This window comes from Ischnura elegans, chromosome 7, assembly GCF_921293095.1.
Source record: "Ischnura elegans chromosome 7, ioIscEleg1.1, whole genome shotgun sequence".
NCBI classification, from domain to species: Eukaryota; Metazoa; Arthropoda; class Insecta; order Odonata; family Coenagrionidae; genus Ischnura; species Ischnura elegans.
Window position 1 is genome coordinate 7923839 of NC_060252.1, and position 144179 is coordinate 8068017.

General features: G+C 38.4%; 3 protein-coding genes across 5 annotated transcripts; 1 reads left to right on the forward strand and 2 right to left on the reverse strand.

Annotated features, from left to right (window-relative positions):
- Positions 1-460: 460 nt before the first annotated feature.
- LOC124161867 lies at positions 461-93455 on the reverse strand. 3 transcript variants are annotated; one of them, XM_046538091.1, is made up of 9 exons: positions 93360-93455; positions 50505-50609; positions 33540-33617; positions 15540-26702; positions 14293-14508; positions 12004-12118; positions 5960-6098; positions 3500-3555; positions 461-1915 (listed from the first exon to the last, which is right to left on the reverse strand). In XM_046538091.1, exons 4-9 carry the CDS (start codon positions 26688-26690, stop codon positions 1056-1058), a joined length of 12537 nt encoding a protein of 4178 aa, XP_046394047.1. In that variant the 5' UTR covers positions 26691-26702; positions 33540-33617; positions 50505-50609; positions 93360-93455; the 3' UTR covers positions 461-1055. The 3 variants fall into 3 exon arrangements, with proteins under 3 accessions (XP_046394047.1, XP_046394046.1, XP_046394048.1); XM_046538090.1 differs by lacking the exons at positions 50505-50609; positions 93360-93455 and adding an exon at positions 37962-38163; XM_046538092.1 differs by lacking the exons at positions 5960-6098; positions 50505-50609; positions 93360-93455 and adding an exon at positions 37962-38163 and having other exon boundaries at positions 1772-1915.
- A 30400-nt stretch (positions 93456-123855) lies between these two features.
- On the forward strand, positions 123856-127786 carry LOC124162858. The gene is made up of 3 exons (XM_046539535.1): positions 123856-124698; positions 126460-126622; positions 126747-127786. The coding sequence occupies exons 1-3, from the start codon at positions 124563-124565 to the stop codon at positions 127312-127314; spliced, it is 867 nt and encodes a 288-aa protein (XP_046395491.1). The 5' UTR covers positions 123856-124562; the 3' UTR covers positions 127315-127786.
- Positions 127787-127811: 25 nt separating this feature from the next.
- On the reverse strand, positions 127812-129611 carry LOC124162857 (protein ALP1-like). Its single transcript, XM_046539534.1, has 3 exons — positions 129234-129611; positions 128796-129145; positions 127812-128692 (listed from the first exon to the last, which is right to left on the reverse strand). Exons 1-3 carry the CDS (start codon positions 129551-129553, stop codon positions 128094-128096), a joined length of 1269 nt encoding a protein of 422 aa, XP_046395490.1. The 5' UTR covers positions 129554-129611; the 3' UTR covers positions 127812-128093.
- Between the last annotated feature and the right edge of the window lie 14568 nt (positions 129612-144179).

Here is a 144179-nt window from a genome sequence, read left to right on the forward strand (position 1 = left end):
AAACATGGTGTGTAGTGGAATGTATGAAGAAATGATTATTTCCCATTATCTGATTCCAAAAATTGAAGCCTAAAACCTCAACAGTAAACAACCTGATTCCTACAATCCACAATGTGATCAAAATTTCACTTCACACTCAGTCAGCAGAAAGATTATTTCCGGGCTGCAAGCAGAAAAATAATTTGGGCAGGAAATGGGTATGGTAGAGGGGGGTCTCGTTTGCAAGATTGCATCTCCTGAACATTTTGAGAGTGCTTATGACCTCCTGATCCTTGCTACACCCTTAGATTGCTCAAATTAAACAATTAGGTACCAAACATACAAGTAGATTACCACTCTCAGAAAAATATATTAATCACTGGCGATTATTACTAATAACACATAAATATGTGATTTCATTAGCTTTCCTTTCTTCGTATAAGAAGACATCACTGGTTATTAGGTAAATAAATCACATGTGGAGAAAATAACGTTTTTATTGGTATAGTATTTTAACATCGTCAATAAAAAATGAGTTTCATATTCACATAAGTACAAATCTATAATTATTTAAATTATGGACATATTAACAACATTTTTTAGTCTCCCAAAAAATGGGAAAGTATTTTTGGTGATAACTTACTTTTGTTTATCACCAAATTATTCATACAATACTTTTCATGTCAACAGAATAATGCATTGCAAAATTTTACACAATGGCATGCTTTAAGTCCTTGCTTCTTCGGACACACTTCCCTGCACAATTAATTCACAGTTAACTTAATTATTGGGAGAGATCACACAAATTACGGTAACATAATAAAAAAGAAAAAATATAAACAGTCGTGTACATAATCATTTCACTCTGTGAAAAAATACCCAATTGCAAAAAGTTAACTTTGAATAGAAATCAGCCTCGACGATGCAGAAAGACGATACACTTCATCCTACAAAGAATGAGCTCCCTTGTCTCACATTCTTAAATGATAAATTCACTCGGTAACTCATTTCACTTCCACGGTTTCTCAACGGACAGTTCGGTTGTTGGCTAGGCAGCAGCAACTGCACTCCTGGCGCTAGCTCTTTCGTTTTTTAGAGAGTACACTAGGCGAGGTAGACTTCAACACTGCAGAGGCTTCTAAACATCTTGCAGAGGCCCTTAGCTTTTGTTCGACTTTCAGTCTTGAATTCACCTGTCTTGGTGGTGACGTTTCAGGAGGAAGATCTTTATCTTTTCTCTTGGTCGCACTTCGGTCCAGTTTAACTCGAGAGAAAGACCTCCTCCATAACAACGCATCAACAGGCTTTGCTTCACCAGACTCGGTTTGCCCCACTGCTGATGCGTCATCACGGCCACTAGTTCTTTCAGTTCTGTCTTCAGTTCGAGGGCCCTTGCCACCAAGACGGTTATCACAGTTCAAACCTTCTTGAGACAAGGGCTTTGGCACAGAAACTGGACCAGCACTGTTGCCTTTGGGAGCCAATCGCATAAAACTTCCCACAGCACTGGATGCACAGTTAATGGGTGGAACCACCTCTGAGATTTGCTTATCACTGTTTTCTGATGGCACCAAAGGGGTATTTTTGGCCACTGATGACAACACTCCTGATGAACCCACAGGGGAATTCGCAGATATTGCTGATGTTGTTTCTGGCAATACGCCAGAAAGACTCCTGGTCTTAGATGACCCTTCTGCTGCAAATACTGAGCGATTTGTACTCCTTGATGACGCTGCTTCTGGCAACACAGGAGGAGGAACTGTATCCACTGATTGTTTTTCTGAAGACAACACAGATGGACTTGTGGCCTTTAACGATCTAAGGTTGCGTCTCCTTTGCGAGGGCAATGCATCAGGTGACTCTTTTCCCATCGTACCTTCTTTCAAATCAGACAAGTTGGCTTCAACCCTCTGGCAAATGTTAGATTCAACAGGCTCTGAAATTGAATAAAGGCAACAGAAAGTGTAATTACCTTCACAAAACAAGACACCTTTGCAATGCACCTTGCCAAAATTTCTGCAAGTTCTTTGGTGCCAGAAAAACACATACACATATATAGGTAATATCTTCCTTCATGTCATTAACAATGATCGATAAAATTAGTAGATTAAATAAATCCAACCAAAATACTTCAAAGGGGTTGCTCACTCCGACCAGAAATTGCGATTCCTTAAATAAATGATTTGTCAGATGGAAGGGAAGGACACATTAGGACAAAAAAATTGAACATACCCCATTAAACCATTCTATCTTTAGTTAAAAATAAGAAAATGCCAATCAATTTTTAAGAGTTGGTGATGTTGTTAGGGCTATGGTTTATTAGTTCGTTAAAGGAGAAAATTTCATTGATGGAATGAATTTCACAAAAGATTGTAAACAACAACAAAATGCACAAGGTCAAAGAGCAGCTGAGAGGTGGTGATCCTCTTGGCGTGGAAATGTGACATCATCAACTTATCTTCAAAAGGGTTTATGGCTGACAAGTTTTTATTGTGAATGCCTCGAGAAATTGTTGATGGATCAAAAAATAGAAAAATATGGGTCTATTTATTTTTCAAACTACATCAGAATCGAGTATGAAATAAAATTGGTGAGTCAGGCCAATTTGAATGAGGCCAGTTTAATACATACAGTCACATAACCATGACCAATTGAATCTCCTGCCAAGTGCAAACTGCAGATCAAGAAACACAAAAATTGTCAAATGGCTTTAGATTTGACACACCTTGACTTTTACGCCAATAACAGAAGAATTTAAAAAAAATATATCAATTGAGGCTGGAAATATATTTTCAATATAATGCATCTGAATAAAGCAACAATCACAACAATGAATGCAGAAAAAATCACCAAGCAAACCAAGAAAATTCAGACTAAACTTCAACAATCAAGTTTACGGCTACAGCATTTTGGGATCAAAAATGTGCGTTGCTTGAGGATTTCATGCAGCCAGGGACAACGATAAATGGGACTGTCTAGAGCAGAACATTATAATGATGGCAGTGAGCCATTCCCAATAAATAAGAGAGATGCTGGCTTCTGGAACTGTTCTAGTCAATGACAATGCCCATCCTCAAAGTTTTGACGCAACCCGACAACTCCTTAAGCTATTTTAGTGCAACATTTTTGATCATCTACCGTGAAATTTCAACCTAGATCCGAGTGATTACCATCTTTTATATCACTGAAATAAAGATGTGGCTGGTTAGGCAGAGTTTCCTAATGGTTGGTTAGCTTCAGGACGACAGTAAAACTTATTGCTAGCCATTGGCAGCAAAATACTGTGAAGGGGGCCTTGTGTAGCTTGCCCAAAGGTTCAACCAATACAATCGTTTAGGCGATTATGTCAGAAAGTAGCCACAAGTATGCACAAGATTTAAGTGAGAAAAAATTTTAATCATTAGCTTTGTCTTCTGCTCATCAGAGGATTAAATATAACTGCTCTTGTAATTATTGTGGCAGATTGTGCAGCTCATGGCATAATATACAGTACATGTTTAAAGTCTGAATAATTACATACCAGTTTCCTCTTGTTCCCTGGTTTTTCTTTCTATCAACAGTCTTCTTCCTCTGCCCCTGAAATTCATAAATTCAACATCAATTCTGATTGCAAGCCATATGTATGTACATAGAAATGGTGACAATGGTTTGGACTACGGGATTGGAAATGTGCTATACATATATTACTCAAGACAATTTCCAATTTTATTTCATCCCTTTTTGCTGTTTATTAGGTATATTCATTGAATTTCAACTTTATCAAAGATAAAATTAAAAAAACGAGTGGCCTGATGCAGTTTCATGAATTAAAATGCTCGAGCAGCCAAAAATACATGGTCATCCACCCACCTCAAAACACAATAGTTTTACAAAAGATGTCAGTTGCACTTTAAACAAAGGAAGAAAAACAAGTGCACACCTAACCACAGTAGAAAATAAAGGACAGAAAAAATATGTGCATTCAGAGCTACAAAACATGGCATTAAAAAGCAAGCAAGTTATTACAATGACATGCATGATGGCACCTAATTAATACGTATTTCAAGGCCAAAGTCTGGTAATGTTGTGATGTCATGGATCGCTAGTCATCTGTTTATTTCTCCAAACAAACCTTTTCGACCTATCTCAAATTATTGGGTGAAAGTTGAGTCATTTTTCGTATCTTGCAAGTGGATTTATAAGCTTTATAGTTTACTGAAATGGAATTGTATCATTAAGCATGAAATTAGGTAATTATTTCTGCACTCATATCCCACTATCACCTAGTACTGAAAACGGAATTTGCTTTCAAATTATAAAAATTCAATTGGGTGGCCATTTTTCCAAAAGTTGATAACCTTTGAATCTATATTTTAAACCTATTAGAGTAATATCGAAAGTTCTAACATCACTCCTTAAATCTTCTCATGGATACAATAAGGAATGAACAAACTATAAGGCATCCGAAAAACCTTGCCTACAATATGCGTCCAGTTTTTAGGTAAAAAATAGGATGGAAGTGAATTAACTCTGCATTATCTGCATTCAGAACATAATATTAGTACATATTTGAAGAGACTGCGCTGGCCCGATATTCACAGTATTTGGTGCTACAAATTTGTCTCAGAAAAACTAATGAGCTGACTTCGAGTCATGTAATTAAAGAGACGTTCCAAATTATGTTTAAATGCACAATAATATAATACATTTGCTCCTTATTTTCACTTACAAAGTCAGCTTGGGCAAATATTGGTAATCATTCAACCATGGAAGAGCCTTGCATATGCAAATATCATCTGCTCTGGTCATAAGGACCGTCAGCATCTGTATAAAACCAAACACCAGTCTAGATTCGTGACATTTGCCTAGAGGAGAACTAATGAGACGCCACTCAAAGAGTCGGCAGCACTAATGTCACACTCACGGTGTGTAGCCCAAGAGGAGTTCATTACCACAATTCACTGACAAAGCATGAAATCTTACCAATAAAAATTACAATGTACATTGCATGAATTCAACACATTAGGCTAGAATCTGTTCTCAGCAACAACAGCCAATTTTTCCACGTCATTCACTGAATTGCTTCAGCTTTTCCAGAAGAATGAAATCCCCCTACAATTGCAGGTTTTCCAGATAATTTAGAGATGGACACCTCGAAAAAAAAACAAATATTATAAATGCCTGTAAGTCCACAAATTTTTTTTTCTTTCCCCTTGAATAGAACTCGAAAAAACCATTTCTATCAATAAGCTGACAAATGGTGCTTTTTGTAATATATCATATTGATGAAGTACCCTGAAATTAAGTGTCATAATGTAATTAGCCGCCTCCTTCAATTCCTCATCACTTTCTTAATAATTATTCCCCACAATAAAAGTGATCAAGACCACTTAATTTAACAAGTGATTTTACTGATGTCATTCATCAAATTGAAAATATCTCTTGTAATGATGGCACATTTTATATTTTTACATCTCCAAGTAATAACCAATCCTTGGAAATTATAATATGTTAGTGCATATTGCCATGGAAAAACATAAACTAAATACTCAGACAACACGCCTTATAAGTAAAAATTTAATACAAGAAAGGAAAACAAACATAAAGAAAATGTTTTATATGAAAAAAGTTTCAATTTGATGTTTTTAAAAACACTTTTTCCCATCCGTAAGATTGTAGTGGCATGGTAGCCTAGTGGGTAGAAAGCTTGGCTGTTGACTGATAGATCCTAGGTTCAAATCCCATGTGAAGCTATCAGACACCCCTATATAAAAATTCTCTGAAAGGCCCAGGGAAATGAAACTGCCTCTGTACTTTGAAAGTGTGATATTCCCATGCCTGTGGCTAAGCCTGGGATGAGTTCTACCCTCACCTATCCAAACCAACGTTAGGATTGAATCACTGAGGGTGAGAGTGAAGACAGCCAGGTACTCACTCCTATGTACAACCAAATCAGCCTCTTTGGTGGGCTTTAATCTCAATGAGAAATGAACAAACTAACCTTTTAATGCCTCTGCCTCTTGCTCCAAGGCCTTCTGGAGTCTTATTGGTTTCACTTGTCTCACTCAACTCTTCCTTCTTTGAAGAAGCTTTCACGTGAGACACTCTCTCAAATTCTGAATACGTCTCCACTCCGTGGTCTAAAAAATCAAGAGGAAATTTCACAATGAGACCATCAGTGAGTAGAAATTTGTTCCACCATTCCACTTTAAAATATCAACTCCTCATTAGCTAGCATGTAATAGTCCAGTTTGTGAATTATTTGCCCTACTTTCTCTTCCAATACCAGAACAAAACAATTTTTATGGGTGAAGGCATATGTACTCTTTGAAATTTTGATTCATCTAAAAAGATTGAAAACAAGGAATGCTCTTCATATGTTTTTTGTCACACTGAATTACATTCATAATGGCGGATCTATGAGGAGGGAGGTTACAATAGATATAGCCGAGACAATATAAAAAATTCAATATTGGATTAGGGCCATTATTTTTACATCAATAATTGGTTATAACCGAATAAATATCAGGATGATAAATTTTAAATAATAATTGAACTTATTACACAATGACAAGAACTCAGAAAAGAAGCTCAGACTACCATATTATCTTAGTGGTTAGGAGTTAAATTTATATCAAAAATAAAATAATAATCCAATCAGGTCTGATGAAAACATTCGGGCCAATGAAAAAAATCAGGACTGCTCTAATGTGTGGCTCGGTATAAAAAATTAAATCCAATTAAAACAAAATCAGACGAGATGTAGTAATTGGACGTAAATAGGGTAGTTTCCTTCATCAAAGAAAACGAAATGCATTGATTGCGATTTGTCACCTATCATTAGTGTATTCATAATATACAAATTATTTGGTTATAGAAATCCCAGTTTAGACGAATGGCAATGGTCAATTTTAACCGCATTTGAAAAAGGTCAGATTGGCACCCGTGCGATGCCACTCCATGTGACGTCACAGGGACCTAGTTTCTATAAGAGTAGATAGAAGTTACCTGCAAGCAAGGTACTCTGCTACCTGCAAGCAGCCTGCAACGCAGTGAAGCACATACCCTCGCCCCAAGGTCACCTCACACGGGGACAGTGGGAACCAGAATGACGTCCTACAGGCTTTTCCCAGCATTCATACTTAGCCGTCGCGTTTTCAAGTGCTTGAAAATTTTCACTTTTCATTTAATCGCGAAAAATAGACATCATCATTTGAAAATCTAAAATCATGAAATGCGTACTCCAGGAGTAATAATCTTTCAATTTATGCAATAAAAAAATAATAGGAAACCACCCTATTAAATACATCATACAGGATGAAAATTGCACCCAATAAAAAAATCAGTCCTGATATCATAAATCAGGTCCCATATTGAACCGCAAACATGCACACAGCACTGGCATCTCCTGTGGTGTTGGTCACCAGATATGGAGTCATATGTAGCACTCATCTGCCAACATGGCACCTTACCAGTGGCATCTGGATCATGACGACACACAAGTAGTGCTTTTCTGGCAAAGTAACTGTTACTTTTGAGTAGTTACCAGGTATACATTTGTCTTTCCTTTCTAGAAACCTAGATTGCCTTTATTCTCTCCCTTTGTCGTCATTACTCTTACACAACCTGTTATCTAAATTAATTTCACTCATGTTGTAATCAAATATGTATTTTAATATTTTCTTTAATATAATTTAATAATATTTCTTTAAAATTTTATAAATATCATAAATATATTATTAAAATTGCATCAGGTTATTTCCCAGAAATAATTTTCCAAAACCTGATATAAATAGCTTTTTCATCACATACAGGCGATCCTTTTTGCATTATTTATAATGTTTTCTCTTTATATTTTACACCTAAGAAACAGTTCATTCTTATGTCTGTCATCGTAACTGATGTCGATGACATACATGATTGTACCTACACTGGATTCTGTTGATTCTCATTAAGTACGATTCATCAGTTACTTTTCGGTACACTTGCACTGAAACAAGGAATAGTAACTGAAGCACAGAAGTAACACACATTTCTCAGATAAAGGATCTGAATGAGTAACAAGTGCATGAGTAAAGAGTGGTTACTTTTTGGCCACCACTAGATGCAAGTGCTGGGTGAAGCATCAGGATGCTAGAGACTCACTGAATCTTACATGACATGGCATACAATTAACTTGTAATCGTTCCGTACATTCAGTGTTGTAATTAAGCCATAAAAATGAGCACATACCTTGTTCCCCAACCGCATCTTCCCCAACCCGTTCCCATTAAAGGCGAGCCCTTAGAGGGCAATCATTTGTCACCAATTTCTTAAACTTATTGTTAGTATTGGGTTCCCAATAAATTTGTATATTGTGATAATTCAAAATACATCGCACAGGCCTGGCCCCATCAAATTAGGTCGAGATATGCACGGGATAAATTCAAAAATGTTGGAGTTTACTACCACTTCATACAAGAGGGCAGAAATATTGGATTACAACAATGAAGCAATTAACATAACATAAGAGAACAGGGGGTGAAGTCAAACCTTCGGATGAATACTCACACAAAATAGAGGTTCAAGTCTTTAAGAGAAGATGAAGGATAATTTCAAATTATGACACATATATTCTCACAAAATGCCTTTGGACCAATCAAGGACACTTACTTTGAATACATTTGAACTTCAACATTACAGACTTGCCAAATAGTTTAAGGAAATAATGAATTACGTACAGCTAAATATTGTAGCATTAATAAATGAAATTATGACGCCAGGTCTACTTGAATCTGTTTCCAAAGGACTATAATTCTTGAGGCATCTTATATGGATAGGATTTTAAAAAGTCAAATAACCATTATCATTTATGCAACTTTTTGGAATTGTAGGAAAACACCGCTGGGAAGGGAATGCAATTGATTGGAGATACAAAGAGCACAGCTGATGACTTGCATCAGCTGTGCTCTTTGTATCTCCAATGACACAAATGCATCCACTGAAATTCCATGTCTTACATGTTTAGCAACAAATGAATTCATGCAAAATGCAAATAAATATTTGTAACGCATATGTGATAACAACCAAATAACAATTTTCAACACCATACTCTCAGATAAATAATTAGGAATAATGAACTAGAATCTTATTCCTACCATAGTGTACATGACTTCACAACATTAAAGCAGCCATGCAAAGTTAGCATTTACGCACGAATTAGCTGTCCAGTATGTTTGGTAATACGTAAAAAATGTACACTAAACACTTGATTTTACGAAGCAGGACGACACGATGCTTTGATAATACTAAGTGGAACTGCCAGTCTCCACAAAAAAAAAACTATGCTTAATGAGCAAAGAATTTGAAAATAAGAATGAAAATATAGCTGAAATTATGATGCCAGGTCTACTTGAATCTGTTTCCAAAGGAATATAACTTATGACAAATCTTATGTGGATATAATTTTCAAAAGTCAAAGAACCATTATCGTATAGGCAACTTTTTGAAATTGTGGGAACACACTTCTGGGATGGGAATCAAGTCAATAAAACTTAAAATTTAGCCCCAAGTACCAAACAAAAGGTAATTTTATTATTTTTTTATGATTAAATGACATCCTATAGCAGCAGGGATACTTTCTTTCAAGGTTTTGAAAAGATGATTTTTTAAATTGTAAACCTTAACCTTATTATTAGTTATAAATAGGTAATCATCATTGTCGTTTTTGTCCATGTTGTTAAAAATGAAAAGGATTTTTTTCCTGTGGCCTGAGATTAAGGTTTACAATTTTTAAAAAAATCATCTTTTCAAAACAAATTTTATTTATGTTAACTTCCCAGTTTGCGAAGTCATAAAAGAAAAATTTTGTTACACCAGGGGGTCTTTTCTCTAACTCGAAGCGTGGTAGATTTCTGGCGATGAGATGCTTAATTAAGATACTAGCTCCCTCTTGTATTCTCTAACGCTGAAGCACCAGCAAAAGAGCTAGCAGGAGCTATTAGTAGCTTATTAGGCTCCAACCCGTATTCTCTATGGGCTGTGAGGCTACTTCCATAGCTTCAAACTAGTCACCACAGTAGCTTCACGAAGTGCACCCTCAGGACCCTGCGCTTCAGCTAGCTACCATCAAAATACATAGGGAATTCGTACGAACCGCCGTGAACCAAGTGGCGCATGTCGCTAATCTTTTGTTCTATCCCATCAGTATTTTTCTTGGCATGGCTAGCGACGGATTGGTAAACAAGAGAGGTGTTCAGTATTTTTTTGTTGTTTTCCATAATTATTTTCGATTAAATAATTCAATTCAAAAAAGTTGTTAGCCAGCGTTTCAGTTTATTAAAAGCCTTCATCAGGGATTAGTTTTTCACATATTTATTTATTTATTTGTTTATATATATTTTTGCATTGTATGCATGACCTATACTCCAAGAATTATTTAATCTTTAATTAAATGAGATCAAGATAAGAGGAAAAAGAAAATCTAATTATATAATTATTATCTTTAATGAGGTCGGGAATGCTGCGCGAATTATTTGAAGCCCTTAATTATTGTATTCTTAACTAAGTACAGCAGACTCCCAATTATCCGGCTGCAGTTTATCTGGGTTGTCGATTATCCCTGCATGATTTTCACGCTCGCTCAATTTTTTCCGCGATCTTCATGGAAAGAATAAAATCAGACGCAAAATCATTGGAATCACGGCATTAGTGCGAGGATACACCAGGCTTATTATTTCCTTCAGAATCCCTTCGTAAAATGGAAGCGATCACACGCTAGCTGCATTCACGGGAGCACCGTGTTCTTGTTTTCCAAGCCTCGCAGCGTGCGACCGAGCTCCGTGATCACAGATACACGTCCCGCTGCAGTTGCAACCCGGGCAACTTGTGCGAGATGCGACTTTGTGGCATGGTGCCTGACAGAGTAATTTCTGACGTCGAGCAGTGGTTTTGAAGCATTCGCGCAAACTACTTTTCCGTATCCACAATCACACAGCCACGGATGTGTGGTTTTCGAAACCAGGCCTTACATGGAGCATTAATAATACGAGTATAACCATGTTATCGCCGCTAAAAACATCGTGAACAGGCGAAGAAATCTCTCAATGAGTCCGGGAAGCACTCTTAAATGACAGAATAACTGCATAAATAATAATATATTGTTTGGTTTAGGTAAATTATGAACATTGCAAGACATTAAAGTGAGAGTTTGGATTATCCGTGTTTCCCGATTATCCGTGTTTCAGTCTCTCCCCATCGTTAATTAGCCCATTTGGATAATCAGGAGTGTACTGTAGTTGGAATGAGTGATAAATTTCGTGACTACACATGTATGTTTCGGAGTGAATTATCGATGGCGTTAGCCAGTTGATTTCATTATTTGGAGAAGAAAAATGTTGCTTTTAATCATTTCATTTCACGTGAAATCTTATTTTTCATGAAGTCGTTACTAGTGTGAAGATAAAACTCAGATTCAGTGATTATTATTGATGTTGCAAGAGACAGTGAGGTGAAGTGACGGTACAAATTGATGCGTTGAAGTGATTACCAACGCCAATATATCCACTGCACAGAGATGGATGTCTTATTTTGTGTCTATACTTCATTAACTTTATTAACTACACAACGATCAGGTCACCTGGGCTTCTTACTCAAGTTCTCCAGCTCATGATGTGATGAAGGTACTTTCTCAGCCAAATCTATGCTAATCACATTCACCACTGCCTAACCACGCCACAGAGATGAGACAACTGCTTCTTAAACCCATACCTGCTATTTTAAATTAAAACAAACAGAGAGAATCTGATTTAACATATCTAAAATCAATTTTTCCCAACTTGAGTTGATTAAGAGCACTCTTAAAAGCCTTTTCCACGACTACTACACTTTCATCAGCCTTCAAACAACCTGAATTCTTAAATCGCTGATACGAGCTCAAGTCAGCTTGTCATCGTGGAATTCCTGCATACTGCAAATATTGGTCAGAGTATAGCAAGAAGTCAAGTAGAGAAGACCAGATATGAAAAGGGAGATTGATGAAAAAGAGTAGACTAAGGTTATCATCACCTCTCAGGAGTCCTTCCAACTTCTTCAACAATTCACGGTGCTTCTTTTTAATGAAAACACTGTCTTCACTTAGGAGTTCATCATGGCTTCGAAGACTTGATATTTCACCAAGAGCCTGAAAGGCAGAAAAAAATGGAACAATGATGACTTATCCACAGGGATATAAAACAATAAAATAGGAAATGGAAAGAAATGTACAGGTCATTAGAGCCATGCTCATGTTCATGTAAGGCTCAACCATGGGAATGGATGCATAGTTCTTTATTTTTTTTCATTGATATATTTTTTGAAGTTACTGGTGATACATCAATGCCAATATTTTTCTACTAACAACCAATTCTCTATTCAAATTTTTGCAAATCTTATTCTTGCATTATTGCATTGTTTTCATTGATGCACATGTTTCTTGCACTATGTATGGCACTATTACATATATTTGAACAACAGCAGAATCCCGATTATCCGCAGTTTATCTGTGCATGAGTTCACACTTCTTCGACGTTTTCCGCAATCTTTATATAAAAAAAAAAAAAAAACTGGATACAAAAGCACCAGGATATTTGCATTTTAATTCAAGGCTAACCATAACCAAGGATAATCATTTCCATTATAATCCCCTTTGCAAAATGAAATTATTTTATTTACGTTTTGTCAAGGGATGTTTCAAGTTTCCTTGGACGTCTGCTCTAGAATTCCAGACATTGGTCAGAGTGGCGGCAGTGGCATAGCATAGCTAGGCATATGCTTTGAGGGGGGGGGGGGAGGGGGAGATGGCATGACGTGGCTACCCCTCCCCCTGGGCAACAGGGGTTCCGGGAAAATTTTTGAAAAATGATATGCCTGGAAATACATTTCACCTCATTTTGGCACTTAAAATTTAACTTTAAGCAGATGTAGTTTAAATTACAGAACTAGACAATAATTTTATATATATATTTTTTTTTCTGAGGCTTTGGGGGGGGAATCTATGCCCTCACCCCCCCCCCCCCCCATAGTTACTCCACTGAGCAGTGGGATAAAAACCTCTTGATTAATTTTAGAAGATTCTTCAATGGTTAAACAATCGTAAATAAAGAGAAATGTTATCTACAAGCTTTAAATGTATATTTCAAATAGCAAATGTCAACTGGTTAAACATCAAACTGCAGAGGAAGGGAATAGTAGAAGTTAATGCAGCGGGGGAAGTAGAGATAGCATGAGTCATAGTCATAGGTGAGTGCCCGACTATGACACATGCTATCTTAATGATTCTCAAAGCTCTTAATGAATCCAGAAAACAATCTAAAATAACAGACAAAGTGAATTGATTATAACAGATTGTTTGATTTGCAAAAATTATGAAAATGATAAGAAACTAAAGTGAAAGTTTGGACTATTAGAGCTAGCAGATTATTCGTGCACCATCATTAGCCCTGATATAATCGGGAGTTTGCTGCATATTGAGTAGGTGAAACATGCAATCTTCATCGGAACCATTGTTTCTCTTTCATTTCTGAAGAAGAGAGTCGAGCCCTCTGTAACCACATGGCTATAACATTAAAGCACTTGTTCCTTTGAAACCTAAATGTTATTCTAACTGAAACTCAGCAATTGTAAGTTAAGATAAGAGTATTTCACCTCTAACTGAATGTAAACAAGACAACAAAGCATTGAAATGCGTTATTTTCATGGCAAAAAGGAAATGCAAAGAACTGATGATGATATAATGTATATTGCATTTTAAAATGCCCATTTGAACTATGCAAGGAATTGAACTGTTGAGGAATCTTCATTTTTTAAAACACCAACATTATTTAGTTAATTTGTAAATATTAGCAAATCGTGAGCATGTCATCACAAACTATACAAATTGTTCATCTTTTGAATTTAATGAAATATGTATTAAGAAAATTCTAAAGAAAACGAGAAATTACTCTGATTGCTTCTAAACTTGCCATTGAAGTTAGTCAAAACATATGCCTGATTTCCGCATTAAATAGCCACCTCAGCTTGGATGCAGGGAGCTTGAATGCCCAGATAAGTGGTTGAAGAATGCAATTACATACCTATGTATCATGAAAATATTATTGCTGGAAATGAGAGGTATCTAGGATGGGCAAATGTGCTGCAATTCTGTTTCTGAGCACATAATGAAATTACTAACTATTATTATTTTTATCAAAATATTTTGCATGCCCTCAGCTAACTCGGAAATAAAAATGTGCTTCCCTTTGTTTTAAAATTGGATGTGAACTTTGGGATGCTGGTGTTCAAACTAAGGTGACAGAATAGTGCAATGGAGCCACAAACCTTATCAATGACTTCTGTAAGAGTGTCCATTACTCCTGCCGCGACTCCGCCTTCGCGCACTAAGATGGCGAGGAGTTGAGCTTTGGCTTCTTCCAACGCCCTCGAATACCTGCACGTCACAGTTTTCACCTCCACACTGTCGTGAAGCAGTTTATTCAACTTTGAGCTCATATCTTCACCCAGTGAATATCTGAAGACACCTTTGTAAGTTATGAACTGGAAGAAAAAAGACGTAATCATTAAGATCCACTAAACTAAATTGTGTCCGCCTACGATGCACTCACTAAATATCTACCAGTCATGTGCTTCCCCAGCTAAAGGCTTCATCATTTTCAGAATTACGCTAATAACAATAAGAGGAGGATAAAAATTCCACATCAATTTTCTCACGCATATTAATTGCATTTTTAAATTTGACAACAAATAAAATAGTACTCATACATCAATGTTGCCAAAATAAATTAAACGTTTTACGATTATGCTAATGATAACTTTTAGGAATCAATCAATCAGGAATGGGCAACTTAAGTACACGGAAACCAGAAAATCAAGAATAATGAAGTATTTCCAACATCTGATAACAGAAGAAGAGATTTAAATTTTTCCTAGCATATATAATTTGAAATGGCCATCATTAGGATTAGGTACTTGCTTTGCCAAAGTCACCGTTAGGCAATTGATAATATTTTTGAATAATTTAACAAAAATTTATTCGAATGATTCATTATTCAAACTCATAATACTATTCAAGGTCAATGAATAAAACTGAAAGTAATATCGAATTCTTTCAGATCATTTCAATTAAATGGGCAAAGGAGTGGTCCATCAATGTCTCAAAATATGTGGGCTCAAGGAATGAAATGATTCAATTACTTAGAGAAATGGGAGAAATATTTTCATTTTTTGAGGGATAAATTCTGTGAGCTGGAAAAATGCTCATGGTCCTGATTGAGTGTTAATTGAGTTTGATCTTAAGCATAAATGGTATAGAGGGATTGAATTCCTTTTTTTCCAAATAAAAAAACTGAACTCAAACACAAAATTTATCCTGGAATATCACAATTGAATAATGACTCATTGCATTTATCAGTTTATTTGAATGAATTAATTCTCATTACTTAAAATACCCTGTACAATTTTATATGCAGAGTTATGATGCATTTCCACAGTGGCCGCAAAATCAATTTGGTTGACATTCCTGCACTAAATGGTCAAAAGAAGCAAGTGATAAAAAAATGAAAACTCACCTGGTCCTTTGTTAAGCTTTTTATCTTGATCGTGCCAGGTGCCGATGGTAAATCCTTGGCATAAGTCCACTCAATTTGGAAATGAGCCGGGAAAAATCTCACATAATTGTGGAGCACTTCATTCATGTGCTGGCCAACAGCTTCCAAATCTTCAAATCTAGCACGACTCCCTTCCTCCGAAAGATCCTCAACCACGAAAGAAAATGAATCACCCGGTCCTGCTGACCTTTTGACCGGGTAAGGAGCCAGCTTTGGAATGCTAGGAATCAAATATCCCCTTTCGAATTTGCTATCATCAATGTCAATGGCAGAATCATAGATCATTGAGGTAATTTCAACTTGACCGCTCTTCTCAGAATGAGCCTCTTCCCCTGTCGACCCCACGTCCCGCTGCATTTCTGCCGCAGATGCCACATCCAGGTCTTTCACTTGCACCTCTTTCGAACCTGAGGAAACACTCCGAGCAGTCGATCCTGAGACAGTGCTTGCTTTCTTCTTTTTATTTTGAAAGGACTTATCCGATACATCCATATTGAGTGGCTCACTTTTATTAATATCCACATTTTCCTTCCTAGATGTTTGAGTATCTTTGATGGCCTGGCTGCCACTGTCCAACTTGGGTGAGCCCTCATCACCTCCAACCTGAACTTGTTGAGTAGATTTCAGATTTCTGCCCACCACAACCAGCTGACCATCATTACTGGAAGTTGAATCCAAGTTTGAACCTGAGGCTTTAACGTCATTTTTATCTCCTTCTCTGAGTGAAGGGGGAACTACGGCCCCGCTCTCGGTACACTGCTTTTTTGCTGCATGGACGACAGGGGAAATGTCATCTTTCTGCTTTCTGTTTGATGATCCACAACCTTCCCTCACCGCATGACTCAACTCATCACATTCCTCACCAGCAACCACAGCTTCCAATTTGGACTCAGCCTCACTGGATGCCTTTGTAGATGGCCTACTTTCCATCAACTTTTTCCCTCTCTCCCCTCCATTACCCATTTTTTTCTCATAATCTAACGATAAACGGGGAATAGAGAGTACAGGAATTTTCAATGGCATGTTAGAATGTTTTTTCTCAGGACTTGATGCTGCACATGAGACATTATTTTCACTCTCCATAGGGACCAGTGGCTCCTCACCTGCTTCAGATGGCCAAGATTTCACAGGAGGTTTCTTGGAGGTGATTTCACTGCTCACCACGGCACTATCCATTGGTAAAGAGCTGACATCACTCTTGTTTGCCTTCCCCAGCCCTGGACTCTCCACAGATGAAGAGCTTTCTCCGTTATCCAGCAAACTGTCCCCTGCCTGTGCATCCACGTCAATCTTAAGAAGGTTAGGCACAACCTTGTACTGATGATTACCCACTTTCTTCAAAGTTCTCACACCAGTAGGTTCATTACGCTTGTACGGTCCAATTTTCACATAAGATCCACAAACAGTGGGAACAGCATATATTCCTTTCTTAAATTCTTGACTCTCCTCAGAGTTTTTCTTTTTGTCAAAAGCAAGTCTGACTGTTCGATTGGAGGTCCTTGCTATCATTACCGCGGATAGAAGTCTAGATGCCGAGGTACTGAAACCAGTTTCATCTGAAATCAGCTTGTCAAATTCTCCATTCAAACTCAAACGATACCAAACAACATCCATATTTGAAGGTAAGTCCTGAGGTTTATCAGGAGATGATGACGGAGGCACATCCAAACTGCCATCTCCACGTTGAGCTATTCCAGAACATGCTGGAGAGGTTGCAGAAGCAGTTGCTGGAGGGGCACAGACCTTATGCACTGGCTGACATTCCTCGGAGGAAGTTTTCAGAGGGGACACTTGCTGGAGAGGAACTTTGAAGCATTTCTCTTCAGTTGCAGACATGTGATTGGGAGACGCCTTTTTCTTGCTGGGTGAAGATGGAGGGGGAGACGGTGGCACAGAAACAGCAGGATCAGCAGATTCACAAAGAGATAAATGGAGATTATAGTCCTCCTCATCCTTCTCAGGTGACGATGATGCAAGTGATGGCTTTCCCGGACTCTGAGCAGAAGCCTTTGATTCAATCGCTTCTTTCCTTTGAGGAGGTGAAGTATCCTTTGATACTGCATTTTGGCCAATAGAATCTTCGTCTCGATCAAGAGATGAAATAGTTGAGGCTTCAGCCTTCTCTGCTGAAGAAAGGGAAGCTCCCTTATCAGCAGCATCAAGTTTCCAATTCTGCGATGGAGCCGATTCTGAAGAACAATTCTTTGGCGACTGAGTAAGAGCTCTCCTTGGAGACAATATCGGAGCCTTCACAGGGGATGGGGTCGGAGTTTTCCTCGGAGACGAAACACTACCCTTCACAGGCGATGCATTTGAACCCTTCTTGGGTGACGACGATGCAGATAATTTCACAGGCGAAGGAGTTAAGGCCTTCTTGGGTGACGACAATGCAGATAATTTCACAGGCGAAGGAGTTGAAGCCTTCTTGGGTGACGACAATGCAGATAATTTCACAGGCGATGCATTTGAACCCTTCTTGGGTGACGACAATGCAGATAATTTCACAGGCGAAGGAGTTGAAGCCTTCTTGGGTGACGACAATGCAGATAATTTCACAGGCGAAGGAGTTGAAGCCTTCTTGGGAGACAACATGATGGCCTTTTGGGGAGTAGAAGGTAACCCATCACAAGCCAACTGAGTTACAGCCTTCTTCCTGGGGGATACACAAAAAGACTTTTCAGGATGAGAAGTTTTCTTCCTTAAAGGTACACTATCAACCTTTTCTGAAGTACACTGCAAAGCATTTTTTACTAACGCAGTTGAAGTCTTCTTTGGAGACACAACAGCCTCTTGAGGAGTAGAGTGAGATGCATTATCAACTAACAGATCTGAGGCCTTCTTTGCTGACTGCAACATGGAATGTGAAGTATCAAACGTGGATACTGAGGAATTGAGATTGAAAGGAACAACCTTTTGCTTGATACCACTAAAAGAAGCTCGGGCCTCTTTTTTACAGGCTATTTTTGATTTTGTGTTATTGCGAGACCTACGACGCCTTGTTATCAGAACTGCCTCTTTCCTTGGTAACTCATCCACTTCAGATTCTTTATCATTTATAATTCCGATGAACTGAGTAGACCGGAGAAATTTACTGCTACCCTCATTACTACATTCTAACTTCTTCTCTGTCGTTCTGTTTCCTTCCAAGGTACATACTGGGTGCCTGACATCGGCTAATCCTGATGCTAAGGCTGGTTTTTCTGCCTGAATTTTTGCTAACCCCTCCATTTCCCTCACTCCACCACTTTGAGGGGAAGGCCAACCATATTGAACTTTCCTCGGGGATAAATTTTCAGTCTCGCCTTTGGATTGACTTTTGCGACAGGCTGTTCCTTCTTCCACACTAGAGAGTTTACGACTTGATAAAGTGCCCAGCAATACACTGTGTCCCTGTATTTTGGGTTCTTTAAGAATTGAAACCCCTTGCATGGGTGATTTTGGCAAAGCTGCATTTTTGCTTGGACTCATAGAATTTTTCATTTCCTTAGAGCGGGAGATGTTTTGGAGAGCGGTTGATTCATTGGAAGTTCCCACTAAACCGCTAGGCCAATCTCTCATGACATAGGATTCACCTTTACTAACTGGAGTTTCACTAGCACTCACTGGAATATTGCATGAGACTACTGATAGTTTACTCTGTTCTATGTTCACAGTAACCTCCTTTGGCCATGACTTACTACGAGAAGCATTATGCTCTGATGAAGAAACTAGTTCAACACGCTGGTTCTCACTCGAAACTCCTTTGTTTTCTTTGACACCATGCTCAGTATTTGCCACAGGAGGTTTATCGCAGTTGGAGGAAACACCTTCTTCACTAAGGTTTCCTCCAAGTTTCACAAATGCTTTCCTTGGTTCAGCATTTACCAGAGTCAACATGTTTGGAGGTAGCCGTATTGGGAAATCTAATTTTTCAGTAATGCTTCCTTCTTTCTCACAAAAATTCACAGTATTTACAGGATCTGAGCTTGGATTCTTCCTCATTATTTGGCTAGCTTGATTCACGTCTTTTATAATGTTTACATGGATTGCCTTGGAAGCAGACATATTTATGACATTAGGTAAGCCCATTTGTTGGCGTGAAACCAACACTGACTCATTGCGGGAAGAAAATTGCTTGGGCAATAGTTTTGAAAGCATAACTGTATCATGAACTTCATGATTTTTTTGAGGAGCAGTGAAATTTACAGATGGACCTATCAGATGCGAAGTAGAACTGATGCAAACCTTAGATGCGTGAGCATCCGGAACTTCAGCCCTATTTTTTGCATCAAAACCTCCGGCAGATGAACTTTTCATGTCTCCCACCCGAAATGAAAGGGAGCCATTTTTATTTGCGCTGCCTTGCAGGGGCTGACCATGGCGCATCTTGTTCAAGTCGATTATCAGCACAGGAGGATTGGCACCTGAAAATACATTTCCAGATCTTGCTGATGATGTAGATACACCCATCTTTTCTTTTTCCGATGAAGAATTGAAGACTTTGGCTTCCTGAATAATGCTAGTATTTTCCAACTTAATCAAAGGAGGGTAGGACATCTTTCTCATATTCAGAGAGGTGCCACCGGAGGAAGATAAATAACTTTTATTTTCTGACGTAGGCTTACTGCTCTCTCTACTCATGGGATAATTGAAGGAACTGTGCTGCATTTCCTGTTGACCAATCACATTTGTTTCCGTGTCTTCTGATTGTAAAATATGAGGAGGAGGCTCTAGGCTTCCAGAGAATGTATTCAGCCTAAAAGAATTTCCAGAGCTAATAAAAGTTTCACTGGCCGTAGGTTTTGCCTGACCAGAACTACTTGATGATGGAGGACTCAGTAATCCCTGCCCTGGATTACCAAATTGCTTCACCTTCATGAAAGGATTGTTTAACACACCAGGGACTCTTCGCAAATTTAGCATTGAATCTGTCAGCAATATGGAGTCCTTTCGTTCGGCAATGTCACTCCTTCGTCTTTGAAGAATAAGAGATCCTTGTCTATTGGTGGAATGTTCACTTTGAGCTGCCGTCAGAAAATTAGCTCTCTCCTTGGTCGGAAATTTACCAAATTTATAATCACCAGTGTCTGCACCAAGTATGCTTTTAGGCTTCATGCTTGCGCCAGGGTCATCCACACCCTCTAATACGCTAAGCGTTGATGTTTCAAAGTCTAGCTCAATTTTCACCACAGATTTGGTTAAATCCAACTTTTCTAAAGTAGGATCTGGAGCTCTCCCATTGATTCCACCACTGCTGCCAGTCTTTGCATCCACAGAGGTAGGCGGAGCACCAATCCAATCACGAGGCCTTACTTCACCTGGCTTGTGCATATCAGATGCTGACTTTGGAACTTCAAGACAGGAGGGACCACCACCAACTTCACCGTCAATGTCACCGGGAGTGCCACCCTCTCCCTCCAGCACGTCCCTCTCTCCTGACGTTGACGACGATCCTCCAGGGACCGCATTCTTTGGCTCTAAGTCATGCAGGTCCTTTCTCATCCTCTTGCCAAACTTAATGTGGCCGGTAATTTCCCAAAAGCCACCCTTGCTGACCAGTATTCCACAACCCATTGCCTTTGGGTCACCCAACTTAGCCGCCCTCAAAAGAATGGCTACTTTGGCACACAGCGCCACCTTCTTCTCAAGATCAAGGAAGTTGACACAGGCTCCATCAGGTGGCCTATCATTCTGAGTCACAAAAATGTGTGAGTTTGGCCGGGAGTCATCTGGCTGAGTAGCATTGAGACGCTGACGTATCCACAAATGGGCCGAATGACTATCGACCAACTTACTCAAATGAGACCATTTCATAAGTATGGTGTAGTTCAAGGGAAGGGGTTTCAATGATCTGCTGCACATCCTCTCCAAGTCTCCGCACATTGTCCTGTTTGATTTCAGCCATTTATTGAACTTTTCCACAGTTGAGAAGAATCTTGCCTTCCTTTTGGTTATTCTCTTCTTCAAAGCAAGATCCTTCTTGGAGTCTGATATGCTGCCATTTCCAGTTTTTGGGACTTTCATTCTCATTTTATGAATTGCACGCTTTTTCTCACGCTCTGCCGAGGTATTTTGCTCTGGCTCAAATGAACTTGGGGGAAGAGATTTCACTTCCACTATTTTGAACAATGGCATCGAGTCATCTTGTCTCACTAGCTCGCTCAAGTCACTGTCATTGTCTTCATTTGCAGTTGATTCTTGTGGGACTTTCTGAGGATATTTTTCAGTCACCTCAACATCAACTATAGCAGCTTTGTCAACTGACTTTGGAGCAGATTTCTCCTCCCCTTCACTTGCTTGTGGGACACTTGGATGTACTTTATTCAGCAAGCTATGGACAGATTTGAATCCTGATTCAGCCACTGGTAAGGTCGGTGAATCATCTTTGCTCGAATTTGGAATAATATTGTTCAAGTCTGACACTTTTACGATGTCTTTGCTAACAAGTTTTTCCAACGATAATTGAGAAGCCCATAAATCAATGCCACAAGTCCTTACAGAGTGCAAATGCTCATTGCCTTCACAATAGTGATCACTTGCGACATCTTTGCAATAGCAATCCTTATCAGATGCATCCTCATTGACAAGTTTCTCCGACACTTTTTTGGCCATATTTTGGCCAACTACATCCTTTCCCTTCACTTTACTTCTCACAGAATCATTATTCTCAGTGTCCACACCTTGAAAACCTGGTACTTCTTTCAGAGATAATGCTTTATTTTGATTTTCAAGACAGCTGTCAAGTGTCTGGGAGGCAGGTACATTCTTTTTGTTTTGAGATAATGGAGCTGAAATTTCTTCCATACTGAGTGCGAAAGCAGATCCCCTAATGGGGACACTTTGTTTTTCTCTCACTTTACTCGTGCTCTTCATTGCCACATTCCTCCGGACTCCCCTCGGAGACTTAAAATAATAAAGACAAGGGCAATTTAGCCGTGAATGATAGATGCAACGCACCGAGGCCTGGAGGTTGGGAAACTGACCAAGGGACACACAGCATTTCTTGTATTGGGCAGAGCTTGGGGATGGAATGTCTTTCTTGGCTTGATGAACAGTTGATTTACCACTGGAGTCCTGTGTTTTTGTTTTCTTTGCAAATATCTCATCAGGATTTACCGATTCATCAAGGAAACGCTTGGGCAGTCGCCTTTCTCTCTGTTGGCGACCTGGCAAAACTAACTCCCCAGCCGCCTCCACCACGGTGTGGTGAAAAAATTTCTCTACTCTTGCCATGTGACGACTTGACTCTTCCTGTAGACGGCTGACTGTGTCACTGCCAATAACTAGTTGCTTTGCCGAGCTTGATGCACTCTCAGTGCAAGGGCATACACATGAAAACATGCACTCAACTTTTCCACAGTGTTCAACGAGTCTTTTATCGGTTCTTAAACTGTCACAAACGCATCCCAACCGACAAAACTCCTTGCTACATTTTTCATTGACAGTGCTCTTTTCTTCAGGATCAACAGATACAAAATTAGCATTCAGCTTCTGCAATTCACGAATCAATCTCCTACGGGCCAATGCAGGAGAGTTGGGGGATTTTGATTTGAAGATCTCCACATCTGTTTTCTTGGGGGGAGAGAGCTCCGATGGATGATTCCCTTCGCTTCTTGATGTGGAGCCTGATGCATGCATGGATGGATCCTGCGAGGACTTGGCAGGGGAAAAAGCCCCAACTTGGAGTCGGGGTTTTGGCTTCAGGAAAACCCTTAAATCTTCGTCCTCCAATTCAAGACTGAATTCTTTTCTTTGGAAGGGCTTCTTCAACTTTACAGACAAAACCTTTGGTGGGGAATTTGTTCTTCTTGAAACTCCATCTTCAATTTTCCCATCACTGTACCTTTTACGAGCAGTTTCACCTTTGGCCATGCTTTCTGACTGCACCAGTTTCTCTTTTCCATTTTCCTCACCTGATGCTGCTTCTGCCCCACCACGGACATCAACAATTAATTGTTTCTTGTCTCCAACATCAGATACTTGAGGCTGATTAGCTTTGAAAGAGTCCACAATACCCTTTTTCATCATATTCCTCATTTTCCTAATGATCCACATTTTCCTCGCACGCAGTTTCCTCCTAGTCTTTCGACTTATCCGCCTTGCAAAATTGCTTTTGGAGTGAGTATTCCTCTCTGGTTCTGGAAGAGCAGAATTTTTGGAAAGTGAACAGATGACAGATTCACTTTCTGCTGAAGGAATTGAAACTCCCACCACACTAGTCGGTTGATCAGATGCCTCTGAACTTTCAGAACCCACTGTGCCAGTAGTTAGTTGGTCTTGTGTCTTTATACATGCTGTTTCTATACAAGCTCTGTTCCTTTGATCCATTGCCTTCAAACATTTAGATGCCACAGCACTGATATTTGGCTGATCAGATAACTTTGAACTTTCAGATACTATCCCACAGCCAGATGCTTCATCTAACCCCTGCAAGCTTTCAGATTCAACACCACTGCAAGTAGGCTGATCTAATTTCTTTGATCCCTCATATCCCATCATGCTGTTAGCAGGTTCATCTAATGTCTCTAAACTTGACGATCCCAGGGGTTGAGAAGAGTCAGGAGGTGAGACGTCTAGAAGAGTTTTATCAATCAACTTTTCCAAGGGTAGTATTCGTATTAAAGATTTCTTCGATGAATCATTCTCAAAAGGAAGCCTTTGCCGGGATTTTAGCAATGAGCTTTGAGAAGAAGCGGTTTCATCACGAAGCTGTAGTTCTGATGTAGAAACTCTGGAATTCAAATTTTCTATCTCAGGAGGAGTACCTGTTGACTTTCTGGAATTATGATATTTTACAGGACTGGACAAAGCTGGCCCCGTACTATCAAAAGTAGTTTGTGATGCACTGATTGACGATCTAGTAATGCGGACTGGAGGAGGTCTTGGCTTAGTTGATGATCGCAACAGTCTCCTCTGAGAAGTAGACTCACGCCCTTCTCCTTGGGAAAACTTTCGACGTCTCAACACTCTCTTTGGGTGACGGCCTTGAGACCTGTCACTTTGTATACGATTTGCATGGGTCTTTTTGAAGCACTTGAGTGGCTTAACTGCAGACACAGCGAATGAAGCCCTCTTCTCATCCACATGCCAAACATCAGGGTAAGGTCTAGACCATTCACGCAGCTCGTCCTCCAGAGCCTTCACTTTCCAGTTTCTCCTCTTGTGAGTTCCCTTCTCCTCACCATCATCAATTGCCAAATCTGTTTGAACTGCCTTGCTCATCTTCAATACTTTATCCTTCTGTACTTGCTTTAATCTCCTCATTTTGCTCATTAATATGCTCGTTGGACTAAGTGCAACGATTGTCCGAAGGCTTGGATGATCCCTCAGCAATTCCTGCTCAGATTGGTCTTTTGTGGTCAACTTTTTGGGGTCCTTTGTCTGACAATCAAGTACATCCATACTTTCATCATTGCACCTCACTGTCACCTCTTTCTGAGATTTACCAATTTGGTCTGAATTGGAGGAAGAAAATGAAACAAATGCAGATTTTTCCGATGGTTTCCACAGACACATCTTTTCTTTCACAGTTTGACCCACCAAACCACCCTCAACTACTTTCTTATCACCTTGAATGTCAGCCAAATTGGCCACAGTTAAGTCTGGAAGTTCATCCTCGCTATCTATGAGGTAATCCTCTTTTTCCAATTGTCGTCTTATGTAGTTATGCTCATATTCAATGCCATCAGGATGAAGATCATTCAGGGCCAGTGGCTCTAACCCACTGACGCTAGAATCAACCATTGGATTTTGAGTAACTGTGAATTTCTTTTTCTGCCACCCTTTGATTTTTTTAATATCTTTGGTTTTCTTGGGAACAATGGCTTCTGGGAATTCTGCTGAAAATCCAAGATCAACTGCATCACCTTTACCAGATTCATCACTCACTAATCGAGTAAACTGCACCATGTCATGCTCATTTTCAAACGTCACAAATTCTATCCCGTCAATCACGTCCACCACTTCCTTCACCCCATTCTTGCTACGCGCAACACCGCACTCAACCAACCCCTCCTCATCTTCTTCCTCGTCATCCTTCTCGGAATCAGAATTCAGAGCCAATGTGCTGTTTCTTAATATCATGGGCAGGGCAGTCATATCTCCTGTAGCGATAACTTGATTGCCCGACGATGTCCCAGGGCAGGAAGCCATCTCCTTATTGCTGCTACCTCCTTGCAAATTCAGATATTTCTTGGGGTATCTTTCACTTGACAGTCTCCCATTTTTCTTGAGATCCTCATCTAACATTTGACTGGTTTCAATGTCTTTGCCCGATGATCTAGAAACCTTTGAAATCCCAGGATTCCAATCAGAGGACTTTTTGGAATAATTAATGCGGTTCCTTTTGGATAGCTTATTGAAATACTTGTAGCATTTCTGCTGACCCATGCTGGCCACCCGGCGTTGATTAAGCCCTGTACTATTATTTTTGCCATTGCTGACATTTCTCAAAATATCTGACGGTCTCTTTACAAGCTGTTTTACACCCAGATTTTCTTGCTGCTCTTTCGAATAGAACATTCTTGGTTCCAGTGCAAGCACACCATTAGCAGTCGAGGAATGAGCAATCTTGTCAGAGTTCTCATTTGCACCAGAATCTATGCTCTCGTTAAGCAGTTGTTTTCTTGCGGGCATCTCTCCCGAATGATTCAGGACTGACCTACCAGCCGTTATAGACCTGCTCTCTACATCCTCCGAGGACTTTGATGCGCTACCGTTCACTGGTTTCAAAACTCCATTAACTGAAACTTCCAAGGCACTACCTTCCGTGCTGGCCTTATGTGAAAATCCTTTGTCTTTATCCTTGAATGATGTATTAATCGGAGCAGCATCAAAATCTTGTACAGTTTTTTCAAGTTCCGATTGAATATCCCTACAAAATTTCTCTTCTTGATCTACAGACATAAGATGATCTAATGTTTTCAAAATACTCTGGTTAAGTTCTTCATTTCTCTTCCTCCTCTCCGCCACACTGATCCTCGAGGTGACATGGCTGGGGGGAGACAATCTGTTTGCATTTGTGCTCCGGCTTCCTGAGGTCATGCGCCTTCCCCTTGAACTCACGCGAGGAGTAAACGTTGGTTTCTCACCCCCATAGCTTCCTCTTCGGCCTCCTCTTATTCTCAAGCCCATGTTTTCAAAATCCTGGAAATCAGAATGATTACTTTGAGATGATCCAGCAAAAGAATTCTAGCATAACCAAACTAACCACCAGAGTAAGCAAGAGGTGCAGGGGCCCTTCCCCAATTTTTTTAAAAGTTAAATGGTTCAAAATGGTGAGTTTTATGGCTTTCTATGGGATATTTTGTTAATCCTTACACTATTCTATAAGTAATATTAATCCAATTACGTAAAATGGATGTAAACATAAAAAATTCTCTGAGCTCTGGGGGGGGGGGGGATAATCCCCCCAAAAACCCTCCCCCTCGCCGTGCCACTGAGGCAAAAGGCAAAGACTGAGCGTCCGGGGAAAATTTCGATGTAAAAAAAAGTGATTTTTTGGACTAAAAAACATTAATTTTGTACAAGTATTTATTAAAAGTTATTCATTGAGGCCATCTTATGTAATTGTTGCATGGCATGACTTTTAAAGGCCCAAGGAGGGTGGGGGGGGAGTTGTAACCCAGCAAACCCCCCCCCCCTAAATAGTTAATCAAATAGATCACGTGCTGACTAAGAAAAGGCATTCATCATCAGTTATTGATGTCAGAGCCTGCAGGGGTCCCAACTGCGACAGTGATCACTACTTAGTAAGGGCAATCATTAAGCAAAAATTGGCAAAAACCAAAGTAACATCCAAATTAACCAGAAAACATTGGAATGTTGGAAAACTGAACATCCAAGAGAACTTAGAGAAGTACCAAAGAGGTATGGAGAGAAAACGTTTTGGGTACCAGGCAGATAAGAATATCAATGAAAAATGGAATGATCTAGAAACAATCATTAAGGAAACAGCAGAAGAAGAAATTGGTGAAAGAAAGAAGGAAAGGAATAGCGACTGGTTTGATGCGGAATGTATGGATGCTGTTAGAAACAAAAACAAAGCTCAGGAAATAATGATTGCTAGGGATACAAGAGGTCATAGAAGAGAATATAAAAGGTTAAGAATGGTAGCAAATAAGGTGTGCAGAAAAAATAAAACAGAAGCAATGCAACAGAAGTTACAAGAAATAGAAGAATTAAGTGATCAAACAAGTGAAGTAAGAACATTTTACAAAGCTGTCAAAAGAATGACAAAAGAGGGGTACACTGCGCAATTAGGCATGTATAGGGACAAGGAGGGAAAGATACTGGGAGATGATGACAAAATAGTAGAGAGATGGACAGAACATTTCTGCGACATGTTGAATGATGAAGGGTTTGAGGAAGACAGCGAGGTGCATGAATATCAAGAGGGAAATGGTGAGGACGCTATCGAAGAGCCTACGATGGAGGAAGTGGAAGCGGTTGTCGGGAAATTAAAAAATAATCGGTCACCTGGTGAAGATGAAATAGCCCCAGAACTTATTAAGAAAGGCGGAAATACACTCATGAGATGCATGCATGAATTGATCAGAGACATTTGGAGACAGGAAATAATGCCTGTAAAATGGAGAACTGGCATTATATGTCCCATACACAAGAAAGGCGACAAAACGCTCCGCAACAATTACAGAGGAATTACGCTGTTGAGCATTGCATATAAAGTGCTCTCAGGAATTATACAAATGAGAGTTAGCAAAAGAGCTGAAAGCATCATTACCGAATATCAGGGTGGATTTCGACGAGATAGGGGCACAACAGACCAAATATTTACTTTGCGTCAAATAATGGAGAAGCACTTCGAGCACAACCAAGATTTACACTTACTGTTTGTAGATTTTAAGTAAGCGTTTGATAGTGTGAAGAGAAGCACACTGTATGCAGCACTAAACGAATTAGGCTTCCCTAAGAAGTTAATCAGACTGGTAAGAATGACAATGCAGGAAACCATAGCTAAAGTCAAAGTCGGCAATAAAATGGGTAGTGCTTTTCCATTTAATATGGGAGTAAAGCAAGGAGATGGCTTGTCTGCAACATTGTTCACATTGGCCTTGCACTGGGCAGTAAGGGGAGTTGACACTGGTGGAACAATATTCTATCGGAGCAGTCAAATACTGGCGTATGCAGATGATATAGTCATTGTAGCCAGATCTGCAAGGAAGTTGAAAGAAATATTTGGCTCACTAAAGGAAAGCGCAGGAAGAATTGGACTGAAAGTTAACTGTGGCAAAACAAAATACATGTGTATGTCCACATCTGAAACTCGCAGACGACCTCAGACATTAGATATCGACGGAGATAAATTTGAGGGTGTCTCATCCTTTAAATATCTTGGGGCATTGGTGACATCGGATAACTCAATAAGTGCTTGCATAAAAGACAGAATCACTGCTGGTAACAGAGCGTACTTCGCAAATCATAAATTGTTGAAAAGTAGACTGATAAGAAGAAATACTAAATATAAAATATATAAAACTTTAATAAGACCTGTTGTCACTTACGGATGTGAATGCTGGATGTTATCAACAGCAGAGGCGCACACACTTAGATGTTTCGAGAGAAGGATCCTAAGGAAAATTTATGGACCCATACAAGAAAATGGAGTTTTTCGAAGACGATGGAATGAAGAACTTGACGACCTCATAGAGGGCCAAGACATTGTGAGATTTTTCAAGTCACAGAGACTCAGATGGGTGGGACATTTGATAAGAATGTCAGAGGAGAGAGTGGCCAAAAGAGTTTGGGAGGGAAAATTATTCAGCGTAAAAAGAAGAGGACGTCCACGCCTAAAATGGCAAGATGGAGTGGAAGCAGACCGGGCTACTTTGGGGATAAGAGGATGGAGAAATAAGGCCATTAAGAGGGAGGAATGGAGGAAGATTGTATTGAAGGCCAAAGCTGACAAAAAGCTGTAGCGCCAAGGAAGAAGAAGAGATCACTTGCATTTTTTCTCCCACCAAAAAAATCCTTCACCAGTAATTTCCAACTTCCCACCCTCCCTCCCTCCCACTCTTTCATAGGTGGATTTAGGGGAAGCGGCGGTGCATGGGAGGACGGGCCCCGTCCAGACACTCAAAAGATAGAAATTTAAAAAAATACTATGCCTGTTTTGTTTTGTGAATTACAGAGCCTCTACAATTTAATTTCATATTAAAATAAAAAATATAATAATAATGAGTATAATAATAACTAAAATTATAATTATAAATTAAAATAAAAAGAATATTTCGCATAGTACATAATGGGGAACTTGCATGATTTTTTTTATTTCACAGGTGGACAGAAAATTATTTTCTGAATTCAACAAAGAAAACCCCATGTAAATCTGAGTTTTCCTTCGCGAGATATTCAATGAAAAATATAATGAATTTTAAAGCACGCCAAAAACTCCCTCACCCCCCAAGCCACTGCCGACACAGCCTCGATGACGTCATAGGTGCCTAAACATCACACGAAGCAATCACTGTGATTGTTTGTAATAGTTGCCAGCAGCTGTGAGAGCTTCCTTTGTGGGACGTGTTGATTATTTTCTATTAAAAGCAAAATATCCGATGATAGAGGCTCGGAAGCCCTCATATTTTGTATTATTTATAATGTTAATATAGGAGTAAGGGCATAGGCGGATCCAGGGGGGGGGCACGGGGGCACGTGCCCCCCCCAGACCCTTAAAAATATGCTAGATTTTTAATACGGTCCCATTATCATTTCGTTCGTTTTGTATGACGAAGTATCCTTGTGCCCCCCCTGAACAAAATCCTGGATACGGCCTTGCTTGTGCCCCTCCCTGAGTAAGGGCATAAAATATAAAACTGGAGCAGTTAAACCAAAAATTTTATAATACCTAAAAATCATCGTTGTAGTAGTCTGAGCCACAGCCGTTGGAATGGGGATACCATAATAGTAAGTTGATGTTATCGACGGCATATCATTCATTTTAGTAAGTAATTAGAACAATTTTGATGTTTACTAATGTCCACTATGCTTTTATATACAATAACTTCATCCATTTATTCGTAGGTACTGGAGAATTCGTCATTTAGGACTGCCTGTGCATGTATTATAAGGTGAATTCCAATCAATGCAACTTTTGCTCGCTGATTGGAGATATCTAGGTACATTTTTTGTGCCAAAATAGTGTTATTGCCAACGTGACATCTCCCGTTAAGCTGCTGCTAATAATCACAGTGCCAGTGGTTGTAACGCACAAAACAAGTTTGACAGGGTTGAAAAATACCGGCCAAGAGTTATCAGTGTTCTATCGTGATTGAATTGTAAAAAGTGCTATTATGCAATCGATAAATGTCAAACAGTAGTGTAAAAATTGTCAGTGGCGTATTTACCGTAGATATGACATTTCACAATCAAGCTATCACGATCAAAACTGTGTGTGAAGTTTGTTATTTTATTATATCAACGAATAGTAGTGAGAAAAGTTACCTGTGTCACTTACGTGGGCTAATTTAAGGCTTTAATCAGTGAATAAATAGTTGTTTTCATCATAACGAGCTCTGTTATTGTAAGTTGTACGTGATGAATAAAAGAATGGTAGAGACTTACAGTTTTTGATAATTGTATTTGCCCATTTCCCACTACATTTTTATGGTATATGCTAGTACATTTTTTATCTATTTATCTACATTATTGAAATAGGTTTTAGCTTGTGCGTGTGTGTGTGTTGGTAGCGGAACCGATTGGCGATCTCCCATGTGGATTGTGTGCAGACTGTTTTGCTGTGAATTCATACCGTAGGATGGATAGGACTACCTTCTCCGCTAATACGGCATTGCCAAATTCAACCTCCAGTATTACAAGTTTCTTTAATATCTCGATTTGCTGCCATAGCAATAATTTGTCATAACAAATTCCATGAGGGTCGTGGCATCAATTTTTGGTGTCCTAAAAAAAAGGCTGGTGCCCTAACACCCCCTGCCACATGCCTTTAAGGTGGCTTGCGGGGTATTATGTAGATGTAAATGAATTTCAGGTGTACTATTCGAACGAGCGGCAATGTTATCATCCATTTTTCTGATAACTAAAACATACGAAGTGAAACGCTTGTCCTTCATCATCCTGATGTCGCATTAACAATATCCCAAGTAATAATCGTGGAACAATAGCAATGGGAAAATTTGCCCAAGAATAACGAACAAAATAAAGTGACGATGAGCGGCTAAATACTCCCTCAAAACAAATTTTACAGCATGCGCTCATCGCATTTCCCAACTCCCCACGGTTGTTTAGGCATCTATGACATCACGCCTGGCCTCGGCAACGCTCGGGTGACTTCGTGCAGTAGTCGGCTCAGAGAAATTTTTCCCGATTTTAAAGTCAATATTTTTATTTCTTTTGATGATGAATGGAAAAACTTCACGTATTTTTGCGAGCTAATGTATCCATTTTACTTATTCAAAATAGTTTTTAGAGCAATCGACGACCCATGTAAGTTCCCTGTTTTTAGCGTTGTTAACTTTAGCCCACTCGAGGGTGAATATAAGGGATGGGGCCCAGGACGGCTCGCTGTCTCCCCCCCCTCCCCCCAAAATTAGGATCTACATATGCTAGTGCCCCCGGTTACCCATAAATTCCAATTGGTAGTATATAAGATTAACTGAGTCATGGTATAGTAGTAGCTATAATCACACTCAAGTATATCACATAGGCCCATTCCTATCTAGACTTGAATTTCGGTTTGTACAAAAAATTGCAATAAATTTAAATTATGCTTACATGAACAAAAACTTATCCTGTTATATGTTTTATCCTCAAATTTAAGAAGATTGTTTGCCTTTAAGACCCTTGTTCCCCCGCTCCCTCTCCCCACAGAAAAAAAGCCTGGATCCACCCTGGCAGTCCTTCATCGGCCACTTCACTCAACCCCTTCCACCCTTCCCTCCACTTCCCAAACTTGTAAAATTTGCACACCAACTGATTTCTCCAAGTTAAATGATATGGAAATTACTCTTTTGACGCACTTATTTTTCTACTCTTTGCCATCAGTTTACAAAATTAAAAATAACTTTATTTCAAGTGCCTATCATTCCTCTTTCAAAAGACACCAAATCTATTTCAATATGCCAAGTATCATCAGAGATGTCCTCAAATTAATGGACCAACGTTGAACATTGCAAACATACACCAGACATTACTATATAGTCAATATGTATGTATTCCTTTATGGACATACAGGAAGTGAAGTGATTTTATGATATATGACATTAAAATAAGGCAGCAGAAGCAAAAAAAAAACAGAAATCCCTTACTAACAAAAAGTATAAAATGAATCAAATGAAAGTACCATTATGAAATAATGTGATAAGAGGATTTCTAATTAATCCATCAATGCAATACAAATACTTAAACTGCTGGTACCACATTGTCTTCAAAAACCTAGTGCCGATGCAATTATTTACCCCAAAAACCCTGCCGACGGCTTGATATCTACCACTGGCAGCCAAATAGCCATTTGCTCTATAGTCAAGATGTCATCAATAAAGCAAAAATATCTTAATATTCAAGCATCAAGCATTGAAACTCACTTGTACACGGTGGCACCGACTCCATGGGGCCTGAGGGGGCCCGAGCCCCCTCAAAACTTCGTTATGGGTGTGAGGAAAAAATGTGTCAGGCTAGTCAATTTTCCCCAGTGTGTCCAGATATCAAATGTCAGGTTATCAGGGTTCTAATGTTGATCATGTGACTCTTCTAAAATGCTTAAAAAACTTAAAACTCACTACTTATAAAATTTCTGAAGGCAAGACCCCCGGTTTGCCCCCCTCCCCAATACTTTTTGAAAGTCGGCATCCTTGCTCGTACATCATCACTATATTACGTTCAGTAATTAAGACACAGCTCTTTCAATGGCAAACAAAACAAAGCACTCATCTCCTAGCGTAGGCATTTCATAAAATTCCACTTGCCTCACAACATGCTCAAACATAAACGTAAAATTTGAGAACTTACCAATAATGGCCACAGCTATGAGATGGATACATTCAATGAGTAAGGCATGAGGTAAACGATGTGTGCTTGATGCAAAGCCTGTTGAATGGAATAAACAGTGTGTCATTTAAAAGGAAAATAATGGTAAAACATGGCAATTTAAAGTAATCAAAAAAATTGTATAAGTGAGTCTCAGCTCAACCTTTTCAACTCCAAAAGAATTTAAATATCCTGGCATAAATCACCCCACACCCTTTATTTTATTTTTTTTTAATTCAGACATCTGATGAACTCTCCATTATGGGCTCTTCACACATTCTGCAGGGGAATTAAAAATATTCAGGATACAATAGACTCTTGCTTAATATTATGCTTTGGAGGACCGACTTTAAAGCCAATTATATTGTGTGCTGAACCTCCATTATTTCAGACATGGAATCAGTTTAACCTGTTCACAAACAAATTAGAAGAAGGTCATCTACCATTTGATAATAAATGGCCCTTCTTCACAACAATGGCAGTTAGCCGTCATCGTCAAAGTAAAATGGTGTTTCTTGATAAGCACTTCCAAAGAAATGTTTTAAATTTTAAAAAGTGTTCACAAAAATCTGCTCAGATTGCATGCTGAATCCATCTTAAAATGAAAACATTCTAAAGTGGTAGTCTACTGTATACAAATATAAATATTTGCTACTTTCTTCATCAGAAACAAATCCAGGGTTATTACAAGAGTCAAAAATTCAAATTCCCTGACAAATATATTCGTTTCCCTTAGGACTTCTACGCAAATCCTCATGGTAATTACAAAAAACTTTGCTCCGCTCAGCAAATCACAACAAATTTCAACTGTGATTCAGGTTTGCTAGGGAAATACATATAGTATGTAGTTCTTAAATGTTTAATTGGTTTCATATGGCATAATAATCATATATACCTACATACATCACCACAAACTGCCTCAATAGGCTTGTGGGGGTATTAGGACACCAGTCATTAAACAATAAAAGAAAGGCATGCACAAAGTTCCATCTTCCTCTACGCTCAGCTTTGCTATGTTTCTCCCGTAGAAAATTCGACCACAATGCGAGCTACTCCTTATAAACTGTAAGAACTGCTGTGTGTATTTCCCTAGCACACTCGAAGAAAATACATATTATTACCCAAAGAAAATAAAAAACCTCCTAGAGACAGCCAAGTAGACAATCTTTAACGTGAATAAGTAAGCAGAGTCCAAGCAGATACTTGAGCTTCCTACCAAGTGATTATTAACATTGCTGTCGAGTCAGTTCCCATCTCCAGGGCTCAGATGCCCTAACAGTCTCCTAAGTAACTTTACCCTTGGAAAACAAAAGAGAATTCTTGACTCGGTGAGTGTTTGATAGTGATATATTTATACCATTTATTCACTGAAAGCCAGTTCAGGTATTGGTTAAGTTAACAGATTGAAACTTTGTACCTCCCACACAACTTTTCACCCCACCGGTATTCTCCAAAACTGTTCTCAAGTGAAACAATCTGTGTGAGAGACGCTAACAGCTGGGGTTTACCAAATAAAGAGTTGTGAGCGATTTACAATGTTTCAATCTGCTATATTAAGAATTATTTCCAGGTTCCATAAGCTTATCTCACAAACCATTGAAGATGAATGCTGATACATTATAAAACAGAAATAACACAAGGCAATTAGGAATTGATCAATTTTGAATTTTTTCCCGACAGTCAATATGACTTTTCCCCATAAATGACAGCTTTCAAACTCAAAAGAAACAAATGATACTCCCCCTGCCCTCTCATATTATCACGTAGATACATCGGTAGACACATCGGTACATTAACTCTCTTGCCACAAATTTGTATTTCCCATTACTACAGGCTTTAGTTTTGATCTACCACGAAACACAAGTCATAAGATGGACTCTGTAAACAAAAGCCATACAATTACTAGTCTCCAATGACAGGGGAAGCTGTACTGAAAAAATTCAAAATTAAGGAGCAAATGGAAACAGTAGAGTTCCTATATTATGCCTGGCACAAATATTTTCATCACATTTTTTTCGCATTAAGTCTGAAGTTTACTGAGCGACTTTTTGAATAATGTATTCCTCCATTCCCTCAGTGCATTTTTTTATTTTCCATATCATTACTTACATAATTTTTCAATCTCATTTCAAACACATCAAGTGACATGATACAAGTATTGTTGGTGTCCCTTTCTTAACTCAGAATACTTTTATTACGCATGAGAAAACCATTTTCAAACCTTTATCCTTGAATTGGGGCTAAAATAATTTTCATGCACATCAACAATCATCTACTTTGCTTTGTTCCTTGTTCAGTTTTTAATATTAACATGAAGATATGTTTCGCTTGAGACTAAAAGTAGAAGAAAAACTGACATGAAACATCACCTAATGAACTTTCTTAGAGGTGACTACTTGCTAGGGATGCTAGCAAGATAATTTGCATTTAATTCAGGAAAATGTTGGATTGAACAAAAATCAAAACAACAGATCTGCTTGAAGTTCAAATAAATCAAAATGAAATAAGGTTATGATGAGACACATTATTCATCTCTCATGGTAATTATAGCAATTATTCGGGCATGATAAAGGTGAAAAATAGTATTGTAGCTAGCCAGTCTATGTAGAAGAGGGCACATTATATAAAGGAGAAAGTTGATATATTACCTTCTTTTACTGGGGTAATATAATATTTCATAATCCAGCCAATAAACGCCAAAAAAAACCATACTTAATTCCAGGATTTTCAGGGATTATTTATTACATAATTCCAGGTTAATCTCACCTGATAGCTAAGAATTTTAAAACACCAAAAATTACTTCAGTAATTTTAAACTATATTATATTGATGTATTATTTTACGATGTCAATTTACAGACTTACACTTATTGTTAATAACAGAAATTTTACACTTAATTAATGAATGTCGCACTTAGCACCTTTAAAAATTCGTCTTAATTTAAAGACTTTTATAAAGATAAATATGAGTTTTCATAAAGTGCAACTGAAAATGTAATAAATACTTTGCGAGCATACATGAACATTTTGGAATTAATATTTTAAATTTACATGAATATTTTAAAGATTTTGAAATTCCAGATTGGAGCAAAAATTCATGAATTATTCATCCATAATTCCTGGTAATAAAAATTCGTGTACAACTCCCGATTCTCCCGGTTGGCGGACACTTTGATATTTCGATGAGATATTTGCAGAGTACTGTGAAATTACATATTATAACGGCACCAAAAATCCAAAATTCCGAAGTACCTTACATAATTACTCTACTAATTTATGTGCGAAATATTAAAATCTTTCCACGACTTGCCTCGACACATTGAAGGTTAATAAAATTATAAAATACCAATTATTCTTAAATAAATGGCAAAATATTTAATTCACTTGAATTTTTCCTGAAATGAACGCATATTTGTTATCGACTAAATCCACTGTAGTCACGAATTATCATTTAAAGAGGTCTTCAAAGTGGTCAAAACTACCATATAAATTTAATGAAAATGAGATCGAGCATTAAAACATTGGCAGACTACCATAAAATAGTTCTGCGTTAATGCATAATGCGAATGCGTAGGCAATCAAAGCGAAATTCACAACTCCAGTAAATCGTATAACTCTTAACGAAGGTACTGAAAGATGGTCAGTATTAAACTTCATGGCCCAACTCAAGATACACAGCAAAAAAATACGTGTTAATGTACCGTGTAAACAGGCCTTATGAGTAATGAATTACTATTAAAACGCAATAAATAATTGTGCATATTTAAATTCACTAATTGGATCAATTAACGATTTAGCATGTCAATGATTGCTACATATTAAATGCACTTTATCGTTAAATCAACACGAATCGAGATATCTAATAGTTTCCGAAGACCAGCGCAGTTTAGTTAATAAATCCCAAGCGTAAATTACAGCAACGAAAAAAATCAATCAAACCAATCAGTTCCTAACCGGGTAGAAAAACGCTAAGTTGAAATAATGATTACTTTAGTTCCTTGTGGTTGGATAATTGAATAGAGTTAATTAACTTATCAAACTATGATAACAAATGATACACAATTTCTGTCATGTTGGTAACATTAGTTAGGCCCCCACTGTTCTCTGACCCGCCACTTCGATCAACTGGATCCGTAAACATTAATTCCGAGAGATTGCCATAACATGCGCTCATTTGACTCAAGTTGGTAATTACCGACCATAATAAAAAGAAAACATAACACAAACGACATTACGAAACTAGAAAGATGTTTCGAACACCAAAAATACATACTTAATAATAACTACAATTACCCGAGTGATGCGCCTTATAATCCTAATTGACATAAAATATCATGTATTTTTAATTAATTATGTCATAAAAGGATTAATAAAGGAAAATATAATCAATTTCCTTGAAACTTACCATTTGCTTCACCTACATCCGACTTCTCTGTCTTAAAGGGAAACCATATCACGAAGATGCAAGCCAATGACTACCGATAAAAACGGTCATGAGTGATCTAGTTACCTTCCTTACTTCACCAGTACACTATTTGAGTACAATGATTACTGCGGCACTTGACAATGACGATAACAACAAGGAACCACACAATAACGTCAGCCAGCCCGCGGCCATTTCGCTTACATGATTATCGATTGTGTTTTGTTTTCGACCATGAATCGACCTATCTCAAGGAGATATATTTTCGATGGAATTAATACCAATAACTAATTATAATAATTTTGAACTATAAACGAGCTGTTTTATCTCATTTAATATTCTAATCGTGATGGTGGAGGTTAAAGTTACCAAGTTATGAATAATATATCCAGCAATTCCAAGGTTGGCGGAAACCGTAGAAACACCTCGATAACGGTTTCCTTTCATGCCAACGAAAATCCTGGGTCGATTATATGAACAAGTAAACAAATAAATAGTTGTATGGAGACGCTTGTTAAAATTATTCAATCAGAAATGAATAATTATAATATCGGTCACATTATTTCTTCACATACCCACCCCACATCGTTCGCAGAGCCATTTGCTGAACTTATTTCTTGGGATTCCACGAAGGAAAATGGCGAAGATTGAAAACTGACAAAAAACTTTGATATGAAATGATAAAAATGCACAAAACTCATTGTTGTTGAAGAACTAGTTGACGCAATTATTCGCATACCAAACATAAACCGTATCAATACCTTCAACGGTACATAACAAATGTGAATAACAGTCGTCACGTAAGAGTAAAATTGAACTGTAGCCAAGCCCAAGATGTACACAATGAAGCAACCAATAACACCCAACTAAAGTGCAATCGCGCAACATCATTAAATTCCCTCACGAATTTTAATTCTATTACGGCTAGATCGTTGCCAGCGTTTTGACGAATAACACTACCAGCTAAAATTTACACTCTTTTCACAATGTATTTTATTTTTTATAAGCGATCCTTCTAAGTTGGCGTGGACTCTTACAATCAAAATTCTTGCCGATTGTTATGCACTAATTCATATAACGGAGAAAAACATCGATCAATACTAAATTTACCTATGTTTCAAATGTGACAAGATAGTAAACAATGTTATGTATATCTGTGAATTTGATAATTTATATTACTTCCAGGTATTCCCAAAAAACATAACAATTGCAGACGCCTATAGGCAAAAAAATCTTATACTTAACTAAAATAAGTTTCAACGTTTACGGGCCAGTAAACAGAAGACTTCTTTCACTTAGCTGATCCCATCCGGAGGAAAAAAATATCAATTTTTGTTAGTGATAAAAATGTATAAAAAGTAGTGCGGATAGACTGTACTCTCCGTTGTGTTTTGTTTCTCTTTTTTCCAAGACCGTGGTTTTGTATAATAACAATTTAATTATGAATACCTACCTACCAGGCATTACAAAATCATTCAAGAGCAATCAATGTACCATATTAAAACCATGATTTTCGGATTTATGCTCAAATATATATTTTGCTCGTTCCGTATTAACCATATCCCGGTAGATTGCTGATCCACGCATAGGTGGCTTTAGAGGGGTGGCACGTGCCCCCAGACCCTTAAAAAATAGGCAAGATTTTTAGTACGTTCCCATTATCATTTGGTTCGTGTTGAATTAAGGGGTATCTTTGTGCCCCCCAGAACAAAATCCTGGATCCGGCCTTGGACCCACGTATGCTTAAAATATGAGTAGTGGTTGAGGTAATATGCTACCTGATTTTTGCTGGCATCTCCTGAATTTGAGCTCAAAACTAGGAGTCGGGAACTATTTTGAAGTAATGTTGACTTATCCGCGAAATCTTGATTCTAGCCTAGACTCGCTGAGACAGGCATGTATCCTAGAATTTGCTTAAGAGGGGAGGAAGTTTGCTAGGGTGGCGTTCGGGTTGCTCATACTGATGTTTTGATGTTTATTCACACACATCGGAAAACTATGCATGTCATGAGGTCAGCTATGTATATTTCGTTTGCGTAGAGCTGAAAGTTAAATCCATCGTTGGTTATTGGCAGACATATTGAAATGGAACTACCTATATCGAAAAAATGTCGAGAAGATAGGTACCCTTGGTCTATTGGTCTCCTCATCAGATGCATCGCAGGCAGATCTCACAAGGGCAGAAAATGACATTTCGGGGGTTAAGCCCTCGCCTCCCGCGTCTGCGGCGAGAAAAATCGATGGATTTAGTGCACCGAGGGAGTCCGACTACATTTTTCCATTTCCAATACACCTATGACATTATGAACATTAATTCATATTGCTGATCCTGTTATCACTAACAAATGAGGTCAACAGAGAAATATGGACGGTAAAAGGAGATAATAGATGCAAACTATACATAGTTCCTCCCATTCAAAATTATGACAATTTCAAAAAATTAGTAGAAAAATTTGGTGATAAATTACTATATAATTCGTTTAATATGTGCATGAAATAAACTTGTGGGTTGTGGCGAGTGCAATTTAGTTATAACATTTGGAGCACATGAATGATTAAAAGTTTATGTTAGCGGAAAATACTTAAGTACATGCAATAAAATTTTGTTAAGTACCAAAGCTGCATAATTAGGTTTGGTTTGCCTTTTTAGGTACTGATATAAATAATGATATAACGAACGGAACGATACCTTCACCGCACAAACGCTCAACAATCGCCCACAGAATCAAATACGTTCATCTAGTACCTAGTCTAATACTACAGGGGCTATCTAGATGAACGGATTTGATTCAGGTGGGCGATTGTTGAGAGTTTGTGCGGTGTGGGCATCGACAATGTACATTTGTGTTTTTATTGGCCGTAATCTGTGAATTAGGTAATGGCGTAAAGATCGTATCTCCTTTTGTCTTCGTCTGCGCCATCAAATGTCCTTCGCATTGCCATACTGTTTTAGAGTGCACTCTACTTATTACCGGAAATAGAATGTTTATGGAATTTCTGGAAATTTATTTATTAATTTATTTCAACTTTTTCCTCAAAGACTGGGTTTAATATCTCTGTGTTCATGGGTGCCACCAAAATATTACCTATTCAGTTCTAAAAGTTGAGGAATGATTTTCTCTCAAATTATTTTTTAAATATTGGCCTGTCCGTCTCTTGTTAATTTTCCTCCAAGCCTTCACGTCTAAAATATAAAATCGTTAACTTTATTCACTCCAAAAACATACAAAATATTGCCTCATAATTAACGAGAAAACATCAATATTTCCTTAGGAAATAGTACCTAATATTTAATCCAAATATGTGCCCTGGATTATCAAGGAATTCACAAATGTCGATCTAACGTAAACTCTTATGTACTTAAGTGTTTATTAGCAAGTTTTCTGATATTTTCACTGGAATTGGTCTCTATCTCTTCGGCCATCACCCGAAGCTGCATGGAGGTCAAGCTGAAGGAAGGTCAGAAGGCATACATACCGTTGACTTTTTCCAGGAAAGGACAGCTCGAGATATCGCCCTGTTATTCCTAGGTTTTCCAGCCTTGGACGCTAATACTTTTTGTGACATTGCATACGAAGCACGATTGTGTTCATTCTGGTTTTTCTTTTCTTAAAAATGTGTCGTAAAATGTTCAATTATTATTCCGCAATAATCATGTCTTAATACTTATACATTAAAGTTTTGTACATGATGTCCCTTTGAACATTTACATAGCATCAAAGTAAAAGGAAAAAATCCCAATATAAGTAATGATCGAGTAGCTTAACTGGCTTAAGTACTCGGCCGGAAATCAATGGATCCGGGTTCGAATCCCGGTCAAGACGAATGATTCAAAATATTATTTAAAAAATAGCAATTACTTAATGCAAATCTGCAAGTAATAATTAATGACATATTTTACGCCAATACACGAGATTGAAAATGCATAACATTTCAACAATAATAGGTAATTGAAAATTTTATTTTGTTTCTTCAGACGAGACATCAACTGTTTCGTGAACAGAATCTAAAAAGCCGTACGCGGATCTTTACAAGGTAGCAACCTAGGGGATTGCTTCAAAAGAATTTCATGGGATGTGAAGGAAAAAACATTTCTCACTCAACATTTCTCCAATATAATATTACAGGTTTCATAAATATATTAATTAAGGTACAAAATGCCAAATTTCAATACGATTATGAGAATTGTGTGTATTCAGATGACTTACGATAGAAAATCATATTTGTAGCAGGCAACAAGGAAAATATAATATGGACATTTCATTCGCCTAAGACTGGCTTAATGCAGCTCTCCACTCTCCATTCTCCTATCAGCTAATCTATTCACATCTACGTCTTTCTTCTCTTTCACATCCTTCCGTATCTGTTCCACTGTTTCACTCCGTCACTAATGGCAGGCTAAATTTTTAGTTGTCCAATTTGACTCATTCTCACGTATTTTTTGCATAAAAATAACATTCCTGCCCTTAGATAGCAATCCATCTAAACGGCAAACATGTGCTAAGAAATGTTAAAAAAAAGGGATAATTGAATTATAATCTTCTTCGATGCATTGCAATGAATGAATAGCATGTGACCCACTTAAATTCATAAGAGTACGCGAAATGGCTTTTCTGCACTTTCCGTCATAGAAATAGGAAAAAAAGCTAGATGGAAACAGAAATTTCCTCGATAGAAATTGGAAAAAAAGCTAGACCACATGATGGATCTGATTGGCTGACTACACAGAAAGCGTTTGCTTTCATGTTGTTCATTTCATTAGGAAATTACATTTTCACCAAAGAAAAGAATTGAACCAGGATTAATATGGTGGAATTTTTTAAATAATACTGACGGAAAAAATCAATTATTTAGTAACTCTCCACACTATAGTGAACACTGAGTCGGTATTTGATTCTTTTAAGAGTGGAAAATTACTAAAGAAGTGTTTTTCTTCCATGACAATATTCCATTTTTTATAAATTTAAAACTCACGAAGAATAAATAGAGCCGGAGATCTAATGACGTCGATTTCAAGGATAATTTTAGGCATTTATTTTTTTAATTTCCTATAATATATAAGTCGGAGGTTGGTCTTCTAATGTTGGCCTCGAATTTCGGTTGCCTCGCAACCATAAATAGAGGTCTTGTTTACACTTCCTCTCATGATAAGACTCCCCTCAAAACGGCCTTTTTTCGATGCATTTCAGAGCGGAGCATACCAGACACAGGACCAATATGAATCCTGGCACACCCTTGGATACAGTCGAGGAAATGCACTTCGGAATGAAGACGATCGATCGAAGTGAAACACAAACGGCGGAAAATCGGATGCAAATTTTAAAATATGGATTTACGCGGAGATGGCCCACGAGGCATGAAGCCGCTTAATGCAAGAGCAATTATTGGCGTATCTTGAAGCAGGTGCGCAGCCAGGAATAGGGGGGCTGACCCTCAACTGTTGACTGTTTGCTAATTATTTTATATAAACATCTCAAGGATGTATTTCATAATCAGTTCATTTTGTCATTTCAATTTTAGCTCTCCAGCAAAATATATTTTCATGACCACTCCAAAACTTGTCATCGGCGCACCCTGGGCTAATAGGCCGGATAGGACACTCGGATGAATGGAAGACACGAGTCCGGCCTTGCTCCGATGATTGGAAAATTTTTCGAAAAGTAAAAGTGATAGATTTTATAAGAGCATTTACTCAATTTTATAAGAGCAACTTTCAAAGACTTTCATTGCCTTGGATACGGGAAATTACTATCCTGCATGCCAACGCAGTACAGCGAATGAGATAATTTCTGTGCATCGTTTTGCGAAAGATGTGAATTTGAGGGTGAAGATTTGCATAATAATACGCTTATACTTACGTTTCCATCTCATACATTTTTAGGCTAATACACATTCGCGTCGAGCGACGCCCTAGGGCGTTCCTTATTGTTAGGGAAGCGCAGTTATTGTGTCGTGTTGTGCCTTCCTAACAACAAGGAACGACCGCCGCCTTTGGAAACTTGAGAAACACTGATGTATCAAATTGCATTTTTACTGGCGTCAGCTCATCCCAGCTGTCACCTACATTTTACCCGGTGTTTACATAGTATGCATTAGCTTTTAAACTCGGCCCACCGTTCTCAAATGTCATCACTGTGTGCCTGGGATACATTTGAAACCTCCTCATTTATCATTCTCGATGTCATTTGATTCTTATGCGTTCTTACACTTTTTCCTTGTATTATATTTCCACTGTTATATTTATACAAACTAACAAATCGTTATCTTCAAAAAGGTTAAGGGAATCCCTACTGTTTAGAAAACTATAGCAGTTTTCCTTTTGTGGACACTTTTAGTTCATTTTCATTGTACACATATTTTGCTTTTATTTTCGTAAGAATGTCATTCAAGGCTTAAGTATACAAAGGAAAAGGCTATCTCGTCCGCATAACTAGGCTAGCATAATTTATAACCCCGGGATTCAGGTTGGTGTGGTGACCAGAGTGTTGGCTTCCCACCCGGCGGGCTCGGGTTCAAATCCCGGTGTTTGCAGAGAATTTTCTGAGAATCCCCGCTCCCTGGTTGAATGAAGTGTGGAGGACATTTAGAGCTCAACACTCCGCCCGTCGGATGGGACGTTAATTGGTGGTCCCCTTGGTACCTTTCGATAAGAGCACGCTTATGCCGACGCCGGGTTTCTCTCCACCCTTACTTACCTACCCTTCCCTCATGGCGCAAATTACCTCAGCTGTCGGTCGCCTCCTCCAAATACCATACCATACCATTTATAGCCCTGACTGGGGTACAGGGAAACATTGTCCTGCATGCCACAGCAGTACATACAGCAAAAGAATCTGCCAGGTAGGCTCATTTGCAGTGATGCAATGAATGAGGAATCTGCATAAGTGTCCGGGAAAACTGACCGCCCCCACGTGACCGATGACCCCCCTAGACTAGATGAAGATGGGCGCGGACATAACCGATTATGGCCGGTCAATGAGTAATTACCCAGACATTAGAGCTACGTTCTGTCGCGGTTATGACTTTTGAAGCTATAAATAAACAAATCATTGATTTTATAAGGCATATCAATGTACCTACCTATATCATTTTGCATATAGATATAATGCTAAGAGTGAAGATTTGCATAAAATTATGCACGTACTTACGTTTTAATTGCATACTTTTAATGAGTGACCTCCGAGCTCTGATATAAATTCTTGAGCTCCGAGGTTCATCATTATATTTAATATTCATTTTGTTATCCAATTGTTATTTTGTTTTTATGGTCACCTCAATGCCTTCGTATTGTAATGATCTTTATCTTATATTTGTACATTCTGATAGTAAAAGTGTGGTATCTAGTAAATGATCCGTAAATTCTATTTCTCCTATTATGGGGTGTCAACCAGAGCATTATCATCGTTATCATATTTAACGACTTCCATGACCCCTGCCACTCTAAAGCTGAATCAATTCAATAATCAGTGAGTTTAGGTTTGTGTTGGAGTGAGTTATGTGTATTTGTGGAAATCTGCCATTAACTTTTCATTTACTGATACGTTTCTGTCGGACCCATAAAAAACAATGAGGCTCTGAGGGACCGTGTTCCAAATGTTTTTGGGTGTACTGCACAAGTGAAATGCACCCTCCACAAATTCACTCCCCTTCTCAAAATAAACCACTCCCCCAAAAATATTTTCTGACCACGGCTTTGAAGGTGGCAAGAAGTTCGCGTGATTGTAAGAAACAATCCATAGGTTAGGGCTACTATCACACCTTTTGACATCATCAAGTACCTGCATATATGTCTCATCAAAGTAATTGAGGTCATAAACATTAGTGGCATTACATAATCCATGCTAAAAAGTATAAGAATGTTGTTATTTCAATCCCAACGATCAGCACGCTAGAGTACAATAGAAGCATTAGTATTCACTTTATTATAAAAGACAATTGTGAACTCCACACTTATTTTATTTTTTACTGACAGCTCAGCGCTACCGTCTAGTTCAAGGAGTTCATAATGAAGATCAACAATTTTCTCGAAATATCGCCAGAGGCGATGTCTTATATTATTAAGGACGTTGCCCATATACTAAATTAAATGCTTCATTTATGCTCGTACACAATAGGACGGCAATAAAAACAATATTTACATAACTGACTCTAGGCCTGATTTTTCAAGCAAGAAGGTAAAACAACGCCCGTTATGAAACTTAACTGTCACAAACCAGTCACAAACAAACAAGACCTTCGTCACAAATAAGTATTCCTACGCCGGTGCACAGGCTCATTCATACTTACGGAACGGAGGCAGACATAAAATTCCGAGCCGTTGGCCACCCTGTCGCGACGTCTCCGTCGGGCATGAGCTAACTTCACCCATTCCCCGATGAAGGCGCGGATGGTACGGGCATTTGCGCGGTAAAATGCTGTTTGACCACCTGCTAAACGATTACAAATCCAATTTGCATGCGACACACACTTCTGCATTCGTACTGTTTTAGTTCGGAGAGGGCCTGGGAGTCGGAAAATACGGCAGTTGTGATTTCTTGGTTGCTAAGAAATAGAGTTAGTTTACACCACTCAGCTCGCTTTCTCCTCCCTTCCCCCGAAATAGATATCACGCTTGGCTTCCTCTTAAAACATACACACTAATCAATACAATGAAGCCCACCCATTACTCTTCATTCAATGCAACAGTAGGATAATAATAATTATAATCGATGCACAACTAATCGGAGTGCATGTATGTGGAATTTTGCTCGGAGGTGATGGAAATTTTGTACAAAATGAACTTGTAAATCAAAATAATGTACGTACATGACCAGCTTGACTCTATTATATAGAATTTGTATTCATTTGTTATAACCGTTAATCCAGTAATTGTATTTATAAGTTGGATGTACGTAAAACACAATAAATAAATATACACATTAGAATTCGCGACAGTCTGAAGTGTTTTCTTACTACGACGGTTTCGGAACATGAAAATCCTACAGGAGGAAAAGTTAATGCGCGATATTATGGCATCAATTACACACCAAATTTATACAATGCAAACTATTTCGTGCGTACCTACCCAAACAGTACAAGGTGAATAACGTGTACATAACCTTAAATATAATCATAGGCGGATCCAGGGGGGGGGGGCACGGGGGCACGTGCCCCCCCCCCCCCCCAGACCCTCAAAAATACGCAAGATTTTTAATACGGTCCCATTATCATTGCGTTCGTTTTGTATTACGAGATATCCTTGTGCCCCTCCCAGAAAAAATCCTGGATCCGCCCCTGAATATAATGGTATAAAATGCGTATAATATGTAATTAAATGAATGGAGTAACATAATATAAGCGTTAAATTTGAACATTAAGAGCATAAATACCGCCTTTTAAGCTCTTCTAGATTAGCTTCAGTGCAGAGTGAAATTTAGCTGTGATAAGTCATTATATACTAGGTAACCATGGAGGAAGTACCTATACTACCAGGCCACCCAGCGTTGCTAGGGAACCATAGTACCGAGAGAATGGGGAAAGTTGGAACCCCTCCCATGTGTATCATGCATAAGGTTGACTCAAAATTAAGAAAGAAGGTCAGCGGAAGACGTTGAATAGTAAACAATGGAATAAAGCGATTGCCGTACATCGAACACAGAATCAGTTCATACACCGCTGCACAACATTGATCATTATGTGCGGGAACGTGCCTAGACCAAAAACGTCCTGTAAACTCACACCTCAGCAATAGGTTTGCACCCACAGGTTTAATAATTAAGTGAAGAAACCATTGAGTTACGTTTTACCTTTGAGCGTGCCGACCCGGGAGAATGCCCAATCGCAGATGCTGTATGTTGTGACGCAACAAAAGATAAGGAGAAAACGAGTCAAAGGACGCGACGGAAAGTTGCACTACGACGTTTGTGAGCATAAAATGCACCCATGTACTAACTTTGGTCTCAGTCTGTTCTGCCGTGTGGAAATGCATGCCAGGCAGACAAACAGACATCCTCATTTATACATATAGATTAACTAATAATATTTACATTTGGATTCATTTTCAAAATTAGATCTATTTAATACAATAAATAATTATATTTTACAATTAATTTTTAGCTCTTTGGGTACCAAGACTTAAGCAAATAACGTGAATAACTCACAATCAATAGTAAATACAAACTCAATAACTTTAAAAACACCACAGGAAGTATCTTCAACAACATCAGAATTTACTTCAAATATATGTAATGCACCATAACTATATAAGCATAGTAAAGCTAAACTCTAACGGAACTCCAACAAAGTGCATTTAGAAACATAACACATTTTAAATAGTTAAAATGGAGGGTTTAAAACCATAAATAATGGGATTGAAGGTTAGTGTATTACTCTTTTAACATGAATTGAGTCGGTAATTATTCGAAATTATGGACACGGACATTTCCTATGTAAATAGGTAAGAACGCAACTTTTCAATACGACTCGTTTTAATTTGTGTAACGCATTCGTTAATCGCTCCGTCGAATTAACTAAATACTCAATGCGTAGGTACGATCTGGAACGCTTCATATTCATACCGTGTAGTTAGGCCTTGAAACTATTCATTCACGTAACATACCTACGAATTCATGCAATGCTGTAGTTGGAAAATAATTTAGGCGGTACTCACCAAAAATTCCAGCAGCTGAACATGTATTACTTATACATCCGGCCGCGAAGGTATTTCAACCGGTACGCTTATAACGAGTTTGGATTTTAGGGGGTACCGGCCCAACTACAGCACTGAATTCATGCATTTTCTCCCGTTTCCGTGACTCAGGATATTTTTGGCGATTATAGCCTTAGGTGCGATGGTGAATATGAAAACTGTTTACATGTCTCAAGGTAAACGATTAGTAGATGAATTTTAACATATGTTCGACATCTGAAGCTTTGCGATCTTTGCGAAGACACTTTTCCAGAAAATTTGCTGCGTAGTAAGCGAGTCGGTCTGCGCAGTGGGGTCACAAATGTACGGTGCGCAGTCTGTGGTGGGTCGCGGTAATCTAAAGTCGCTGTTCTAGAGATACACAGAAACATTCCGGGGTGGCGCTGTAGAAATGCCTCACGCATACTCACTGACGGCGTTATTGTTGTAAGAAAAGTTTGACACGATAGAGAGGAAACAGGCCAGCGAACCTCGTTTTTACTATAAATAGATTTCAATATCCGTTTCTTTCGCTAAATCCTATGCCATATGCTACTTTTGGGACGTCATTAGTTGGTACATAAACTTTCACGGACATATTGTTTACCAATCCTTAACAAGCCTTTTATAAGTTCGTAACCAATTCCTCCTATGAAGGAATGAAACGTTATTCAGAAAACATTCGACAGAAATTTCCAACACGGCTGTAATCTATTCCCTACTCCCGAAAACCATTCGCTGCAAAATAGCCAGTGGCGTAGCCAAGGGGAAGTCCGGGGGGTTCGGACCCCCCCCCCCCCACGAAATATTATTTTCCTTCATTAAAAAAAAATATTGAAAATTCATGAATTTACACAATATTATTTTTACAAATGTAGTTTTTTCGATTATAAAAAGTGTTGAAATTAGTTTAAAACCCATTACTTAGTATCCTGTTAAAAAAAATCCCCCCTGATTTTAGACCCCCCCCGGACGAAATTCGAAACTTCGAGAAGGCACCCGAGACACCGCAGTATTTCATGAACTTAACTTTTTCCCAAAAGAGTGTTATAAATTCACGCTGCCAAACTTTGAGCTCATAGTATTTCGGTAGTTTTCCTTTCTTGAAGTTTTGCTAATATATATTCCTAACTGTTTGCAGAAATCAAATTATTTACACCACAAAAATTAAATATGATGTTGTAAACAACGAAAACCTTGGCTAACTTTTCGAAACCAATGACCTAATTGAGCATTGATAAGTACTGTTGTGTTTTGTAGTTGACTAATTTTCCAGCAGACGACGACAAAAGACATCATTAATGAATATCGCTTTCTGATCAGAGGTGTCACTGTTCAAGGAAAGACATAATAGTCTAATAATCTTTTTTATTAATTTTGTCGCCTCAAAATGTCTAATATATGAAGTCGTAAATACAAAATTTTTGCAATAAAATGTAAATAATAACTTGTTTTAAAAACATACGCAGAGAAATATCCCACTTGTAAAAAAAGTAAGGAAGACGCGTTCAGGCACTGCCAAATTTTGCGATGAAATCACTATCCCTGACCAATGTCAAGTGGTAGGTATCAGTAAAAAAGTAAGTATTATGACGACGATATTAGGAGAGGGTGCGCTGCGACATGTAACATTAGAAGGCGCGCGGAGTGTCCTCGACACCCCAAAGAAAATATTTGTTCTCTTCCCTTGGAATGATACAGTTACGTTGAGTTCTTTTTTAAATAGGTCCACCGAATTAAGTTGATACTAATAATTATTCTTATTACATGAAGAAGAACAAAGGGGTGAAATACACTCCGCGACTCTTTCCCGGGTGAAAAATAAAAGGAAAATGGAATGTAGAAAACATGGAGCTTACCATGAAAATAACACTGGATAACCGGGTGTCATTTCCTCGTGACCTGCTTTTAAGTAGGGTGAAGCCAACAGTTCACACCAGCATCCCCAACGATAAGGGCACCACCTGGTGGGAAAAAGAACAATTTACAATAAGGTGTGGGTCTCGGGAAAACACAAAAATGGATTATTTGGGAACAAAATTCGTTTATTCATATGGAAGTCAAGAGGGTCTGATAAGTTGATGACGTCACCGACTCCTGCCGAGCATCGGCTTCACGCTCTTCCTTAGAATTGACACTATCGAAAGCGTTTTATTTCTATAGTGAGCGGTTTCCTCTCAACGAGTTAATGAGTTGAAACTGCAATGACGTCAGCAACTGAGCGTTTTTTCATTTTAAAATTATAAGCCGATGAATCATATGCACGACGTATTAATGGATTTTAAACTGGACGAGCGCTAAGTTTGACTGTTCATAGATATAAGAAAAGCATTCGACTCCTTAAATAACGTTTTTCTAAATGAAACACCGCAGGTATTAGGGCAGTGGCGCCTACTCCATGGGGCCTGAGGGGGCCCGAGCCCACTCAAAAATTCGTTATGGTGTGAGGAAAAAATGTGTCAGGCTAGTGGATTTTCCCCTTAGTGTACAGATTTCGAGATTCGAGTTATCAGGGTTCTAATGTTGATCATATGACTCTTCTAAAAGGCTTTTTAAAAAAAACTTAAAACTCACTACTTGCAACATTTCCCGGGGCAAGATCCCTGGTTTGGGCCCCCCATATTTTTTGTAAGTCGGCATCCCTGTATTAGGGGGACCGCGCTGAACTGGTTCAGAAGTTATTTAATTGCACGTAGTCACGATGTGGTCCGTTGGGATAGAGATTCGGCGAAGACAAAACTATGCGAAGCATCCGTACCGCAAGGTTCTGTTCTTGGACCTATTCATTTTATTATCTCTACGAACGGTATAACTACGGCAAAAAAAATTGCAAATAAATTCAGAATTGTATCTATTCATTTTATTTTTTCTTTCGGGGTAAACTGTAGGAATAGATAATGTTTAAAAATTTTCGTTATTTTGCAAAAAATATGCGTTATAAAAATACGCAAAAGCCATTTTATTAATCTACATTAATGTTTGCAACTTATTGCGGAACATGAATGATGTAAACGTAGCAGTTTTCCATAGGCTGAGTTACAAATTTCATGAAGTTGACAAAACGGCTAATTTTACGGTGCGCGGAGTCACTTATTGCACTCGCGTGTCTACATTTTTGAATTTTTCATAAAACAAAAAATAAAATAGAATTGAGAATAAAATTTCCTTTAAAACGACGTATTATTCATTATTATGGTATACACTGAAGTCCAGATATAAACTTACAAAGTACAGCGGCACATCATTACAGTAGGCGTTGCGCGTGTTGATATACACCTGCTGTTACAATAAGAATAATTTCTTCCGTGTAAATCAATCGAATTTAGGAATGTGAAGTCTTCTCTTATGATTAAGTTATGGACATACACACTCATCCAAACCCTGGACGGAGGAAAATCACTCAGGCGGACTTCGAAACCTTGACCCGTGGGTCAGAAGGCAAGGACGTTACCTCGCTGCCACCGAATCTGGGCATGTAAATTGTTAGAAAAAAGAATCATCGAAACCGTAACACATGCATAAATACATTCGTTCATTCCCCATCACCAATACGAGATCTGAAAATTCCACCAATATGGCATTTTTTAATGAAGGGTATAAAAACTTATTAATGCGTAGTGCGCACTCACACGGCACATAGCCCTGGCATCAGCAGCAAAAAGAATCGCTTTCAATCAATGCTCCAATTTCCCTGCTTTGTCATAATATAATTCAGATGAGTAATATTTACATTAGTCCCATAAATATTCAATCTAATTCCAAACGCAATTAAAATAAAAAGTTCCAAATGTTGTTTAAAGAAATTTCAACAACGGTTGAATTTTCAATAAAATTTTGAAATATTGTTTGATAATATCGAACCAATTTTTTTGTTAGAGCTAAACAATAAATACTTATGAATATTGTAGAGCTATCTGAGTAACAAAGGATTATAATGAAAGTATCATAAAATAGAACCTACAATAGCACATGATATGTAAAACAGCATCATTTGATTACAATGGTTTCGTTTGCACTGATTTCACGGCAACATCCCCAAAACAAATTACCTAACCTAAACTACTGTTAACCTAAAGTTTCTAAATTACTTATTGCTAATTTCTTGTTATGTACTTGCTTACCGCTAATAACTTAAAAATATTACCCAATTAGTTGTATTCAATAATTATTTTTCATATTTCAGTAAATAATAAACCTATTCTATTCTCTGACAGCCCATTTGTAGAGTAATACGTGTATATTACCGAAAAAGACAAAATTACTCTTAAGGTACCTACTTCTGTACTTACCTTTAGAATCAATATTAAAAGTTGCTCTCGAATATAGTAATATTGACCAACAGTCCTCAAAACGTAAAATGTCTTGAATCTCCAATTCGCGAATCTATGACATGATGTCACTATAACGTCAACTTCCAATAAAAATAAGCGACAAAAATTATTTTCAAAAATATACATATATATACAAACACAACCAATTGTTGCGAAGTACATTTAAATATGTTTTAAATATCATGCTGAGTTAAAAGCCACGGACGGACGAAATAAAATTTATGAAATTATTTCTCGAGTTTTACATGTATCAGGGGCGGATCCAGGATTTTTTTCTTCTGGCAGGCAAACGATCTTCTCATACTTGAGATTAAAAACATGATACAACAATTACTGAACAATATATTCTCTTTATTTAGATACAGTAGCGTTATTGACATTAAATTAAATTCTATGATCGAGGCTTCGCAATGGACAAAACAAAACGAGCGTAATGATAACCGTATTCAGGGGTGGATCCAGGATTTTTTTCTGGGAGAGGCACAAGCAAGGCCGTATCCAGGATTCTGTTCTGGGTGGGGCACAAGGATACCTCGTAATACAAAACGAACGCAATGATAATGGGACCGTATTAATAATCTTGCATATTTTTGAGGGTCGGGGGGGGGGGGGGGGGGCACGTGCCCCCGTGCCCCCCCCCCCTGGATCCGCCTATGACCCTATTAAAAAAATTGTTCAATTTTTAAGCGTCTGGGGGTGGGACTGCAATGTTCCCCCGTGCCCCCCCTAAATTCGCCTATGTTTATATTTACCGTCAAAGCGTTGAAAACCCTAGGCACGTCGTTCCGGCTTACCTCGGTATAAGTTTACGATGGGTATTCATAATCATAATAAATTGTTTTAAGTACAAAAATATTTTTCAAAACCTCGTACTAGACTCAACAGTCAGAACAACCGGGGAAACAAAAAATTAAAATTCTATGTTTAAAATTTCTGCGGACTTAAAACAAGATTATTTAATTATGAACTAAGGCACCATGCGTTTTAATGACCTTTTGATTGATAGTTAAATTGGGTTTGCTGGAACGCACATTGTTTTCTCCGAGTAAAAAGACGGATTACCGTAATCGCAGTAAAACCACACAAGTTCTCGGGAAATCGAGCAGCGAACATTGTCATTTCTTTATCGTATTCTCGGAGCGTAGAAATTCTGAAGACGTGCGTTCGCCTGGCTTCCAGTGCGTGACCTTGAGGAACTCGGGGCCGATCCGAATGACGCCTCTACGAGGGACCCGAATGAGACCAAGTGGTTCGCGAGGTGGCCGCAGGCGGCTAAATGGCGCTGATACCGGGGGCTTTCTCCTCGTGTGCACACGACGGGCTGTGTGCTGCACGGCTTCGTGACTAACGTGAACGAGTGACGTCGACACGGGGGCTAGGCTACAGTGATATCTCTAACTGGATATGGCGACGAGATAAATTTAATAGCATACAGCAATCGAGCAAAATTATCTTATACATCGTATCTATCGCGATATCCATGTTCGAATAAGCGGAAAAATATATTTCGCGATACATGACGATATATTGCAAAAACCCAGTGACCAAAATTCAATATCTTCTCCGCGATATTTGACGATAAACAGACACGCAACCCTGTTCTAACAAAAAATATTAAAAATAGCGATGATGACAGACAAGAGAAAAGTTGGAATGGCATCACATTTTCGGCTAAATTGAAATAATTTTGCGGTCAAATTCGGCATTAAATGCAATTCAATAGAATATCATTTTAAGTACGCGTTTGCATTTAATGGCTTTCGTCCTTTTAATTCCCCTACATTTTCTTGTCAGGTACAAGGGCGTACGAGTAAACAACGGGGTGTGGGGGGGCAAGCCATGGTTTTTCAAGTTGTAGACTTGTAGCTAAGATTTAAGCATGGAAAAGGTGAATGAAGTCAACGTTTTAAGGAAACTGTAACAGCTATTTATTAGTTTTTAATATTATAGGCTTGAAAAAATATTATTTTCCTTAAAGACATTTGCGATGTTTGCTTCTAGGGGGAGGGGGGGCACCTGCATCCTCCTGCCCCTCGCTGGGTACGCCCATGATCAGGCAGCAAAATACCTTATCCTGTTGCTCTAGTAATGGGTTTTATTTGCCCATTAGTGACAGAGGTGTCACGGCAAAATTAGCAGTGACGTAACGCACTTTCCTTAACTTTTTCACAAGTGAAATATTGCTCTGTGTATTTTTTAGTACCTACAAGTTGTTATTTACATTTTACAAAAAAAATTGTTTAGCTTAGTAATGATGCATTACGAAATTTTGAGGCACCAATCGTGTTATTAGATTGTTATGTCTTTTCTAAACCAGTGCCGGAAGGGCATTCCGGAACCATGACAACATTGGTTAATAAACAATTTTATTATTATTCGAGAGAAAAATGCACTCAACGTAAATGCACTGCAGTTTCAACACGAATAACTGGAGAGTTTTAACGTGAGACAGGTGCATTTATAAGGGGGAGGAGGGATGAGGGGTACAAGCCCCCCCCCCCAACCCCGAAATGAGGAAATATTTTGGCGTTTATGGAGAAACTCATTTGTTCATTTAATCACGGTTCTCACGAAAGCCACGAACGGATTTATTGCGTATTTTATCGACAAATATAACAAAAGAAGACATTTAAGACATTATCGATTACTTGAATTAAAGGCGTCACTCGCTAGAACGACTCATTGCATTCTTTTTTTTTCATTGTTCTAACCTTGACTGGAATTACTGTAGGAATTACTAACCGTTGGCATTTTTTGTCGTCGCATAATTGTACACGTATTTTTTTGCTATTTTGCGTAACATATTTATGACTGTGTGGTGTGCACGTGGGAATTCTATAGCGTGGCGGTGATTGCTCCTACTATTTTTCACGCACGGCACGGAGAGAAGGTTTTCGCAGCGAATGCTTACCGCGATTTCGATGCGAGCTACAAATTACCATACATCATCATCATCACTGGTCAACAATCCTAGGATTGGTTTGACGCAGCTATCCACTCAGTTCTCCAATCAGCTAATCTTTTCACACCTACGTATTTCTTCTCTTTCACATCTCTCTTTACTTGTTCCATATATTTTGTTCGGGGTCTTCCTTTTCCATTCTTGCCTTCCACTTGTCCTTCGACGATTGTCTTCATCAGGCCATCATGTCTCAAGATGTGGCCTATAAGGTTGTTCCGTCTTCTTATTAAGGTTTTCGTGAGGCTTCTCTTCTCTCCTACCCTTCTTAGGACTTTTTCGAAAAATTCGAAGATAATCATAAATAGGCAGATGAGAATAATAAAAGGACCTCGCTACCATAAACGAATGGTGCAGTATTTAGGAGATAGAATTAAATTTTGCAAATTGTATGGTGATGATTTTTTGGGATGATGACATCTCTTTCAAAAGAAGTTACACCGCTAACGGGTTCAAACTGTGGAATTGCGATTTCGTAGAATACTTAGGGGTCGCCATTACCAGACATCACTCGTGGGATAAAAACATAATTATGCGAAGAATATGGGAAAGTCAGATGTAAATTGGGATGCGTTTTAGGAAATCTTGGTAAATGTCTTAGAAAGGTAGAGGTAACCTACCTGAATCTATCTATTCCAGATCAATCGAAATCTATCTTTTCTATGAAGCCCTCACTTATGCTGCAAGCGTGTGGGACCCTTAAGAAGTCGGACTGATATATGAAATCAATAGAATACATAGAAGGGCTGCCAGATTCGAGACGAGTTGTTACGATAAATAGTGCAGTGTATCCAATATGCTAGGCGAGTTAGAATAGCAATCTTTACCGGAGGGTAAAAAAAAATTAAAGACTGATTTTACATTGTACATTCGGGAATTATTTTCTCAGACGACGTGAAACATATCCTTTGTTTACCGTAGTACTATGGTTGACGTGATCATATGAAGGAAATAGGCAGCAAAACAGAGAGATTTTAAATTTCATACTTTCCTCGTACTATTAAGGTTAGCAACCGTCTCTCGATCAATAAAATTAATGACGTCACTCGCCATGGCGACTCGTTGCAAGTTTATGTTTATCGATTGTTCTAACCTAACATGGATTTACTACAGGTATGACTAACTGTTAGCAATTTTGCCTTTTCATGAATGAGCTCGTTTTATTCGTATTATGCGTAATATTAGTATACTATGTGGTGCGTATGTTGGGAATCATATTGCATGTTGTTTGCTGGTGACTGGTCACCACCTGCCAAACACCCTACAGGTGGCTCTCACGGTATTGTGTAGATGTAGATCAAATTGCAGCTGAGATTACAAGAATAGAGGTAGGGAACAATTCATTAGATGCTATGCATGGAGCATGCTTCTCTGTGGAAGAAAGACCTGGGTAAGTATTGACATCAGCAGAGATGTAAAGGGTGGAGGCATTATAAATGTGATGCGACCGAAGAATAATGAAGATCATAGGCGGATCTTCGTCATTCAATCACGGGGATATGTACCCTCCCCTCCCCCCCCCCCCCCCCAGACCCTCAAAAATATATGAAAGGTTTTTAATATAGTCCCATTATCATTGCGTTCGGTTTGTATGACGAGGTATCCTTGTGCCCCCCCCAGGAACAAAATCCAGGACCCCCCCCTGATGAAGATAAAATAGATTGATAGAGTGAGTAATGTGGTAGGAGGAGTGGTAGGAAGAAGAAAGGCAAACCCAAGAAAAACAGACTCTTCTGTAAATGGAATGCTGTCTTCCGATGTTATGTTCTAATATTTATTTCATTCTTTCTCCGTAGTTGGTAGGTTACTCGGCTTCCTAGGTCAGTGGCGCAGCGAGGGGGGGTGAGGGGGATAAACCCCCCCCTCCAGAGCTCAAATAAATTTTAAGTTTAATCCATTTTACTTAATTGGATTGATATGACTAATAGAATAGTGTAAGGATGAATAAAATATCCCTCAGAAAGCAGTAAAACTCACCATTTTAAAACATTTATCTTAAATTTCCGCAGCAATTTAATAATCTCGCACCTACCGCTTATCCTGGTGGGTATTCCATACCCCCACACACCCCGGTATTAGTTGCGCCTAAACCCCCCCCCCCAGCCTTAATTCCTAGCTGCGCCCCCGTCCTAGGTAGTAAAAATCTTCCATCTCTACAATAGTTTGTTTTCCTAGTGTAATGTTTGTCGTGGCGACTTGTTCTTCTCATTAATTTCAATTGGCACTAGTAGTCATTTCGACGGAATTTCATCGATTTTTCAACGTAATGAGAGCTCAGATTAACCAGAGGCGTGAAAAATGGTGAGTCAGTGGAATAAAGTTTGTGAAGAGCTCGTGAGTGCTTTTCATGTGACAATGTGAACCATTCACTCAGACTGGCCTTTGACCCAACTGACTCGTGACGCTGACAACAGGGATAGGAGAACGGGTCACATTTTAAGTTCTTTTATTTTTCATTTTCTTCTCACAAATATTACTTGTAAACAAATACAACCCCGTAATACAATGAAATTCTTGGTATATCTTTTGTTATATTCAATTTATTTCGTACATAATCAATAGCCACGAAAAATTAACTGTCTGTAAAAAAAGCAATATACCCGAGTTTGAGGAGCTCTAGCGTCTAAACGAAGCAATATATTTCAATGCAACAAAAATCATTCGAAAGAGAATTTCTACGTTGTATCATATACTTTAAAAAATCTTCGGCTCAATAGTATTTCCTGTACTTGATTTTTTTTAAAGAAGTACCCGTTTTTTGCCCGTAAAAATTGCCCAAGTTGCCCAACTTTGACCGCTTGGTATTACCGTAGTTTTTGTTCCCGTGACTTGCAATTGTGATAAAAAGAAGCCACATCTATTATTAGCAGTTTGCCGAAAACAAATTGTTTATACCACTAAAATTAACGGATTTGTTTCAAACAACGCAAACCTCTGCTAACTTCGAAACCAGTGGGTCAATTGAAAATTTGCAGTAGATAAGTGTGTAAACATGCCAGGTGAATGGGGCTCCCAATTAGGCATCCAAAGAGCGTAAATTAGTAAATGTGACATATAATTCAGTAAAGTATTCGCAAAAGAAAATATAAAGATGCATGCATTGTGTAAAGTTTCACGGAAAATTAATTATAGCAATAATAATAATGACAAAAATTAGAAAATTTGAGCCCGTGCGAATGAAAGTAGTTCGAAGTGATTTTTGCTATGGCGTCCGACTGTGGGGCCCGGGTTCACATACTGGTCAAGACAGATTCTTCAGTGATTGTGCGGTTCCTATGATTGAGCGCTTTGTAGAGGGAACTTCAGGTAGGTACAGCTCTCCGTCTGTCGGATGAGACGTAAGACGGTGATCCCTTGGCGGAATTCTCATAGCTCCTCTGTTCGATGAACATAATGCGACAGAGATAGTTTTTTACCGATGGTTTTTCGTCAACTGCACCGTGTCACGACCATAACAGTGAACTCAGATGTGGAAAGTGTTGCAAAGTGAGATTTAACAAGGGAGCATTTTTAAGCACATTTGTGAACACATTTATGTCTTACATTTTTCTGTTTTTCGCAGGATGCGATTGGTAATTGTGCGTACAACTCAAAATCCATATTATCTTCTTATCCCTATAAAAATGACGCATTGTGCTACGGTCAAGCAGAAAGCGTTACACAGATTGTAAAATAAGCCGCTTGTTTGATTGTTGGGAGCCGCTAGACTCGGAGGCAAAAGGCGAAAATAGGTTTCTTGAACAATAGACCTCTGGACAAAATTTTAATTTGCCTTCAAATATGTTCTAAAAAATCAATAAGGATAAATATATACGTAAAACGTTTATTATATGTAATAATTTTCCATGGAATGTTTTTTAATCGCAAGAAAAGGAAGCTTTTCTCATCAGCAGACACTCCCACCTCAATACGTATTTCCATTGGCTGACGGAAATATGACGTCAGCTCATGCAACCATGCGGCGGTCCCATGAAATTCATGGGGGTTCGGCGGATTTGCAAGGAGATCTTCAGCACGGATCGGCACTTCGTTAGCGTTTCACTTTGAGAAGTGAACATAATATCGCCGTGACGTGCTTTTCCGAAGAGTGAAAAAGTTACTGGGGATATTATTTTGCTTCCGTGGGCATCATGGATCCTGGTTTCGATAAGGGAGACGCGAGAAACTTGCCTAAATTTTCAACTGCCTCAATGTTTACATTCATAGGTATAAATAGTAACTACTGAATTAATAGTAACTACATAAATTCTGAGACCCGGGGAGTGAAGATGGCTAGGTGAGTATATCACCACGAGTGGAAATTGATTTTCTTAGGGTATTAGTTGATGTTAACGTTTCTAAATCCTTTTATTCACATAGAGTCAGACGAGAAGAATACGGCGATGATGCTATAAGTTACGTGGTTAAGCGTGATAAAAATGAATGCATCGTCCGTGATCGTATTCGTAGGTTCGATCGAAGGCCTATGTTGTTGAAGCCCGTCTTTTGGAGGAGAGCGGCGAAAGCGAAGTTGTGACTCTTTCGTGTAAGGATTGCATAGCCAGTTTGGGTACGTAAGACTTTACTCTAAGTGGTATTGTATCTTTTTTATTTGGCATTTTAAGGAAAACAAATTTTCCCGTTATTTATTCGTGTAGAACAACCTGGTGAAATTTTTAAGTGGTGAAATCTCCGATTTAATAGACATCCCTGTAAACACAATGAGTTGCAGCAACGTTGCAGTCAGGTTGCACGAGGTTGCAGAGGTTGCAGGGCTGTTGAGGTCTCTTTGCAACGTCCTGGCAACGTTGCAGACAGGTTGCACGAGGTTGCAGAGCTACTTAGGTCTCTTGAAACGTTGCAGACAGGTTGCTTTGCAACGTCCTTACAACAATTTTCCCTCATTCATTAAAATATGAAAATATTGAGCTAAAAGAATAGGTACCCACACAGCAGAGGATATTCCTGGAATATCCTATTTTGATCCGTTATATTCCTATTTCGTCCCAGAGACATTGCGAACCATTGTGGGATATTCGCGGTATATATTTTGACAGTAGGCTTTTGTGTATGTAATAACTGAGTCACAGTTGTTACAGTGTGTTTCATCATTTCTTTTCGGAACACCCAAGAACGCCGTCCACCTGGGGTGCTACGAAATGCAGATTAATTAAAAATCAATCAATTCCCTTAAGATGTAAAAAAAATCCTGCCATGATAAGTTTTCCTCGTTTCATAAAGAAGAATGTTCTTCGAAATGTGATTTCACTCGTGCTTTTTAATCTACTAAGGCGATGATACAAAAAAGATATATTTCCCAGTGGGATTTATTCCTCAAGTCATAAGGCGAAACTTAATTTTTCGCCTACCAAGATTTAGACTCCCGCCCGCGATGTCGAGCTATCGATTGTGGATACCATCGATGGTCGATTCCACCAATAGTCGATTTCCATCGAGAGAAAAACAACATGCCAACGGCCATGGCCGTTTGATGGCCGTTGTCGTATTCATGTGCACATTAATAATGTTACGTGAACTGTGTTGTGTTCTTCGTGAGCGGAATTGATCCTGCCGAAGCATATCAGCCTCTTAAGTTCTTCTTTTACTTGTTTCACCAGCACCTAGGCAATCATCTACTGTTACTACGTAATTTTGTAGTGTTATGTTTGCGAAACTTCTCCAACAAAAGTTTATCAACCGCAGAAGTTCTACTTTTGCTTCCTTCATCAGAATCTGGGTAAGTAGAAGTGTTGCTTATTGCAACATTTTTTATTTTAAATGAAGCATATTCTTAATATTTTCAACCTTCTCACACTTCCTGAGACAGCTCAGTCAATCCATCTTCTGTGGATTGAAAAACATTACATATGCATAAACTTAAATTTATTTTAATGCTTGACGCATTGCATCACCGTAGTGTGGGAGGATTATGAAGAAAAACTTCTCGGCTTTACTATTTATTGAGTCATTTAAAGTTATTTACATTTTTTATAGTGTTTATTTTTCATTTAGGTGTAGTGGGTTTAAGTGTAGCTTCATGTCAAAAACATCTTCATGATGATGTAAAAAGTTTTGGATCAAAGTTCCAATCAGGTAATTGTTATTAAAAGAAAACATTTCAATCAATTTTGTGTCTCATTTTTGATAATTTTTTGTAGTTAAAGATGTCACTGTGATTTTGTTAAAGAGGGGATAAGTAATGGGATTTGATTTGTTGGAGGCAAGTCTATTTGTGCACATTACTCAGGGATAAAACCATTGGGCCATAATGATAATGTGAATATCAGTTTATCTGTGGTAATATTATTAATACCCAGCCCAGTATAGGAAATGGTTTAGATTCATCTTCCTTTATGTTTGCTTGAAGCACTTTTCAATAGAGTGATCAAAGACTTTGAGATGCGTTGGCTCCCTAATATTGTTTTCTTCTAAGCAAGCAGACTGTTTGATCTTGATTCCAATTATGCAGGGTATCCCATTTATCTTGACCACCCGAAATAACTTTTTGTTCAGATGGAAGTTCAAAAATGTGTCAAGCAAATGTTCATAAGCCCTCAGGGGGACATTAATCAGCATGACTGCCTTCCTTGTATCTTTGTTTCTACAAAGATTTGAAGAGTGGTATGTCTTTTTTAAATGACACCCTATATTTTTTATGAATGACTGGTGGAGTAGTTCCAATACCCGCCTTCCTGCACTAAGTGCTATTGAGTCAGACATTTTTCATAACACTGTGTTTATGTTAATGGTCCACTGTGCTACATTTTTGAATAAGTCTTTAGGAGAGGAAATGAACTGCCAAATAAAAAATATAGGGTGCCATTTTAAAAAGACATACCGCTGTTCATATCTTTGTAAATAATAAAGCTACAAGGAAGTCAATCATGCTAATTAATGTCCCCCTGACGGCTAATGAACATTTGCTTGACACATTTTTGAATTTCCATCTGGACAAAAAGTTATTTCGGGTGATCAAGATAAATGGGACATCCAGTATTCTTCATGTAAAATTGTCATAGTGGATGTGTACAGCCTTTGGTTCAATGAATTATCCCTAATATAATAATTTTTATTTCAGATTGATTTTTTGAAAAGAGTTGGGGGTTCTACTCCACCAGATGCAACAAGGCGTGGGTTGAGAGCATCATTCTTAGATGATATTGCAAAATATTATTTATTGGAAGGCCTTAAAGGGAACATAAAGTTTGGACAGACACACATTCATTTGGCTCTAAGCTGTAAGTAAAGTTTTCAAATTTCTATTAATTAAATACTTCAATGAGACCAACATATGTCAGTAGCTTAGGTATTTTCCTTGAGAGCTATCAGCAATCCATCCTTGCATTTTGTTGAAATTCTTGCAAGGACATTACTTTTGTTATTTTGTGCTGTCCAGCGCCCAGAATTGAATTATGCTCTCTAGTCTCTTGGGTTGTATTCAAAGTTAGTACTCTCCCTTTCAATACAACCCTAGCATTCGATTATTTTTATTACCATTTCTATGATTTTCAAGATTGGCTGTTCTAAAAAATATCATGAGATAATTTCTGTTTTCTTTGAATGACATTCAATTATTGTTGTGCGTGCTTATTTCATTAACATTTGGACTAAACTTTTATTTCTCTAAAGTAAAGAAACCACTCTCCAGCCTTAAATTTATCAGGTGGATTTTGTGGGAAAATTAACTGCTTACGCCTTAATTATCGAGGTCATTTCAAGATCTCATGTAATGACAGTAATGATAATAGAATCGCTCAAGAAAATGACTAAGTATATGCAGCCAAGCTCGTGTCTCAAACCCTTGTTTGTCATTTCATATGAAGTAATTTGCCAACTCTTGCCTCATAGAAAGTCCAAATTTGTGGGCTCTGACCTAGGTGGCAAGTGCAATACTAATCCTGCTGATTTCATCAGCTGACCATCACATCTTATTGGTTATGTGCATCTATTTAAAAATGGCCCTATAAAAACTACTGTCTTAATTATATTATAGTCAATTTACTTCTCACCTTTATAATAAGATGAAAAGTACATTATACATATTTTGTAGTAATGTAAACTTTTTCTGGTCCCATAGTTATTTCTGAAGACCTTCTTCAGTATTTAAAGAGAATTGAGAAGACGCAGCTGGAAATTTTAAAGGAAATTCGGGCTTTGAAAAGAGCTAAGTCGAACTGCCAGATGCCAGATGAAAGTGACAACGACTTATTATTGACCTGGAAATTCCCCATGGATACAATGGAAGAATTTGATGCCCTGGAGGTGGAACTCCTCAAAAAGCCATTCCACGCAGCTCTGGTAAAATAAAACTTTTGAGTGTCATTTGTTTGATGGGCTTTTATAAGTAGCTATTTGTGAGTTTTTTTGTGTTGTAAAAATTCCTCTGATTTTTCAGACTGTAGAGTTATGCAGACGAGGTCGGAATAACATTACTGAGGGTGTTTTCGGCATGTTATACCACCTATTTACCAATAACCTTGGTCGGAGATTTTCATTTTTCGGCCATTCCAAAATGAACACTAAAAAAATCCAGTTCTGTGCCACCAGAACGTGTGCCTGTATTATTGGTATGTTGTGCTTATAAAATTATTTCAAAATGGGAACTGTTCAATAAAACTACTTGTGTCTAAAATCCTTACTAAAATTTAATTTCAGATGCTTTCCGTTGCAAGCCCACATTAAAGGAATATGGCCATAAGCACATAAAGGAGAAGGCAATTGACTGGTTCAGGCACGCTGAGTCAAGGCATCAGAGGGTGGAGGAAAGGAAAACAAATTGTAAATAAGGAATAATAAAAAAATTTCCTTTGAAACGACACAATTTAAAGTATTATTTATTAAAGGTTGCATCACGTTACGCTTCTGGTGGTGAAGATTTGTGAAAATGTAGTAAGGATTAAATTTTGGCAGTAAATTGGTTGACGTGAGACGTAGCTGCAACGTTGTGGCAACCTATATGGTTTACAGAAGGTTGCAGGCAGGTTGCAATCATGTTACGTGTCACGTTGCAAAGATGTTGTGAAGACGTTGTGAAAACGTAGTACGGAGGACGTTTGGCAGTAAATAAGACGTTGTCACAACGTTGCATGGAACTCCCAGTTGGTTGCCGTGAGACGTTGCTGCAACGTTGTGGCAACCATTATGGTTTACAGGGATAATAATTAGTATATTTCCTGAAGTGTGGAAAATATAATATGGAACTTCTTCGAAGTAGCCCACTTGCTCAAAATTTCACTTTTAAGTAACTTAATGGGATAAAAAAATTCCCCTTTTTCTGTTGCTGTTCCTTACATTCTTTACCTACAGCAAAAATATAGGAGATAAAACTATCCGCTTATTATTATTACATTTGTTACCTATCAATGAGCTGTAGGGTTCTACGGTACTTATTCATTTGGTTTTGTAAGCATATATTCGAGTTACTCTAACATTATCCAGTCTTTCCCTAGTTTCAAGAAAGAATTACTTCAGTTAATTATATTAGAGTTTTCGTAGTAAGTACCAATAAATCAAGAGACTGAAATTCGTCGGCACTTTTTCATCCGAACAGTTCGTCGTTCACCGCCTTGGGGGACCGTGTGAAAATACTTATTTGAGGCATTTCCACTGGCATTACTGCACATAGGCACAATGCAGTACTTATAGCTGCGCTTCGACAAATCGACGAAATACGTACAACAGAAACGGCGTAATATCCACAAAATCACTAATTCTTTACCTCCTCTACAGTGATGCGCACGGACGCGAACAACACTATTGCATGAGCTGACGTCATTCAAGATGGCAGTGGTGCGAATTACGTTCTTCTTGCATGGCAAGTGACAGCTATTTAAAATGCTCGAAATAAAAAAATGCAAGATTATATGGCCAAAGTGTTACGCCACTTAGTTTAATATTTGCACGTACTTTTCAGAAAGGTCTTTACCTTGATAGGTGTCCAGAGGTCTATTGAGAATAGATATATTTCAGAGCGACACGGAGAACAAATTGGAACCCCAATAAATTTCTAGATGTTTCAGCAACGATGCGTCTGTGTTCTAATATGCGTGGAAAAGTGGCTTTTACACATCCATCGATTATTTTTAAGCATTATTTGTTAAGGTGGCTAAATAAAATCTTACACTTAAGAGCCAACTTAAAGATTACCGCCATCTCAACTTTCTCCAGAAATTTAAGAGAAATTTTAACGCACCGTTGCCCGGGGTTTCGGTGTTAAAAATACCGTAAAAGCATTTTCCGATAGATATTGACATAACATTGTCTTGGTGAATATCTATATTATTTTCTGCTGGATAATGTATACTTTTTATGATTTCTTATCTTTTTAAGTTGGAATTCAGTTTTGTTTTATTGATCAATCTTGCAGTAGATGAAGGTATTAAGTAATGGGTATTATATACACTCTTTCCAAAGTTATTTGATTTTAAGATCAAGTTGTACACAGTGTTGGATCTTGTAATGACTCCGGTCCCAACTCGCCTGGCATATTGGGAACTTTGCACAAATAATTTCTGATTGGTATTTGTTCCAAGATGTATGGTTTTCTGGAAGGTCACACGTTTGATAAAACTATATATTATTATTTTTCCCACATTATTATGTCTCCTATTGTAATCATTAGCTGCTAGCGCGCTGAAACCGATCATTTTGTGACGCAAGGTCTCCTTTTCGCTGTTATACGCTCTACAGTTGCTATGCAGTATTGATCCTTCTTTTACTTTGAGTTTCTGATAAGTCGTTCCTTAGTAAGGAAACCCAAAAGAATAATGTTATGCATTCAGGAATAATGAGAAATTAAAATACTATGGGAATAAAATAGCACTATGGTTAGCAATAGTACGATAGTTTAAGTCGGACTGGAAGCTGCGATTCGAAATATTGCATTCAAGAATGAATTATCATGAACGCTCCGACCGGAAAATTTGGGATCAGAGATGACTGTTATACTTTCATTAATATATTTTTGCGATGTTTGCTGTGAAACATGGCAAAAAATGGAAATTAAAAGTTCTGCGGACCTAATGAAAACCAACTAGAGTATACTGACTCTAGAATCTTTTGATACATCGGAAAATTGGACATGAACATTTTATTCGCATTCTCGCGGGAAAACCTCACAATTCGCGTTATCACATTTTATATTTACCACGATTTTCAACTATTTTTAACGTACTAGTGCTAGGCACGGAGCAAAGGTTTTCTCATCGATTGTTTACCGCGCTTTCAAACGTAACTACCGTTCCCTAAATATTAAGGACACGCAACAATCGCTCCGAAAACCTTCGCTCCGCGCCGTACGGACACTTGTAGGAATGAGCGATATATCGCTAACTGTGATTGAATCACCGTTACTGAAAAGTAGCAGTCACTGTCGGTGATACAATATTCGAAATCACTTTGATTGGATCACTGGAATCGGTGAAGATAGCACAGGGTGCTACCAAGTGATATGCGATATATCACTACCTGTGATTGAAGAGAAGTAGCCGATCACTGCCTGTGACTAAATCACTGAATACTCGAAATCACTGCGACTGTGAATACGGTGAAGTCAGCTTCGGCAGCTACCATGTTGCTACCAACACTATAACAACAAAATAAGGGTGTATTACTCATATTTTATGATAATTGAGACATTCTCTACGAAATATACAATTAACGGTTTGAATCAAGATGGTTTGATTACAAAACATGTTTAAAAATGCCGACGGGATTTAATGATTGCTACCTATCAATTCCTTTACCATATCAAATGTACTCAATTATCGTAATATGAACTCGGAATCATAACTATTCCCTCAAAAAAAAATTTTGCCTAATTTTACAATTTTCTATAAGTTTATTCGTTCCTTTAGAGGGGAGCTCATTCCTTGGAATAGGGTGGTTTCCTATTATTTTTTATTGCCTAAATCGAAAGATTATTACTCCTGGAGCACGTATTTAGATTTTTAAATGACGATATCTATTTTTCGCGATTTAATGAAAAGTGAAAATTTTCAAGCGCGCGAAAACACGACGGCTAATTATGAATGCTGGGAAAACTCCGTGTGACGTCATTCTGGTTCCCGCTGCCGCAAGTGAGGTGACCTTGGGGCGAGGCTTTAAGCGTTGATACGACGCAGGATGCTAGCAGGTAGCAGAGTACCCAGCTAGCTGGTAGCGCTTGGCTAAAATAAGGATTATTAATGCCTCATCAAACGAAGAAAACTTTCCGACCTTAGCCAGTTTTAATAGGTGATTATTAAGGGTGTTCTATACCTCCGCGAAAAACGGCTCTGCAGACTTCAGGTTGCTCGCCATTTGCTCGCTTATTATACACTCTGGAGAGAACTTTTTTTGGATATGGTTTAAGCTAAGATTATTGTTCTCGGCAAGCGAAAAAAAAATATTTGAAAAGCATTTGTTAATTAGTTATTGGCACTGAAAAACACAATAAAACGCCCGTTTTCTCGATGTAATTCTACCTCGTAGAAAGCGCGATTTGAATTTTTTTTGGGAAATGAGAACATTCTTCCTTCTTCTTGGAAATAAGATACGTTTCATCAATGTGATCTTTGTAATAACCACGCTATAGCCCAATATCCCGAGCGTGTTTTCTCAACGTCAAGCGCCTACGATCTTTTCTTCCATGGCGCTGCTGTATGACCCCCCACTCTGGGTGAAAGAGCTTCTCACCCCACAGCAGTCTCTCTCACTACCTCCCCTACATCGTCTCTTGTGTCCCCTCCATCTGTTTTTTTTCCTCTATGCTTTCCTCGACCTAAGAAGCCCGTCTGACCCAGCAGGCCAACAGTTTTCTTTTCGTTATTATCCGAAGCCCTGTGTTCTTGTGTTGCGAGCGGCATGTTTGAAACGGGGCTAGCGCGAGTTTTCAAGTTTTCTGTTCTTATGCATGGAAAGTGAAAGGAAATCAAAGAGGAAGCATATCTTATGTGGGAAGGTGGAAAAGAAGTACTAGGAATAATGGTGAATATATAAATCCTTTTGAAGTGTGCTTCATTAATAATAGTTTGTATATCTTTAGACACGTATTTTCATCCACGTAAAATCTCTAATAACGTGATGCAGCTAATAAATAGACTATCAAATTATTTTAACCATTTTAGTCATTACAAACCTGCAACAATAGATGTTATTTACACTTCAGAAGGAGAAACTGCTTTTAAGTAAGTACCTCTCGATAATGTAATGGCTATGATTATAATATATTAATTTTTTGTAACCAAGCATTGAAAATAAGATGAATATAGAGAACATACTGCACATTATCAATTAGATTCTAGGTTACACCATTGCCTTTTAAGTTCTTGCTGGCGCTAACCAAGAATAAATATTTCACCGATTAGGTAATATAACGTGCACATCTTCATTTCGTGTCTAAATATTTTCAAAAGTAACCGTTATATCATCAAAACACGATATGTAAAGTATCACGTTGTTTTATTTGTCTCGCATTTCCGACATATATGTTTCTCGATAACTTGCAACCGAGGGAGAAAACTTCGAAAAGTTATTTCCTTATAAAAATATTCTTATTTATTAAAATTAGTATTATTAATCGTTACGTGAGTCACCCAAAAGAAAGAATTTGAACTTGAACCACCATATCACTAAGCAAGGGTTGATGTTTGGTCGATGTAATACAGCGATGACGTCTAGATGACCGAATTTAATCGTTAACTATCTCCTATTTGCGTAAATATGCTTGTGGTATGCAAAAAATAGATACACGAGATCCAATGAACCGGCGAACCAGTTTTACAAGTATAAGACAAGAATTTTACTTGTGTAGCAGGAGTGACGAGAAAACAAACAATACACACGGATAAAACTTGAATGTGGGATATTTATTTCTCTCGAGTGAAGTTATGCAAACTAACTTCGCGGTATATCTCTCACCAACAACCTGTTTCACGTGCTGCTTACACTCTTCTGAGCGATTGATTCTCTCAATGAATGGTTCTCACTACAGGTCGTAATGAACCGAAACTCTGATGATGAATGCAACATTTCTCGGAAGAGGGCGGCAACTTCCGCGATTTTTCAATTCTAATTTTTGTGAGAATGACTGAACGAGGTAGTTAGTTTTTTTTGCCCATCCATCGACCGAATTATTAACTAAAATTACGATTTCGTGTCAGAGTAAACGACCGCATTGCGATATAAATATGCGAGACTTCATATAAAATACTAGTGCACAGGATCAGGTAGACTCATTATATTTAACTGTTGAAATTCTTCGGCATAATAATGCGTCTAGAAATTTATGACAAATAAATGTAATTTCATTAAAAATTCTTCAGTTTAGAATGATACTAACATCACCGCAGCGCGGTTGTAGTCTTTGGGAAGAAACTAAAATTTCTCAGGAGCATTACCCGATCAATTTTTCTCTACCCCTCAGTACACTGTATGACCCTTCCGGGATGGAACCCTGCATTGAAGTTAGGTCTTCTACTTGATAAGTTTCCCATTTTATTAATTCCGAAGGGAATTTTAGTTCTTATACTCCACTATTATTTAACATGAATGAGAATTCATATATACCAAGACTGTTATTTGCCACGAATAAAACATTTCGCTTAGCCGCGATTCAAACCCAGATCCTCCCAATTTCCGGTCAGCTACATTACCAAGTAATTTTTTTCTAGGCGAATCTTAGACACAAGTAAAAGGAGAATTTCATATTCAAGGAAAAAGGTTGCTTCGAGGTATAATTGGTAGCATATTTGACCGGCCATCGGGGATATCCGGGTTCGAATCCCAGGTTAGTCAAATGATTTTTTCATGTAGATTATCATACTTATTTAACTATGCACTCGTGCGCGTGACTGCGTACAAAGTTGCTTTTTCGACGCAGTACTTTGTATGAATGAGAGCACAAAACCTTTTGCATGTGACGCAGGAGTATCCTCTTTCACAAATAACTGTAACCACTGTACGATAGATAATATTTAGTTGCCGTTCCATGCTTAACAACTTTATTTGGTAGAATGATTAATGATTTTCAAACGCTCTACATAAAAACATATACTTAATTCAACTTACAAATAAAATCCGAAGATTCAAACGTTATGGAGCGGAATTTTTCCATATTGAAACAATCACTTGCAATTTTCCACGATTATAAGAAAAGTTATTGTGACCCAGATTTCAATGATATAACAACATCTTCAACGTACAAATGGCGTGTTATTCATTCAATGTATCTTCTTGGGACTAAGTTATGTCCGATTCCGAACTAATGGATTCGACTTTGTCAATATTTGGCCCGCTTTAATTTCGTAGGGGATAAATTATTTCTAATGCCTTTACTAATTTACTTTGAAAAATTGCGAGAAATATTCCTCCTTCCGTTAATTATGTAAAAGATAAGGAGCATACGATAGAAATTCAGGGAAAAAGGTTCTGCCCAAAATAAAAGGATAATTATGGTAAAGCTAGAGACTAAGCCGGTAGATACCGTAGTGGTACATGTTAACATACCTACGACGGACTACTAGGATGAAGAAGTTTAAGGCGTCTATGAAGATATCACCGCAGTAATCAAACAGGTAAGACGTGAAGAAAACCTTATAATTTTAGGTGATTGGAAGGAGAAGGGTTTGGGTGTCAATATTGACTGAGAAAAATAGTATTCTATGATTCGCTGACGACATAGCAATCATAGCCAGGACAGAGAAGAATTTTAAGAAGATTTTGACAAATATAGAAAGGAAAATGGCCAGATATCAGTTGAAAATCAACAAAAGGAAGACTAAGATATTAGTATGTAGTAAAAGAGAGGAGGCTAGGACAAACATTAAGGTAAGAAATCAAAAGCTAGAAGAGATTTTCTTACCTGGGAAGCCGAATTACCAACGATGGACGAAGCAAGAAAGAAATAGTCAGTAGAATAGCGCTGGCGAAGAGGGCTTACTACAAAAAGATGAATCTTCTCACATATGAGAATACAAGCATAGAAGTAAGGAAGCAATTCATCATACGCTACATATGGAGTGTGATTCTCTAGGGAAGTGAGGCTTGGACGTTGATAGCAGCAGAGAAGTCTATGATTGGAAGCATTCGAAATGTGGTGCCACCGAAGAATGATGAAGATAAAATTGATCGAATGAGTAAGTAATGAAGGAGTGCTAAGAAAGTGGGAATTAAAATAAGTCTTCTAAAAACCTAAAGGAATTTCTTCCTTGGTTTTAGCCTCACTAAGACAAGGAATTTTAGTTAAAAATTGAAATTCAGCTCCTGGCTTGTCGATTGCTTTCACAAAGTATTTCATCTGTCCTAGTTTTATGTGAAATGATGGCAAGTAAATATTTTCTGTCGGAACCAGGGAAACATGGGCGACATTTTCATAACCATGAGTGAAGCTTTCTCGCAGAGGCCATTTCCGTAAGATGTAATGTTTTCTCGGGCGCGGCTGTTGTATTCAAGGGAGCAGCAGTATTTCGTGAAGCCTGATTGCAGTCCCGTGAGTAGAGCGACAACTTTCAGATTAGCGCAAACTTACCAATTATAATCACGATAATTAGTACTCTCAAGGATTCAACTGATATATCGGTACGTCTCCTTCATATCAGCAGAGTATGCAGATAGGATAGAAGGTAACTCATTCCCATTGGCCAACAGGACCACTTCAAAGCTTGTCTTTGACGAATCCATAAACAGTCTCCATTTTTCTGGGTCACATGGCATCATAATTTCTATCAACAATGCATTTAATTACAGTAAAAAAACCAAGCCTTCATCTTACGTAGAAATTAATTTCAGTGTTGGCGCTCTTGTCCTACTGGAAAAGATTTTTATGCCCTTTTGTAAGAGATTGGCATCCATATAGACGCAACTTCGTACCATATGTTACATTAGTTTCTCCAAGTATTTCAAATTACTGTAACAAGTGGTGCAGCAAACACTTAGAGCTTAATCCTAGCCCTGACCGCCAATTTGGCAGCCAGAGAAAAATTTATAAGCAGTTTAAAGAATCAAAGAAAGAGATTATTGTTGCGATGTTTTAGTCAATTCACCGCAAACATAGCAGAAGCGATGACGATGATTTTACACACGTGTAATTTAATTACATATTAAATCACGGTAATATTCACAACTCAAGCCCACATACTGACATTCACCTGGAAAAAGCCGGAGTAAAACATTTTTTACTGTTTTGCACTATTTAAATTACTTGGAAAAAAAGGATCCTTGTCCAGAACACCGAAAGAGTTGACTCTGCGATCGCTAGAGGTATACCGAGGGAAGATGATGACAACTTCAATATACATAATTGATTTTAGAGGCTGATACTTTGCGGAATTCCATGATTAAGGAGAAAGAATACTTTTTTAATCCAATGAAATCATAAAATCTCAGTTTTACATTCTTCGTGGAACTAGAAAGTAGGTATTACTTTTCTTTTTTTAGCTGCGAAATCAAAAAAATTGCCGTCCAAGCCTGAGCGGGAGAGGCACTGCGAGGGCCAGAGTAGTAAAGTGAATCTTCCGAGCTATTGCTACATATTTTAATTATTGCTGCTATGCTAAACAGCAAAATATGTTTATTAATACTGCTGTTTCTTGCTGGTTTGTATTATTATCTTTCGGGGAGGATGATGTGAAATAGAAGCTGGAAATATTTTTAAATACGTGAAAATTTGCGAAAAAATGGCAAAATTGGTCATTATCAATGCGTTTTTACACAATTGACGGAGACTAATTCCCCTAAAATCTACATCTTTACCATTAATATTATTTTTTCAGAATTTTGCACCCCTCAAAACCCCTAGAAAAAATTTAAATGCTAAAATAATCCTTTTAATTTCTCCAAATGACCGAAAAGTGGTAAAAATTGGAGGCTCTTCCGAAAATAGTGGGTGATGGAGAAAAAAAGAGTTAATATTCGGATTTAGGAGGTCATTTTAAAAACTAAATAGCAGGAATGGTGTCAGGGCCGATTTTCATGCCGTCCAGCGATAATTTAAGCAAAGATGATCATTTGAATCCACACCCCCTTGATAGTATTGTAAAATGATATAAAGCCAGGAAGCATTTTGTTACCACTTGAGGCAGTAATACTTGCGTCATAGATAATCGCAGAAATAAATACTACATGGATTTTATTGAAACGTAGGTATTACAACGCGGAAATGTCGGGAGTAAAGCAAAAAGGGAAGGATGTAAGACAAGGGCATACCCAGGGTCATAACTAGGGGGGGTAAGCCATTGTCTAGAAGTGGGCGCAAGCCAAGTTGTGACATTTTAGCATAAAAAGGTGAATGAAAAAAATATTTTAAGAAAATTATAACAGCGCATTATTAGTTTCTGATATCATTTCATAGAAAAAATATTTTTATTTTAGTTAAGTACATATCTTATACCTACTAATGCATATCATTTTTCGTGGGTTTAAAGGAAATTTGTTGAATACTTTCGTTTCAATTCAGTACCGATTTTGCTTAAGGACTTCTGCGATTTTTGCTTCTGGAGGGGGTGCAATTGCCCCCCCCTGCCCCTCGCCTATGATGTAAGGTTCTATTTTTTCTTGGGGGAGATTCAGGAGGAACGTCTGCTTTGTTCTTACTCATCGTCCTTACCATATTCAATCTTTTTTTGATAAAGGTCTACTGTTAAAGGCATGCTGGTACACCAACTGTCACTGGTAATATTTCTTCCTCTGCAGTCAATGTGCTCTGCTAAGCGTTTGACAATTTCATGAGGTGAATTGGATCCTTTGAAAGGGCATCTGGCTACGTGCCCATATAAATTTCAATTTTTAGGTAAAATTTCCTAGCATCCACCGCAGCAATGACTTCAATACCATATTTCTTTGGCTTTTGGATAGATACTGCGTTAGAGGACATCGTCCTCGAAATGATATAAGTTGCTCAAGGATCGTGATGTACTCTGATGGTGTTTTTGAAAATTCAAATTTGTTGGATATTTTATTAATGAACTCAGTAACTGCAGCTTACTAGTCAATTTTCTTACTTTCTAGTCTAGTGCTGAGGTCATAAAAACTAATGCACCGTAGAAAAAAAATCCGATAGCTCAGTGTACGGGAAAAAATTTGATAGACTTCTTTGCTCCAAATCTCCCTAATATCAACATGGGAAATTTCATACGCACCTGAGAGAAAAAGGAGACTAATAAGAGCCAGTTATTCATCTTCACTCAACTGCCAAGTATCACGATCCTTTGCATAATTTCCAGAAACAGAATTAAAGTAGAAATTAGTGATTTTAACAATTATGTAATAATGCTGTGCAAAAAGAGGCGAAATGCTGATGATTCTTCACACAAACTTTTAGCACATGGGTGTATTCCAGGAAGATGAGTCATCGGCGATTTCATTAAGCCAAATGCGATGGAATGAATTTTAATCGCCTTCACGATGGATCGGAAGCGAGAATAAATTGTAACACTTTTGATCGCATCGGGTCAAAACTTCGGTTGCAGCAAAACTAGGGAACACCTTGAATATTAAGCGTTACTTATGGTTAGAATTACAAGAAATTAGAGACCAGAAAAACTCTAGTTCGAACGGCATCATTTTATTAAAAAAACATCGAAGAAAAAGTCAATATGACCCGATGCGATCTATTCAGATTTATTGGCCTTATTAAAGCTGTATGTGATGTCTGATGCAATATGCAATTTATGATGTTCTTACCATATAAATCAATAAATATTAAAGATAATAGAAAATCAATTTTCGTTCATTCATTATTTGTCATATGTCTCATTAGTGTTCTCCCTGCAGCGCTATGATTACTGAATAAACATGTTTCGGAAAGTAACTGTATTGAATACAAGTTTTCAAATGGACGTGGGTGATTACTATTTCATTCATACTGAAGAATAACGTAAAAATGTAAAGTTGTACTTTTAAAAAAAGTTTCACGAAGTACGCGCATTTCGGCTAGCGTAATTGACTTTTACGATGCTTTAATTTTGTGATATGAACGTTGACCAGCTCTCCCCTTCGAGGAGAGTCGAATAAGGAGAGAACGATACAAGTAATCGTCTTTCTTCATTGAAGCCGGCCGTACTTCCCAGCCTCGTCGAGAGCGTGCGTATTTGGATTCTTCCAAGAAACGGCAACCGAGTGGCTGAGGTGGGACTAATGCCGCCAGAGAGCAAAAATCAACCTCCGAATCCCGACCACTCTCAATATCGACCCTCCGCAGTGAAACTTGATACAGCGACGGGTGTTTTTTTCGGTCGGAGCGAAGCTCGACCCCTCCTCCTTTCCTTTTTTTTTCCTTCGATCAGCGACTACTCCCCTCCGCCCAAGGAGGCTTCCCATTCCACTGGCCGTAGCGGCCGACTTCGCAACTAAAATCCGGCGACGGTTGAATTTGGATTTTTGAATTAGGATAGAACACCCTTAAGACATGTTTCCCTGAGCTCTGTGCCTCATGCATGCATTGGTAATCTCAGACGATGTAAAACTCCTATCTACTCGTATAGAAACTAGGTCCCTGTGACGTCACGTGGAGTGGCATCGCATGGGCGCCAATCTGGCCTTTTTCAAATACAGTTAAAATTGACCATTGCCATTCGTCTAAACCGGTATTTCTAAAACCAAATAATTTGTATATTATGGATACACTAATGGTGGGTAACGAATCGCAATCAATGCCTTTCGTTTTCTTTGATGAAGGAAACTATCCTATTGGGCAAAGTGGCAGGAATAGCAGCGCCACAAATCACCGCTGACTTTTAAGAGTTATTCTCCTCGGTGATCGCAATCACAGTTAAGAATCACCGTTACTGATGAGTAGCGGTCACAGGTATCGAAGTGATCCGAAAATCACAGTTCCGCTCATCTCTAGATATACTCGCTTGATTTCGATGGCTTGCGTCGCCGGACAGACCACTGTCCGTCGTCCTACCGAGTACCTCATCTCGTGTGCCTCCCTCCTTTCTTCTCGACCTTAACCCATGTACCACTATCTTTTCATTTCGCTTCCTCGGCACTCTCTTCCTTCTGCCGCTCAAATGTCTTCATCCTCCTGGGATTACGAAACCTAACCTTACTGAGCTATATCTTCACAGTGGAGCCGAGTCATCTGTGGTCAGCCAAGAGGCAGCCGTCGAATTACATTCGCTCAAGTTCCCTCCCATTCATCTCGTCGGAGTCAACATAAACAGCGGCGTTTTTTGCTTACACCTGCCTGAAACACACGATCATTTTTTTCGTCCCTTTCTAAGGATAGCTCCAGCTATCGCTCCAATGATGGCCGAGGAATGACCGTTTCATGCATTCATTTTTCGCGCTGGCTCCAAAGGGATGGCGATCCCGTCTCATACTTATGATTCTTATCGTAATTATATCTCCTGCATGTTGAATGCATCGTGAAAAAAATTGTTGAAGATGCTCATGTAATAGTTTTCGGCAAAAGGCAAATTTATGAAAATAATACGAGACAAAAATGAAAATTTGTTCTGACACAAACAACTAAGATTAATCGAGGAAATTTATTATGAATTGTTAACATGATCATGTAGTTTCGGAGAGAATGTTTTGTTACAACAGATTTTTTTAAATTGTCGTCATCTCTAAGCACAGCAGACGGAATACATTTTCCGTCTCCCATGAAAGATATAACGTATCGGCAGAAATGGTTCGCAAGTTATATCACCTGTTAAGGCCGTTTTACACGGGGCACGGAATTGCGCAGGTTAGAACTGCATTAATTTCTAAAGTGGCGTGTAATTGCGCGAATGCAAGAACGAAACAAAAATGAAAATTTGTTCTAGCACAAACAACTAAGATTAATCGAGGAAATTTATTATGAATTGTTAACATGACCATGTAGTTTCGGAGAGAAAGGCTTGTTACAACAGATTTTTTTAAATTGCCGTCATGTCAAAGCACAGCAGACGGAATACATTTGCCGCCTTCAAGAACAGGGGCTATTTCGCCATCTCACGTCCACGCATTCTCGCATGTGTTCTAGCAAATTCGCCGCTTTACACGACGCAATTATGATTGCGCCTTCGTACATACGTCAGATAGTTCAAGTACGTGCCCCGTGTAAAACGGCCTTTAAGCATTGTGACTATGCAATACGTGATTTATTTGAAATCAATTTTTCAAATTTTGATCTATGAAATGCTGTACTTTAAATGTTCGTTCAGAAATCCCCCCACACCACCTTCCCCTCTTCATATCTCCTCCCCTCATCCCAGAAGCGATTTGCTGAGTCGCACTATGTGAGCGGCTCTCTGGCGTGTGCTCTGAGCGGTGAGCCAGCTCCACAAAAAGATTCGTTTATGCCATCACTATCTGAGGGACTACTTCCAACGATTGCGAGTGTTTACATTTTATTAATACAACCACTCAGTGATACAACCCATACTAAGGACTTGAATATATGAGAGGGTAGAGCGCACCATGGACTAATCCTCAATCGCGTGAATGTCACACATTCAAGGTAGAGCTCACTTTCCTTTCCCTTGGGCACCTCTTGCTTCTAGGAACTTATTTTAAGGTGCCCCTGTATCAGTGGGTCTGTGAGCTCTTTCTAACCAGTAGACTAACACACTCCTCACATTTTACTAATTACGATTGGAAATTTAATCTCCAATGACATTAAATATTCACGTACCCGTAGCAGTATCAGTATTTTATAGAATATATGAAAAATAATGTAATTCGCTAACTTTTTTCCATTTTTCAAATTAATATTGAAGTTGAAGCGATGAGGGTTTCATTGGTGGCAGGCACATTACCAGGGGTATTTCAGGAGCTTCAGCCATCCCCCCTGAAATTTTTTTCCCTTATGGCGAATACCGGCCATACTTACATCGCATATGGGGACAAACAGTCCAGGGGCGCTTATTTTATCTTTCTTAATCTCAACTATTAGAATTTGTGAACTGAGGCCAGTGTCTACAAGAGGATCAGTCTCAAGATGGCCTCCTAATGTGTTGCCACCCAGCGCGCATTTAAATGGTTTACAGAAGTCGCCACTCGTGTCGCTTACGGACAAATTTATGCGAGTTTCACACGGAAATAAGGTATGATTGGGGATATTAATCGAAATTTATACACACGGTGATGTGATCTATAAAATTAATGACCTTTCAATGCTAATCCTTGTAATTGCAAACATTTTACTGCGAAATATTGTCAAAAATTGGACCGCATAGCACTCATCACCGCGCCGCGGACATTTTTGAAAACCGATTAAAATGCGATCGAAGTGCGAGAAGAGAATTCATCCTTTTTTGGGATGCAATTTGGCCTCCTCTATGCAGACCTCTTGGAAAAATCAATCGGATATCAGAAACAAACGCCTGCGGAGACCAGACCATGATAACAATGGGCATATCTAAAAAAAAACATCCATGGATATGAATTTCAGCAATATGAAAACGAAATTTATAGCATATTTAACGAAAATTTTGATTTTCTAATGCCTATTATTGAAGAAAATTAGAAAAAGGAATATCGGTAACCGGCCCCCCAAAGCAATTTTATGGCTACGCGTCTGATTGTTGTCTTCGGATTTTGTTTACTGCGCAGACGCCACGCAGGTAAAAATGGATTGGGGCTTCAGCCTGCTCTCATGAAAAGTTTGCAGCTGCTCCAAGCGGTGAGAGATAAGACACGAATCGTCGGCAGGAAGTCGCCAGTCCATCGGCCTACACATATGGCATGCAGACCACGAGCTGGGCGTTCAAACGAATTGGGATACTAGATACTCCAACAGTATGGAGCTCAGTGGTGAAGCTTTGATGCCTCAGGAAAATCCTCGAAATGAGAGGTGACTCCAGGAACGGGAATGCATAAAAAACTCAGAAATGTTAGACCCTGTAGGAGATAATATAAAAACCTAGCTTTTTGCCGTATTTCTGAGAGGAAAAAAACCCAGGGGATTGAAGGAGATAATACCCCACTGTAGGAGTTCGGCGGATCTCCAATGCAGCGGCACAACGATTCGGGTTTTACCAGAACCGCTGCACCCACACCGATTTGACTGGTTTTTTTAATCGTGCCCCTAAGTATCGGTTCTCAAGTGATGCAGAAAGGAGGCGGTCCCCCGCCGTGGAACCATTAAGAAGAGGCGGATCACAATCGTAACGGGGAGAATTGCTAAATCATAGAAATCAGGGGCGGATCCAGGATTTCTTTCTGGGGGGGGGGGGCAAAACGAACGCAATGATAATGGGACCGTATTGCATATTTTATAAGGGTCTGGGGGGTGCGTGCCCCCGCGCACCCCCCCTCCCTAGATCCGCCTATGATTGAAATGCTATGATGAGAAACGAGACGAAGATTTAAAACTCTGGTGAACGATTATGTGCGTATGGAAAAAGCTAGCCATTTGTGCAAATTGCATGACGGATGAAAATATCAATTTAAAAGAAAGACCTTAGGTTTAAGACACAAAAACATTGGATACCGCAAACATGTCATATTTCCGATCAATTTACAGCTGTATTCCCACGATTAAAGAAAAAAAGCAAGTCTTCAAAAATGAAGGTTTTACAAAAAATTAAGCGAAGAAATCTCTTCGTGGAAAAAACCGATCCTTTAAGGAGAAGTATAACGAATACGTCCAGTATAAACAAATGTGGTAGAATAGGTTCCATTAAAAAATTCTAATCAGTATGAAAAAAAAGTCGCTTACTTGAAAAAAAAATCCGTTTGGAAGAGACCGGTCCAGAATAAAATACCAATGCAAAAGAAAAAACCGGTTCACTACATACGATAACGGTTTTTTCATGAACCAAGAAACAGATTAGGAAATCCTGAACCGTCCAGCCCTACTCCAGTCGGTCCCGTAGAGGCATGATATATACGTCCAATGCCAATCATCCCTCTTTTCCATCGTTTTTCAAAAATTTCCGCAATTTAAGTTGTGTTCAGAAGCCGAACGTCGTTCTGTGATTTTGTCAAATATAATCAAAATGCCTTGTGTTGCATCAAAATGGAGCCACATTTTACCCAACCCACAGAAATATATTTACTGAGACAATCATAAATTGAATTATCTTCATTCCCTATTGTCATATTTCTAACATCGACATCAATGGATGTCACGTGTAAAAATTACAATTTTAAAATACGATTTACTTACAGTAAGTTGAAAATAAGCAGACATTCATTTTGAGCATCACAGTTTCGGTGAATGGATGGTTTTGTTTCTTACTTGCTCATGTTTTTTTTAAAGGGAGTTCGTTATCCCAGAAATGCATGTTTCTGTACAAACGCTTAGTCAAATGGGGCCGGACCTACTTTCTGCCGTACGCCGTAAATTAATTTAATTGTTCGACTTTCTATCGAGGTAGTTGAATGGGTGACAAAGGTGAAAAGTGCTCACAGTGGCGTTTGTATAAAAATACACAGCTTATTTTGCGATAACATTTTAAAACCAGAGACAGGCCGTCGTTTTTCCGATATTATTAAGATGAATTTGTTGTAAAAAAGCAAATATTTGCTAACTTCGAAAAAATGGGTCAGTTTAAAATTGATTGGTACTTTTTTGTGCCGTAGAATGCAAATAACGCATACGTAGATTATAGACGTTAAAAGTAAGCAGTATAATCAATATTGTTTGATGTTTATTCTTGTTTTGAGCTCTTGATTGTCGCTTTTTCCCTACCTACAGAGGCAGACCAAAACAAAGCAACAGAAAAGAAAAAGCCGTGCGCAGTTGCCATATCGTGCATCGTGACGCACAGCACCGTGGCAGTTTATGAATCATCCGAACTTTTGATTTAAGGCATGATTATAGAATTTTAACGGCAAATTCCTTCGGTGGACCAAGCATCCAAGAACGGGTTTTCGGAGACGGAATCCAAATGATTTCGAGTGCTATTGCTTTTAACGGTGCGAAGCAGAAAGAAGTACGTAGAAACGTTATCCCGTGTAAAAGACTGTATCTGATTGCTTTGGTATCATCTTGACATCGGCGAAAAGAGTCACCGTGAAGCAAAAGGTTTGTGACAAGAATAATGAAAGTAGAGACCATCCTACGGTACAGCAGAGGCTACTTGTGTTGAGAGGACCGAAGATCTTCATCGACGATCTCACGATTGGTGCAATAAGGTCAGTGCAGAGGTTATATTTGAGGAATATGGTTGACACATTATGCAGGTTGATGGATAACTCGCCATACAACCCCAACCTAACATCCTGAAGTTCACCTGAAGAGAGCAACAGGGATTCTTTTACCGCACGGGCCGGTCGTTTAAAGGAAGCGCGCCGACTACCGAATCGGTGAGCCTTTTTTCTCCTCCCTCTCCCACGACAGAGCAGCCGGTACGCGTATAGAAACATCTAGATAAATAATAAGCGACATAGACCTTATTAGTGATATTTTAGTAAATTTTATACGTACCAGCCTTGCATTCATCGTACAGAATAAATCAGCACCAATCGATAGGGTAGTTTCCTTCATCAAAGAAAATGAAAGGCAATGATTGCGATTTGTTACCCACCATTGGTGTATTCATAATATACAAATTATTTCGTTTTAGAAATACCGGTTTAGACGAATGGCAATGGTCCATTTTTATCCTCATTTGAAAAGGGCCAGATTGGCGCCCATGCGATGCCACTCCACCTGACGTCACAGAGACCTAGTTTCTATACGAGTTTTACATCGTCTGAGATTACCAATGCATGCACGAGGCACAGAGCTCAGGGGAACATCTCTTAATAATCACCTATTAAAACTGCCTATGGTCGGAAAGTTTCCTCCGGTTGATAAGGTATTAATAATCCTTATTTAAGCCAAGCGCCTAGCAGAGTACTCAGCTACCTGCTAGCAGGGTACATTGCCACCTGCTAGCAGACTGCATCGCAGCGGCGCACAATATCCTCGCCCCAAGGTCACCTCACACGGCGACAGCGGGAACCAGAATGACGTCACACGGGATTTTCCCAGCATTCATACTTAGCCGTCGCGTTTTCGCGCGCTTCAAAATTTTCACTTTTCATTTAATCGCGAAAAATAGATATCGTCATTTAAAAACCTAAAAGCGTGAAATGCGTACTCCAGGAGTAATAATTTTTCGATTTAGGCAATAAAAAAATAATAGGAAACCACCCTATTGTCAATTGACCAATTTATTTCGAATTTGGCAGAGATTTGCGTAGTGTACGACAAATCCATCAATTTGAATTATATAAAAATTAGTTTTCTACCAACTATTAATAATGGGCTTTCTTATATCAAAACATAAACTTACTTCTTACGTACTAAAAATTCTTATATCAAACTTTAAAATTAAAACTACGGGAGTACCCAACGTTTGAAGTTAGGAAACTTGATTTTACGCGCATAAAACGGTACTTTTTTGATAAAATTAACTGCAGGAAATACTATGGAGACTAAGTTTTTTAAAGTAAATGTTTCGACGTAGAAATAAATTCTCTATCGAATGATTTATGTTGCATTGAATTTGATTGCTCCGTTTAGACGATAGAGCTCCTCAAACTTAGGTGCCTTGCTTCTTTTTTAAAGACAGCAGTTCATACACTCGCTCGGGGAATATGCAGCTTTCCTAGAGGGAAGGAATTTCTCGCGAGAGAATAATACATCAGCGAACCACGCGAGTGTCATGGATAAGGCCGCGGAGTATCTGAGCTAAGCATCCACGTGCTCGGCAGGAGTTCGTGACGTCATCAACTTATCTACGGAAGGGTAAAGGCTATCCAGTGCTATAGTTGGGAAAAAAATTTAGGCGGTACTCATTAAAATTTGCCAACAGCTGAACATGTGTTATACGTCAGGCCGCGATTGAAATGTCAAACTGCAACCCTTATATTACTTAAAAGTTTTGCCACGAGAAAACTGAACAAGCAGATGATCATTTCCAATTTTTCTTTCCGAAATCCATAGAAAAATTTACAGCAGGGCTATTTCTTTACAGATTGAAAAAGGTAGTTTAACCGGTACGCTTATAACGAGTTTGGATTTAAGGGGGTACCGTACCGGCCCAACTACAGCACTGAGGCTATCGACTTATCGCCACGAATAGCTCGGGCAGTGAGCGACGGAACGAAAAATGGAAAAATAAGAGTCAACCTCCTTTTGATACCCAATCGCAATGAACGGTGGAAGAAAGTGTATAAGCGAGCCCATTGCGATAAGTGCGACTACTGCGTTCGGTGGAACAACTTGATGAATGTAATTATGAAATAAAACTTTTCGTGATATCCACTTTTTAATGGCTGGAATGCGTCATTTAAAACACGTTTCGACGCATGTCATCGTCATCAACTAGTCAATTAAATATAAAAGAGGATGACTGTTTGTCTGTCCGCTATGCATTTCCATAGGGCTGCACGGGTTACTACCAAAGTTAGTGCAATGGTGCATCATATACTCCTAAATTCTATAGTGCTACTTCGGGTAATGTCCGACGCGTCGTTTTCTCATTATCATTTGTTACGTCACGTCATACAACTTCTGTGGTTTTTATATCCTGCCGGGTAGGCACACCTCTTGACACTCTCCAAGAGAAAACATGACTCAAAGGGTCAGGGGCGCAGCTAGGAATTAAGGCTGGGGGGGTTTTAGGCGCAACTAGACCTGAGGTATACCCGCCAGAATAAGCGGAAGGTGTAGGGGCCCTACCTCAGAAATTTCTTAAAATAAATGGCTCAAAATGGTGAGCTATATGGCTTTTTGAGGGATATTTTATTAATCCTTACACTCTTCTATAAGTACATTAATGACATTAAGTAAAATGGATTAAACATCAAAGTTTCTCTCAGCTCTGGGGGGAGGGGGAGTTTATCCCCCAAAACCTCCCCCTCGCTGCGCCACTGCAAAGGGTGCTACATTTAACTATTAAACATCTTTGCGCAAACCTATTGGCTGGTGAATGCATTATCACGGGGTTATTGGACTTAGCACATTCAAACGCACGGCCTCAAATGCACGAACGGATACAATGATCAACGGTGTGGAACAGGGTATAAGCTGATCCCATCGGAAATATATGGAAATCATTTTTTCCATTGTTTGCTGTTACATACATGTGCATCATAATCATGCCAGCTTTGTTCCTTTACCTAAAATCCCGCCATGTGACCATGAATTCCAAGTTTCCCCCTTTTATGGGCATTATCCTTCCCGAGTAACACCAGGTGACCTGCTAGTTAAATAATAAATCATCTTATCGTCTATTCACAGGAAACTAGATGAGAAATTATGGTTGAGGGAGTATCTTTGGTACCAACACATATCCTTGGAAAATTACCACTTACTCTTAAAAGTTATTAGTTTATTTTAAACAATTGTTGCAAGTTGGATGTTTGTTATGGCCCAATTATGGCGTTATCGGATGGCCATCAATTTTTTCAATTTGTCAAATGAGTTTTAAAAAATACAGAAACTTATGTTTTTCTATGAACGCCCTACGAAACTGTTACTCTAATTCTGTCTTTTTTTTAATTTAATAATTTTCTTTATTTTAATCTCAATTTAAACTTATTGCTAATTGCTTCCGTAAACTGGCATTACATTCTGAAAACAAACTCTCCCCACGAAAGGTTGAAGGTCGCCGTCAGCCCCAAAATCGCAGTTCATAGAGAGAGAATTGCGAAGATCGAAGGGAAAGATAAATTTAAGTCTTATATAAATATTTCAACCCACTAACATCAACTTACGCATTGAACATTGATGACTTAGGCATCTAATACTGCCACTTAGGGAAGTGAGGTAAGGTCAACGACAGCAGCACAGAAATCAAAGGTGGAGGCATTCGGAATGAGATGCGATGAAAGAATGCAGAGGATCAAATGGATCGACCGAGTAAGTAATGAGGAAATCCTAAGAAGAGCTGGAGGGAAGAGAAGCCTCGTGGAAACCTTGACAAGAAGACGGAACAACCTTACGGGCTACATCTTGAGACATGATGGCCTGATGAAGACAATCGTCGAGGGACGATTAAATGGCAAGAACGGAAAAGGAAGACCTCGAATAGAATATGTGGAACAGGTAAAGAAGGATGTGAAAGAGAAGAAATTCGTCGGAGTGAAAAGATTAGCAGATAGGACTATGGAGTGGAGATCTTTGTCAAACCAACCGTAGGATTGTTGACCAGTGATGATGATAAGCGTTAACTATGGATAAGATTGATTATTGACATCCTAATAAAGTTAAAACCACCATGATGAATGTTTCATGGCTCTTGATCTAAGGGTACCGGGTTCTTATCCTAGGTGAAGCTCTTCCCCAAAAAAAATCTTCAAAGGGCAAGGCGGTCCAGGGAAAAGAACTGGCCCTCATAACCCTGAATGTGTGAACATCACATGCCCTTGCTTAGTCCAGGGTGAGCTCTAACCTCACCAATCCAAACCAACCTCAAGGTTAAATCACTGAGTGAGAAAGTCATGAAGAATTTCATTTCAATTTTGGTTATGTAGAGGTTAAAGTTATATACCCAATTAGGTGAAAGAGGTAATTATTTAAAATATTTAACAAACATTACAGGCATATATCACCTCCATTTAGTCAAGATATATTTTGTCAACTCATTTCAACTCCTTAGAACCAACTTCAGATCAGCCTCATTTTGACCGTCAATGCACTTTAACCTATACAAAGAGTTTCATTTTAAATCTGGTATTGTTAAAGTTCCCCTAGTAAATCCATTTATGCAGAAGATCAGAAGATATAGCTAAAAAGATTTTATACCGTGGGCATATGATGGATCATATGGTGGATTATTCAGCAGAATTACTTTATATTTATCAATAACCGTTGTGGCCACTTTCTCGGCATTATTAATTCTCAATTAGGAAGTATAACCACAGGTGACAGAATTGTAACCAAATTTATACCTGATGCCTTATGCTACGGCTAAGGTTTCAGGTATACATTTGGTAAATGCACTGGTTAGAATCGAATCTCACTGCTGAACTTAAAGCCACCGAGTGTGTCTACTGTGCTGTGGATGGCAGTGGCGCAGCAAGGGGAGGGTTTTGGGGGATAAAACCCCCCTGGGAGCTCAGAGAAATTTTTAAGTTTAATCCATATTACTTAATTGGATTGATAATACTAATAGAATAGTTTAAGGATTAATAAAATATCCCTCAGAGAGCCGTAAAACTCAACATTTTGAACCATTTAACTTAAAATTCCACAATTTATTAATCTCGCACCTACCGCTTATCCTGGTGGGTATTCCATACCCCCACACACCCCGGTATTATTTGCACCTACACATCCCCGCAGCCTTAATTCCTGGCTGCACCCCTGGTGGATGGTGAGTCGATTTCTACATATAGAGGTAAGCGAGTTCACTCACGGAATATGTAGTCATGAACAAAAAGTGACAAGAGTTTTGAGGGGGTATTACGGTAACTCAAGCCATGTACATGTCACCAAAACTTGTGAGAATGTGGTGAGCTGGCGACTGGTGGCCACCAACAATATTCCGCTCATCACCCAGGTTAATGAAATGCAAAAAATTTATAATTCCACATAAAATAATATTGAATTATATAGTTTTTGCATTTCATTATCATAAGTTGACTCCATGAAGTCACGCCCAAAGCAATAAATTATATCACCCAATATTTTACTTTTTCTTTTACAGAGACCTACAACTCACTACAGGTACATCCATGATTTTCACTGAACATTTTACTTTTATCGGAGGTAATTATTTTGTGCACATGAAGGGCCAAATGTTTAGCTATTTCTTCTCTTGGAAGTCTCCTTGTTTCATCAATTAGGGGAATTTCAAAACTTGAATTAGCATAGGAACTCAATCTATTGAGATTGAAAACAGTTATTGATGTTTTAAGTTTTGTGAAAGGCCAAAGGCAAAGAAAAAGTTTTGGATAGACCATCTGGAGCCATTATAAACACAAAATTATTGAACTCATGGACCAATTGGGTATCTCTCATGTGCAAGTGAATTTATATATCTTTAAAAGTTAAATATTACCTTTTGTTTAAATAAGTGGGACTTTAGCCCTCAAACTCAGAAGACATGCATGAGGAAGTTGGAGAGCAAGAGCCAACTGCTTCTGGAAACAGTATGTACTTTTCAAAATGTTTCTCAAAATATATATTTAGAGATGAAAGACTTTAGTGAAGAACACATTGCAACATAAAGGATTTTCTAGAAGTGTTTAAAAGACTTGTTGTACCTCCTCAAAGTGTGCTGGCTATGAATTGTAAGGGCTATAGAGGTCAAGTATGGTGAAACCAATTAAGTATTTTTTTGTGCAATTCCAGAAGTTTTCAGTAAGTGCATTTCAATGAGGAATAAAAACATTGCACAAAAACTTTACAGTCTCCTTAAACAAGTCTTCAAGAGGAATTTTATGAAAAACACTCGCAATCCCCTTGAAAACAGAACCAAAGTCTCTAATTGGCTGATGATTTTTATCGCAAAACATTATTGGACAAAGAAAGGAGCAAGGTAATAATAAGAAGAGAGTAACATTGATACAGTGGAACCTCGTTAAAGCGAGTACGGGCTATAGCGACACTCCCGCTATAACGAGAGATAGCCGATGCACCGTCAATTGACCCTATAATAAGCGTGTTAAAAAAATCGTTTTAACGACACCCTTTTGGTGCTGCCTCTCGCCATAGCGAGGGTTTCACCGCCGGAAGACTTTCATCAAGACTCCTTAACCTCTATAATTTCTAGCGATCTGTTAGATATGAAGTTAATGGAGTGCTCAGTCTCAAATTTATGTGGTTAACTGTCGTTCGATAAATAAGTAGTTAATTTTGGTGAAAATATTGTGGCATTAGCATTCGCGAATGCTTCATCTTCTTTTGTTCCTCGGACGGCAGAAAGCAGTCGGCAGCATACCCGCACGTCCGTGAGTTGCGTGAATAGAAAGCATTTGATGGCAGTCACCATGGCCAAAAAAACACCAAACACGTCTAAGTGAGAAAATAAAAATAAAGGAGTAATATGAGAGTGTCGAAATTAATTTATCTTCCTATTCGCTCTGCAAAATTATAAAAACACAGAAGCGCCCAAGGAATGCAGACGATGAATAGTTATAAGTAGCTTTGTTCGGGTGGTTTTGCCCATTCCAATCTGCGGGAACTTCTGAGAAAGGGGCTACGCCCAAGCCTAAAGCGGAACATTTCAGGGATAGATTGCGAATCGATAATTTTAAGAGTGCAGAAGGTTGATTATACTAATGCGAAGCACCAAAGCGTTATCTCCCCTCATAATTGCTGGTCATGCCTGCGGTGTAAACCCGAAGTCGTGGAAGAAAGGACTCCGATCGTAAGTATCTTTAGAAGTATTCCCCGCGTCATATAACATAGACGAAACGGAACTTTTTTACATACAACTCCCCGACAAAACCCTTGCAGTATGAGGTATTTCTTGCAATGATGCCTCTAAAGGTAGGTAGTGCGCCTTAGCGATGATGTAGGATGTACGAAGCAATGATACTCAGCGTAAATTGCCCGGATGGACGTATTTATTCTCCGTTGCGGATTTACAAGGGTGAACTATTCGCGTCAGTGGTCGGAGTCGTACTGGCGCTCTCTTTTGTCACGTGGGTAGCCGAGCATCCCCTGGTGGCCGCTGGAAGAACTCGCAGAACAACTAACTCGTTTGCAGTGCCGTGGTAAACTCGGTGTATTACTTCAAATACGTCGCGAGCGTAACACTCAAAAAGAAACTTTTTTTCAACAACGGCAATTTTAATCACATCATTTTTCAAGCTTAGCAAATTTTTTACCGTAGATTGTGTAGGTATTACATTATTTGATAGAAAAAGTCTTCCTAGGCGGGAACGTTATACAACCTTCCACCGTTTTCGCCTGTAGAAACAAATGTAACGCGTTATTTCACTTCACTGCCGCATAACGTACAGAAGCAATAAACATACACCAATGGAAACATTTGAGGCATTAAATAACCGCGATACTGTTTTATCAATTAATTTTTGAATTTTCAGTGGAAAATACCAAAATAATAGAATGATCACGTAAATGAACTAATTAAGTGCATAGAAAAATGGCTTCGTCGGTTGTGCATTGGCATAATGATTGACGAAACAATGCTTTCCATGATTTTTATTCAGTGCGGCGCTTATAAATTGTTTGAATAGTTAGTCATTGTTTGAGTTAGGAAATTTAGTGATGCAAAAAAAACATCGCCTTTCGTCTGGATTTATGCTTACGTTTATCGGATAGATGTTTATCTGTCGCCGCACCACTCCTGTTCCTGTATATCTGTTCGCAAAAGGTATATTGGCTATTATTTACTCCACCTCCGGTAAAGCGACAATTCGCTATAGCGAGTGTTTATTAGTACACCGTGGGGTGTCGTTATATCGAGGTTGCACTGTACATTCCTAATCAGTGGATTTGTCAGAGGAAAGTGGAATGGAATGAGCGAATTGACAGAATGGACCGCAGGGGCGCCGACTTATAAAAAATATTGGGGGGGCCCATATCGGAGGTCTTTCCCCGGGAAGAGGTTAAATCCAAAGTGTGTCGCAGCACCAAAACATTACCATGATTCACACTACTTGATTCAGTTAACCTGCTTAACCTTATAATTATTTGTTTAAACACACATTGTTGAATTTATTTAAAAGGTAACTATCGTCAAACATGGGAAATAAAAATTAACAATATATTTTTGTGATTTCACAAAGCATAATATAACTTAATTATTTTCTTGAATTATTGAGGGGGCTCCGCCCCCCCAAACGAATCTTTGAGGGGGCTCGGGCCCCCTCAAGCCCCATGGAGTCGGCGCCACTGATTGACCGACAGCTAATAGTGAAAGTGGCAAGAGAAAATGTTCCAAAGGGGTAGAGAAGATTAGGCCAACCGTGGGAAAGGTAAAAGCATAACATGGAAGTGGCCTGAGGGAAATGTAATGAAGGAGATAACCTTAGGAAGAAAGTTTGAAGAAGAAATTATTACCTTGCATCACTATTGTTGCAATCAGACACATCAATCTCAGATATCTATTCTCATCATGCATGTAATCAGTGGCGCCAACTCCATAAGGCATGAGGGGGCCTGAGCCCCCTCAAAAATTTGTTATGGGTGTGAGGAAAAAATGTGTCAGGCTTGTCAATTTTCCCCAGAGTGTCCAGATATCGAGATTTGAGTTATCAGGGTTCTAATGTTGATTTTATGACTCTTCTAAAATGCTTAAAAGACTTAAAACTCACAACTTATAAAATTTCACGGAGCAAGTTTCCCAGTTTGGGCACCCCCAATATTTTTTGAAAGTCGGCATGTAATCAAATGTGGTATTTTTTCAAGGGAATCACCACTCACATCTCCTTAAACTTTTGATTTCTTTGTTGAAGGTAGTTTTAAGCTGTTTTCAAGACACTCTGCCTCACCTTGCAAACCACTGTAGTTATTATGGATTGGACTCCATATGCATTAAATCCTGAAATACTTCCTGTATCACTTTTTGAAAAATTTTAACTTTTAGGGTATGTTAACATTTGTTTATACTTTTCCATTTACAAATTAGATATTTGTGCATAGTTTGAATAATAAAATCAGGAGAAATGCACCATCAGGTGAGAAGGTAAGGCCATACATGCGACCAAAATATTTCAATAGTCAGAGATGGGCAGCAACGAAAATACTTGTATTTGAAATACGTATTTTTGATACTTTTGCACTTTGTAATTTGTATCGGAAATACATTATCTGAGAGTATTTTGTAACGAAAATATATCTAAAGAGTAGTTTGTATTTTTAAAGTACATTCAAAATCAAAATACATGTAATGTTTTTGTGCATAAGTAGAAAGAGCGTGCGACGAGATGGCAGGGATCTCGAATGAGTCGGTATTAGCCAGCCAAGTATGGGACAATAAATTGCCCCTTAATTTACTTCTGTAGCACCCGCAGGCGCTTGTATACTTGCAATACGTAGTCGCGTGTGGAATAGTTTGCGAAACGTAGTTGTGCATTGCAGGGGCGCAGCTAGGAATTAAGGCTGGGGGGGGGGGGGGGAGGGGTTTAGGTGCAACTAATACCGGGGTGTGTGGGATAAGCAGTAGGTGCGAGATTAATAAATTGCGGAATTTTAAGATAAACGGTTCAAAATGGTGAGTTTTACCGCTTTCTGAGGGATATTTTATTCATCCTTACACTATTATATTGGAAATATCAATCCAATTAAATAAAATGGAAATGGATTAAACCCCCCCCCCCCTTGCTGTGCCACTGGTGCATTGAGTAATTTGTGGAGGGGACTTGTAAAGTCTGACGCTGTTCCAAAAGGTCCAGGAGACATTTTTCTCCATTTTATTTAAGACATTTTGCCATGAATAATGGTCTAATTGCCAGTTTTCCATAAATATGTTGTAAGAATGTTTGAGCCTCTGATTATAAAAATAGTCCATATTTGAATTGATTTTAATTTTTTTTTAGGTAAGAACTTCGGTGAAGGCATGTATTTTGTATTTTAATAGAGTATTTTGAAATTACATTCGTATTTAGTATTGAAAATACAATTTTTAGAAGTAATTTGTATTTTGTATTTGAAATACAGATTTTAAAAGTAATTTGTATTTTAAATAAATTTGGCATGTATTTTGCCCATCTCTGTCAATAGTCATCTTCTTACCACACATAATTATTTGCTATTAATGAGTAGCTTTTAAATGAGCAAGCAAATAACTAATTGCATTCAAAGCCGCATCCAATGAAGGAAGCTACCATTCAACCATATTAATCCATAATCCAAGTGTCCATTATATAAAAATTTAATGATTTCCTGATATTGCCAGGTTTTCCAGGGGAACTGCCTTGCTTTCTATTGGGTTGCTAATCCCTCCTAAACATGTGCATTTTTTACTAAATATTGCTCATGTAACAAGTGGATATTCCAGACCACAGGATCTGTTTCTACATCATATTTATGGCAAGGGTAACATCTAGCTATGATAGAAAATTGTAATGAAATTCATGAGCAAGTTACCCTAATATGAGGTTTAATAAACCTAAAATGACATATCCTATAAGAATTTGCCCCTTTAAATACTTGTAATAAATGTACAACGATATAAAGGGTTTTCTATTAACCCGTTAAATAAATAAATATATTATTATTATTATATCAGTAAACAAGAAAAAAAGCAAAGACAGCATCATATTATCCCGATCTTTCCATACAAAAACATGATGGACACCTTACAAAGCTTACTCCAGAAAAAGTTGAATTTATATGGTCTTACAATGACAGTGAATGTATCACCACGAAATATCCCAGATAGAAACTGCAGTCATCATAAACTGAAGTCCAGGGCATACACATTTTCAAATATGAGCTGTTTCTGAATTAGTGGAGAATTTCAAGAAACAATATATGATAATAGATAATTCTTGTGATGGAAAATTTTAGGAAGAGTAGCTTCTGTGAAAAGGATATAATGTTTGGGAAAATTTGAACAAAAATACATATCAAAATTATTTTTTTGCTTTGTTGCTGTTGTGTCTCAAAAATTACTCACCAAGTATGACTACAGCCACCTTCAACGAGTTTGCACTGTCAACAGGACACTTCACAAAGGTAGATTAAGACTTCCCAGCAGACTCTTGATGACAGAACACTGTCAAGGGAGAAAACATCAACACATTTTAACCATAAAAATGCATCTCAAGAGCGCTTTAGCATATTAAATTCATTTTAATCACAATACAGATCTGAGAGAGCCTTTACCCAAATTCCCATTATTCACCCATGTGGGACTTGTAATGGAAACGCTTGGAAATAGGTATCTTCCACATTTTATGAACTTTGAGTAAACCATTAAGTGATGCGTCATGTTAACTCTTTTCAGATTGGAGCGTAAAGAAGATAAGAATATGGAAAAGTGCAAACGAGCTGTCATGAACGTATAAAGCAGGAAATAGATGAATTAAGGATAAAATCTGTTGAAATATGAGCAAGTTTTGGGACAAATTAAAAGGCATGATTAAGTTTAAACCTTCAGTACTCTTGTACTATTGGTATAATTTCAAAAGGAGAAATAGTTAAAATCACAGACTGAGGAGTACAACTCAATCAATATGGTCACACAGATCATCTTCCTGCTGCAAAAATGTTTGTAATGATATCACAAGTAAATCAAGTTATGCAGATTGTAAGAGGAAAAAGTGGATGAAAATGAAAACCACAGGAAATTTCTGCATGTGATGAGAATTTCAAACCCATTTGAGCCAAAGTGAAACATTTTTTTGGGTAATGTCATCATGTAACAACTATGAATAACCAGAGTTGCACTTTCGAGTGGATAAAAAATGAGTCCCTTTGCCAATTCTCTTTATGCCGAGGGAAAATAAGTTGACTAACATTTAGCTAGAGCCTCATACGATCAGTCTCAATAGAAGAAGCGCCCCAGGGACATAAAAGATCAGATGTGGGATAAGGAGAAATATAGAGCTATAATGTACCAATCTTAGGATTGCAATAATATGAGTGAATAAATAACGCAAGACACTTTATACATTACAGTGGCGGAATAAGGGGAGTAGGCAATAGGCACCCCAACCCACCCCAGTAAAAATTGAAAGGATACCAAGCAATCTCTACAGTGGGCCACAGATGTAAATTTCCATTACACCAGCTTTACAAGCAATCTTTAAAAATAATTTATGGATATCTAAAATCCAATTACCAGACCAATTGGTGCATATCAGACATCAGATGCACTATCGATGAGCATTATTGCATACTAAAAAGGTGTAGTGATAAACAATGAACATATACCTATAAAAAAAAAACATCATAAATAGCCCCTGACAGGTTATTGATGGTTACCTTACACATCATTAGTTGATATTATTTTCTATTTATTTATTTCCGTTAACCCCATGAACAGCACATTTACGGTCTTTACAATGGGGAATTAAGAAATAACAATGAAGGACATTCACACACGCCCATGCCCTGGATAAGGGTAACTTACCCAGGCAGGACTTCAACCTGCGACCTTCGGTTTGGCAGGCGAGGACTTTACCCCGTCGCCGGCAAAACACATTTCAGTATTTCCACTAATTTCAATTTTGCACGACGCATTACATAGTGATGAAAACATAGTTAAGTGGCTCTGGTGCAGCCAAGTTAAATGTCTTTTTGCTAAAAGAGAGGGGGTTAGAGCAGGGGCACATCCAGGATTTTGTTCTTGGGGGGGCACAGGAATACCTTGCAAACGCAATGATAATTGGACTGTATTAAAAATCTTGCATATTTTTTTATGGGTCTGGGGGGAGGGTCTAGAGCAAGGATGGGGTTGTTGGGAATATTGAAGACAAATGCAGGATATATTGATAATTTTTTAGGGTCTTGGCAAAAGAACTTTCCTATTTTTTCATCCCCACCCAAAGCCCATTCTTCCTCTTGCCCATAGGCGAATTTCGCGGGGGTGGGGGTGGAGAGCATGGAGGCACAGACGCCCCCAAGACGCTTAAAAAATAGACAAGATTTTTGATACGGTTATCATTACGTTCATTTATTATAAGTGTTACGGAGCCTCAACCATTAAATTTAGTATTAATAACTTTCGTATCAAAGTAAAGGGAATATTTTCTACAGTAATTGTCGTATGTTATTATTAATCTTAAATATGAGAAGACCTGTCAGACCCTTGTGCCCCCCCCCCCAGAAAAAAACCCTGGCTCCGCCCCTGCTCTCGCCCCAACCTCTCTCCTCCAGCAGTCGGAGACATATTTAAGAAAGAACTTGGCTGACTGTGAGGCACCTGAAAATGTTGTCGTAACAACAAAATAAATTCAGTGAGAATATTTCAATGCCTTATTTAAATAAAGTTATAAACTTCCACCACACCACTCTGCATACTATCCTAAAAGATCTTTCATTTCAATCATTTGAAGTATTCTCAGTTCTCATAGGCTACCTACCTCAAGCTTCAACACTTACATTTACTCTAGGTACTTCTAAAAATTAAATTAACTACATCATCATATTTGTAGCTAATTACTTGGCATGCAAGCTCAAACACCTAAGATAAAGAAGATATTAAAATGATCATATCAAATATAACTGGAAACTAAAGCAAAGTTAGGTTTCTTTTGGCATAAATGGTTTCAAATGTTTTACTAGTATAGGAATGTGTAATATTCCCCTGAGAAAGTGTGTAGAGAGCTAAATTAGCCGTAATTAGCTTCAGGTTAGGTCATAATTCGGGCACAAAAGAGGGGATTAATCCTCATAACGCCATCCAGAACCATCCCTTCTTTCTGGAAATAATTACCAGATATCAAATTTTTACTTTCAGCCAAGAATTTCCTATAACAGGCGGAGAAAGCAGCTCAAGATTAGGGGTTTTGAACTCAGAAAATCTTGGGCTACGAATGCACTTGTACAGTGCAATCATACAATATTTAAGTAGGTAAGTCCAATGAAATCGAAATTCCTTGTCCAATAAAGCATCATTGTTTTTTTATGCTACATTGGGCACCTCCTTGCCTTCAAGTTTGGGAAAATATGTGTCAATGGTACCTACGGGTATTGATTATAAAGTCAAACAATTCGCATTGTTTTCCTATTCAATTGCAATACGCAAAAGTAGTTACAGACGTCATACACGAAAACATTGTTACCAAAATAAAGTTACAAATTACATAATTATTATCCCTCCCATAGTAACGCGTCATCATTCAAATTGGGCCGGGTTAAAGTCGAAGTAGAAATCTGCGCCCGTAGTAGAAAGATAACTATGAAATTCACCGTTATAAGTCAGCCGAATTACAAGACCCATCGCGCGGGAGGTGATACATACATGATGGCTAGATTGATAGCAATGGCGTACTCTATAAAGAGTTATTGTCCATGCTAACAGCTGCAAATATTACGATCTCATAGCATTCTCCATGTCTCGTTCTAACATATAGTGCAGCTATGATTATTAGAGGTCGCCGGTTATTTGAGTCAAAGCTATAATCACGCGAAATTAAATAGGTACTTCTTTCACATCGATTAAGCGTGAGTGATGTATCCGTAGGGTAATATTCGTATAAACAACATCAGACAATCAAATAATAGTAGGTAACTACCATCATGGCCACCAATTAGATGGTACAAAGAAATCCAAGTGTTCAAAAACAAGTTTCGTGCAGAATGTTGAATACGAAACTAGCCCATTAATTGTAATACAACCATAAAATATATTTATTTAGGAGGCAATGGACAAAAACTGTTTGAAGTTAATTTTTTTCTCAAATACACTTACCAACCACTTACCTCTCGAAAATATTCGACAGAACAAATTCCTACGACACCAACCTAATGCCACCTGGCGGTAAAGTAAAAAAACTGGGGAAACGCGCCATTAGGTTGATACGGCAAGCCCAACCGATATACATATTATAATTATTCAAAATTGATCGAAATATTTATCAAAATAATTATTTCACTAGCCATCTTCTGACTAACTATCGGCTTTCGAAGCGTTGCCTTGTGATAGACTTAATAAATTCACTCTGCTGCACACCACGAAGGTGGCAGTTGTTTTCGGAAAATGAAACACGAATCTAGCACAGTCTACGACATGGGTAATATTGTATGGGACGAACAACGAAGGGAAGTGGTAGATTCTGTATTAAATAAGAAGTGATAAAAACCTTTAAGCCTGCATCCTTAACTGCATGAAAACTTCACAATCCATTTTGGTATGCCCTAAACAGTCCCACCTAGCATCACCTATCAGTAAATATGGAACGACAGCAGTAGGAATCTGGGTTCAACAGCACGCAGTGAGATAATGCGGAAAAGCATTTAATAATATACAATAAAATTTTCGTAAGCTCGAATTTTTTTCTTTTAAATCCTAACTCATTTATAAATGGATAAATACCCATGTAATACGTCGCATTTCAAGAAAAGAAATTTTGAACAAAACACGCCTCAACCGTTTTATTATACACCAATGGTGATCTCTACATTTCATCAGCTCATAAAATTTGCACCATATCACAAAAAAGTACCTAATTCCGAGAAAATACCGCAAAAAATGACTTGGTACAGTTCCATAATAGTTATCATCTATTTGTGAGTTCCATACCTGAGAGTAAACTATCGGCTGCCTGTCTACTCACTTGCAGTCTGGTGGCCGCTGTGGGGACGTTGGTTTTGGGTATGGGCGAATCTATTTTGAAGAAGCACCGTCACGTGTGGGTGTTGGTTAAAATTTCCAATTTTCCTTGGGACTTGATGAGGTCCGTGCTTAATGTCCGTCAGAAGCGCTTCCCAATGTCCCCCCTTCCACAGCCTTACTTTCCTCGCTACTCGCTGAACGTTCATGGGGCTACTAAGTTTCGAAAAGACAGACACACCTACGTTCCGTTCCCGTTTGATTGGTCCCTTCAACCGACCAGTGGCGAAGCTATAACATGTATAAAGGTTTGGTTACGCGGTAAATTAACCCGTAAGAGTTATTGTCTAAACGCATGAGCGATATTGGCGGACGTTCATTAATTTTTCATCTGGCACAATCACCTCTATTGAGAAAAGTGGCGGACAAAGACGGGGGTCGCCCCCCCTCCCTTTGCGGGGCCACCCGTATTGCCAAACATAGCAGAGCCACACTTGTAACTTTTATATCATAAGATGGTATTGTCTTAAATACGAGTACAATTAAAAATTTCTGAATCTCTGCATGTGACTTGATTATTTTTATTACGATAAAAGTAAAGGTAACTCAAGATATCTTTTGCGCCCCTCCCCCCTTAAGTTTTCTCTGTATCCGCTACTGAGTGCGTTGGGTATAGCAGACGCCATGGCTGGCCGATGGTAGGGGGCGAAACAAATATACTTTCAACCGCATAAAGTTAGACCCAGGGAAAAGACGCATAGGATCCATGGGAAAAATATTTTATGACTATTAAGACTGCACTCCAACAATAAATCATCACAAGCTAGGAATGTGAGTGTCATGATAAAAGTAAGCGGTCATAAACTTGAACAGGTGGAACAATTCAACTATTTGGGCTTCACAATATACTACAACGAACAGTGCTGTAGTTGGGGCGGTACGTTGTGCCCCCTAAAATCCAAACTCGTTATAAGCGTACCGGTTAAAATACCTTCGCGGCCGGATGCATAATATATGTTCTGTAGCTGTTGGAATTTTTGGTGAGTACCGCCTAATTTTTTTTTTTCAACTATAGCACTGACAACGTATACAACATTCAGGACATCAGGAGGAGAATTGTGTCAGTACAGGAGTCGTTCACGAATAGGAAACATATGATTAGAGGATTGTTACATAAAGTTTAAAGAAAATTCTAGTGGAGAGTCGGATGTGGAGTCTAGCGCTATATGGTGCGGAAACATGGTCACTAAGGAACATGGGCGTACCTAGCGAGGTGTAGAAGGGGGCAGCTACCCCAGAAGCAACAGTCGTCAATGTCTTTTAAGGAAAATAATATTTTTTCAAGCAAATAATTTTAAAAACTAATCAAGAGCTGTTACAGTTTCCTTAACATGTTGATTACATTAACCTTTTCCATGCATAAATATTACTTTATTATCTTATTCTTTTAACTACTTATTCTACTAAGCTTTTAATTACTTATTCTATTAAACTTAAATCTTATTTTATTTATTTATATGAGGTGTGAAACATGTAATATATATCAAAGCATGCATGAACCATGCATGATTCATATGCTAATGGTGACTGAATGAATTAAATTCAATTACCTACAACTTGAACAACCATGGCTTGCCCCCTCCCCCCCCCCCCCCTAGTTTTGATCCTGGGTACGCCCTTGTTAAGGAAGGAGGACGTGAGAAGACTGGAAGCTTTTGAAATGTGGGTGTGGCGAAGAATGGAGAAGGTGAAGAGGACGGAGAGGAGGAGGAACGACGAAGTGCTGCAAATGGTGGGAGAGGAGAGGTCTTGGCGCGAGGCAATCTCGGCGCTGGACTTCTTGGCGGGAAAGTGAGCGCGCTTTCATTACGTTTTCTTTTCGGCGAAATATGATTGTAGTTTGTAGGTTTGCTTCATAACGCACGATAAAAATATGTTTTCAAATAATTTTAACGTGAATAAATTAATAGTTAAGAGGAATAAGGCGGAGGAATTTTTAAAGTATGCGATCATAAGTAAAAGTATGCATTAAAATTCGGATGTCTTCCTTCTTTCTACTAGGTAGATGAGATAAATCAATATTGATTAAGCCTTTGTGTGGTGTTGAACCTTCTTTTTTTTTAATACTACCATCAGCTGTATTCTGTCATTGAAGGATTGCAGCATATCAAGCATCCATAATTGATAATTTTCAAATATTAATGTATTGAGAACTAGAAATACAGGCATATCCTTTGGTTTTGTTTAACTTTAGATGTATGAGTGACCTGCCACCTTCTCGATTTCAGGGCTTGTGAAATAGCCGTCATTCATCTTTGTTTTACTGTGCCATGGAAGCACTTCCAAAAAATAATACTGGCAATATCTTCTCACAAATTGTTTTTCAGCCCCAGCTTCATATGATAGGAAGGAATAAGTACAGTAGAAGGAATAAGTTCATGTTTATTAAAAGCTTATATCAAATTATAAAAAGTTGGGTTGCAAACTTTGTAAAGTAAAATTTTATTTAGTGCCATCTGGTATCGTAATGTGGAACACGTATATTTTGCCTCTATTCATTTTAATGAGCCTCATAATATTTTAAGCGAAATAATTAAGTTTTGAAGCAAAGTAAGCGAGAGGGAGATTCATTTGTCGTATCTACTTCGTGAAAAAGCAAGACTCTTGAATTTGAATGCATACTTCTGCATATGATCGCATACTTTGAAAATTCGTCCACCCATTACAATTTTTGTCACTAGTTAAAAAAATTACCTGTTTTTTGCGCGTAAAATATACTAACAGAAATACGACTCAACAAAAGGAAAACGGTTGAATTTCAATTCGTACTTGAAAAAATCCTCCGTCCGTTACTATTACTCCTACATGTAAGGCTGAAGATATACATATATGCTCATCGCTATCAACGGCTCTCGGGAGCATCTGCGTATTGCGCTTGGTCATGCGAGCCATTACAGGTCGCATCACCAGACGATGAATAAATTGCGCATGTAAATGCGCGATGGGTGAAAACATATATTTATAAGTCGCATTTAGGATTTGCATTCGTAAGAGTCGAGGACAGCGCTTACATCACACCCCCAAGAGCTCGTGGAGTTGGAATACAAGAAGACAGAGAGCAGCATTATCAAAAACATACCACTAATGCACCAATCATAGTCATGTATGTACACAATGTGCCGTTGATCACAAGTCAATTTTTACATCTATTTCAAGCTTTAAAAGCTGTGCGATTTTGATGAAATTCGGCACATCTATTGGAAAAGGTTACATATTTTGTTGATTTTAAACCAACTTTTTTATATTTTTGACCTTTTGACCCATTGTTTAGGGTCCAAACGTAAAATCTGATATAGCCTTGTGGAATTTCAGTCCTAAAAATTCAAAACTTTAATACTGTATGTTGCGGTAAACTTGGATGAGATGATCGGCGGATACGGTCATCTGTACCATAGGGATGGACGGGTGGACAGAAACACGGCGTCGAGGGGACCACGGCTCAACGTCCCATCCGACGGACGGAGAGGTGTACTGGAAGCGCCCTCCAAAAAGCACTCTGGTCGAGATAGGGCAGTCTCTGTAGAATATCCGCCATCGCCGGGATTTGAACCCGAGCCCTCAGAAAAAATCCAACCGCGACCCCTTAAACGTCACAATGATGGTCACCACCGAGGTCAAAGAGGTGGAAAAAGAGATGCTTGGCTCAAAAGGTGTCAGTCAAACCATTTTAGGTTTCCAAAGGTGCCCGAGTTAATGGCACTGCCCACATACCCGTTTTGTCAACTTATTGATCTCCCGCGAGTTCATGCGTGGTTAACAATGTCACTGTATGTAACGCAAATCAGATTTATAAGACAAACAGGATGGGAGACTAATACGGCATGTCTCAAGGCACATGTTTAAACAATCATACGCAAATCCTTTACATTTATGCGACTGCATGGTCTTCCAACAGTCCATGAATAAGGAATTGCATTTCGACGAATTAATTGTCAGCGCTATCGACGCAGAGGATAGCTTAAATGTTTGGCGCAAACCTTACAACCCTTCTCTGGACATGAGTTAAGGTAGAGTAAGAGTATAGAGTAATGATTGGTTGAGGGCGGGTGACGTCCCCACATACTTCGAGCGTCTCAATGGCGACGTAAATATTGTGTCAAAACGTGCGTACGATTATCGAATAGCAGAGCATTGCAGCACATTTGGGTGATAAGAAAAATCATTTATGGGAAAGACGGTGATCTTTCATAGGTATATGAAGTATAAAATGTAGTTATATATTTATCGTATTTCATTTTGATATCTGCTTAATTTTTCCTCTCGGGATCATTGTTGCGTACATTTCCCACTTCACGCTATGCATCTGATGGGTACGGGTGTTTAGTGAAGAGGGTGCTAGCTACTAATCTACTCTACTAATCCTTACCTACTCTATTGTAAGACATCAACCCACGTCCAGAGTTCAGAACATTTCGTCGACATCGTACGGACCTCGGCGAAGAAACTTCTCGTCAGATTTGATGTGGCATCTCAATTCAACATAGTTCCGACAGACGAAACCATTGAGGACCTCACCAGGCTCACGAGTATAGGATAGCCGAAAGACGTACCTGTCAAACCCGTCTTCGACTGCGCTTCCGAGCGGAATCAACTTTAATTCCACCCACCTTCACAACCGATAATAGTCTATACCAATGCATCTAATCGAAAATCGAAAGCTATCTATAAACTAAATTTACCGTAAGATGTCCCAAAAAATCGAAATTTTGTATCAACATTCTAATAATGTACTTAATTCTGAAGGACCAATTTTATTGACAATCAAATGGAGCAGCTCTGGGATCACTCCTACCTTCAGTTATAGCAAACAATTTCAAGAAGGATTTTGAAAGGAAGGCTTAAAAAATAGAGAAATGTCCCACATTTTTATTAGAAAACGTGTTTTTTTTAACTAAAGATGATAAATAAAGCACATTCCTTGGTCCAGTGTTTCAAGCATAAACTTTGCAGATAAAGGCCTATATACTCATGATTGACTGAATAAACTTTGTAATTGTAAACTTTAAATATTTGTTTCAGACTCGCATAACGCACATAATTATGCCACAATGTGGTGAAACGCGTTGTGCAAAGTCTTGAATAAATTTACAGAAACTACAAAGATTACTTACTCAATCATAAATATCCAATATTTCTTTCAGGCTAAACTCGAAGCAACTAATTTTAAACGACCACAGAACAACAACAGGTGCATTTTACTTTGTATTTGACTCTGAAGTGATATGAATTCACAATCGAATATTTGAGATTTTCATTGTTGTATTAAAATGAATGTTTGCAGAGAGAGGATTTGACAATAGACATTGGCATTCATGCGCTCCGCGTGTCTGTTTCTGAACCATCCGTATTCTATCAGTACAATGTAAACGTGAGCCAAGGAAGGGTGTTTTTTTGTCTTCCCTTTATTTCGAATCAAAACTTGGGTTTTTAAATTAATTTTTTAATATGTTGTCACATTTTCTTATTTTTAGGTTAAATAAAGACGTGGGTTTTAGATCAATTTTTGTGACCTATTGTAATATTATTTTTTCAATTGTTTTATAAAAGTTCTACAGGGCTATCAAAGACCTCTACACAAAAAAGTGAGAAACAACAAAGCATAAGCGATGTAAGACACGCAAATCTAACTAGTTACCTCAGTAAAAAACGCTATAAAGGAAATCAGAATTAAAGGAGAAAGTATTGTCCCAGCTATCGTCATAACGATAGTTCGCAGAACTAATTGTGAGAATATATACCTGGACAATAGTTCACGTAGTTCCTAACGTTGCCACTTGCCAACCGGAAGAGGAAGCGAAAAGTTCGTAAAGCTCCCATCGCTCTATTTTTTTCATGGATCTGTCCGATCAAGGAAGAATACGAGCGGAAGAATACTTATACGTTAAATACTCGTTGAACACGGTAATCTCTTAACCCGCCATACCTCAACAGCTTTGCTAACCGTCAGTTTCTCGTTCCTTTTAGATTTCAGCACTGGAGGGCAGCACAGGTTTTAACCATCGTTGTGTAAATGCACGATAGTTACAACGATCGCTGGAACAATCGTAATCTGAACGAGGCATAAGGGATCACCGATCGGAGGAAGGGAATTTTAAAGGATAATCTAGAGATAATGTGGAATAGATGGAAGTAGGTGCGTGAAGGGCGGGATGGGGAACTCAGGAAATATAGGAGTTAGGAAGATTTTGTGATGGAATGGAGGATGTTGCAGATTAACTTAATGTCACTTTTGAGGCGTAGAAAAAGAACATGGTGAATGGAGATAGAAGTTAGGATAGTATTAGGGGGCATATCGTGCATGTGCGGGACTCCATATGTTGTTATACTACTTAATGGTATCATACTAAATGGTACACATCACATACGTAAATAAATTGGTCATGGATTTAAAAGCAGCGAGATTAGATAGAGTTGAATGGGAGCGCGCGTTTTCAAAAGAAGGACCATTGTTGAAATTAGCAACGAGGAGCTTTTGGATCTTTAATGTCTTATGGCCGTATTTCAGAACGTTACTCCAATATAGGGCCGTATTCTTAGTCGACCCTGTAGGGTCAACCGACCCTGGATACGTCATCAGCCCCTACATAAAGCGATCTCGCCCTACATACGCCACATCAAGCCCTACATATGGCCGTTTTTGGAACTAAACGGGCCCTACTTGATGTAGGGTACCCGAACCAACCCTACACCCTACAAAAACATGGCGGCCAAATATCGTCTGCTGATCAGTTCGATTAAAGAATCTACGATACAATGGATATTAAGGGAGACGACCTCACACAAGCCATTTTAAAATGTACAGTAACACAGCGGAAAGGTAATAATACTACCACTTTATAACCACATAGTTAATTAAATTATAAAATTGACTGAACTAATGAGAACGATATAGCGGTATACATCACCTTGTTTCTACGAATATATACTAATATTTTTCACGTTTGGCACTCGGTATACTTTAGGGAAACCAATACTTCGTTTACGTATATACATAGAAAACGTTTTTTCATGCCACTATTTGGCACATAATAAACTTAACTACGGAACGTGAAAACGAATGACGAACCTTGATGATGCAACGTAAGTTCCCACGTCAATGCTCATATTTGCTCCGTACTTATTACTGTCTTGTGCATACCGCATTCGAAATAATTTAAAGACAATTAGGAACTACTTTTGGCTCCATATGAGAGTATTCGTAGCGATAATTAAGGTACCGACTCGACCTGGCGGACGACACCTATTGTTTATTTACCTTGAGCCGTTACCCTAACAATACGCCCGAAAATTATCGGACGTCTTTTCATAGTTTCATAGTTAGTTCCCATTACGCCACCAGAGTGGAAAATTGGCGCTGCGCCATCATCTACGTCATTTCAGGGAACTTGACGACGGAATTACCCCCCACCACTTATGTAGGGTCGACTGAGAAACGCATGTAGGGGCCTTTTGTTATGTAGGGACGGATATGTAGGGTCGACTAAGAATACGGCCCATAGACTCGGTTGCTATGTCAGTATTAAGGCCTGTTTACACGAGTTACTTTCTGTTTGCGTGAATGATTTTGGTGGACCGGAACGGAACATGTACCATGAACCAAATTAGAACAGGTTCTATTTTCTGTGCATGCATTCGCACAAGTCGGGTGGTTACACGGTGCATTATGGCGTTTATTCTTGCGTTCATACATTTAGACATTAACCCGTACGTGTTAATGTACCGTGTAAACAGGCCTTTAAGAGACCTTGCTCGAGTGCAAACTCCAATTGAGTTCCAAGATATCCGCCGCCATCGGCTCACGTTTTTAAATTGAAATATCTCTCATGAACGACCTTCCACGTGTGATGTTGTACTCCAGTCATGGTATTGTTTGATTAGCAGGAAATCAGGAATGAAAATAATTTAGGTAAATTTAATATTTTGTTTATTTTACCACGATTACTGTGAGGTTAGTGCCTAAAATACAAACTCCAAGTCAACTCATCTTGCGTTCGAGAATGAGTGAGGATTCATGATTGAGTAGGATGCTGGAATAAAGCCCCGAGTAACGTTATAGTAGGCCTAAAAGGGTCATGGCTTTAGATTTAACAGTTTAAATGTTCTCGGAGAAATGAAGTTTATTATCAATTAATACATCAAGATCTTTCATTGACGACAGGCGGTTCAGTGGTATTGAATTTAAGGATTTAAGTTAAGTGGGACTTTTCTTCACTGTTATATAATGTGCGAGATTTCAAAGGTTTTCATGACATTCAGGAATTATACGCGCTTTCTTCTCTTTGAAATACGTTATTTAGACTGTATGATAAACGATATATTAATTTATCATAGGCATACAAACTCTCCGGTCGCCATGGTTGTATCATTTCTTTAAATAAAATGTGATAAGGAATTTTAATTTACGGTGAAACTCCTTGGAAAAAAGAAATCTTACAAGATAATCACGTGAAATAGCATATAATTGCATAAATTAAAGTTTTTTACGTGATTTATTGTGTTTATATTTAAATTGATTTTTAATAACAGAGTTATATAACACGAGCGACTGTTTGAATATAAAAGGAGTTTAAAATTAAAACAGACGCAAAATTATTTTTTGGCAATACTCTGAATACATGCATTCACCGTCCCGTACTGTATTCTAAAAACTAATCAGAAAGGGTATTGCCATTAAGTTCATTTAATTTTAATTCCCAGGTGAATCACCCATGACATTCCCCAAGATTGTAAATATTATATTATAAATATTGTATTGTAAATATTGAGAGTGAAAATTGATCGCTCAGAACTCGTCGCCGCGCAGCGGACAATTTTGAAAACAGATTCAAATGCGTCCAAATTGACATAAATGGATAAAGCTTCAACGGGACGGACTCATTCCTCTTCTATGACATAATAAAGTAGCTCCCTTGCTGGAACACTCGCTCTACCACAAGATAACCCGCACGGATAGATATCCAGGGATGCCGACTTACAAAAAATATTGGGCGGGAGCCAAACCGGGGATCTTGCCCCGGGAAATTTTATAATTAATGAGTTTTAAGTTTTTTAAGCATTTTAGAAGTCATATAATCAACATTAGAACCCTGATATCTCGAATCTCGATATCTGGACACTCCGGGGAAAATCTAAAAGCCTGACACATTTTTTCCTTACACCTAAAACGAATTTTGGGGGGAGGGGGGCTCTGGTCCCCTCAGGCCCCATGGAGTCGGCGCCACTGTCGATATCTAAACTTTAATTTCGATCATCAGCCGAAGCAAGAGACTGGGGCCATTCAAACCACAAAGATTGAGAGTTAAACATCTCTTAATGCGGACAGACAAACAAGAATTCCTATTATTTTTTTATTGCCTAAATCGAAAGATTATTACTCCTAGAGTACGTATTTCGCGCTTTTACATTTTTAAATGACGATATCTATTTTTCGCGATTAAATGAAAAGTGAAAATTTTCAAGCGCGGGAAAACGCGACGGCTAAGTATGAATTCTGGGAAAACTCCGTGTGACGTCATTCTGGTTCCCGCTGCCGCAAGTGAGGTGACCTTGGGGCGAGGCTTTGAGCGCTGATACGACGCAGGAAGCTCGAAGGTAGCAGAGTAGCCTGCTAGCTGGTAGCGCTTGGCTTGAATAAGGATTATTAATACCTTATCAAACGAAGAAAACTTTCCGATCTTAGGCAATTTTAATAGGTGATTATTAAGACATGTTACCCTGAGCTCTGTGCCTCATACATGCATTGGTAATCTCAGGCGATGTAAAACTCCTATCTACTCGTATAGAAACTAGGTCCCTGTGACGTCACGTGGAGCGGAATCGCATTGGCGCCAATCTGGCCTTTTTCAAATGAGGTTAAAATTGACCATTGTTATTCGTCTAAACTGGGATTTCTAAAACCAAATAATTTGTATATTATGAATACACTAATGGTGGGTAATGAATCGCAATCAATGCCTTTCGTTTTCTTTGATGAAGGAAACTACCCTATAGCTAAGATCCCTCCAGCGTAATTGACATGATTGCGAAACCTGATTTTTATAATCCCGCCAGAAAATAAGGGACCAAGAGGGAAAAGGCCATAAGAAGGACGGACCTTCAATGCCACCACCCCTGAAGGACCAACAGACTCTCCCTCATTTATACCTTACGCAGCCGGAACATCGAAGACGAGAGCCTGAATAGTAAGCAAAAATGGCGAGGTCACCAGATGCAGGAGTTCGAATAAAAACTGATAATGATTCGAAAAGTTAGTTTAATAAATTCGGGGGGTTTACAGAAAATAAATGGCGCGACCTTAACGCTATCTACTGTCCTTCGACGGAACTAACAGCAACCCGCCACTAGTTTATAAGAGCTTGGCGATTTTCATTTGCACAAAGAAATGGATGGGAGAATAAAATCCGAACATTCAAGCGTGATGGAGTGGAATTTTTCCATATTGAAAAAAATACTTGCAATTTTCCACGATTATAAAATCCTTGAAGATGATGAAGTATCTAACATTGAAACCCAGGTCGTATTAGATATTGTAATCGTGGAAAATTACAAGTATTTGTTTATTTCAAAACGGATCGGATAAAGAATGGTTGAAAAGCGATGAATAATAAGCAAACATGACGTAACAAAGGATGTAATCTTTTTTAAAAGGCCTATGGTGAATCTGCTATGGTAAAACAAGATTTTCGGAGTGGTAACAAAAATCGCAAATCTCCTTTTCTTAATTTATTGTTGTTTTTTGTGAGGCTGGAGTCCAAACATCCCCCGCCACACGCCTATTGAAACGTAGGAATTCGTTTTTACCCCGATCAATAAAGGACTTTGATAAATGCTACGCGGAATTCGGCAGTTAAATACCTCCGACGCGAACATATATCTTTCTTTTTTATTAACGCCTGGTTTCCTAACGACCCCGGCCACACAGCCATTGACTCTGCCAGCGGGGAAGGCAATACGAAAATGTAGGCTATCCACCCACTACAACACAAACACCATAGAATCGATAAGCAATCGAAAACGCAGAGGTTCGATCGTTGCAACTAAAGCGATTTACTCAGAGGTTAGCGACAGAAATTATCAACAGTTGATCTCGTTGCCACGGCTTCAGAGCGAGGCATGGCGTAAAGTTACGAATCAAATGAAGATCGTCTATGGACAGGGAAGATACGATAGGTACTTGAGCAATCGACCTGGCCCTCAGCGATGTTCCCACCAGCCAACACATTATGCCAACCATCCTTGTATCCTCATCACCGCTAAATAACGCCTTTCAGATTGACAGAATCGATTTAAGATGCCGATAAACCTAGAATGAATAAGGATCTACGTAGCGAGAGCGACGCGGCAAGAGTTGCGAAGAGATTGCGTTTAATTCTTCCGCGATAACCTACACTGCAGAACTCGAAGGTCAAACTTCCTCCCGTAGTTTTACGCAGGGTTGAGGTTCCACAAGAAACGGTATTTACTATTGTGGATAATTTGCATGCGTTCTTGGACATGAAGTAACAGAGTTTACAATACATGCCTCCTCCGCACAATAACACGAAAATTAGGTTAGAAACAGTAATCCCGTGAAGATGATGGCTGTTGAAAATTAAAAGCCGTTATTTAACCGAAAAAATCCATCTCTCAGCAGTTTCATTTAAAGCCTATTTCATATTATAGTATGAAATTGCACGTCGATGGTCAATCTAGGTTCACAGCTCGAAGCATCGAACGCCATGATTGGCTACGAAAACAACAACAGTCAACCTATGAACACGGTAAACATAAATAACAAGCCTAAAAATTAAACAACTATTCATTATCCAAATTGTATAAACTTGCACGATACTTTCCTGAATTAATAGAGCAATAGAATGACAACAAAAACAAGAAGTCATAATAACAATCATAATGCAGGAATATACCGATTATGAGGTCAACCAACGAGTGCAATACTATTTTGCAAGTACCAAGGAACCAAAAGACTGACTCACACATTTTACAAGAATGGTGGCCTACAACTCAATTCATCAACATCCAAATACAAGCAGGAAAATAAAGACTCTCATAATAAGAAACAACAAACACTTTTCGTTACTTTTGAGAAATATATAAATAGTTAACGGTGTCAAATATGTTTTCACACTTCAAATTCGCTATGCACGGACGGTAAGAATAGTCGCTATCTGCATATACTTCTCACAGAGTAAGAAGACAAGGCAATGTGGTTCGTGAGAAGACGATTTCAATGAAAACATATTGAATGCATTACAATTTAAGAGCGCATAGCATCGGCTAATTTGGTTATAATGTGAATAAAAATGTCCTATATCAAAATATCATATTGACAACGACTGACGTTACCAATAGAAGCGACACCCATTTCACCTTCATGCACGAGAATGAATTAACCACATACCTGCAATATCTTCATTCCCCAAATAATAGGACATCTACAGGGAATTTTCGGCAGTTATCAAAATGGCGGTAAAAATACTCAATGCCATTCATCGGTAATTTTGAATGCAAGCTTAACAAGTAATTTCGAAATCGCGTTGTTATGCGAGGTTTATATGTCAAATTCTACGGACCAGCCTATTTTAACACTCAAGAAAACCTTTTTTCAAAATAATGCGGATGCTATATTTCTCAATACCAAGCGTCCAATTTTCACGTCCACGATTGTGATGTGCACAGAAAGAATAACTAGGTTTAGCTTATGTGTGCCTTTAAAATATTTTAAAATCTGATCAGAAACCAAATTAATCCAAATATATTACCTTATGTAACAAAGAATTTACTGAGAGAAGTCGGTATGAGTGATTTAATGATAATATTCATGATCCATGATCCGTTCGTGAATGCACGAGAGGTTGAGTCACAACTGTGAACGGCTCTCGAGAACCGATACATGAAACTCGTTCACCAGTCACGGCTTCTCTTATTTTCAGGATGTCACCGTAGGAGCCGCCACTTGCTGGATCCAATGCCACGGAGTTCTCAAATCTACCAGGAGATGACGCTTTCGTCGAACTTCATTTGAAAATATTTGTACGGAGGGAAATCAACGCGAATAAAGTAACGATTATGAAAAGGAAGTAAAATGTATTAAATATTCAAATTGTATAAGGATAAATAAATTATTCATGGAATTTATATTATTTGGATTTATTTGGAAACCATTAAAAAAATCATTGTATCATGCATGCCATGAAGATCAAACCGTCAAGTTGCACAGATAAATTCCCATATCTACACTTATTGTCCAAGGAGTCGTATAAAGCAAAATTAAAAAAAGCTTTTATCATAACTAATATTTTGAATGATTTGAAATTCTCAGTGCTTAGAGTGAAGACGTGTCGCAGGCGTGGTTTAAAATTATGTCGAGAATTCAAATTATTCAAGAAATACGTGGAATATATAAAATAGAGGCACTGTGCAGTGAGCTGTAATAATTCAAGATTTATTTTTGACCGCGACCTATGCAACAGCTAAAGAATGACATGGAATTTAATGAAAAATTGGATTGATTGTTTGATATTGCCGCGGTAAATGCTCTGGAAGTTATTCAAAATGATGCGGATAAAGAACTATTGAAAATACAGAGGCAACCAGGATACCTACCTGCTTCAAAAGATACCTACTAAGTTAGCACTTAAAGAGTTTTCAAAATATTTTTATTTCTGAAAAACTTCCTTACAATTATTACTTTCAAGTTTCTGCTAGCACCAAAAAACTAATCTCCCACATCATAGACAAATGCACATTATATGAATTGCATTGTAAACTGGCTGATTGGGGTGGACTTGGTTTACCGGGACAGCTATAACGCGCCTTTGGCTTGCCAAATAATGAGATCCTTATCTAGCACTTAATAGAAAGTAAGGAGTAAGAGAAGTCGGCGCATCGAGTGGAGAGGAAGAGAAGATATGACGAGTAGATAGAAGAGAAGATAGATGGGTAGGAAAATCCTAATTACACCCCAAATTGCCCTGATCTTTGATGACTTGGGCATTAGCGCGAGAGGAGCGGCAACGGTTCTTGTTGCTACTATGTTGTGGTAACAGGGGTTACTGTCTTCTAAAGGAAATACATATTTACTAATTCGTTGAATCAAGTAAGTAGATATTATTTTGCATATTACGTCATTAAATGGTTCAATAAATCTCATGGCCGATTGATGAATTAAAAACAACATTAAAGATTCCACAACTCACCGGATCTGCCAGTGGCCGGGCCACTGCTGAGATTGTTCACGACTGCGTTGAAGAGTAGAGATTAGCGAACATAATAAAGCATTTTCAATTGATTCGACAAGCGTAAATAGAGTTAACTAACTACTTTCATATCTTAGGTTCTCAGTCAATCATATTTTTTTGGATTCTTAACATGAGAAGTTCTTTTTTTATCATTAATTAGGTTCGAAGAACAGTGATGTAGTTATTTTAAAGGATATACTACAGCAAACACTCGGTATGAAAAACGCCAACATAGTATTCGACTCCTCCTTTCTTAAGCCGACTTTCGCTAGGGAAGGCGCGAGGGGCGTAAGGCAATGATGGTCGCTGACTGAATGCGGCTCGCGAGCGACCAGCTCGCCGTCAGGGATGTGACGCGCTGCTATAGCTCGCGGAAAAGTATTGTATTCCTGGAAAACTGTTGAGCGTACGTTAAAATGAAGCGAATTTTGGTTTTAAAGGGCTGTAAAATCGTGCGTTACCCCTGAAAATGATGTTACTTCAAAAAATCGGGAAAATTTAATGTTATTGCATTTATGCTCTTTGAGCGACCTCTAAATGTTAAACAATTGAGCTGAAATTTTTAGGATATCCATTCTGCACCCAGTAGCATATTTTAAGAGGTAGAAATCAAAAATCCGAGAAAAAATAAAAAATAAGCAACACCCTAGCAAGCAAGGCTGTCGCCGCGACAGCCTTGTACAAACTGTCCGCATGGAGTTGTATACTATTTCGAAAATATTCCCTTGACCAACTGCCCGCGAAATGATAAGAGGGATATTTTTTTATACATGTTTTCCCTGTGAATAACGCATGAATGAACATGCTGCGGCATTCAATAGTCTCCCAAATAACTACATACACACAGGGGCGCTAACTCCAACTAATTCGTTATGGGTGTGATGAAAAAATGTGTCAGGCTTGTTGATTTTCCTAGGAGTGTCCAGATATCGAGATTCGAGTTATCAGGGTTCTAATGTTGATCATATGACTCTTCTAAAATGCTTAAAAAAACTTAAAACTCACTGCTTATAAAATTTCCCGGGTCAAGATCCCCGGTTTGGGCCCCCCAATATTTTGTGTAAGTCGGCATCCCTGCATGCAAACACAACTTACTATATCTTTATCTTTCCATCACGTACGAATCCAATGACAGGGCCTTGAGATCCACCCCTCCCATGAATTTATTGTAATATAACACACAAATAGACTTCCGAGTCTCTTTTTCTCCTTTCAATTTCTCCCATTTCGTCATTGTGGAATGCGGAGATCACGAATAAAACTTTTTTCCCTCCATTTGAGAACAAAAACAGGCCCAGAATGTCGCCCACATATTTCGTCCCTTTGCGCGTTCATCTCCTTCGCGTATTTTGGACATCCTTTCGTTTCAACCTCAACGTCACAAGGCATTCAGTCTTGTGTTTGCTTTTCAGTAGTCTTGCAAGAGCTGGAGAACTATAAAAATTGTCTATTCAAACACAGCGTCCTTGAGGTAGCAGTGTTTTATTAGTCAATTTCAGCGCAGTGCGTCAATTTCAGTGTGCTCGTTGATATATTTTCTCCATCACTTGCCGAACTTACACTTTCGTCTGAACCACTTGCTAGTAATACCTTCACGCTTAGGACTAACGAGGCGAACCAAACACACTTGGGGCTCGAGGTGATGACACACAAGGGAATATCAGAGGGAGGACTGAGAGTTAATAAAGAAGATGTCTCATCTCGTGCTAAAGGAGTTGACACTTCTTGACGTCTAACAAGCAGAGTAGGCAGCAGTTTTCAAGATGGTGCAGTTGAAGGAAGTCGTTCATTTTTAACACCTAATTCATCAGCTCGCAAGTTTAAAACGGAATGTCATCGATAAAAAAACTTGCAGACAATTAATCACAAAGAATACTTCATTGAAAAGAATAAAAATTCCTTTAAAAAAAACAGAGTAATGTGGCTACAGAACTCACTCTCATACATTTAGAATATGAATTTTGATGTCAAAATTGATGACAATATATTTTGCTGAATCCATCTATGAAAGTTCTTTCATCACAATATTTTGTGTGCCTGCAAATATAAACCATTTCTTTTAATAATACGTTCAATAAATTACATTCTGCACCTAACATTTCGGAGAAATTATCATTTTAACTAAATATTATTTTTTAATACAAGACCTGCTTTTGTATTTATTGCACCTGTCGTCTTTTAAGCCTTAAAAATGGAATATATTTTAAGATTTCATATTTATGAAATTAAAAAAGAGGCAAATAAAACAAAAAACACAATACAAATAATATGGAATATGGATCAGATTTTTATTGCGCCTATCGTCATCTCTGCTACCAGTATTGTCTCCAAACAATTAACATAAAAGTTTTAAATAACCATAAAATTGGGCGATTTGGTCTCAAATTATGGGTTTTATTAATACTTGTATAAAATATGATCAGAAAGGCCTTAAATCCTATTATCATACCACTAATATATTTTCCCGTGGAAAAGATGTAGTGCAACGCTGTTAGTCACTTTTTAAAAATCTTCCTTTATTTCCCTTATTTAAGTATTTAGCATTTTTTTAATGGTGGTACAATTTCACCTCGACCTGGTTGGTCCCCGATTCCTCTCACCCTTATATACGATCACCTGGGGTTTCATGGATGCGTAGGAATTACCCTGATACTTAAGTTTTTTCTCATGCCTTTGCCGAATATGGATGACTACATGGAGGTAAAAGTGTAGTTAAAACTACCGCACTGGCCCTGGTTCAAACCCTCTAGGGTAAAATGACTTGAATCATGGTTAAAATTACCAGATTCCAATCTCTCGTTGCCAGACCAAGTTCTGTACTATGATCCAGTATTTGGGGGCTTCATGGCTGCCTATACCAGCCAACGGCACTGCTCCCACGACTTAATTATCCGTACATTTATTCATGAAAAAATCAATTACTAGAAAGTATAGTAAATCTAGCCAGAGTGATATCTACTACTACACCGTGTACTAATTTTCACCGTGAATCTAGTTGGTTAATATTTCACTACATTGTGTTCACTACACCACAATAAATATAACCTGGGTCCTAATTATTCTAAATGTCAATTGTTCCGTATGTTTAACTAAAGACTCCAGTTGAATTTCATCGGATTTACCATTACGAAGTGGTTTAGTGCCTACAATAGGCAGTGTCACTTCGGTAAATCTTTTGAACGAATGTTTACACATGGTTGCTACGAATAATTTATATTCTGGAAATAGACGAAAAATGGATAAATTTGTCACAAAAACCACAATCATCGGATGGAAGCGAATTGTACTAAAATACTTAAAGTGAGTAATCACTCGCAGAAATTCTTCTTTCGCTCAATGATACAAATTTCCAACCAATTACTTGAGAGTAAGCAGCTTAAATATAGGTAAAACAGCGCGACAGGGTCAAAATATGTGCGATTGATGGAATATTGCATAGAAGTTGGAAGATTAACATTCCTGGGATGGAGAAAAATGAACAAAATTTTTTTCTCACAAATAAGCTGAGCTGGTTTGTGCTACGTATTGATGAGTGATTCAGATTTAGGTTAGACAGGACACCTTCTATTATATCAAATATGAATAATTCTACTGATTTTCTCTAAATTTTGAGCGTGTGATATTATTTTGCCACCTGCAAATTCTGCCGTGGGTACCCCGTCAATATTTTAATTTGTTTTTCTAATCTTATCCCAAATAGAAAAAACTGCTCCCCTAAAATTCGATCGAATTTGGCATTTTCATCCATGGTAGCGAAACAGTCCCCTTTCCTGACGGGAGAAAAAATGGGAGGCACATAACAATGGACAGCAATTCTGGTTGACGACGCGAAAATAAACAAATAGGTGAGTGATGTAATAGAAATAGTGGCGATCGGGCATACGCGTCGTTGCTCCCGATTTTGTCCTGAATACTTATATCAACTGCATTTCCAATTTGTGTGTAGATAATTAGTCCAGGAAATGAAGCATTTTGGCTTGCAATTTTTTCAAACTGAATTGATTTTCCTGAAATTTTCACAATAAGTAGGGAATATACCAAGAATCAAAATCTATATCATGCCGACGGGCGCTTTTACCCTGGGGGTGGTTTCCACCCCATCTCGGGGGTGGAAAATTTTAATTATATTTTGACCACAGGAATCGATAGGAAAGTAAATCCTAAGAATAAAATGTTCTATCCATTTTTCGTGTCAAATTAATATTTTTCGAGTTATTTGCGATTGAAAGTAAAAGTTTTTTGACGAAAAAATCGATGATTTCAAACGGTTATAGGCAAATAACTTGAAAAGTATTAATTTTATTAGGAAATTGCCAGTTACACAACTGTAGCTTGTAAGAAATTAAATAAAAATCTTATTTTGTACTTCCTTTACGACCAATTCTGACCGAACTAAAACTTGTTGATGGTTATCTTGTGTTTGTCATACGCTAAATTTGAAATATTCAATACCAAATAGCGGGAAAACTGTATTTTTTAGGAAAACTGTATTTTTTAGGAAAACTTATGCAATCTATTTAAAAGTATTTAAAGAAAACCTTCTTTAAATGAGAAAAAAAAATTTTTATCGTGAAATTTGAGCGAGTTTTGATTAAAAATTAGATCAGTCCCTACTTTTTTCTACGAAAAAATCAGTGAAAACAACTCCTTATTACCACACTAGTCAAAATTGATCAATTCCCTCCAGAGTTTATCTTTATTTAAGTATTGTTAATTGATTCTAGAAGTTTGTTAAATTTAAAATTCTAAATTTTGAAAAAATTCGAGGTAAGAGTGAAAAGCCATTTTCTACAATTTCGTTAAAAATGTTCTTTTTGTCAAAATAACTTCAAAAAAACTGGAGATATTAAAAAAATGCTAGAGTAATAAATTGTAGTTTCTTTGTTTTCAAATATTTTTGTGTGTTTTAATTTTCTGTACAAGAAATATTTGGTGAGATATTGATAATTAAAACATCTATTTACAAGGGAGCTCCACCTTATTTAAACCCTTAAATCCCTCCCCTTTCAAAATTAAGGGCTCGAAAAAAACTTTAATTCACATGACCTCGTAGTCAGTAAAAACCCAACAAAATAGTATTTAAATGAACTTTCTTTCATCAAAAATAAAGGAGCTATGTTTGAAATACCAATCAAATTTATTTTCGAAAAATTCGAAATCCACAATTCAGAGCATAACATTCCTCATAACCAGTATATACTTTGTGTGCTTTACGTTCGAAGCTAACGATACACTCAAATTTGCTACAAAATAAACACAAATACCCATAAGATGTATAAGTACATACACATATGTGAGTATGTGTGCTGTCGCTCACATTGACCTGTGTGCAAGCATGTGGTGGGAAGACTGGAAGCCATACAGTCTCCGTTTCATGTAACGTCTACATAAATGTACATTTATTTGTTTATGTTACCATGACGAAGTTTGTTCTGTTTATCCTATTGTTATATATTTTCTGTGCTGTGATCATCAGAGAATAAAGTGAATACATAATAAAAGTAGTAAGAAAGTGAATGAGAAGATACAATGTGATAAATAATTTATATTTTTAGGGTAAATATTTTTTAACATTTACCCCCAATAAGGGCTGAAATATTCTAAAATTATTTTCAAAACATAAAAAAATTATACAAATAATTTAAACTACATTTTACCCGTATTTAGCTTTAAAATATAACTTTATAAGTTTTAGCTTTTAGGGGTAGTTTTCACCCCTAAAAAAAACTGCCCTTCGGTATAGTATAGATTTTGAAGAAGGGAGTATGATTAGTCTAATCCCAAATTTTTATGCAAATCGATACGGTTTGAAAAAAAATTTTGAAGGGGGTATGATTAGTAAAATCACAATTTTTTATGCAAATCGATTCAGTGTGAAAATTCTTTTTTACAATTACCCACATTAAGGGTTGATTATTATGAGTTGAAACACCTTAAAGTTATTTTACAAACGTAAAAAAATAATTATACAAATAATTTAAACTACATTTTACCCGTATTTTGCTTTAAAATATAATTTTATAAGTTTTAGCTTTTAGGGGTAGTTTTCACCCCTAAAAAATAAAAAGCGCCCTTCGGCATAATATAGATTTTTAAGTAGGGGGTTTAATTAGTCCAATCCCAAATTTTTGCGCAAATCGATTCAGGGGCCGTATTCTGTATTTCGTCGGTGCCGCACCGGTCGGTTTCCCTTTCAAGCCCACCGACTGGACATCAAACCGTACCGACAACGGATTCCGCACCGACGACGACACTTTCAGCGATTCTGTAAGGTCGTCGGTTTCAAACCAGTCGGTACGGTTCCCCTTCCTTCCCAAACAGGGAAAATCCGAATATATCCGAAGTTTGACGTGTCTCCACCAATGAAAGAAGGGTAAAAACAAGTGAAGACTCATTGGCACAGTTTGTTGTCGTCATTCTCAATCTTTTTATTTGCGGAAATTACGACTTATTGCTAGATTAAGATAAACGATATTGGATAAGTTGTTGACAATGCTTATATAATGTGTGGTAGTAATGCTGTACCTACAGAATCGAAGGAAACAATATTACAACATCACAATAAAGTTTGTATGTGATGGAGATTGTTGTTGCTGGAATGAATTATTGAAACTATCCTTGAGATCGTAGTTTCTTTTTTTAAATATTGGTTCCGTATAATGCTATTTATTCATGATTTGGTAATATAGTTGTCATTAAGTAAGTTCCGTATAAATGTTATCAACGGAATGTTATGCCATTGGCACCGTAGCAGACGAAAATAGCATACTATGGAACGTGAACGTAGGATTCAAATGCAAATGTAATATTAGAGGAACAAGTTAGGAAATTGTTATAAAAATATGGAGCTGGGTGCAATTAAAAGAAGTGTAATGACCAGGATGTAAATAAATTGTGATTGGGTGAAATACATATGTATAAGTTGCGCATTCCAAGTGAGAGAAAATGATAATATTGCGAAAATTAATTGTTTGAGGCGTAACTATGTGAAAGCGATTCATAATTAAATTAAGAAAGAAGAACTTTGTACTTTCACATTAATATTTAATCACGACCATGGTTTCAACGTTAGACGTCATCATCAGGTGAACTCTACAGAGGTCCATCACATCCTTTTATAACAGGCTAGGAGGGGGAGGGAGGAAGGTAATTAGGTTGAAAGGATTGGTTAACAGAGAAGAGGGAGGGGGGAAAAAAACCTTGGTCATGTGGTATGGAAGTTAGGGGGAGGAGGCACCCTTATGGGGGGCACGGCAAGTGGAGGGGGGGGGGGTTCAGGTGAGAGAGAGAGAGAGGCCGAAGAGTTCGTCATGTCATTAGCCCAGGAATTTAGGAGTGGGAGGCTTAAAAGAGGGGAATGGTAGTCATACAAAAATTCGTTTACAATGTTGTCATTGGAACGTACGTGCTGCAAAATTTCCATTTGTTCCAAAGCGTCTAATCTAGGTCCTTTAGGTTCATAATGAAGCACTTCAAACACAAAATCACTTTGATGATTGTTATCTAACAAATGTATAGCAAATTGTGAAGTAGTCTTTTTATTTCTCTGGCAGGCTTGATGTTCTTTTACCCGCTCTTGAAATTGTCGCCCCGTTTGCCCAACATACACCGCGTTGCATTCACATTTTAGTCTATACACCCCACTCCTTTCTTCTCTTGGGATGTGATCTTTGGTGAGGGAAAGAATGTTCCTGAGGTTGGATTTATTGTAAAACGCAACTTTAATTTTATCCTTGGGCACCTTTTTGTATATCTTCGGCCCAATGTCCTTTAAAAAAAAAAGGATTCTACGCCACTTGGCCGTGGATTCTTGTCGCGTTCGGGATCCATAAATTTCTCCCACTGCTTGTTTTTTTAATTGTTTCCGATATAAGCTATCAATTAACTGTTCGTTGTATCCGTTATTTTTAGCAATTAGTTTAATTGTGTTTAATTCCTCATTGAACTTGGCAGGGGACATCGGAATATGCAGCAACCTATGTAACATGCTGTGAAAGGCTGATAACTTGTGGGAAAAACAATGTCTTGAACTGGAGTGGATCACTTGGTCCGTATAGGAGTTTTTCCGAAAGACTGAAAACTCGAGGTGATTGTTGACCTTAGTGACTTTAAGATCTAGGAAGTTGAGAGAGTTATTTTCTTCTATTTCGTAAGTGAAATTCAAATTGCGGTCCAAAGAATTCAAAAAAGATAGGAACATTTTTAGTTGTCTTATTGAGCCAGTCCAAATACAAAACACATCGTCCACATATCGATGCCAGGATAGCACATTTTTGGTCTGTGGATTATTGGGGGAAAACAGGTTCCTTTCGAAAAAGTCCATATATATGTCCGCCAGGAGAGGGGATAAAGGAGAGCCCATGGCCAATCCATTGGGCTGTTCATAAAATACACCGTTAAATTTGAAATAATTTTGAGACACACAAATCTTCAATAGATCACACAAGTCACTTATAATGGGAGCTGCCACACGTTTCTGGACGAGAATAGATTCTGCTATGTCTACGGCTTCTTTGGGTGGGACACAGGTGAAGAGATTGCACACATCAAAAGACACTAACAAGCACTTATTGGGGATATCAATTTTAGAGACGTGTTGGATGAAGTCAATGGCGTTAGTAACTCCATACTTAGGGGTAAACTTTGAGTGGTGTCTTAGTACACAGTTGAGTTTTTTCGCCAAGAGGTAGCTTGGAGCCATGACGTTGGAAACAACGGGTCTAATTGGACAATCACTCTTGTGAATTTTAGGAAGCCCAAAAAAACGTGGAGCTGAGGGGTTCATTTGGTGTAACCTAGTTACGCCTCAAACAATTAATTTTATCAAGTGCGCTAGTAACGCAGTTAAGGCCAGCCTCTACAGGAGACTTTCCATAAAGTACCGGATCGCAGCCCTAAACATCTATTTCAACAGCCAGTGCATCAACCACAACATCATCCCTAATTACATCAACCGCCAGTGGAAGGAACCCCGGTCTTCAGCGGGCTCCTTTGCAGTCAACGCAGCCAAGAGGACTTGGCTCAAAAGGGAGTTACATGAGTGGTATGTGAAAAGAGACGCTATTTCCCATTACCTGTTTCTTCTATACGTGGAGCTCACTCGCGATCTTCACTGGATTGAGTGGTTGATTTTAGATGACTTAGTTCGCCAAAAAAGTAGTGAAATTGCCTTTGAAAAGAGAGCCACCATTCTGCGCAAGTTGGAGGCCCTTAAGACGAAGCAGACGTCTAGTACCAAACAAACCTTCGCGGATCAACCAGTGGTGGACGCCCATTCTTTCGGACCACGAATCGTAAATCTGTCTAAACACTCCTTTAAGCCAAATGAAGTGACCTTATTAGAAAAGGGCTTGAAATACGTGCCAAATATCCCCATTTCCGTGAAGGACGTTAAGAATTTAGCAGTGGATTGTGACATAGCTCTCCAGAAAGACAATATGCATGTGAAGCATTTCATTGCCCAGGAGTTAAATAGGTTTATAGTTCATGAATCAAAGGTGAAGAGACGATACCCAGAATTTGAAACTCTTAACTCGATTAAGTGTACTCTTAGGTCAGAACAGCTAGTTATTCAGAAAGCTGACAAGGGGAACGCAGTTGTGATTATGGATAAAGAAGATTACTTAGAGAAATGTGAACAGTTCATACGAGACAATGGGATCAAAGAATTGCCGACAGATCCGACTGCCAAGTTCCAAATAGAGTGCAAAAGAGCCTTAAAATCAGTTTCAGTGTTATTTAAGTGGAATGAAGTGAATAGGTTACACCAAATGAACCCCTCAGCTCCACGTTTTTTTGGGCTTCCTAAAATTCACAAGAGTGATTGTCCAATTAGACCCGTTGTTTCCAACGTCATGGCTCCAAGCTACCTCTTGGCGAAAAAACTCAACTGTGTACTAAGACACCACTCAAAGTTTACCCCTAAGTATGGAGTTACTAACGCCATTGACTTCATCCAACACGTCTCTAAAATTGATATCCCCAATAAGTGCTTGTTAGTGTCTTTTGATGTGTGCAATCTCTTCACCTGTGTCCCACCCAAAGAAGCCGTAGACATAGCAGAATCTATTCTCGTCCAGAAACGTGTGGCAGCTCCCATTATAAGTGACTTGTGTGATCTATTGAAGATTTGTGTGTCTCAAAATTATTTCAAATTTAACGGTGTATTTTATGAACAGCCCAATGGATTGGCCATGGGCTCTCCTTTATCCCCTCTCCTGGCGGACATATATATGGACTTTTTCGAAAGGAACCTGTTTTCCCCCAATAATCCACAGACCAAAAATGTGCTATCCTGGCATCGATATGTGGACGATGTGTTTTGTATTTGGACTGGCTCAATAAGACAACTAAAAATGTTCCTATCTTTTTTGAATTCTTTGGACCGCAATTTGAATTTCACTTACGAAATAGAAGAAAATAACTCTCTCAACTTCCTAGATCTTAAAGTCACTAAGGTCAACAATCACCTCGAGTTTTCAGTCTTTCGGAAAAACTCCTATACGGACCAAGTGATCCACTCCAGTTCAAGACATTGTTTTTCCCACAAGTTATCAGCCTTTCACAGCATGTTACATAGGTTGCTGCATATTCCGATGTCCCCTGCCAAGTTCAATGAGGAATTAAACACAATTAAACTAATTGCTAAAAATAACGGATACAACGAACAGTTAATTGATAGCTTATATCGGAAACAATTAAAAAAACAAGCAGTGGGAGAAATTTATGGATCCCGAACGCGACAAGAATCCACGGCCAAGTGGCGTAGAATCCTTTTTTTTTTAAAGGACATTGGGCCGAAGATATACAAAAAGGTGCCCAAGGATAAAATTAAAGTTGCGTTTTACAATAAATCCAACCTCAGGAACATTCTTTCCCTCACCAAAGATCACATCCCAAGAGAAGAAAGGAGTGGGGTGTATAGACTAAAATGTGAATGCAACGCGGTGTATGTTGGGCAAACGGGGCGACAATTTCAAGAGCGGGTAAAAGAACATCAAGCCTGCCAGAGAAATAAAAAGACTACTTCACAATTTGCTATACATTTGTTAGATAACAATCATCAAAGTGATTTTGTGTTTGAAGTGCTTCATTATGAACCTAAAGGACCTAGATTAGACGCTTTGGAACAAATGGAAATTTTGCAGCACGTACGTTCCAATGACAACATTGTAAACGAATTTTTGTATGACTACCATTCCCCTCTTTTAAGCCTCCCACTCCTAAATTCCTGGGCTAATGACATGACGAACTCTTCGGCCTCTCTCTCTCTCTCACCTGAACCCCCCCCCCCCTCCACTTGCCGTGCCCCCCATAAGGGTGCCTCCTCCCCCTAACTTCCATACCACATGACCAAGGTTTTTTTCCCCCCTCCCTCTTCTCTGTTAACCAATCCTTTCAACCTAATTACCTTCCTCCCTCCCCCTCCTAGCCTGTTATAAAAGGATGTGATGGACCTCTGTAGAGTTCACCTGATGATGACGTCTAAAGGCTGGGACACAATCAACGCTAACGTGAGACGCGAGCCGTTAACGGGAGTCGGTAAAAAGATGGCGGAAGGGAAAGCTTATGGAAGGGACACAACCACCGTTTACGGGGAGTACGTAAACGCGAGAGATGGGCAACTTTCATCTCTTCCCGTGTCCCGTACACGGAAAGCCAATCAGAAGAGCCGGAGGAACCCGAAAATGGGAGCCACCTGTTGGCAGAGAAAGGTATCTACGGCATCACACAGCGATACAGCATTTTTGGCGCCCATTGCTGAATATACCAGTTGTTGTTGTCGTGCAACGTGAGCTGAAGAGGATTCATTTAAGGTAAGCCATTAATTAATTTAATTTACATGCATACTATCGTCCCCCTCTCGGCAATTATTTACTGAAGAAAATATTAATTCTTTCGAGATGCTATCTTCCCATGGTGATGTGCCAAACACTCTTAAATTCATCGGCTAAACACATAATTTTAACGCATATCTGGTAGTACTGACGTACGCTAAGTTTTCATTGTTTTCAGCCCGTAATTAACAGTTTTTACGTTCGAAAATCAAAATTCCTTTCGTTGAGTTTTTTTTTTAGTACATCATTTTGAGTTCCTGTTTGGCTATTTACAAAATGACGCGTTGATAATGTACTTTTAATGTAATAGCACTTGGATGCTGTTTAATACAACATTTCTTCACAGCTACTTCCTAATGTGTTTTGCGAGTTTCATGTGAAGTGAGGTTGAAATTTAGTGTATTTATGGATAAAATGGAATTAATGTATCGAAATTTTGCACTACATCCATTTTTATATTTCAGATGGAGAATGACGAGTTACTAATTGATCTGGTAAAAAACTACCCGGTGTTGTATGACCGGAGCAGAAAGGAATTCCGGGACACTTCCCTGAAAGACAGGGTGTGGGCTTCCATAGGTGAAGTCTTGAAAGCAAGTGGTAAGTTAATTTTTGTTTTACTTCTTGGCAGTTTTTCATTTCACTGGAGGATTTTTACCATTGGAGTCAATGGTCGATTCGCTATCTTTCTTGTAAACAAAAAAACGGATCATTGGTCCTTTTGGGTCGTATAGTTGTTACACGTCCTAGATTTCTCAAATAGCTGTAATACAGATATATTGAATTGGTAACAATTATCAGCAAAACTTAAATACTTATACATGCTTTGTGTCATAAATGTGTTCGTAGCATAAATAACTTGAAGCAAATATACCCTAGAATGCATATATGTTTTTTTATCATCACCATGCTCTTTAAGAAGTTAAGAAATGGGCTCAATAGCAAGTGTAAGACTAACAAACATTTACAAGTGGGTGTTGATTATATAGCTTATGACGTAGGAAATGACTATCCTTCTCTGACAGTTGTGGTGAGAATGTAGTGACTACATTCTCACCACAACTAAACATTTGAAGAGAGATCTCATCATTAAATGTTGTCATCAACTGCATCAGGCATGCAAATATGTAGGTTATATTTAGCAAGACTGTGTGATCATCTTCATCCTTCCAGCATATTAGCTATCTCATACCCCAATGTGTGACTTTTGTCCCTCCCTTGTCATGAAAATTTCCAAGTCTTTTTGACTTTTTTTCGTCCTGAACTTGTATTAATGTGATCTAGTGCAATAAGATTTCGTCGAGTGCTCATCGCATGGTATACAAGCATGAAAATCCTGAAAAAACCTGCTTTACTAGGTACCTCTGAATGTGTGAATTCTTTTGGTAGATAAATAAAAATAATCAAGTCTGTTGCATGTCAGAGTACTTATTGAGATAGTTGAGCAGGATTTCAGCATATCTCTCAATGTGATCAAACATCATTGCTGTAGTCAGGAGATGATGTTTTGTTTGGAAATAGAGTGCAACCGACGGATTAAATTTGAATATCTTGAAAACAAACTACTGCTATTAAATAATTATACTCCTTTAAGCACTAAGAATTATAAAATCTCCATCTCTGTCCAACAACTAAAACAAAATTCATGGGTCTGATCATTGAAGACTGGAACTTGGTCTTTATATGTCAACAATCTATCTGTAAAATTATATGTGGTCCTGTATGGACTAAGGTTTTTAAGAAACTTTCTATCCCATGGGGTACTTATGACCTTGTTTAATTTTAACTTCCTGAGTATAGTCAATTATGCCATATATTCTGGGGATCAGCAGTTACTTTCCTAAGCCAAGAGTTTCTCCGGCAGAAGAGGGCATTAAGAGCAATCATGGGTAAATGAAGAAGATAAGATGCATGTTGACCACTGTTTGTTGAGCTGGAACTTCTCATAGTACCATGCCTATACATATTTTTATTGTGTATGTTAACACAGCTCAACCTCCATAGGCTCAGGACAAATCAGGAGATATTCATCAGATATTCATGATAACTTAACCAAGTCACATTAATATGTGCACGTGACCCTATTATGATGCTATGTACATTTTGGAAATATATATTTTGGTTGCCTAACTTCAATGGCATGTTCTGTATCCATGTTTTGTGGCACTCTGTAACATGATCTTCTGGATAAAAAATATGATAATTATATTAACCACAATGCAAGGCATTTTCGACCAATTTTACTAGATCTTGAATATTCTAGAGGGGTTTGATGTTCATTAATTTACTGGAAACTAAATACTCTTCATGTTCTCTTTCCTGGTCCTTTTAATCTAATCAAATCATGCATATCTCTTACAGGTCAGGATTGCTCTTCACGTTGGGGGACCCTTCGTGATCGCTTTGTCCGCGAGTTAAAGGCGGATTCTAGTGGATTACCCTCTGGCTCTGGTGCAATGCCAAGAAGGGGATGGCCACTTAAGGAGGCAATGATGTGGTTGCAGCCATTTATCAGGGCTCGGAAGTGAGTGTAATTTAGTAATCTATGACAAATGCCTGTTGTTACTGTATTATAATGAATTATGACAAATCATGAATCACATAGCGATATGAGAGCATTATCTATGTCATTTGCTTCAACTTTGCAGGACCTTTGGCAACTGCAGGGACCCTATTAACTCCCCTCTGCTCACTCTTTCTGATTCCCCAGAACTACCACCTTCTCCTAAACCCTCTTTACCTCTTTCTTCACCCACTTCATTCGAGCTTACAGAATCTTCTAGTCCCTCATCTGCTTCCTTAACCATCCCTGTCTCCGCACCATCACCTGATACTATTTCAATTGGCTCCCCTTCCCCTGAACATACACCTCAGTCTTTTTCTCCCTCCCCCGATACCTTTAGTTTGAGGAAAAGGAAGCAGGGAGCTGACTTGGAGACTGCACTTGTCAGCAGCCTCTCAGGATTTTCTAAGTACCTCTCCGAGAAGAAGGCGAAAAAGGATGAGGAAGACGAGAATGACTTGTTTTGCCGTAGCCTTTTGAGCAATTTAAGAAGGCTTTCGAGCAAGCAGCAGAATCAGGCTAAAAGAAAACTTCTGGAAGTTAGAAAAGTTAGTCTGAGAAAACATTCACATTATTATTTTCAAATGGATACAATGTACCTTGCTGTGTTAACATTCATCTGTAAAATGAAACGAAAAGCAATGCTACACTAGAAAAATTAACCACTGCCTCATAATAGTCAACATAGTAAAATAAATGCAGGGGATAGTGGGCCACAGTGAGAAAACATTCACATTATTATTTTCAAATGGATACAATGTACCTTGCTGTGTTAACGTTCATCTGTAAAATGAAACGAAAAGCAATGCTACACTAGAAAAATTAACCACTGCCTCATAATAGTCAACATAGTAAAATAAATGCAGGGGATAGTGGGCCACAGTGAGAAAACATTCACATTATTATTTTCAAATGGATACAATGTACCTTGCTGTGTTAACATTCATCTGTAAAATGAAACGAAAAGCAATGCTACACTAGAAAAATTAACCACTGCCTCATAATAGTCAACATAGTAAAATAAATGCAGGGGATAGTGGGCCACAGTGAGAAAACATTCACATTATTATTTTCAAATGGATACAATGTACCTTGCTGTGTTAACATTCATCTATAAAATGAAACGATAAGCAATGCTACACTAGAAAAATTAACCACTGCCTCATAATAGTGAACATAGTAAAATAAATGCAGGGGATAGTGGGCCACAGTGAGAAAACATTCACATTATTATTTTCCAGTTGATACAATGTACCTTCCTCTGCTACCCTAAATCTAGAACATAAAACGAAAAGCATTGGCAAACTTGAAAAATCTCATTGTGGCCCACTCTACCCTACATTTCTTTGACTATGTTGCCTATTTTGAGGCAGAATAAAATAGAAAGTAACTATGATGTGGGATATGTGGATACATAACATTTTCTACTATATCAGTTTATGCTGGTTACCTTGTGATATTGCCAAGGTACCTCTCCCTCCCTTGTAATGAAATAATTAGCCAGCATGTCCCTGAGTTCATATGCCACCCTGGTGGCTATATTGGCCCCTAATCTCCCAACACCTCTCAATGCTGCCATCTCCAGTCGCCAGTTTCCCTCATTCACCACACCATTATTTTCGGAATCAACATAATTTGGGGGACAATAAAATCTTGAGCCACAAGTTTCACTTTTGATAAAGTTATGAAGGCACACACAAGCTGACACATATGCCTCCACAGTGTCAGGCTGTGCAACCATAACACTTCTAAGAATTCTCCACCTCGAAGCTAAAATGCCAAAGGCATTTTCTATCGTTCTCCTGCCCCGAGAGAGCCTGTAGTTGAAAATTGATTTTTGCAGGCTCAGGCTCCTTCCAGGATATGGCCTCATCAACCACTTCCGTTGAGGAAAGGCAGCATCTCCCACAAGGTAATATGGCATCTCCTGGGCCATACCTGGAATTACCTCAGGAGGAGGGAAAACAATGTCACCTGTTTCCACAGCTCTACCGATAACCCTTGAAAATATTCCTCCATCACTTTGGGAACCTGAAATTAACAAATATATTTCAATACCACTGCGGGTGAATGTTGATGATACGGCAACAGGGTCATCTTTATAACATTTGGTTCGATCTGAGAAATTACTAACCATATGCTCCAATATCAATGAGCGTGAAGTTGTATTCAGCATCACAGGCAGCCATCAACACTATGCTATGCGTTTTTTTATAATTAAAAAATAAACTTCCAGCATTGCTGGGTGCCTGTATGGCAATATGCTTGCCGTCAATAGCACCAACGCAATTGGGGAGGTTCCATTTTGAATGAAAGCCGTCTGCAATGCGTCGCCAGTCTTCCTCCTGAGGTCTCTTCAAATACTTTGGAGAGAGAGCTCTCCAAATGGCTTGGCATGTCTCCTTCAGCACCTTTTGTGCAGTCGACTTAGCCACGTAGTACTCCCACCCCAGTGCACTTGTGCTACCTCCATGTGCCAAGTATCTGTCAATGTTAAAATTAACACGGTATAAATATAAACATCACAATTATAGGTACGAGAAGACTGCCACGTAATAACGCAAATACTTACTTAAGAGTCATCGCCAGTCTCTGACCAACGGAAAGAGCTTTCCTCTGGCTTCTTTTCTTGAGCAACGGAGTCAAGAGTTTCACTAATGTGTCGAATTGCCTTCGACTCATCCTTGTGTATTTAAAAAACTCCTCCTCGTCCATGGTCCGCATAGCCGCGAAAATGTTGGAATATGCCCCTCGTTGCTCCCGATCTTGATTAATCGGCCTAACCCACCACCTCCTGTTGTACCACCGTTTTCTTCTTTTGTACAGCATGTACCCTGATGTCATTAACATGATACCAAGGTACATGGCCGTATCCTCGTCAATTTCGAACATTCTTCAAAAACTCTTCCTACACACAAACGAAAAGACTGAAGACCACAAACAAAACCACTGCGCGGGCGTTAGTCAATTTTCTTTCCGGCCACGGGAACGTCAATTGTGACCGCTCAGTGGCGTTCCCCGTCTCACGTTCTCCCGGTTCCCGTAACCGTTTCACGTTAGCGTTGATTGTGTCCCAGCCTTAACGTTGAAACCATGGTCGTGATTAAATATTAATGTGAAAGTACAAAGTTCTTCTTTCTTAATTTAATGATAATATTGCGGTAAACCTCATACTTATTAACAAATATCTTCTTTTATCGTCAAGGGAATCAATGGCTGACGATGAAATGAAATATAGTTGCCCGTTACAAATGAAAGAAACTGATACCGTTGTGGCAAACTTCATACTTAAATAAAAAGATCTTATTTATATGCCGAGAGAAACGCCAAATTGATGATTGAGTGAAATAACAGTCGCCTATTCAGAGTGATATAAAGTGATAACATTGCGGCAAAACTCATATTTAATCAAAAATATCTTTTTTATGTCAAAGGAGCAAATAATGATGATAGAGAGAAATAAAGCCTATTACAAGCGAGTGAAAGTGCGGTAACATAAATGAGAGAAAGTCATTATATGTTAGCAAACCTCATTTTTATTAACCATTATCTTATATTTCTGTCAAGGTAATTAATATAGATGATGACACAGTGAATTATAGAGGCGTATTCGAAGGGGCAGAAAAAGATAACATTGGAGAAAACCTCATTATTTACTCGGTGATGAGGTAAAAACAAAATAAAACGTACAATGCGCACCGATACCGTCATACGCACCGATGGGGAATTCATGAAACCCACCAGTCGGTGTCCGTACCGACACCTCTTTGCTGTCGGTACGGCTACCGACGATCTCCCGTCCTCTCGTCGGTGCCCCACCGACCGGGTTCGTACAGAATCGCACGACTTCTTACCGGGAGTCGGTGTGACGTCGCACCCGACGAATCGGTGCCGCACCGATCGGTTTGGAGTTACAGAATACGGCCCCAGTTTGAAAAAATTGCAAGGTTTTGCACTTTTATGAGCTTCATTTCCTGGACTAAATTTGATTTGTGAAGTAATGATGTGTGGCGTTGCTCCAGATTTTTCTTCGTGAGTATCCAGGACAATTGCGTTTGCAATTTGTGCTAATTTTATTTGTGTAACAAAGGAAAGCGTTTTAGAAGATTTTCATTAATGCCGATGATAGCTCAACTCCTGCCAAATACCGCTACAAGATGGCTGGACCGATATTGTTCTTACGTCGTGGACTGCGACCGCGGCGAGTAATTCCTTCCCCCAACCTCCGTGTCCCCTGACCCTAGAACATTATCATAATAGCATTGTAGTACGTAGCTGTGGCTAGAAGCTTTGTCGTCTTTTAAAAGATCATGAAAAAACCATTCTTTTATTATTTCACCACAGTTTGCCACGATACTTATGTCATTATAAACTTCATTTTAACGTAATAAGGGGCGGCCGCCGCCAACTATAAGCCGTCATTGAAAAATTTCGAGCCAGCAAGGTTCACTGTAATTTTTGAATATACGATTATTTCAGTAACCATGACTCGCATATATCTGATACGTGGAAGAAAGATCTATTCCTAATAGTTTTGAGGACACAAATAGTTTATGCAACTTAATTTAAAGGAGCTGCTGTAAACAAGGCAAACCCCTGGCAACGCAGTTTAAACTAGTGTCTCAACTGAAAGAGCATTGGGAATGGTCATTTAGAATTTGGTAGAAATGTTCACCGCTGAAGTTAGAATCGTGAAATTAAACAGTCTGCTGTTTGAGGATGTGGTTAGTTTAGGATATAGTTTTATGTGTCGTGAAACTGGATAAATAATGCTCTAATTATGTACTATATTCACTCCTTCGTTTCATAGCTCCATCAAAAATTCTATTATGATAATTGGAAGTAACGCATTGATTGTTCCTTGGAAAGAAAAATACGTCGAGAAGCATTTTCTTCTTCGTTACATGAGCATGGTAAAAAATAATATTACCTGTTCCCTGCCGATACATTTTACCAATTCTCATCAACAAACCAAAAGAAATCTCTCGTTATACGAGATATTGTCAGCATTGGATATCCAAAATAATTAGCGCAAATATTATGCCGATGCTATATACATGAAGAATCATATTTCTCCTTTAAACTTCGAGTTTGCCACGTACGAAATTAAAAATCAGGGCCGTGGAATCATTTGAGATTTCATCCACGCGAAGACGATCAACACAATCACAGCTTTCATTCCATATCATAATTAACATCTTTCGAAATGCTTTGAAGGAAATGTTTATATATAATCCATCAATAAAATGTAAATAATTGACTTTTCCCCATTTTGAGGTCCTCATTCATCGTATTTCAATCATTGTAACACTTGCACAAGGTAAAACTCTGAATCTCAGCTCCTAGCGAAAGTTTACAGCCATTTAAGACATTACAGCCATCTGGAAAAATCAACATCGATTATTTATTACTATCTGCCATTTATTGTCACTTATCACTAAAATAAACGAAAACGAGAGTAAAGCCGTCACCGCATACGCATTAAAGTTCAAGGAAAAATCTATTTACATCGCTAACATCCGGGGTTTTCAAAGAGGAACATCGAATGACCCAGAGAACCGGTTCTATGACTTGGATTGATCCGATTCAAAGATCCGAGTCGAAACAGAACTTCCCCGCTTCAGTTGAGCAACGACCTCTGTGTGAGGGAGTAGGAACGCGCAGCGGAAGATAGTGGGTGGGAAGGAGAATACAACATCCGCCGCAGCGATTTCAATGAAGTAAGACGGCGAAGAAGGCTTAGAAATATTTCCTCTTCTTCCCCGCCACGTTCACCTTTGTACTACGTAAAATAATACTATGAGACGGGGTGTCAGATAGAAATTCTCTTGCACCTTAACGCAATATACAGGTTAAATTATTTTCATAACACTGCGTACTATTGATTTATTCTTTGTCATTTTATGATCAAATTATTGAAATAAAGCACGCTAATTCCACACCAGCAGCGAGCAATATTTACTCAACGACCATAATCAACAAGTTAATTTAACTTTCTCTTGCTAAATTACGTCAACTTGAAATTATCATCTATAATGATGTTATACAAGTTCGAATGTCAAGCAGTAATCAGAATCGAAAAGAGGTAATAACGATGGAACGAAAATCGATGATTTTTTCTCCCATTAGCCAAGGTAATCCGTTCGAAAATAACACATCGATGTTATAAATAAAGAGAAAGAGTTATCTTGATGACCACTTAAAATATTTCTACACTATTTTGTGGAGTATGTGTCCTTTTCTTTCCAATTTCTGGTTTATATGCTATTTGCTTCAATTTGTTTTTCATTTGATTTTCTTGCATATTTTAGCACTCTTAAGTTATTGTGCGCGACTATTTATTACGACTAATATTATTACATTCAGTAGCCCATACTTGGGACATTTTTAATGTTCAAAAATAGATAGAAATACTGTAGAAATTAACCACAAACTTTAAATGTTAACGAAAACTTTGAAGAGGCCCTGCACTTGAAAAAAAAACTCGGAAGATCCCCTGAAAATAAGGAATTGTTGACCCACCGTTCATTTTTTTGTTTTTTTGCGTTGTCCCAAATGAGGAATCTCCCCCCTATTACTTGGGACACCTTTGTTCTCCAATGCCTTTACCGCGCTAAAATTAAAACACTCTTGGGACATATTAGTAGGCTTTTATATACATTTAACAGTGATAAACCTTGCCTGAAAAAAACACACGAGTTTAAGAATAAATCTAATAAGTCAACAATATTGTTTGGAGACAGTATGACTACGCAACAATAAGAACCACTCTGGGCGCTCACACTGTTTACATCATGGTGCCAACCTGAAAAAGTAAAAAGTCCCCTTTTTCACCCAAGTTAGATCCCTGTCCCTAGTACTGGCAGCAAGACTTTTTTTTTATTTTTAAGTTAAGTTTATTCAACCCTTGACAATCGAAAAAAAGTTAGAAAACGTTGGCCCTATAGAAGCACACCTTAACGCTGAAAAACTGTCGTATTCTCCTGAATAAGCTCTTTCATCATCTACACACTCCTGCAGGAGATTTTCTCTCTCCGCACGCTCCCTCGAAGTAATCAACCGAAAAATCCTTCAGAGCACAAATGCAAACCGCATTGACATGACAGGGTATGTACCGCATGTTTTAGGGCAATAGGGTAGTTTCCTTCGTCAAAGAAAACGAAAGGCATTGATTGCGATTTGTTACCCACCGTTAGTGTATTCATAATATACAAATTATTTGGTTTTAGAAATCCCCGTTTAAACGAATGGCAATGGTCAATTTTGACCTCATTTGAAAAAGGCCAGATTGGCGCCCATGCGATTCCACTCCACGTGACGTCACAGGGACCAAGTTTCTTTACGATTAGATAGGAGTTATACATCGTCTCAGGTTACCAATGCATGCATGAGGCGTAGAGCTAGGGAAACGTCTTAATAATCACTTATTAAAACTGTCTAAGGTCGGAAAGTTTCCTTCGTTTGATAAGGTAGTAATAATCCTTATTTAAGCCAAGCGCTACCTGCTAGCAGGGTACTCTGCTACCTGCTAGCAGCCTGCGTCGTATCAGCGCCCAAGCCTCGCCTCAAGGTCACCTCACAGGGCGGTAGCGGGAACCAGAAATACGTCACACGGACTTTTCCCATCATTCCTACTTAGCCGTCGCGTTTTCGCGCGCTTGAAAATTTTCACTTTTCGTTTAATCGCGAAAAATAGATATCGTCATTCGTAAATCTAAGAGCGTGAAATGCGTACTCCACGAGTAATGATCTTTCGATTTAAGCAATAAAAAAATAATAGGAAACCACCCTATTCTCACTTTTTTCCAGGAATCGTGGCAATGCTTCGTGATGCCATGTTTTGTCAGGTGCACAATAACCATGAACTCGAACGAAGACTTTTGTGACGATATCTCCATCGAATTTCTTTAAAGGAATTTATTCTCATTACTGGTAATAGACACCATGTACACGCCCTCCTGATCTCAGCCCATTTCCGGGAAATAATTCGCAAAAACAGGCGCATTACACGTGTTATGACTTCAAAAGGTATAAAAAAATTCAGCGAAAATCAGAAAATCATACGTGCTTGATAAAAAGAAACGTGTGCCGACTGACTGACGGACTGTTTCTGTCACTCATCTACGCACAGCACAAGTTACTGAAGAGGCAGCCATAATATATTAGTCCATCCTTAGTCAAGACATCTTACTATGATGTTAGCTATGTATCTCTTTGGAAATATATTTGGTGTACTTCTCATAGCACATTTTTTTATTTGATTCTGCTACAAGTGCATCTGGCACTATCCTTTTAAAATTCCGGAATTTTGTCATTTTGTTTTGTAATTTGGCCTGTCCTGCAATAATAACCACTCATTCAAAAATCAGTGGAGATACTTGATTGAGTTGTTTTCAGTCTACTCTAAAAAACAATGTGTTGGTGGCACTGCTTTCCTTTATCCTATGTATATTTCCCTTTCTCTTTATTCCTCTCTACAGTGTGTTTCAGGATCTGTAGTACTTCAGAAGGTATCACATTGTCTCTTTTAATCATCTGTCCCTGCTTTAGTATTTCTCACTCTTTCTCATTCATTACACCCAGTGCTGGAACCAGGACATAAGGTGGGGGTCCAAACAAAATTGCCATTTTATCTTGTGTAAATTGGACACTCAAGGGGGGCTATATTCCACCTTAGCCCCTCTCTGAATCTGCCGCTGATTAAACCTATCCCAATGCTTAGAGCATAAATAATGCACATTCAATGTACCTAAAATGCGCAGACAAAAATGTGAATTTACAATGTACATATAATGTGCCTATAAGGTGGGGACTGAAATGTGCTTTCAATGTGCATTTTCTATGTGCATTTAATGCAGAAATGAATGCACATTAAAAGCACATATAATGCACTTCGGCTCTGCTTGGGTATCATCAGGAATTATTCCTTGTGCAATGCTTAGGGATACTAAGGAAGGATGTTTGCGAGAAAAAAATGTTTGTAGCCCAGGCATTGAAGCTGAAAAACCGCTGCAACCCCTGAATTATTGGAGACATAATTAGAGACTTAAATTTTACTTCAATCGACTTTTATATGTACATGCTCATAAGCACTTTAAAAAATTAATTGCTCATATTCCATTTTTCTCTTTCTCCTTTTTCCGTGATATGACCTCGATTAGAGCATTCACCAAAAATATTCCCTTAGACCAACCATTTATTGCCTTATGTTCTACTTAAGTATATCGATATTAATGACCTTAGTTTTTGGGTGTTTTCCGCGTATTTTTCTATCACTTCCACTGGCTTCCTCAGAGTGTACCTATCGGTTACGCGACTGTTTTGGTTATTTACAGAGTATGGTACTTCCAAGGTTTACATTTTGAAATCGAGGGTCTTTTTAAGTCCCGCTGTGCACTACTGCCTACTACATACTTGGCTCAGTTTAAATTATCCCGCACTGTTTTCGGATTTCAATTGTCTCCCTCACCAGAATTAATGGGTTTTATTTTTTTTTACTTCTGATAAAATATTTATCCTATCCATGTCAAAATCTCGACCTTCATTATCATGTTCAGCGAAGGAGAAGCAATCAATATATTTCAGGCTGATATCCTGTATATTGGTATTCGTTCTCCTCATCTGGTTTTGATGGCTCTTCCCGCTTCGCCAATATAACTGCGGTTGCAAGTTCATAACCTGATCCGGTAAAGCCCCTCTTTTTGTAATTTTCCCTGCTTTTCGCGCTTTTAATTAGATCTTGTATTTCGAGCACCACTACGAAAGCAGTTCTATATTAAATTTTTTTCCGTGGTGCCCTAAATATGTGGTAAGTAGTATAACCCTTTTTTTATATCAAATTCACAAATTGGTCGTTTTGATGATATTTCTCAATTGCTTCTGATTGTATCTAACCATGGCAACTTTCCCGTAACCATTCTTCGGGAATATATTCCGCAGGGTGTAAACTTTGTTCTTTAGATCAGCTGATCCCAACCGGTAGTGCGCGAACCCGTTTATAGGGGTAACGCTACGAAGCAGTCGGGGGTACGCCGAAAATAATCGGCAATAGCGAACGTCGGGAACTTCGCATCTCTTAACCAGGAAATATGTATGCATATTATATTGGGTATTTAAAACAAAGTCTCTATTTATACAATTTTTAATCTGAAAGTGCCACCTACCCATTGTGAAATTATGTAGTAAAATGCGCACCTGACATTTTTAGGGTACAATATTAGTCATATACATATACAGAGGGGTGCGGGAGGAAAAAAGGTTGATAACCGCTGCTTTAGATGATACAAGCTACAAGCTAGATGGAGCGGACCATTAATAATAAATATACTTAGTTTTTGGGTGTTTTCCGCGTATTTTTGAATCAATTTTTTCTACTGACGTTTCCCCAAGAAGGCTGCAGATTTCCTCAGAGTGTAACCGTTACTTTGTAGCTGTGGTTACGGGGGGCGGTGTTTCTCTAGGGGTTCATTCATTAGATAAGTGACCGTAGTGACCGTCTGAAAACTTTTTCATCCAAAATTCCAAGTTTTTAATTTTGAATAGCTCGAAAAGTATCGATTTATAAAAATAACATCATTCCACATTTGTTTTACTTCGTACCTCTGTCGTTTTTCGCGGTTACTTTGAGAAATAAATTTCCGCTCCCCCAGAGAAGGGGAGAAATCCACCCCCTAGGGGAGGAGGCGGGAAGCGTCAATCGACGCCAATGCAACTCATGTTTATTGACACGTTCTTTGTGCAAGGAGTTTCATTTTTATTCGCTTACTTTCACAGAATTCGGAGGTTAAGAGGTTGCTATGGCTGGACTGTTGCATATGCTACTACAGTTACTATTTACTTATTGACACCCATAACAAAAGCATTGGAATCGCTTTAGACCGCCACTCTCCCGTTCTTTTTGATTGCCTCCACGAAATATTCAGTGAAAATGTAAATCTCAGTGTGAGAAAATGAAATTGGATCTTTTGTTCAACATTTCCATAATACTATTCTTTCCATTTGTATTTTATATACAAATTAAAGTTAGAATCACTCGATCATTTTTCCGCCACTCAGAGCGATTACTCCTGCCAGTGGCGTTACTAGGAATATGCCTTATGATGGCAATCTATATATCTGGTAAAATATTTGAAAAATTACATGCCAGGAAATACATTTTACACCATTTTGGCACTAAAAACTGAACTTTAACCAGATGCAGTTATTATATGTCAAAACTAGTCAATGGTTTTAAATTTTTTTTTTCTCTGAGGCTTTGGGGGGGGGGGATTTATCCCTTCACCCCCTCCCCCCAAGTTACGCCACCGACACCAGCGATAGGTTTTGAGGGACGAAAAGAAGAGTGATAGCTCAAGCCATCATTTTCTGAATAAAACTGCCGTCTCTAATCCAATCGCATCTTCAGTCAGTGTTCGTATTCAAAATCGTCATTCAATCAAATGCTAATCGTGGCTTTGAGGTTGATGATAGCGGCCATGCCTTCTGATTGGCTGAAATACAGTTCCAGTATTTGTTTCAGCGAGAGAAAAGGGACGAGCCGTGTAATTGAAAAAGGAATGGTATATCCATCCCTTCAGCCATTGCGAAAAATGGCCGCGTGAAACAGTGCATGAAAATGAAATCATGAAACCCGGCTTCGTTGGAGCGATCCCTCGAAAGGAGCGGAAAAAATGATCGCGCGATTCACGCTTCGCACTTGGCGTGCCCTGGGCGGAATATTACGCCACGTGAAATCATAGTAATTTTGCTACGACCATAATACATACCCCATCAGTATTTTGAAAAAAAAACAATCTTTTAACAAAGAGGTAAACCTCTAAATAGAGAAATGAAAATATTAAATCAAGAGACATTCTTTAAAATGGTGCCAAACACCTATTCCTCACATAATAGGGTGCTTTCCTATTTTTTTTTATTGCCTAGATCGAAAGATTATTACTCCTGGAGTACGCATTTCACGCTTTTTGATTTTTAAATGACGATATCTATTTTTCGCAATTGAATGAAAAGTGAACATTTTCAAGCGTGCGAAAACGCGACGGCTAAGTATGAATGCTGGGAAAATCCCGTGTGACGTCATTCTGGTTCCCGCTGCCGCAAAGTTCGGTGACCTTGGGGCGAGTACATGTGTGACGCTGCGATGCAGGCTGCTAACAGGTAGCAGATTACCCTGCTAGCAGGTAGCGCTTGGCTTAAATAAGGATTATTAATATCTTATCAAACGAAAGAAACTTTCCGACTATAGGCAGTTATTAAGAGATGTTTCACTGAGCTCTGTGCCGGTGGCGTAGCCAGAATTTTCGTTCGGGGGGGGGGGTCTAAAACCAGGGGGGGAAATTTTTGAAAAACCGGGCACTAAGTAATGGGTTTTAAAGTAATTTTAATACTTTTCATAATCGAAAAAATTTAATTTGTTAAATAAACTTTTTGTAAATTCCTGATTTTTCAATATTTTGTTTTCTTTTATGAAGGACAGTAGTTGTATTTTTATATTTCGGGAGGGGTCCGGACCCCCTGGACCCTTCCCCTGGCAACGCCACTGCTCTGTGCCTCATGCATGCATTGATAATCTCAGACGATGTAAAACTCCTATCTACCTACTCGTGTAGAAACTAGGTCCCTGAGACGTCCTGGGATTTCTAAAACCAAATAATTTGTATATTATGAATACGCTAATGGTGGGTAACAAATCGCAATCAATGCCTTTCGTTTTCTTTGATGAAGAAAACTACTCTATTGTTTCCGCAGCAACTGTCGTTCGACCCGCTCTGCGAGAGATCCGAAAAGCAAAAGTGGAATGGGGAGAGAGAAAGTGGGAAGGGGGCCAAGGCAGTCGATATCATTTGAGGGAGGAGTGAAACATGATGAGAGGTTCTCGGATTTCACTCTGTCTGTGCTGCGTGAGCCCCGTCAAATAGCGTCTGCAGTTGCCGCTCACAGTCAAATGGCACGAAGGCGGTTCTTTCGACTGCTTATGTAATACTTAGTTTTCGCATCGCCTCTACGTAGTTTTCCTCCGTATGCTGAAAAAACAATAATATATCATCAAAACATGAAAGTTGCCTCATAATTATATTATTGACAAGCAACATTGCTTACATAAGTCGCCTCTATATGACTGCTAAGACCAGTGGCGGCTGGTGGTAATTTATCTAGGGTGTGCTTTATAGCAGATATAGGATGGTTTAATTATATTATGTTAATCCTAATCCATGAGCGTCATATTTCGTCGTAATAGAATACATAGCAAGCAAAACATATCACTGGTACACTCTACCCTTAAAATTGCATGAACAGAAATAATATTAGCATGTATGAAAATAATTATTCTCAACACACCTTTACAAGTGACGGTAGTTGAAATTAATTCTCTTTTCCTTACACCCTATGAGGAAGTAGTGTAGAAAACGGCCATACAGATGACTCTGTAGACGGACTATAGGATCCTGGGGGCAGGTAGTGTAGGTGGCGGCTACACCACTACACTACCTGCGAGTCACTCACCAAAATTATGCGCGTGCGCACTCGCATGGTTTTGAGTCTGCTCCCATCACCCATTTGAACTGTACATCCCCCCCCGCATACTTCGTCCTGCCAGAGCACCCACAAGCGATCGCATAAACCGAAAATGCTCCCGACGCGATGCCACGGGATCGCACACTTGTAGAGCGGTGAATGTATATAGATAGGATTCGAAAAGGGGATAGCTGTAGCGTTCGGAGATTCATGTCTCTTGCATATGCAGACAGGATTTTTATCCTTCTCGTTGCAAAGGAATAGTTTCCTTTTATAATTCATTCATCTTTGGGTGTGCACTTGCTAACATGCGTATACGCACGCGCCGCCACTGGCTAAAACGCTGTGATATATTTACGCGTAGATAATGCAAATGATTGCATTTCAGCTTGCATTACTGGTGATATGAACAAGGACATATATCATTTCACTTTGATTGCATGTCGATCGTTAATTATTTATTCTAGAAAATGCAAGAATAGCCTATGAGTCGGATCTTTTTGCTATCATAGCAATAACCGTTAAAATACTACAGTAAAGATAATACAGCTACATATTATACACAATATATTAGCTTAAAGTGGTTAATCCGTATTTGCGCGCCCTTTTCATTTAATGCGATAGCACGCGGGGCGTGGAATAGATCGACGTATTATATGCAGATATATCATCATAAATAAACTACGCAATGGTTATGTATACGATACTTTTTAGTTTTTACTAACTAAATATTTTACAGGTATAAAAACCAATTTTTAGGTCATCAAACAGTAATTAATTACGGAGGCAATGAGAATTTGGCAATTTCATATTTTTAAGCTATGCAGGCGTTGTTTTTTTACGACTTATACCGCCCGAATTTTGGCAACATCTCATGCAATTGAATACACGGTGATAAACGCATATTATAGGTTCAAAGGCTTTATAAAGGTATACTTAGTATAAATTATTCTCTTAACTTTCTCGGTGGAAAATAATTAGTGCAAGCCATTGGCAGAAGGGCTCTTTTTTCGCCGTTCTTATCAATTCCTGCCGAATGATTCGAGCTCATGTAACGACAGATAATTGGATATTCCGCACTTACTCCCTTTAACCCATGCAACCCATTTCTGACCAATTATTTACTTACGCATTTTAATCGCAAGTGCTCCACGGAGGTTACGGTAAGTACGGAGTTATGCAGATGCCCGTCTCCTTACGATAAATTGAGCTAAATTCATTTTACTAGCAGACTCTCCTCTTATCTACTGTATTACTTTTAGACACTTGGTAGATTCCTCCTCCGTGTGCCGAAAGATTCTCATCAGCAATAAATTTTGACATTAGGTTTTCAAGGAGATAACTCCGTTACAAATGTACGATTGTCATGGTATAAGGAGATTTTTTTTAATCCATTAGTTGCAAATATTGGTCTTTAATATAATCGCAAAAGAATTGCATCCGCGTGTTATGAACTGTAATGCGGTAATCGTGGAGAAGAAAAGCATTTGCAGCGGTGTTTAAAAGCTAATAGGTATTCAGGTCCCTTAATTCATTTTTCCTCCATTTCAACAAGAGAAATCAATGTCTTAACCATGCAATATAAACAGCGATTAAAGCCATTTATATCACCTAAAATCGTAGTCATGCTCACTGTATATTTATCATTTCAAATTAAATGGCTGACACTTTTCAGAAAAACGTTCAACTTACCGTCCTGAGAAGCAACTCACCTCAAATGAGAATAAAGGCCTTTGCTTGGCAAATCCCATACTACTGAATGCAGCCCAATATTCCTCGTTGAAGCCCATAATATTCTTTATTTACGATAGCATAACATGTTACAGCAGATTTTCCGACGATATATTTTTATACGGTGCTCTTGAGAAATATTGTAGTCACTTTTCTTGCACAAAAACATTCAAATTAAATTAAAAATAAATTTCGTTTTCACAGCTCGTAAATAACAAATAATACATCCGTTGAGACGGTCAAGTCTTCTCTGATTGGTCCGTATTCGCCGCCCCTTTTTCCTCTCAGCTTTCCCGTTTGATGATGGGATACCATGCTTTTTGATGATGGGATGTGTATATAAACCCGGCAGCAACAGCTCCATCATTCGCCCTGTAGAGAAGGCCGTCGAAACGTCGGCAGCAATGTGCATCCTGACCCGGCTGATTTCCCGAGAAGAATTCATCAGCAATATTCGCCGGGAGAGCACCAAATCCTTCATCAATAGTAAACATTTTTAAATGTTACAATTCTAAGCAAATTCTGTGTAAAAGTTAATCACAATATTTGACTCGGCTTATTTTATAATTTAAATTCCCCACTGTTTGCAGCCTGCATACTTCTCCAATTCTTCGGAAATGAAGTACGAAGGCGCTAAATTAATAAATAAATCTTAGCAGTACCTTTATCAGCGATGGAGTTTGGCAATATTCAATTTTATAATGATCCTGTCCAAGAAAATTACTCTCCTCCAAGAAATACAAGGATGCGGACATAGCACAGAACAAAAACTCGGAAGACTATATCTTTCTGAAAGTAACCTCTGCGAAAGCTGGAATTTGGTCAAATCATATTTTAAAATATGATATGACCAGAGTGCAAGAGGAGAGGAAATAGTGTGGTTTCATATTTTATTAATTGCCTAAATCGAAAGATTAGGAGTACTCCTGGAGTAGGTATTTCATGCTTTTAGATTTTTAAATCACGATATCTATTTTTCGCGATTTAATGAAAAGTGAACATTTTCAGGCGCACGAAAACACGACGGCTAAGTATGAATGCTAGGAAAATCCCGTGTGACGTAATCCAGTTTCCAGCTGCCGCCGTGTGAGGACACCTTGGTGCGAGGCTATGAGCGTCGATACGATGCAGGCTGCTAGTAGGTAGCAGAGTACCCGCTAGCAGGTAGCGCTTGGCTTAAATAAGTATTATTAAAACTCTATCTTTCTATCAAACGAAGGAAACTTTCCTTCGTTCGATAGAAATTTAGTAATAGATTATTAAGAAATGTTTCCCTGAGCTCTGTGTCACATGGGTGCTTTGGCAATCCCAGACGATGTAAAACTCCTATATACTCGAATAGAATCTAGGTCCCTGCGACGTCACGTGGAGTGGCTTCGCATGGGCGCCAATCTGGCCATTTTCAAATGAGGTTAAAATTGCCCATTAACATTCGTCTAAACTGGGATTTCTAAAACCAAAAATGATTTGTATATTGTTAATGCACTAATTTTGGGTCGCAATCGATGCCTTTCGTTTTCTTTGAAAATTTTTTTTCCCAGTATTGATTCTTTTCAACATGTTTTAGCCTTTCGTGACAATCTCTACCGAGCGTGATAAAAGGGAGATGCAGTTAAAAATAGAAAATTTTATCATATTTCGTAAAGGGAAATTTCCATTTATAAACTATTATAGTTTGTCTAGGAAATTTCTTAAAAGAGTATATTATGAAAAAGACCTCAGTGTAATAATTAAACCGAAATTAACATTGGCAATGTGGTTTCTAAGGCCTAAAAAAAGTCTTGGATTCATTTTTAGAAATTGAAAGGTGTCAACAATATTTTCTGTTAAGAATTGTAAAACGTAACGTTAGCAATGATTATTCTTGAATATTGCTCTGAAATATGGTATCCATTTCAAAAGAGGTTATCGAGAGTGCCCGAAAGTCATTCCTAAGATTGGTGGCTTTTCGTCTACACATTCAAAGAGAAAAAAGATTCCAGAGACGCATTCTCAAAATTGCTTTTTTCACAGCCGTTCACGCGAAAGGGTTGAAATATTACAAATATCCTAATTTTTCGTTTCTCTTTCGAGGCACTGGGTGTATTTGCTACATTCTCCACCCACGTTCGAAATGGCAGCTCTTTTTTGCTGGATTTTTGCAGTTTTTCAAACACCTTCTTCCTGTGTGGGTGTTTTCTCGCAGACGGTTTTTCTCCCAAAAAGGATGAATATATCCTTATGTTTTTTTCCAAACATGACGACAATATAGGGTGATCACAAAATATTAACG

Excerpts from the sequence above, each read along its gene's own strand:
- LOC124161867 (XM_046538091.1), bottom strand. The coding sequence starts at position 26,690 with ATGGGCTTGAGAATAAGAGGAGGCCGAAGAGGAAGCTATGGGGGTGAG. Across the intron at positions 12,119-14,292 it reads TTACAGAAGTCATTGATAAG|GCTCTTGGTGAAATATCAAG; the intron begins GTTTGTGGCTCC and ends TCTGCCTTTCAG. Across the intron at positions 1,916-3,499 it reads CAGGGAACAAGAGGAAACTG|AGCCTGTTGAATCTAACATT; the intron begins GTATGTAATTAT and ends ATTCAATTTCAG.
- LOC124162858 (XM_046539535.1), top strand. The coding sequence starts at position 124,563 with ATGGAGAATGACGAGTTACTAATTGATCTGGTAAAAAACTACCCGGTG. Across the intron at positions 124,699-126,459 it reads TGAAGTCTTGAAAGCAAGTG|GTCAGGATTGCTCTTCACGT; the intron begins GTAAGTTAATTT and ends TATCTCTTACAG. Across the intron at positions 126,623-126,746 it reads CCATTTATCAGGGCTCGGAA|GACCTTTGGCAACTGCAGGG; the intron begins GTGAGTGTAATT and ends TCAACTTTGCAG.
- LOC124162857 (XM_046539534.1), bottom strand. The coding sequence starts at position 129,553 with ATGTTCGAAATTGACGAGGATACGGCCATGTACCTTGGTATCATGTTA. Across the intron at positions 129,146-129,233 it reads AGACTGGCGATGACTCTTAA|ATACTTGGCACATGGAGGTA; the intron begins GTAAGTATTTGC and ends TAACATTGACAG. Across the intron at positions 128,693-128,795 it reads CATTGATATTGGAGCATATG|GTTCCCAAAGTGATGGAGGA; the intron begins GTTAGTAATTTC and ends TGTTAATTTCAG.